Source organism: Mytilus californianus, unplaced genomic scaffold, assembly GCF_021869535.1.
Source record: "Mytilus californianus isolate M0D057914Y unplaced genomic scaffold, xbMytCali1.0.p SCAF_11, whole genome shotgun sequence".
Classification (NCBI taxonomy): domain Eukaryota; kingdom Metazoa; phylum Mollusca; class Bivalvia; order Mytilida; family Mytilidae; genus Mytilus; species Mytilus californianus.
In genome coordinates, this window is record NW_026262593.1 from 1755946 (window position 1) to 1900124 (window position 144179).

The following is a 144179-nucleotide window of genomic DNA, read 5'->3' on the forward strand; positions in this document are numbered from 1 at the left end:
GAGCAAAACCAACAAAGTATATTCCACTATAAAAGGCCCTGACATGACAAAATGCGAAAACTATGACCCAATTTATGACACAACAAAAAATGAAAAAACCAAGAAACACACAGAAAACAACTACAATCACTGAATTACAGGCTCCTGACTTGTAACAGGCAAATACAGACAGCAAACAACTACAATCACTGAATTACAGGCTCCTGACTTGTAACAGGCACATACAGACAGCAAACAACTACAATCACTGCATTACAGGCCCCTGACTTGTAACAGGCACATACAGACAGCAAACAACTACAATCACTGAATTACAGGCTCCTGGCTTGTAACAGGCAAATACAGACAGAAAACAACGACGACCACTGAATTACAGGCTCCTGACTTGTAACAGGCAAATACAGTCAGCAAACAACTACAATCACTGAATTACAGGCTCATGACTTGTAACAGGCACATACAGACAGAAAACAACTACAATCACTGAATTACAGACTCCTGACTTGTAACAGGCAAATACAGACAGAAAACAACTACAATCACTGAATTACAGGCACCTGACTTGTAACAGGCAAATACAGACAGCAAACAACTACAATCAGTGAATTACAGGCTCCTGACTTGTAACAGGCAAATACAGACAGCAAACAACTACAATCACTGAATTACAGGCTCCTGACTTGTAACAGGTAAATACAGACAGCAAACAACTACAATCACTGAATTACAGACTCCTGACTTGTAACAGGCACATACAGAAAGAAAACAACTACAATCACTGAATTACAGGCTCCTGACTTGTAACAGGCAAATACAAACAGCAAACAACTACAATCACTGAATTACAGGCTCCTGACTTGTAACAGGCAAATACAGACAGCAAACAACTACAATCACTGAATTACAGGCACCTGACTTGTAACAGGCAAATACATGCAGCAAACAACTACAATCACTGAATTACAGGCTCCTGACTTTGAACAGCCACATACAGACAGCAAACAACTACAATCACTGAATTGCAGGCTCCTGACTTTAGACACGCACATACAGACAGCAAACAACGACAACCACTGAATTAAAGGCTCCTGACTTGTAACAGGCAAATACAGACAGCAAACAACTACAATCACTGAATTACAGGCTCCTGACTTTAGACAGGCACATACAGACAGCAAACAACGACAAACACTGAATTACAGGCTCATGACTTGTAACAGGCAAATACAGACAGCAAACAACTACAATCACTGAATTACAGGCTCCTGACTTGTAACAGGCAAATATAGACAGAAAACAACAACAATCACTGAATTACAGGCTCCTGACTTGTAACAGGCACATACAGACAGAAAACAACTACAATCACTGAATTACAGGCTACTGACTTGTAACAGGCAAATACAGACAGCAAACAACTACAATCACTGAATTACAGACTCCTGACTTGTAACAGGCAAATACAGACAGAAAACAACTACAATCACTGAATTACAGGCACCTGAATTGTAACAGGCAAATGCAGACAGAAAACAACTACAATTACTGAATTATAGGCTCCTGACTTGTAACAGGCAAATACAGACAGCAAACAACTACAATCACTGAATTACAGGCTCCTGACTTGTAACAGGCAAATACAGACAGCAAACAACTACAACCACTGAATTACAGGCTCCTGACGTGTAACAGGCACATACAGACAGCGAACAACTACAATCACTGAATTACAGGCTCCTGACTTGTAACAGGCAAATATAGAATGTCTGGCTCCTGACTTGTAACAGGCAAATATAGAATGTCTGGCTCCTGACTTGTAACAGGCAAATATAGAATGTCTGGTTCTTGACTTGTAACAGGCAAATATAGAATGTCTGGCTCCTGACTTGTAACAGGCAAATATAGAATGTCTGGCTCCTGACTTGTAACAGGCAAATACAAACAGCAAACAACTACAATCACTGAATTACAGGCTCCTGACTTGTAACAGGCAAATACAGACAGCAAACAACTACAATCACTGAATTACAGGCACCTGACTTGTAACAGGCAAATACATGCAGCAAACAACTACAATCACTGAATTACAGGCTCCTGACTTTGAACAGCCACATACAGACAGCAAACAACTACAATCACTGAATTGCAGGCTCCTGACTTTAGACACGCACATACAGACAGCAAACAACGACAACCACTGAATTAAAGGCTCCTGACTTGTAACAGGCAAATACAGACAGCAAACAACTACAATCACTGAATTACAGGCTCCTGACTTTAGACAGGCACATACAGACAGCAAACAACGACAAACACTGAATTACAGGCTCATGACTTGTAACAGGCAAATACAGACAGCAAACAACTACAATCACTGAATTACAGGCTCCTGACTTGTAACAGGCAAATATAGACAGAAAACAACAACAATCACTGAATTACAGGCTCCTGACTTGTAACAGGCACATACAGACAGAAAACAACTACAATCACTGAATTACAGGCTACTGACTTGTAACAGGCAAATACAGACAGCAAACAACTACAATCACTGAATTACAGACTCCTGACTTGTAACAGGCAAATACAGACAGAAAACAACTACAATCACTGAATTACAGGCACCTGACTTGTAACAGGCAAATGCAGACAGAAAACAACTACAATTACTGAATTATAGGCTCCTGACTTGTAACAGGCAAATACAGACAGCAAACAACTACAATCACTGAATTACAGGCTCCTGACTTGTAACAGGCAAATACAGACAGCAAACAACTACAACCACTGAATTACAGGCTCCTGACGTGTAACAGGCACATACAGACAGCGAACAACTACAATCACTGAATTACAGGCTCCTGACTTGTAACAGGCAAATATAGAATGTCTGGCTCCTGACTTGTAACAGGCAAATATAGAATGTCTGGCTCCTGACTTGTAACAGGCAAATATAGAATGTCTGGTTCTTGACTTGTAACAGGCAAATATAGAATGTCTGGCTCCTGACTTGTAACAGGCAAATATAGAATGTCTGGCTCCTGACTTGTAACAGGCAAATATAGAATTACAGGCTCCTGACTTGTAACAGGCAAATATAGAATGTGTGGGATTAAACATCCTTCCCTAACCGTGGTGTAACAGCACAACATAAGAACAAACTGTAAAAACCATTTGGAAATACTGGAATCATCAGATTGGCATGAAGCTAAAAAAATAACTAACAAAAAGACAAAAGGCACTATGTGTGTTCTTTTTGACCTATCTGGAATTAGTGTTTCTATACCTATATAAAATGTGGTATGATTGCCAATGAGACCACTTTCCATCATAGTCCAAATGATATGGAATTTAGCTCATAGTTCTAAATTGCTTGATGCTTAATCATTCTAACCATAAAAAACAATACTATGAACAAAGGAAAGTCCAACTAAGGTGAACCTAGGTGCTCTGAAATGCTGAGCAGTTTCTGCTCCAATAGTAGCATCTGTAGATTTACTCAAAAGTCCAACTAAGGTGAACCTATGTGCTCTGGAAGGGTAAGCAGTTTCAGATCCAATAGTGGCATCAGTTGTGTTACTGAAAGTCCAACTAAGGTGAACCTAGGTGCTCTGGAAGGGTAAGGAATTGTGCTCTAATAGTAGCATCTGTTGTGTTACTCAGTCCAACTAAGGTGAACCTGGGTACTCTGGAAGGGTGACAGTTTCTGCTCTAATAGTAGCATCTGTTGTGTTACTGAAAACCAACAAAGGTGAACCTAGGTGCTCTGGAAGGGTAGGCAGTTTCTACTCCAATAGTGGCATCTGTTGTGTTACTCAAAAACCAACTAAGGTGTACCTAGGTGCTCTGGAAGGGTAAGCCGTTTCTGATCCAATAGTGGCATCTGTTGTGTTACTCAAAAACCAACTAAGGTGTACCTAGGTGGTCTGGAAGGGTAAGTAGTTTCTGCTCCAATAGTGGCATCTGTTGTGTTACTCAAAAACCAACTAAGGTGTACCTAGGTGGTCTGGAAGGGTAAGTAGTTTCTGCTCCAATAGTGGCATCTGTTGTGATGATGATCAAATAAAGATCAAGTATAGTGATGATCCTTTTTTATATTTTAAGGTCACATGTCAGACTATCATTGATCAAATGGCTTATGTTTAAAGGTCAAGCTGCTAACTAAAAACAAATTTTGGTACTTAAGGTGGTACCAAACACCTTGACTAAAATTAATTTGGCTCATTTAATTTTCATAAAATTTTAACATATATTTACTTTGACCCTTAGACAAAAATATAAAAATTTCTAAAAACTTGAACCACACACTTTATCGGAAAAATTTCATTGGATATATAGCGGTTCGACAAACACTAATTTTTCTCATTGAGAAGCTTAATATTTCCTGATTTTTACAGAGTTATCTCCCTGTAGTGTTATGTCCCACCTTAATGCATTGTAATTTTTCATAGTGTTGTAGAAATCTGGTGATAGGCCAGTGAGAAACACTAAATCATTTAAACTGTACTGTGCTATTTACTTTAGTTCTACTTAGTTACAGAATCTTGATCCATGAAATAAAAGTGATTGGTAAATGAAAGCTTCTGCTTTTACAGTACAAGTGTATGTAAATATTTTACTATGGACAAGTTAAGAAATTCTTCTTTCATTTCCATAAAGTACAGTCTAAGTGTGCTCATAAATGATGCCTTTACCAATCTAAATGTTCAAAACTGGATGTAACAAGATGCAATTCACAATAGCTCTATTTAGAAAGGGATATATCTTTGACATGATCAACACTGTATGTATGAGTAAAATAGATGGAATAAACATCAAACATACAGCTACACAACAACACAAAGCAAAAACATCTAAATCCCGAACTATTCATAGTTCAGAGCGAGAAACAAAACTAAATGGAAAACTTTAATCTTAGGATATCTACGGTACACAAGATGGAAAATAATCTTAGGTTTCATTAAATATATCTTCATTTATGAAGACTGAATTAACTAAAGTTTACACACTTAAACAAGAATGTGTCCGTAGTACATGGATGCCCCACTCGCACTATCATTTTCTATGTTCAGTGGACCGTGAAATTGGGGTCAAAACTCTAATTTGGCATTAAAATTAGAAAGATCATATCATAGGGAACATGTGTACTAAGTTTCAAGTTGATTGGACTTCAACTTCATCAAAAACTACCTTGACCAAAAACTTTAACCTTGAAGCGGGACAGAAGGACGGACGAACGCACATACCGAAAAACATAATGCCCCTCTACTATCGTAGGTGGGGCATAAAAATAATGCAAGGACTGGTATTGAAAATTGAATATTGAGAGGATAATGCCTGTGTTAACCGAGGGAAGATAAAGGATGATATGTACAAAGACCAGGAAAATAAATCATGACCATCACAAAAAGCACTTTGAATATATTTATTTTAAATATGTGAACATCACTAAGTATTTAACTTTTTTGAATCTACTCTTGCATAGAAAAACTTGTGAAATATGAACTTATATAATTGCATCCAGTGACCCATCTGTCATTCAAGATGGTTGCAAGTTTTACTTTTTTCTTTCACAAAAACTTTGAGTTGATCAATAAACTGATTTATTCAGTCATTGAACCATGAAAGTGATGTCGGGAGTCTGTGATTCAATGGTTGTTTGTTGCTGTGTATCATATATGTTTTTCACGTGTTGTTTTGTGCATAAGTCATGCTAGTAGTTTTCTCGTTTGAATTGTTTTGTTATGTCTGGGCCTTTAGTGACTTGCTGTGGGGTGTGGGTTTTGCTCATTGTTGAAGGTTGTTTGTTGACCTTTGCAATCATTATGTCATTTGGTCTCTGATGGATATTTGTCTCAATAGCAATCATACCACATGTCCATATTTTATAAGGATGAGACATCCTTACAACACAGTAAATCTATTTTTAAAGTTTCTAGGAAAAACTTTTAAATGATGAGAAAGCAATTATCCAAGGTAACATGTTTAGGTTAATCAAAGTTCAGTTCCATGAAAATTTTTGACAAATACATAGTAACATTCAAATACATTTTATATCATGTTTAATTCACCTTAAATGCTAGTACACAAAAATATAAAAAAATAACTATTCTGACATATAAAAATGCATTTGTATAAAGGTGAACACAACTTTAGCACAGAAATGATCAATAGTCAAAACGAAGACTGCAATATATTCATTTTATCTAAAAAAGGATTTAAGGATAAAATGACATCCAAATGTTCAATCAAAGGTCAGAATTGTTAATGATGCAGTACATTTATGTTTCGTTCATATAATAAGGATTAATATTTTAGAATCATTCATCATTTCAAAACATTTTTAATAAATGATTTGGGAAAACATGTTAATTATTATCTCCCCTGAATTTTGGATAAGCCTTTAAATTTTTGCTAATTTGAAAATTGCAGTCCAAGTTTTGTATATTGAGGAATTTTATCACAGATATAAGTATTCACTACCATGACATATATCCAATATTTGACACACAAAATACACACATATTGCAATCTAATGCATATTTCGTTCTAATAAAATAGTAACTAAATAAATACTGGCTTGTAAGGTCTATATTAGTATCCTACTTCAAATTTTAAGTATAATAAACTTAGTACCGGTAATATTTGTGAAATTAAAATGATCTTCTGGTAGATCAACATCTCTGATTTCCTTACGGCTGGCTTCTAAAAGTATTTCAGTTAAATTTGGATCAGAAATTAGATTAGGTTTGTTACAAAGTAAATTTATCAAATCAGGTTTTCAATGTTGTGCATTAAAATTACCAAATGATTTGTTTTTCTAGGTTTAGAATTAAGTAAACAGACAGGCATTTATCATACCAAGTAATTAATAATTTCCAAAAAAGGGAAAGTAGAACTGATGCATAAAAAGCACACATATAAAACTTGAAAAATATTTTGATTTGAGAGATATATGTGGTCTTCCAATCTAAAATGAAAAAATCTTTCCATATCATGCTTCTTGTAATTTCATTTTATTCAAAATTGTACACTTCAAGCATACATAGTACATTGTAACTCGCACAACCATTTAGTAACAGACTACAAATAATGTTTGATTTTAAATCTGTCATGATTCATTTCAAAGTTAAACCCTTCAACAATTTAATCATCAACCAGTAATCCATATATTATTGATGATAAAATAACAACCAATACCAGCATAAAAAAGTACATTTGATGAATGTTAAATGTATGTATGACCTATAATGGTTTACTTTTACAAATTGTGACTTGGATGGAGAGTTGTCTCATTGGCACTCATACCACATCTTCTTATATCTATGTACACATTCTCTGGAATGTGAAAATTAAACAAGCATTCTGAGAGTATTGCATGACAATACACAGTCCCCTACCGGTTAAAAATTAATTGTACTGGAACAAAATGCTAACTTGATCTATAACTTGTCATGGTGTAAACTATATAACAAATATCAAGTCAATATCTTCAAGCATGACGAAAAAAAGTGCGGAAAACTGATAATTTAAGTGAATTTTCTAAGTCCAAGGACCATAACTCTGCAAAAAATCATCAAACCGAAACAAAATTCAAATTTGGTCTGTAACTTGTCATGATAAAACTATATACCAATTATCAAATCAATATCTTCAAGCATGACGAAAAAAAGTGCAGAAAACTCATCAGACCGGAACAAAATTCGAACTTGATCTGTAACTTGTCATGATAAAACAATGTATCAATTATTAAATCAATATCTTCAAGAATGACGAAAAAAAGTGCGGAAAACTGAATATTTCAGTGAATTTTCCAAGTCCAAGGACCATAACTCTGCACAAAATTTTCAGACCGGAACAAAATTCAAACTTGATCTGAAACTTGTCATGATTAAACAATATACCAAATATCAATTCAATATCTTCAAGCATGAAGAAAAAAAGTGTGGAAAACTGATTTGTCGGACTGACAGAAGGACAGACAGACGGACAGACAGACAGACAGATGGACGAAGTGCAAACCTAAATTCCCGTTCGACTTCGTCGGTAGGGGACTAAAAAACATTCTGCGGCTCTTTTCACAAAATATCTTAAGAGTAAAAATACTCGTAAGTCAAACACATTTCAGTATAACTTACGATCAATTTTAATCGTAAGATATTTTGTGAAAAGAGTCGCTGGCATTTAATTGCATGCTAACTTCCTAAACTTAAAAACAAATTGCTTATAAGGATTACTATAAATCAAAAATTTATGTGAGGTTCTTATTATTGCCAAAAATGTGATGAAGAAAGGTTTTGCCAAAAATATAAAACTTGCATTTTAATTTTGATAGCATTTTTGTGTATGCAGCATTTCCTGAAATGATTATAATAATCCTGTTGTTTGTCCATTGTTCAACAAATACAATAATAAAGCACAACAAGCCATAAACAGTTTGTGATCAGGTTTTCAACTGTTGTTTTAAGAGTTAATTAAATCTAAATAAGTTAGTCTTAGATTAGGTTGCCTTAATTTATATCATAGCTGGTGAAGATCTGTTGAATTGACGTACTAATCTTGCACTCTGTTAAATTTCATACAATAAATAAATCAAAGTTCAATTTCTGAGTTTATAAATTCATTACCCAAGTCGATGTTATATAATTTATGAAATAACACAGGGACATCTAAGAGGTCAGATATCTCTAATAGCTTGGACTTCACTGTCCAGTCAGAACCTTAGAAATCTTTAAGTGGGGTCAGGTGAACTGTATAATATACAGGATATCATGTCAATACACAGGCACACACATTTTTGTGAATTTTTTACACTCTTTTTTATGATAAATTTAAAATGATCAATATCATAATTGTCTGGCAGGTGTATCTTATGGCAGCAGTTTTATATACCCAAACTCATTCATTTTTACTATAAACATTCAATAAAATTCTGAAACACCCTCCCTTGAAAAAACAAATGATTGCAGTAAAAAAAAGTCTGATTCATTCATTTGATTCTCAAAATAAAACAAATCCTTAAAGTTTCCATTATGTAAATATCTGTTATGATAATATGGTACACAATTCTTTACTGAGGTCACAAGGTCAAAGTCCAATTAACCTGATTTTCAACCAATAGTATTAAAGCACTATGTTAGCAGTCATGCAGTCTGAATATCACTGATTAAATTCTTTGAGTAAACATTCCATTTGTCGAACACTTGCTTCCTGAAAATGAAGAAGAAATTTTCACATTTAAGAATATTTCCTGCATAGATGAAGATTTAAGTTAAGTTAAACTTATCGACTATGAATTCTGGACTTAAAATCTTTATATTGCTTATTTGCTAGGTAAACCATGAATAATTTATTAGTTACTGAACATAATGAAAATTAACATATCCAATAGATTTTCTGCCATCTTTTAGTTATTTGTTCTCTTGACATTATTGGCTAGTTTACACCTACATAGGAGAAGCATTTGAGGGATTTTTTTATTTAAATTTTGGAAGAGTTGTTTATCAGCAGAAAAAAATGCTTATGACCTAATTTTTTTTTTTATTTTGTAATTTGTTTATTTTTGACATAAAAACAGATACATACATCAAGCTTGATTACACATGTACAGTTTCAAGTATGGCCTTTAAAATATTTCCTTTAAAGTCAAATTCTTATACATCAACTCTAAGTAACAAATACAAATATGATATTATAACTATAATTTTTATACCGGTTATAAATATTTAAATCATGTAGGACCCAAGTTCAGCCCATGTTAAGATACTTACTTTATAGGCACCATGTTTCATCTCTAGATATTTATTATGATCTTTCTCTCTTTGTAATTGTTATTGTAGTTTCTGAACCTTTGACCTATGACCTATGTTCAGCCCATGTTAAGATACTTACTTTATAGGCACCATGTTTCATCTCTAGATATTTATTATGATCTTTCTCTCTTTGTAATTGTTATTGTAGTTTCTGAACCTTTGACCTATGACCTATGTTCAGTCCATGTTAAGATACTTACTTTATAGGCACCATTTTTCATCTCTAGATATTTATTATGGTCTTTCTCTCTTTGTAATTGTTATTGTAGTTTCTAGACCTTTGACCTATGACCTATGTTCAGCCCATGTTAAGATACTTACTTTATAGGCACCATGTTTCATCTCTAGATATTTATTATGGTCTTTCTCTCTTTGTAATTGTTGTTGTAGTTTCTGGAGCTGGTGTTTGGTCTCATTGTCAGCAACGTTTGCATAGTCAGCAAGACGACTTATACTCTCTCGGCTATTCTGTTCAAAATATATTAAAATGCAAAATTTTCATCACAAATTAGTAAATAATGTAATAAAACTGTAAATCTTCCCTAAAACATTGATTATTATATAATAATATTATGGATTATATAATTTTTGGTAAGATTCAGAACTTGATGTACTGTAAATTCAAAAATTATTGCAATATTTTTATTAATGCAAATAATGAGACAGGGTGAATATGACAGTACTAAGAACTAGCATTCTGATATCTGATACATATTTATGTATGCAGATTTTTTTAAATAGCAGTAACAAATGCATGAAATAATTGATGAATTTACAGTATGTATATTCCCTATATGCAGATATAAAAAAAAGTGTTAAGAACATTTTGATGTTAAGTTATGTTAAAACACATGGTAAAAAATACTTAAATACTCTATATGAGCTAACAGGAACAGAAGAGAAAGAACAATAAAAAAAAGCATTATATAAATAATTTATGATGAAAAATTTCATCATAGTAAAACATATGGTAATATATGCTCTAAAAAAATACAGTACTTATAGACTATAACTATAAAAATACAGAACTACTAAACTACATCTTGTACAGCAACTAAATAACTCTAGTGATGGGGTTTCCATATAATACTGTTCTAATAAACATACCAGAAGCAAGTGTTTTTTAAAATAAAAATTTAACTTTTGGAGATTACTACTGAATCTACTAACATCAAACCTCATCATTGCTATGCAATAACTTGATCACAATGCAGATAAATATAGAGGGAAGTAACTCTGCATCTATTTATCAATAGGGGAAAACATCCAGAAACTGAAAATCTACTTGCTATGCAATAACTTGATCACAACACATATAAATATAGAGGAAAGTAACTCTGCATCTATTTATCAATAGGGGAAAACATCCAGAAACTGAAAATCTACTTGCTATGTAATAACTTGATCACAACACATATAAATATAGAGGGAAGTAACTCTGCATCTATTTATCAATAGGGGAAAACATCCAGAAACTGAAAATCTACTTGCTATGCATGAACATGATCACAACACATATAAATATAGAGGAAAGTAACTCTGCATATATTTATCAATAGGGGGACATCCAGAAGCTGAGAATCTACTTGCTATGCAATAACTTGATCACAACACATATAAATATAGAGGGAAGTAACTCTGCATCTATTTATCAATAGGGGGGACATTCAGAAGCTGAGAATCTACTTGTATCAAACTTCATCCTTCCCATGCAATAACTTGATCACAACGCAGATAAATATACACAGAAGTAAAGCAACATCTCATATGTTAAACAAATGGGTACAACACCCAACAGACCAGGACAATTATCCATCTACATCCATTGTGATTTTTGTTCATAAATGAAAGTCTGACTAATTCTATATTTTTCAATAAACACACACAGGTGAAAATGAAGGGTGGATTTGACATAAATGAAAGGTTTTCTGAAGTGGAAATTAAATGAAATTGCATATGGTGTCAAATTTTGTGTTTGTCTCTTTTCATTGCAATCATGTTTTTTCATAGACTAAGAAAAATTGTCTTCATTCTAGTAACTCAAAATAGTCTGTATATGTTGTTGTTGCAGGTTTGTGTGTTTTCTTCTGTGTCTCAATATAGAATTCTTAATATTTCACTTTTGTAATGTTATATGTTTAATATTTATACATGAGAATTAGGGTTCAAAAAGTTATACCAAATTTTGGGTGAAAAGAAGATGATTCTGAGTTTTCTTACTTCTAAATTATATTGTTACATCACTTTTTCAGTATAATGTATGGTCTTATGCCCATTTTAATGTATAGGATATAATATAATGTCGCTTGATTTTTTTGTCTAATAAAAACAAATGTTTCACAACAACAAACACACGGTGAAATACAACACAATACTGCAAAAGAACCACCACAGAACTATTTCACCAAAATATGCATCCATTATTTTAAGAAATTTAAAAATAAATGTGGATAGTGTCCACATGTGGACACAGATGATGCCCCCGCTTGCATATCATATAGTTATAAAGGGACATAACTCAAGAACGGTAAAAGTGACGCTACCCAAATTTGAACTTGATCTGAGTTTTGTGGTAATAAGCAGTGTGTGTAAGTCTCATAACATTTGGTTGAGGCTAACTTAAGTAGAGAACAGAAACTAAAAATTCAGCAATTTTTCTATTTGTAAACATGCAGTACTCTAGAACGGTTGTGTATAAGTTTTATAACATTTGGTTGAGACAAACTAAAGTTAGAGAAAGGAAACGAAATATTCAGCAATTTTTGTGTTTATAATGGGACATAACTCAAGAATGGTAAAAGTGTCGCCACCAAATTTCGTACTCAATCTGTATTATGTAGTAATAAGCATTGTGTATAAGTTTCATAACATTTGGTTGAGGCAAACTAAAGTTAGAAAACAGAAACCAAAAAATTGTACTTGATCTTAGTTTTGTGGTAATGAATATTGTGTATAGGTTTCATAATGTTTGGTTGGGGCAAACTTAAGTAACCGAATGGAAACTAAAAATTTTGCAATCTTTCGATTTATAAAGGGGCATAACTCAATAATGGTTAAAGTGACACTACCCAAATTCATCTTGATCTGTGTTTTATCAGTGGAAGTCAAAATTAAACATTGCATTGTATAAAGCATTGATTGTAGTTGATTCAACTATAATCATGGAAAAAGGAAGATAACTCCAATTTAAAAATTACTTAATATTTAGAAGAAAATAAAAATTTTGCAATTTTTCCATTTATAAAGAGGCATAACTCTAGAACGGTTAAAGTGGCACCACCAAAATTCAAAGTTGATCTGTGTTTTGTGGTAATAAGCACTGTGTATAAGTTTCATAACATTTGGTTAAGGCAAACTAAAATAAGAGAATGGAAACAAAAAATTCAGCATTTTTTCCATTTGTAAAGGGGCATAACTAGAACGGTAAAAGTGATGCCACGAAAATTCAAACTTGATCTGTGTTTTGTGGTAAAAGGCATTCTGTATAAGTTTCATAACATTTGGTTGTGGCGAACTAAAGTTAGAGAACGGAAACGAAAAATTCAGCAATTTTTCCATTTGTAAAGGGGCATAACTCTAGAACGGTAAAAGTGACGCCACCAAAATTCAAACTCGATCTGTGTTTTGTGGTAATAAACATTGTGTATAAGTTTCATAACATTTGGTTGAGGCAAACTAAAGTTAGAGAACGGAAACCAATTTTGGGACGTACGTACGTACAGACGGACAAGGGTAAAACTTAATGCCCCCTCCGCTACGGCGGGGGCATAAAAAACTAATCTCCTAAATCCCCTAAGACCTATTTACACATTTAAACTCCTTATTCTTAGTAACACTGAACATCAAGGTCACTAGCAGTTAGGGAAGGGGGCCTCGGTGCCCAAGTGGTCTAAGTAGTCGAACTACTGTATCACTAGCCTGTCAACACTGAGGTTGTGAGTTCGAATCCCTCACAGGGCAGGTGCACTCGACTTCATTCTTAATTGACTAGGATTGTCAGTTTTCCTACCGAAGGTTTGTGGTTCTTTCTGGCTTCTTCCACAATTAAAAACTGACAGCCACGAAATAGCACAATAGCATTGAAAGTGGCGTTAAACACCAATCAATCAATCACTAGCAGTTGGGCTTGTCAACCATATTTTTCAAAAAGGATGAGAAATTAATCTTTCCCTAAAATTTGATAATATGTCATCCTTTGCAAGATTTCTTCAGAATTATTTCATCGACTATCATGATTTACTATTCTAGCAAAGTTGGCTGCCATATTAGATAGCAGTTGGTGTTTTCATAGTTATTTCTATAATGTGTTTACTATCAGTTAACCAGAACACATTTCACATTTTTTTTTAATTTTTTTTTTTAATGAAGTAAAAAGTGCTAAGTTGTGCCTCTCATGGTTGAGTGCATAAGGGGAGGTATTAGATTGTGAAAAAAATGGAACAAGAAATTGTAAAAATATGGGAAACAGGCAACAAGTGTATGTAAAAGGAAGTGAGTTATGAAAGTTGGCATGATAAACAACCTAAATAGCTGTATAACTAGAGGCTCTCAAGAGCCTGTGTCGCTCACCTGTATTTACTGATGCTTTGGAAATCATGTAAAATAAGGTTAAAATCATAATTAATAGTATTAGATATTAGATATTATAATGATATCTAAGATAATAACAAAAAACTGCAAAATTTTTGTAAAATTACGAACTCAGTGGCAGCAACCCAACAACGGGTTGTCGGATTCGTCTGAAAATTTTTAGCCACCTGTCAGATTTGCTCTAAATGCTTTAGTTTCAGAGATATAAACCAAAAACTGCATTTTACCCCTTATGTTCTATTTTTAACCAAGTCGGCCATGATGGTTGGAAGGTGGGGTCATCGGACAAATTTTTTAAACTAGATACCCTAATAATGATTATGGCCAAGTATGGTTAAATTTGTCTCAGAAGTTTCAGAGAAGAAGATTTTTGTAAAAGATTACAAAAATTGACAAAAAATTGTTAAAAATTGACTATTAAGGGCAATAACTCCTAAAGGGGTCGACTGACAATTTTGGTCATGACAACTTATTTGTAGATCTTACTTTGCTGAACATTATTGCTGTTTACAGTTTATCTCTATCTATAATAATATTCAAGATAATAACCAAAAACTGCAAAATTTCCTTAAAATTACCAATTCAGGGGCAGCAACCCAACAACAGGTTGTCAGATTTGTCTGAAAATTTCAGGGCAGATAGATCTTGACCTGATAATCAGTTTTACCCACGTCAGATTTACTCTAAATGCTTTGGTTTCAGAGATATAAGCCAAAATCTACATTTTTCTCTTATGTTCTATTTTTAGCCATGGCGGCCATCTTGGTTGGTTGGCAGGGTCTTCGGACACATTTTTTTAAACTAGATACCCTAATGATGATTGTGGCCAAGTTTGGTTAAATTTGGCCCAGTGGTTTCAGAGGAGAAGATTTTTGTAAAAAGCTAACGACGACGGACGACAACAACGGACGACGGACGCCAAGTGATGAGAAAAGCTCACTTGGCCCTTCAGCCAGGTGAGCTAATAATAGTCATGTGACATCAATCAATTTATTGTGAAATAAACTAAATTCTTTGCATTTTACATCATAACACTTAGCCTATGATCCTACAACTAGTCATTTTAACAGTTGCACTAGTACTAGAACTATGTGAACTAGCTGACAATGAAAGCTATTTACGAGAACAATGATTTGTGATAACGACAATAAATGGTGCTAGGTTAGTATAGTGCAGTGTAGATAGGAAAATATAAAAATATACCATATTTTTTCTCCTTTTGTCAACCTCCTTGAAAACAAATATTTTGAATTTAAGTTGATACATAAAATACTAAAGTATTTTCTTAATTATCCAAATCTGGAAAATTCATGTGTACAATGCAACACTCCTATTTACATAGTTTAACTATAAACTATTTATCTTTAGCAAAATTAAACATAAATGATTCATCAATATATCTGAATTAATATGAGGTAAAATTAAATTATTCTTATGAATACTTCCTTGTATGGCCATTTTCTATTTCTTTAATAAATATAAAAAATATTTTTAAATATGAATACTGAAATTAATTACACAACCAGGAAGTAAACCTGATTATCGTATAATGAGTAAATCCAATTATCGTATATGAGTAAATCCAATTATCGTATAATGAGTAAATCCCATTATCATATGATGAGTAAATCCAATTATCGTATAATGAGTACATCAATTTATCATACGATGAGTTAATCCCTTTATCGTATTTTGAGTACATCCATATATCGCATGATGAGTAAATCCAATTATCGTATGAGTACTTTCATTTATCATATCATATGAGAAAATCCCATTATTGTATAATAAGCAAATCCAAATATTGTAAAACGATTAAATCTCATTTTTGTAGGATGAGTTTTATTGATAAGAAATAAGTCTTACCCTGATCATTGCTTTAGCCTTTTCCACAGCAGCATGAGCCTTTAATTTCTCTTCGTCTGCTTTTCTTTTCTGTTCCTCTGTATCTTGTACTAAATCTTCCTGCTTTCTTCTGTTAAATTCATACAATTTTTTTTAATTTAGTTTTTAAATACTAAATAGTTTGTAATCAGTTGTATATTTTATTAAGATTTGAATGTTTCTTTTTGTAACTTCATTGGGGTGTAAAAGCGTTGACCATAGTACATTTTGTATGAAGTCCGGAAGCTCTTCATTCTAAAAATGTGCGCACGGTCAATGCTTTTACAAAATTTCATTGTGTAATGAAGTTGATTAAGGAATAACGTGAGATTGCAGTTAGCCAATCAGAATAACGTATTATAATGAAACATACATCTAATGTAATTATATGTGTATGATGCTTTGTTTCATTTGATTTGTATCCCATTTTTACATTAGGTGAACAGCCAATCAGAGCTGATGTTTATATGTTTTTACTACATTGAATTCAAATAAAGTTTTCTATCTGGCTATCTTAAGTTACAGTTTCAAGGGAAAAAAAACAAATACGTTTTGCTGTACAGTTTCTGTTTAACAAAATAAGCATGTATCAACATTTTGAAAGTAATAATTTTAGATTAATCTAAATTAAGAAAGTTTATAGAGAATTAGAAGTAGAAGGTTACAATTCAAAATTTTTGACACAATATCACGTAAAACATAATTTTCAAAAAGAAATAATTCTGCTTTAAAATTTTCAAAATTTTTAAAACAATTGTTTTGGAAAAAAGTCCTTTTATTTAAAATATACAAAATTCTATGAATTATTCTCCTTGCTTTTGCTAGGGGATAGGACATGTATGGTTTCTGACAGCAAAGACTATTTGACATACTTAGAAGTGACTAACTCATTCTGTAGTTTTTCAAACTTGTTTCTAAACCAGTCGTGGGCATCTTGTAAATGGACAGAGATCTAAAAAACAAAAACATAAATAAAGTATAACAAGAACGTTGAATAACATTAACATCATTGAGATATATACTTGTCTTTTCATCATACTATCTTTGTACCATTACTAGCCAAGTGTGATATCAACAATGCAAAAAAAAAAACTGATCATCACTCCTAAATAACACTTGCATGGTGAAGATAATTTAAAAGTCTGAGTTTAGCTAATATCTATTTATCTACCTATAAATAGCAAGGAATTCATTTATATTCATAAAAATTGTTTAATCCTTTTAAGAACATAGCAATTTGTCCATTTTTTCAACGCTGATTTTTTAATTTCTAGTTATATCAGTCATAACATATAGATTATCACTTCCTTTTCCACCAAGTGTAAACCAACTTACTGTCAGAGTTATTTTCAATTTTTGTGAGTGAAATGTAATGTAAATATATATTGTAGTAAATATGGGCCTCCCTTTATATAAATTCATCAAGAAAATTAAATAGTAAGTTAATACTCAGCATAGTTTGCTGAAAGGACTACTCAAAATAAAGTAACCACGAAAATAAAAAGATAATGACTTTCTCTTTCACTCAGTTACCTCTGACGATTCATCCTGAGCTTCCTTTAACCTATTTTCTGTCTCTCTTCTCATTCTGTCAATATCGTCTTTCTGTTTCACTGTATGCTGCAATATAATAGAATCTTAAATAATCTAAAGCAGTTTGTACAGTTTTTCTGAACCAATTTTACTATATCTTACATGATTTTTATATGGTGAAATTGTGTAAAAAGTAAAATCACAAAAATACTGAACTCCGAGGAAAATTCAAAAAGGATAGTCCCTAATCAAATGGCAAAATCAAAAGCTCAAACACATCAAACAAATGGATAACAACTGTCATATTCCTGACTTGGTACAGGCATTTTCTTATGTAGAAAATGGTGGATTGAACCTGGTTTTATAGCTAGCTAAACCTCTCACTTGTATGACAATCGCATTGATTTCCATTATCTTGACAATGATGTGTGAAAAAAACAGACACAATAGGTAAAAATGTCAAAAAAAGGGGTACAGCAGTCAACATTGTGTTATCATCTTAATCACTATAAAAACAAACAAATGTAACAAAGAAGCACAAAAAGGCATACATCAAATTTAACATCCTAGTTTTGCTTTTTTATTATACGATTTTATTTATCTATAGCAGCATTTATAACTTTTATGGTCTTGATGTTATAAATGAAGAACAGTTATAAATATAAGGAGGAGGAGGCTTCAATTATTTGGTTGACACAAAAACACGGAATATAATACTATAAGTTAGTAAAAAGTAAAATACATGTTAAACTCTTTATGTCTAGGGATAATCTCACGCCTTTTTACATTTCCTTCTTTCATAAATATTTTGAATGATAATCTTTTTTTAACAGTATTTATTTACCTGTTATTATATTTGTTTTTTCTGAACATACATTTTGTAAATATCATTTTAAACATGTGAAATTCTCTCATTTTATTTTATTCAAATAGTTATGACAGCATGCCTCAGGGCTTACAGTGACATTGTTTTGTATACAAATGGTGTTTTTACATAGTTTGGTATAACAGAGATGCCTCAGGGCTTACAGTGACATTGTTTTGTATATAAATGGTGTTTTTACATAGTTTGGTATAACAGAGATGCCTCAGGGCTTACAGTGACATTGTTTTGTATATAAATGGTGTTTTTACATAGTTTGGTATAACAGAGATGTCTCAGGGCTTACAGTGACATTGTTTTGTATATAAATGGTGTTTTTACATAGTTTGGTATAACAGAGATGTCTCAGGGCTTACAGTGACATTGTTTTGTATATAAATGGTGTTTTTACATAGTTTGGTATAACAGAGATGCCTCAGGGCTTACAGTGACATTGTTTTGTATACAAATGCTGTTTTTACATAGTTTGGTATAACAGATGCCTCGCCTTTTTGTAATATTGATAGTATAATTCAAATAGTGAAATTAAAATGACATTATTCAACCGTGTAAACTATGCAGAACATTCAAGAGGGGCTGAAGGACCTTTTTCGTGACGTCGGGCTTGGGCCTTTATTTTTGCGGGGAATTTGCAATTTTCACTAATCTGGACTCTGGTATTGATGATTAATTCTTCGGGATCCAGGAAAGAGTTTTATTATTGGGGTGAATTCAGGATGACACCGCCTCCTACTGCCACTAATTGAAAGTCAGTGAACCATGACTGAAGGTGCTGGACCAACTTTCATGGAAATGAGAAATGTCAATGCTTATTTAACTACATACCACATATATTTGTATCATTCACTAATCTAAACACAAACTTTAACTTGTAAACTATACAAAAGATTCAAATTTGATGAAAACCATGCTGATGCCGGGAACAGCATGCCTTAGTCTCATTTTTGTTGTTGAGGCGAGACAAAAATGCTGTTTTAACTAAATGAAATGATATGTTATGTGAAACTATCAAGTGTAGAAAAAAGATGAAACTATTTGGAAATAGGGATAGAGGCTGATTTTTGTAAAAATAAAACAGACTTTCAGCGCCCACTTAGATTTCATGTCATATTAGGGAGATTCAGTACAAATGGATACTCCTTCCATTTGTACTGAATCTCATGCTTCTGGCTTTCAGAAAAATATAATTCCTAAGCCATATTGTATATCAATTCATTATGATTTTAAAGTAAACCTTTTTTCCAAACCTTTTAAATTTTAGATTCATTAATTCTATTTCAGGTTTTTTATTATATATCATACTTCATATTTTCGTTTATTTTCATGAGACACTGTTCGTTCTTTCTCAAGTTCCACCTCTCTTTGTTGAATCAATAAATTGGTCTCTGCCTGATTTTGTGCCAGTTGTTTAAGCTCCACCTGAAGAGAGGCAATCTGGTTCATAAAAGTGTTTATCATTTCACCCTGAAAAGCAATGAAATGGGTGTTAGTAAAAACAGCAAGCAAACCAAGATTATTGCTTTTAATATATTGAAAATGAATGGAAAAAAACAACAAATAATACGAAATATGTCTATATATTTGTGGGGAAATACAACCTGTATATTTAGTGAGCTACACACTATTAGTAAATTCAAATTACTTTCCAAAATATGTATTCAAACAATAATAATCCATAATAGAAATAAGAAATTAATTAAAAATATATATATATAAATCAACAATATCGTTTTCATATCACAAAAAAAATGGTATTTCATTTATAAATACTATAGGGTTAAAGATGAGAGTTTTCTAAAATATTGTGTGTTAACATAATTCTGGTACAGAACTATACAAGCTGCTGTACTGAAAAGTCTGCAATTTGCCAATGAACAAAGTGACAAATCTCACATGATTTTTTTCTAATTGTGGCACTATTTTGATCAAAGTTAGCTTCTATCACAACTGATATATTGGTAAAAGGTTTTTGAAGAAATCCCCATAAAAACCTTAAATGATAAAAATTAGTGTAGATATGGAATTCCTTAACACATAACCTTTCTTGTGCCTCATTAGAAACAAATCAGAAACAGTCTTGTTTATATAATTCTCTAAAATAAATCACACAATGAAAAAAAAAAACTATTTTCAAACCATTTTCCTCTTTAAAAAATAACCCCGAAACAAACCTGGTCAGTATTTCTTTTAACATATTCGTCTCTAAGGTTTTCTAAGTCTTCTATTTCAGATTTTAATTCCTAAAAAGTAAATGAAATTAATTTTATATTTGGATGAACTATCATTATTCAATACAAAAATTATAATACCATGAATGTTTCTTCCTGAAAATATACCCCTTATACAGGTGTTGGTCCAATATCAATTACTCAATACAGTTACCTTTATAAAATTCTCATGGAATTTTAAATCAATTGTTAAAGTCTATAAAAAAAAAATCCTTTATGTTAATTTAATTTTTATCAGGAAGATTTAAATCAGGGATTAAAAACCTGACAATAAAGCCTTGCAAACAAATTTTGCCCTAGAAATGGTGACTTTTAAATTCTGTGAAAATAGAGATACAGTAACATTTAAGACTATTTTAACTCTTGTCAACCACTACTGTATAGGCACTAACCCTGACTTTTTCAGAATTTTCTTCTAAATCTTTCTTTGATTTGTGTAGATATTCTACCCTCTTTTTCTGGTCCCTGATTTTATCTTTTAGGTCCTTAGTCTGACTCTCATACTCTGTCATCTTATGTCGTAGTTCTGTGTTAGCTTTCACTAGTTCCATATTACGTGTCGATAAATTATCATTTTGTTTCCGCACCTATTAAAAATATCAATATATATCTAAAACATACTCAGCTGAAAGTGTTGAAGCATACAAAGTATCTCTACTCTTTTTTCAAGAAAACTACTGTAAATTCAGAATCTAATGCATGCATTTATTATTGTGAATCACTGATTACTAGTAAACTTGTGAGATCTAATAAATGTGAATACAAAAATTTTGTAAAGGAAAATCACAACTAAAATTATAATTGTGAGTTTTTATTATTGTGTATCTGGTACTATCACATTTTCACATTAATAAAAAACATCGCATTAATTTCCAAATTTACAGTATTCATTTTTTTTTTAATTCTATTTTACATTCCTTTCCCAAAATATATCTGTATTAAAGAGTATTGCCACTCATTCCTTATTATGTTTTTGGGTTTTTTTTTTATATACCAATCAATTTTTGTTCCTAAATTACAATGAACAGTTTTGAGTAAGCAAGAAACCTTGTTGGAGTTTCCTCCCTTACCACATTTATATAAATATGTCTAATTTGAACAATATCTTCAGTTTCAAATAAGTTCAATCAATTTAGACACATTTCATTTTAAAAATAAGATGTGGTATGATTGCCAATGAGACAACTATCCACAAGAGACTAAATGACATAGACATAAGCAACTATTGGTCATCATGAGGCCTTCAACAATGAACAACCCCATACCCAAAAGCAAGCTATGAAAGGCCCTGACATGACAAATGTAAAACAGTTGAAACGAGAAATCTAACGGTCTGATAACATGTTTTATACCTCAGCAATATCACGACTATTTTTCTTCAATGATTTATCCCGTTCTTTTTTCAGTTCTCCCCTTAAATTTTCCATTCTCTCCTCAAACTGCTTCATTTCAAATTTCCATTCCTGTTGAGCAGAGGATTTCTGATTTTTAATGGCTGTAATCGTGGAATCTTTTTTACCAAGCTCTGTCTGTAGTTCTTCAACAACAGTTTGTAAATGTGAATGTGATGACATCACAGCTTCTAGTGTCGATGCTATTTCTTTGTTCACAGCTTTAGCGTCTTCCAGATTTCTTTGCAAACCATTAATCTATAAAGATACAAATGTAACTTAGTTTCCTGTGTATACATACAAAAATTGGTACCCATGAAAATATCCTTGTACCAATTTTTGTTGATGGAGGAAAATTGTGTTTTTTTTGTGTATACTGGATTTAACAGTTTTGACTGTTTCAGCATACCATTGTATAGAACATTAGTATTTGTTGAATATTTAAATTTGTGTTTAAATCCTCAGTATGTGTAATCTGATTTCACAAGGATAAAATCCAAACATGAATTAAACTTTAATCAAAACCTTAAAAATGACCTGAATGATTCAGTTGATTATTGAGGGGCGTAAAGGGGGGGGTATCTACACAGAAGAACGCAAAATAAAATTGTCATTACACGATGAACGAACAATTAAAAATTTCTTGCACGTTAATCTTTTTACGGATTTCTCGAAACACAGACAATAACGAACCTTTTTCACGGCTGCATGTGAAATAAAAATGGCAAAACACGTTCCACAAAAATAACCCTTTACCACCCTCATTATTATAGTAGAGTTATCATGTTTTAAATACCACAGGAGAAATTCATACCAGTCTAATACTTTTGATCTTCAAACACGTCCGACTGGATAAAGAAAATGAACAGAAATCATTTTTATTGAGTTATAATGAAATTATTCTGTATGGTGGAGCATCATTTAGCTTATTTTTTGTTCAAATACAGTATTTGTCCTAATACAAGCATAAGACACCCTTTACTTATTGGCAGAAAACTATACTGTATATCAGGGCTTCAAAAACAAATTTTACAAAGTCAGACATTTTTTGTTCAATTCCCTTTTTTATCTTTTTACACTTTGTAACAATAAGCAATTTAGTTTACATAATAATTAGATTTGATTTGATTTTCTGTGTTTTAACGCCACTTTTAAGCACCGCTTTTGGGCTATTTCGCGCCCGGAGAAAACCACCGACCTTCGATAGGAAAACTGACAATCCTAGTCAATTAAGATTGGAGTCGAGTGCACCCGCACGAGCGGGGTTCGAACTCACAACCTCAGTGTTGACTGGCTAGTGATTACAGTAGTAACTACTTAGACCACTCGGCCCCGAGGCCCCGCATAATAATTAGGGAATCAAGGACAATATAGGGACTGTCATGAAAACTATAACTTCATACTATATGGATTCCGTGAACTGATGTGAACTTGTACATTGATATTTCAGTTGTTTGGAGTATGTAATATTAGCCATGTTAGCAGGCTTCACTCTTTATTAATGCAATAACAAGCTGATAAGAAACTTGACTTTTGTATTTAAATAGCAATTTTTTTCTAATAATAAAATGTTGATTTTCAAGACAGTGATAAAATAGGTAATCTTAGTAAATTTCTGTCATTGACAAAAATAGAAAAATCTTCTGTGTTCTCTTGATTTTGTGCTAAACTGTATGGATATATTACTCCAAACTGAATTCTGTTTTATACAATAAAAAGCAATGTTTCCATGATGAAAGATTAAAGCTAATAACTTCTGGTTTAGGAAGCTCTGTAGAGTTTTTAAATCAACTGTGGGGCTTTTTTGGAAATCTAAACTGTTCGTATAGATTTTATATTATACATAAATGCAAATTAAGTTTAATAAATGTAATCCATTGTCAAAAAATTCCTATGTAAAATTAGGCATTCCCATACCCGTAGCCAGGGGGGATTCGAGGGGTTCGTACGAACCCCCCTTGAAAACAAATAAGCATTGTTAAAGTCAAAATTCTGTTTGAATTGTAACTGTTAAAGTTGAGTATGATTTTATCGAACAACCCCCCCCCCTTGGAAATTCCTGGCTACGGGCCTGCATTCCAATACATCATCAAAGGACAAGGACAGTGTAATGGTCATTTCAAATTTTACTAATTTCATTATTTATTGATATATTTTGTGTTAAGAAAAAAAAATCATTATAAGTAACACCATTTTATAAGCTACTACAACTTTAATATTAGTATGTTTTCTCATAAGTCAATTTTAACATCAGATTAACCCAGTCACCAGCACTTACTTTGGACATATCAAGCCATTCCATTACATATTCCTGTAATCATCACTAATAGCATTAACTTAAGTCATCTTCATCATAAAACTATTGATCATATAAAGTTTTAGATATCACAAGTTGACAGTCCTTACAAGGATATCAATTTTTACTACTAGCATATACTACTGTGTTTAAAGTCATATGGACAAAGAGATTTATCTTAAAAAATTTCATTGCCTGGCAATGTCAAATTCTACATGAATACAAACCAGCATTACCATAACAACTTTGGATTCTGCATTAATACCTTGCAAGTTTAATTCCCCCTTATCTATTGAAATGATCTTTAATTCAAAGTAAAGATTTAAGCAGCAATAACACTTAGTATAGTGTATTAAAAATATTAAGTATATAAATGAAAAATATAATATGATTTCATCTCTTTATAATAATCTGGTAACTTTGGGTTTTGTAATTTAACAATCAGGGGAGATTACTCAGCAAATCTTATCATATTCTCTTTTATGCCAAAAATCAAATTTCTTGTATACCAGGGTAAACATTTATAATTAGATGACTCACTAATTCTGACTATTAAGGTCAAAAGCAAGGCAAAATTATAATGCTTGAATCAGCAGATGTCTTGTAACCATGATTGATGTATTTTTAAGGTTTTTTATCATTACAAACAGACCATATCATATATGAAAAGAAATGAAAAATTAATAACCTTGATACATAATCTGATTTTCTATTACCAAAGGAATATATTTTGAAAGTATAATTTTCCAAATGTCATATTCAGTATAGAAAGTAAAATAACAAAAATACTGAACTCCAAGGAAAATTCAAAACGGAAAGTCCCTTATCAAATGGCAAAATCAAAAGCTCAAACACATCAAACGCTTGGAAAACAACTGTTATATTCCTGACTTGGTACACTGTGGTAAATATCACTGTGATCAGCCTTTAATGGGTTTATTAAGAATGCTATTTTAAGCCTTTTACACTGAACAAGCTATACCTTGGACTGATCCTTATCCTCCATATCTTGTATCTGTAGTATTAACGTATCTCTTTCCTTCACAGCCTCGTCTCTCTGTTTCTGTAACTCGTTATAATCCTTTTCTTTGGTCTCATAACTTCCATGTTTCTGTCGTAACTGACTATCAAGTCGCTGAGTCTTTATTTTTAAATCACTCATCTCTTTTTGTGTCTAAAATACAAGTATTATTTTTTATGTTTAAAGCAATTTTAACAAATTTCTTTTCTTTTAAATTGAAATAATCAATTATCTTTGAGACTAGAATCAAAGAAATTTTGTTTTCTTAAAACAATTTTTTTTTTTTTTACAAATATGTGATCGGATAAATTGTACAGACAAACAAAAATTGCAATAGTGGTTTTTTTTTCATAGCTTTGCATGCCTTGCCTTTTTAAATATTTTGCGTCATTCTTAAAAAAAAACTTAAGGCAAAGTATACATAAATTAAAGATCAATTGTTCATGTACATTTGAAAGGTCTTTCCTTCCATAGATTTTAGGATATAAGTAACAAAGAGGCTGCTGGCTTCCTTGTTACTGGGGTCATAATTTTAGAATAGAAAAACGTTGAGTTTAGATGGTCAAGATTTAAACTTAGCTCTGGCTCTGAACTAACAACAACCCACAGTAAGATTTTCTAATTTAATTCCAAGCCCAAATCTCATACAATGGTAAATGTCAAATAAATATGGCTCCTACTGTAATAGTACAATCTACTTATGTTACTATCCTACTAGTTTTCACTTTTTGAAATTACAACAAATTTTTCTATTTTTTCATGACAAGTTATGAGTAAACAAATTCACTCTAATTAGAACAATAGTTATAATTACAATTTCTGTCAACTGAGAATACTCATGCTAACGAGAATGCCCAAATAGTTAAATTACATATAATTAACTAAACTTGAACTTGTCTCTTGATAATTTAGCTAATTTTTATGACACACAAATTATTAGAATAAGTCAAAATCTATACAAAAATGCTGAAAGCCAAAATAACTCAAAATTTGTATGGCATATACTCTCATACACTAGTCGCACCAACACACTGGTGGTGTTCCTTGATTGGAGGAATTTAGTGGTATATATATGACTAATGCTTACCAATGTAATTATACTCCCCTAAACCATTTAATAGATCTATACCAAAGTTGTGCAATAGAACCACTCATTCATGCCCAGTCAGAAAGAACATATGAATATTTTAAACAAAATAGTTCCTTTGAATAGCTATAACTTTGTTAATAAGTTAATATATTTGGGTAATTTTGGAATCAAATGAAAGTTTTTTAAGACTTGTCATCAATGTAGTACCCTTGTTAAAAGTTTCTTTTGAATAATAAAAAAAAATGAATGAAATTTGAATAAACATATTTACCCTGTTGCTCAGATCAGAAGAACCTGTTTTTGTACATCAAACTTCGGGGAACCAGTGTGCTCTAATATGCAATTTAAGGTATGTTGAATTTTTCAGCAAAAAGTCAGGATAAGGTATAGTTTTGAAATGAAATGACTTCCACTTTTATTATTTGAACTTAAGGTAATTATCTATGAATGCTTGAGGTTCCAGAATTTAATATAGAAAGCAATGGGCTATAGATTAGTGGTGTTATTCCTTGTCCCATGCAGAAAAATGTGAACAGTAAAGTTATGAAATAAATAATTGCTTCATGTTGATTGAAAAAAACAAATGGATGTAAATTCTTAATAGTTGTACTACATTTTTAAGTGATTGCATACATACACAGGTTGGGGATTTCCTTCCCCTATTGGACCAATCAGAAGTCAAAATTGATGTCGCTCTTGATTTCAATCAATCAATGTCGGGGAAAAAATAAATATCTTGAGATTTTTATGGAAAGAACAGTTGCGGACAAGGTTTTTATTCATTGAATTTCATTTATCTCTTGTTTGCCTAACATTCTTCACTGACATAAGCAAGATTCTACAGATAAGGATCAGATTTGTATCAAGGCATCACATTTTTTGGCTTTATTTGCAATGCACTTATAGATTTTTAAATCTCCATGCTGGAAGGACAACTAATTTTACAGGTTTTCTCTATGTTCTCATAAGATGAAACATATCTAAGTTACCTGAAACTATAAAACTTATTTGCATAGCTGCTTGAATGACTTATAGAAAAAAGTAAAATGCTAACTCAATGAAAATTGAAAGATTTATTATAAAATAGCTGTTTTTTGACTTCCAAGAAATTTGAGTGTCAGAGATAATATCTCCGAAACTATTGAAGAGTTTTCCTTTTGTAAAATTTACACTTGTACAGTCTTAGAATGCTTTGAAAAGCTTTAAAAAAAACACAAAACCCATAAAATAGGATAAAACACACACAGTTAATTATCTAGGATGTGACTTCTGACCTTATGACCTTTATCAAGGGCATTAATCCCCAATGTCATTGCAAAAGACCCCATCAGATTAGGACCATTGGTTTCATAGTTATAGCTAATAATGTCTTTTCACACAGCATCAATGGGAGTTATGCCCCTTACGGAAAGTAATATTTATCTGAATAGACGCAGAGAGTATTGAAAAGCTTTAAAACATACATGAAACTCTTTAAATAGGATAAAAAATCTCAAAGTTTGTCTTCCTTTGTCAAGGGCATTAGTCCTCAATGTCATTGCAAAAAGACCCTATTGCATTTCTCCTCAAAGGCTTTTCACACACACCTTATCATATCTGTTCTGTAGACCTTCATTAATATGTTTTAATTTTGTAGCATCATTCTGAGCATTTTTAAGTTTATCCACCTCTGCTGTAAGATGCGTGACCTGTGTCTGTAAACTCCCGTTTTCATATGCTAATTTGTTCTTCTGTTCCATCATTTCCATCATTGTTTTCTCTACTTTACTCTGTGTTTCCTAGGAAAATTAAAATAAGATTGATTGATTGATTTTTGGTGTTTAATGCACTATTGGCTATTTCGTGGCTGCAAGTTTTTATTGGTGGAGGAAGCTGGAGTGCCTTGATAGGACCACAACTTTTGGCAGAAATGCTGACAATCCTAGTCAATTTAGATTGGAGTTGAACGCCCCTCCATGTAAATAAGATAAAAGTTTTGAAATGAACCCATAACAATTAGAAATAGACCAATTTCATTACAAACAGAAATTATCAATTGGTTGAATTTTGAAGCAGTGGCAGTAGAAAAATGAACTTATATACTTAAAAAAAATGGGTAAAAATCCAACAATCTTTTAACAGTGCAAAAAATTAACTATGTGTATTTTTCAATCTTGTTTTCCTCTTCACAAATACCTAGCCAAATAATATCTGTCCATTGGTGAAACCATTTGTTGACCTCTAGATGTCTTTAGGCTATTTGTGGAAGGCTGCTGTATCATTTATGTTTACCAATAAAAAGCTTTGGTATTTGACATAATGCATGATCACATTTCTATTGATGAAGACTCTATGTTACACTATAGATATCTTTTGTTGTTGTTGTTGTCCTTGGGTTGCTGTCTCATTGATGTATACCCCACATCTACTTTTATTCAAATAAACTGTTAACACAGAGATATGTCTCGCCTATTTGTTATTTTGATAATGCAAATGTTGAAATTGAAATAGCAATACTTTACATGTAAGTTATGCAAATATTCAAAGTTAATAAGCCATGACTGAAGGTACAGGGCTAAACAATCTCCATGGAAATGAGATGTGCCAATGCTAATACAACTGCATACCAAATACCATTGACTTATCATAAGTTGTTCCCTTTCAACAAACTTAAACACAAACATTACTTGTAAACTATGTAAAAGTTTCAAAGTCAATGAACCATGATGAGAGGGTGGGGCTATATAATCCATGGTAAAGAAACTTGCAAATGCCAATACATTTGCATACCGAATATCATTGACTTAACATTAGTGGTTCATCTTATTCTGACCTAATCACAAACTAATACATGTAAACTAAGTAAAAGTTTCAAAGTCAATAGACCATGACTGAGGGGTAAGGACCAAATATTCTCCATGGAAATGAGATGTGCTAATGCTTATACAACTGCATACCAATTTTCATTGACCTAAAACTAACAGTTCCCCTTAAACTGACCTAATCACAAACTAATACATGAAAACTAAGCAAAAGTTTCAAAGTCAAAAGACCATGACTGAGGGGGCGGGGCCAAATAATCTCCATGGAAAGGAGATATGCTAATGCCTATACAACTGCATACCAAATATCATCGACCTACCACTAGTGGTTCCCCATAAACTGACCTAATCACAAACTAATACATGAAAACTAGGAAGTTTCAAAGTCAATAGACCTTGACTGAGGGGGCGGAGCCAAATAATCTCCATGGTAATGAGATGTGCCGATGCTAATACAACTGCATACCAAATATCATTGACCTACCACTAGTGGTTCCCCATAAACTGACCTAATCACAAACTAATACATGTAAACTAAGCAAAGTTTCAAAGTCAATTGAATTTGACTGAGGGGGCGGGCCAAACAATCTCCATGGTATTGAGATGTGCCAATGCTAATACAACTGCAGACCAAATATCACTGACCTACCACTAGTGGTTCACCATGAACTAGACCTAATCACAAACTAATACATTGTTGACGCCGCCGCAGCCAATGCCGGAAACAGCATACCTATGTCTCGCTTTTTGACTCCGTCAAGCTGAGACAATATACAATTACCTTTACAATGGTAATCATAGTTTTAATAAAATTGTTAGAGAAGAAAGTGAACAAGAGTGCACAAGCCAATAGTCTTCACGATGAACTTTTGAATCCACAGGCTTCAAGCTGAATTTTACCAAAATTTTAGTTAGATTCTATTGGTCTGTAGAGATGATTTTTACAGGCCTGACAGCATTTTTACAAGCCTGGGCTGGTGGGCCTGTGGTTGAGTGTGAAGACTGTGCTAAAATGTTATGTCTGCTTTACTTTATGTTGAAAGTTTTTTAGATAAAGATTTTACTTTAAGTATCACATAAACTTAAGAATATCAACAATCCAGTTAAATGAGGACAAATTCATAAGAACCTTCACAGGCAGACATGTTCACCTTAAACTCATTCCATACACCAAAAATAATTAACCTATTGCTTATAGAAACATACATAACCATAGTATCTGAGAATAGGATCAAACTACAGAACTTAACATTGACCAATGAACCATGAAATGTGATCAATGTCAGAGGAACCTTGCCAGACAAGCATTCTGTACAATTATAATTGACAAATTGCTTATAGTATCTGAGAATAGGACCAAACTACAAAACTTAACATTGACCAATGAACCATGAAATGTGATCAATGTCAGAGGAACCTTGCCAGACAAGCATTCTATCCAAATATAATTGACAAATTGCTTATAGTATCTGAGAATAGGATCAAACTACAGAACTTAACATTGACCAATTGCAATGAACCATGAAATGTGATCAATGTCAGAGGAACCTTGCCAGACAAGCATTCTATACAATTATAATTGACAAATTGCTTATAGTATCTGAGAATAGGACCAAACTACAAAACTTAACATTGACCAATGAACCATGAAAATGAGGTGCTGTTCAGATGATACATGCACCTTACAATCATTCTATACTCCAAATATAATTGACACATTGCTTATAGTATCTGAGAATAGGACCAAACTATAGAACTTAACATTGACCAATGAACCATGAAAATGAGGTGCTGTTCAGATGATACATGCACCTTATAATCATTCCATACACCAAGTATAGCTGACCGACTGCTTATACTATATAAGAAACAGACCTATTCACATACTTTTACTTTGATCACTGGTGCATACAATGAAGTCGAGGTCAGGTGAACCCTGTTTGACAGACATGTAGACATTACAAGGATCCCAGATACCAATCATAATTAGTGATAAATTCACATTACAAAAAATAAACAGTTTTTTTAAAGTATTCACAGAATTAATAAAACCCAATCAAGGGCAATAGACATATAACAGATGGAAACTTTGTAAAAAATGGCATCTACATACCAAGTTATGAAGCATGCATGTCTTAAGCTTCTACCTTCTGAAATATAAAACTCTACACAAATAGTTGATGCCGCTGCCACTGCCCCCCAGATTAGCATCCCTCTGTCTAGCATTTTGTGGCTTTCCATTATAGTTATTTACCTGTTGCCCTTCAAACCCTGATACCCTTTCCATGAGAGTAGCATTTTCATGTTCCAGAGATTTCCTAAGTTTTTTCTGTGAGTCTAGTTCTATTTTAAGTTGTTGTGCTTCACCCTGAAGTTTTGACCGTTCTTCTATCATGGAATCTACAGTCTGGTTCACCTACATTGACATAAATCATATGATCATTAAAAGGGTTCACAGGTCTTTCACTGAGGATACATCATATACATTGTACTATCATTAAAAAGTTCACAGGTCTTTCACTGAGGATACATCATATACATTGTACTATCATTAAAAAGTTCACAGGTCTTTCACTGAGGATACATCATATACATTGTACTATCATTAAAAAGTTCACAGGTCTATCAATGAGGATACATCATATACATTGTACTATCATTAAAAAGTTCACAGGTCTATCAATGAGGATACATCATATACATTGTACTATCATTAAAAAGTTCACAGGTCTTTCACTGAGGATACATCATATACATTGTACTATCATTAAAAAGTTCACAGGTCTATCAATGAGGATACATCATATACATTGTACTATCATTAAAAAGTTCACAGGTCTATCAATGAGGATACATCATATACATTGTACTATCATTAAAAAGTTCACAAGTCTTTCACTGAGGATACATCATATACATTGTACTATCATTAAAAAGTAAGTCTTTCACTGAGGATACATCATATACATTGTACTATCATTAAAAAGTTCACAGGATTTTCACTGAGGATACATCATATACTATCATTAAAAAGTTCACAAGTCATACATCCACATAATTTGGTCTCTGGTAGATAGTTGTCTCACTGAAAAATTTTCCACATCTTATAGAGTTAGTTTACAATAAGAACTATGATCTACAGGATTTTAATATGAGTAACATGACAGGTGGCACCAGTGGAGCAGGATCTGCTTACCATTTGAGCACTTGAGTTCACGCTACTTTGGATGGGGTTTTTGTTCCTCAAAGTTTAGTTTTGTCTAGTTTTTTTTGTGACTATTGATTGGTTTTCATTTTTCTAATTTTGGTCCTTATTTCTTCCTGACTTTCTTTGTCTTATGGTTTTAGAATGCCCCCATTTGTATCTTTTAACTATTTTTACCAAATTATTCATCACAATTTATTAAATTTAATTTCTGCCACATAGATATACCTCATCTAGTAAGTGATCTTTATCTTTGACAGCCCTCTCTTTCTCTTTCTTTACGACCTGTAGCTGATGTCTGAGTGAATTCAGCTCTTTTTCTAGTCCTGAAGCAGCTTGACAATACTCGTCGTCCTTGGCAACAAACTTTTTATTTAGACCTGTATACTCTTGTTCGACATGACGTCTGTAATAGAATTTGTATCACTTTTACTTCAGAAATTATTTGCGCGGTTTTTAATAATTCGAATAATGCGACTTGATGATTATCGTATTCTGATATCTGGTTTGTATATTTGTATGCATATTTTCCTAAATCGCAATAATTAATCTCACATTTTTTTCTTTTCCTCAAAAATCACAATAAATGCACACCATAATTTCTGAATTTACAGTATTCAATATAAGTATAACAAACAATCAAGTACTTTGACCTACAATTGTTTACTTTTTATACATTGTGACTTGGAGAGTTGTCTCATTGGCACTCATACCACATCTTCTTATTAATATAAGACAAATTTTTTACCCAATAATTACATTACATAGGTGTTCAACAATTAAAAGCTTGGGATACACTTTTTTCAGACCTTAATCACCCATTATATAAATTTTACAATTTACTTATAGTTCTTACAAAATTCTAAGGAAAATGCAATCACCAACAATTAATCAATTTGACTGCCTCCCATCCCAATCTTCAATTACCGTCTTTTGGTATGCATAGTGCGCATTTGTGTATAGTGCGCACCCCCTTTATGGTCCAAGAAACGTGAGAAAAAAAGTTTATTGTTCATATAAGACTCATAGACATTTTCGGAAAAGTTACAGCTCCAAAATCAGCAAACAGGAAGTCTATCGGTAAACAGGAAGTTTTTTAAATGGACACCGATGTCAGAGAATTTCGTACGGAATAGGTAATTATATGAAATTGCAAATATTCTGACAAATGAATAAGAATTTTATAAGATTGAGATAAATCTACATTTAAGTTTTGTTTTTTTAAAACCAAATTTAATAAATTGTTTGAGTATCAAGGACAAGATTAAATATCCAAATTAATGTTCAGATTGAAACAATAACATAATTACGAATCAGTCAAATGATTATCATTAACATCATTAGTGCTGTAATAAATTGTTAAAATCTCATTATTTTATTTTTTGTTTGTTGATTCTAGCTGTTAATCCGGATTATCACACCTCAATCAATGGGTCTAATTGATGTCAAAAACAAATCAGTGACAGGTTCACCTTGTTCCTAATTAAATTCCTTCAGGTTACAATTATGGGATTATCATGTTTTGAATTTCAATCATAATTTCTTGAACGGTTTTAAGCAGTTGTTTAAAAGTTACAATGTAGAAAAGTTTTTATAACTAGAGGCTCTAAAGAGCCTGTGTCGCTCACCTTGGTCATGTTGGTCTATGTGCATATTAAACAAAGGACACAGATGGATTCATGACAAAATTGTGTTTTGGTGATGGTGATGTGTTTGTAGATCTTACTTTACTGAACATTCTTGCTCCTTTCTATTATCTCTATCTATAATGAACTTGGCCCGGTAGTTACAGTGGAAAATATTTTGTAAAAATTTACAAAAATTTACAAAATTTATGAAAATTGTAAAAAATTGACTATAAAGGGCAATAACTCCTTAAAGGGTCAATTGACAATTTTGGTCATGTTGACTTATTTGTAGATCTATCCTTGATGTACATTATTGCCTTTACAGTTTATCTCTATCTATAATAATATTCAAGATAATAACCAAAAGCTGCAAAATTTTCTTAAAATTACCAATTCAGGGGCAGCAACCCAACAACGTGTTGCCTGATTGGTCCGAAAATTTCAGGGCAGATAGATCTTGACCTAATGAACAATTTTATCCTCATCAGATTTGCTCTAAATGCTTTGGTTTCAGAGATATGAGTCAAAAACTGCATTTTACCCTATGTATTATTTTTTAGCCATGTCGGCCATCTTGGTTCGCGGGCGGGGTCATCGGACACATTTTTTAAACTAGATACCCTAATGATGGTTGTGGACAAGTTTGGTTAAATGTGTCTTAGTAGTTTCAGAGAAGATTTTTGTAAAAAATTACAAAAATTTACGAAAAATGGTTAAAAATTGACTATAAAGGGCAATAACTCCTTAAGGGGTCAACTGACCATTTTGGTCAAGTTGACTTATTTGTAGATCTTACTTTGCTGAACATTATTGCTGTTTACAGTTTATCTTTATCTATAATAATATTCAAGATAATAACCAAAAACGGGAAAATTTCCTTAAAATTACCAATTCAGGGGCAGCAACCCAACAACGGGTTGCCTGATTGGTCTGAAAATTTAAGGGCAGATAGATCTTGACCTTATGAACAATTTTATCCTCATCAGATTTGCTCTTAATGCTTTGGTTTCAGAGATATGAGCCAAAAACCGCATTTTTACCCTATGTACTATTTTTTAGCCATGTCGGCCATCTTGGTTCGCGGGCAGGGTCATCGGACACATTTTTTAAACTAGATAACCTAATGATGATTGTGGACAAGTTTGGTTAAATGTGTCTTAGTAGTTTCAGAGGAGAAGATTTTTGTAAAAGATTACAAAAATTTACGAAAAATGGTTAAAAATTGACTATAAAGGGCAATAACTCCTTAAGGGGTCAACTGACCATTTTGGTCAAGTTGACTTATTTGTAGATCTTACTTTGCTGAACATTATTGCTGTTTACAGTTTATCTCTATCTATAATAATATTCAAGATAATAACCAAAAACGGCAAAATTTCCTTAAAATTACCAATTCAGGGGCAGCAACCCAACAACGGGTTGTCTGATTCATCTGAAAATTTCAGGGCAGATAGATCTTGACCTGATAAACAATTTTACCCCATGTCAGATTTGCTCTAAATGCTTTGGTTTTAGAGATATTAGCCAAAATCTACATTTTACCCCTATGTTCTATTTTTAGCCATGGCGGCCATCTTGGTTGGTTGGCCCGGTCACCGGACACATTTTTTAAACTAGATACCCTAATGATGATTGTGGCCAAGTTTGGTCAAATTTGGCCCAGTAGTTTCAGAGGAGAAGATTTTTGTAAAAGTTTACGGACGACGGACGCAGGACGACGGACGCCAAGTGATGAGAAAAGCTCACTTGACCTTTCAGGTCAGGTGAGCTAAAAATAAACTTCTCATAGACTAAATCATCACTTTACAATATCAAGTCACATGACTGACCCACATGACTGGCGATCACCTGATACATTAGAAAAAATGGTGGTTTATCTTTTCAAAACAAGCGTGGTTTATTCAATTTTCATACACTTTTCTTCTACTCTCCATGATGAACACATACAAAAACAGTAAGTTATGACAACAAGGAACACAGAGGCTAATTTAACCGACAACAAAAGCTTTATTGTGTCTTTATTAAGACATGGCAAATTTCCGGATTGCAAACAGATGGACAAATTTACATGATAAACGTAGCTACAGAAATATAAAATGTATTTTATTTGAATAAAACACGACAAATCAAGAACAATAAGATACAAATTACAAATATAACATGTAAAATATAAAAACAATCGAGGTTTTAGCAAAAATATTCCTTACTCTTCACTTCTCCTGGAAATTTTTTTGTCGGAGTTTGGACCTGAAAAAAGACTAAGAAAATGTCTGTAGGCATGTATAACCGGACCCCTCTTACGAGAAACATGACCCAGAGTATAAATGTGTGCACTATACATACCAAAAGACAGTAAGATATATTTAATGAAAAAAATCCTATTTAACTGGTTATTTTTTTGTTGTTTGGCTTTTTATAATTTCCAATGCAGTTTTCCACTTAATACTAATGCTTACAATCTTTTTTCCAAGGATTCCCGTTCAGCTGTTAGTTCCTTTGTTTTGATCTTATATTGCAATGCCTCTTCTTCAATTCTTTCTTTCTCTGCAACTCTGCTTCTCTCTGCCTATTGTAGATAAACATGTAAGCAAAATTACAACATACAATGTACATAAATATTGATATACATGTAATACATTCTTTAAAGTGAAGTAAGGAAATAGATGTATTACTATAAGATTAGCTTCTGTCCAAGTTTCATATCAATCCATGAAGGTTTACATTTATCAAGCCAAAAAATTATTCCCAAACTGTCTGTAAATGTTAACTGCCAAAAAAAATCAGTCTATCTATTAGTTAAATACTGAAAAATTTAGGAGAAAAAAATTCAAATTTTCCTTTAGACATTATCCCTTCATCATAAAACAGCTTCTGTAAAAGACAATTGACTTGTAGTTAAACTTTAACACCGACTTATCTAGTTGGAAATTGCAAACAAATAAGTCTGTTTATCAGTAAAAAATTCCTAAGGGGTTCCACGGAACCCTGTGTCTCGCATGCAATTGCTGCTGTCAGTGTAAAAGTGTTATGTTCACTTAAAAAGCGAGTACGTGTATCAGTAAAATACAAAATTCAAAATTTTACTCTGGATACTATATTTTTGACATAAACAAGCTTCTGTCCAAATTTCATAAAATTCCAAGTAGGTTTGACAAAGTTATTGATGACTAAAAAAACTTTAACCACAGACTGAACCTAAATGTTGACGCCACCAACACCGACGTCGGAATCTAGGATCACTTTGTCTCCCTTTGGAGAAATAAATTTCGCAGGTTCAACAAAAAATGAAGAAAAAACATTTCACTATTTTGCTCTTAGGCAAACTTCTACAACTCGTATGTGAATACTGTTTTAGATTTAAAGGCATGGGGGTGGAAGGCACTCAGATTAATAAATTGATGGTGGTTGCATTTTCTTCAGAATTTTGTAAGAATTATTAAATGAACATTTTATATTATAGGTGTTTGTGGTTAAAAAAAAACTACCTCAAACCCCCGTGCTTTTAAATCTGGGACAGCCCTGAGGCAATTTATATGCAATTAAGACATGGATTCTAATTATATGAGGGCCATTCCTCTTTATCAAATAAATAGTCCATAATTATGTTTTTAGTTAATCTGGTCGGCACATTTTCTTGGAAGAATTTAAGGATTGAAACTTAATGTTTAGTATGATGTTGGGTCAGCACCACTTGGGGTGCATCCCACTTTTTATTCAAAAAGAGTACTTGGTATAAAAATAAATGTACTACATAAACTATTGCATACCTCCAGTTCTTTTTTATGTAATGATTTAATATGTTCCGTTTCACTCTGAACACACGTCGTAAGCTTGGTTAGATGTTCATTCTGCTCCTTTAAGTCTTTGTTAGTTGTCTGGTAAATAATTACACACATATATACAATGTTAGGTAGACAATTATATTACCATCAAAAATGTTATCAAATCATACATAAACAGTAAATTCTATTTTTATCACATATAACCCATGAACCAGTTAGTCATGCTTAACACCAAAATGAATAGTAAATGGTCAGTTGTACAATAGTAAATGGTCAGTTGTACAATAGTAAATGGTCAGTTGTACAATAGTAAATGGTCAGTTGTACAATAGTAAATGGTCAGTTGTACAAAAGTAAATGGTCAGTTGTACAATAGTAAATGGTCAGTTGTACAAAAGTAAATGGTCAGTTGTACATGAGACATCAAACCAAACAACAAAAACAAACAACTAAACAACAAACGTTGATTAGATGAATGTCATTCGGTCTCTGGTGGGTAGTTGTCTCTAGATGAATGTCATTCGGTCTCTGGTGGGTAGTTGTCTCTAGATGAATGTCATTCGGTCTCTGGTGGGTAGTTGTCTCTAGATGAATGTCATTCGGTCTCTGGTGGGTAGTTGTCTCTACATGAATGTCATTCGGTCTCTGGTGGGTAGTTGTCTCTAGATGAATGTCATTCGGTCTCTGGTGGGTAGTTGTCTCTAGATGAATGTCATTCGGTCTCTGGTGGGTAGTTGTCTCTAGATGAATGTCATTCGGTCTCTGGTGGGTAGTTGTCTCTAGATGAATGTCATTCGGTCTCTGGTGGGTAGTTGTCTCTAGATGAATGTCATTCAGTCTATGGTGGATAGTTGTCTCATTGGCAATCATACCACATCTCCTTATACTAAAAGTCAAAACATGTTCTGTTTGTTTTAACTTTTGTAAAAAGTAATAAAATTAATTTACCCTGCATGCTGTCAACCTCCTAAATTTTTCAATCCATTTTTAGAAGCATTAAAATGTTAAACGCACAAACAAATGATCATACACCATTTCCCTAATAACCACTCCTACCTTCAATTCATTATTCTGATTGGCTAATGTGACTTTGTCAATCAACAACATTTCCTATTAAAATGTAAGAGTTAAAACCTCTATCTTTTTAAACACATATAAAACAAATATGTTGGCATATGCTTCTCAATAGCTTATAAATATTATTTAAAAAAGAAGTCAATACAGCGGTTCATTCTGATCAAATATATGTACAGGAATTCATTGTTCAATTCAAGTCATGCAATTAAATTTTTTCAACTTACAGCAGGAAAAATATATAGTGTACACATACAATGGCTCAGTTATTAATCACTCCTTTTGATGTTGAGTGAATCACAGTGAAACAGGGAGATTGTCTGTGATTTAGAATGATAATATTTTTTACGACCTTAGTATATAATATCTACTGTAAATTCAGAAATTATGGCGTGCATTTATTATTGCGATTTTCTCATTTTAGACTAAAATGCGATTTTAACTTTTGCGATATTGAGAAAAATCCTGTTTAATTCATATAAAAAATTTCAAAATGCGAGTTCAAATTATTGCGATTATAACCCTGTCGCATTTTTCGCAATAATAAAAACATCGCAATAATTTCTGAATTTACAGTATTGAAAATACTGAGAAGTTTCATAGTAAATCACTTCCAACCACCAGCATTCACTATGAAAAATCACCACCAAGAATGATTCTTAACTGAATCACTTTGTCTGTACAGTACTACAATACATCCCCTCACCTTCTGCTGATCTACGATAACTTGAGTTTGTTCTAGTTGCTTAATGAGGTCATCGTACTGTTTGCGTAATCTATCCAGTTCTTTCATTAAAACTTGTCGATCAGAATCCATTGTCTCAAAATTTCTTTTCATTCTCTCTGAAAATTAAATGTGTAGTGTTAAGTATAAATATAAGAAACTAGTAATAGTTATAATTGATAAGGTTTACAACTTATCTAAGGTCACGTTTATACAGACTTCTTTGAAGGACAAACTATGTGCATATTAAACTGGTATAACTCCACAACATTTGTCCCTGTACCAAGTCAGGCTATCTGGACCATGTGTTGCCAGTACATGTTTGTCTTTTTTTTGTAGAAGGGTCCAGTGTTGTTCGTAGATGTCTTTTGTACTGTCTCATATTTTTCCTATGATACTTTTTTAATATGTTTTATACCTAACATTTTCTATCTAATATTTTCAGCTGTAATCTGACTGTAAAATTTAGGGTACAATACTACTGAGGATGTTTTCTGTTGAAGTATGTACAATTCAAATCATGAATCTGAAGATGAATGACAAATGCACAACATATGCCTACCTTTGAAAAAGAACCTACCTTTGAATCTAAAAAACTTTGTATAGGCCAAGCTTGGTTATTTCAAGTATGAAAATTTATATTACCCATTTCTTCATAAGCTTCATTATAATCTCTTTCTATAGAATCTCTTTGAGCCTGGGTCAGTTTTAGTTCCTCCCTCACATTTAACGCATCGTTACGTAAACTTTGGCAGTCCATGGACAAAGATTTAACCTGAAACAATCAATGAAGACTGATCAAAGTAACCTGACAATACATCATTCTTATTTTAGTGTCAACCAATTAGACTGTCCTACAAAAAAGCTCTTTCTGTTAATTTTTTTGAAAAATCAAATCAAATCTTACTGACATGTAAATCATCATCTTCGCTAGCCAAGGTTTATGATCCAGTCCCCTCCTTTCCACCCTTGGCAGATTGAGATAGAATTTCAGATCACCGAGTAAATTATTTCCATTGGTCGCAGTTGTAACTGGCTGCTTCCAATCAAAAAGCGTCCTTTAAGATGATCACGTGTAAATGTAGAAATTGTAAATAAACAATTGCCATGTGCTGATTGTGCAACATGTCTTTATCTCCAAAATATAGGACGATATTTAGTAACAATTCTAAAAGTTCTTAATTAAATAATTAAAGTTCATGGGTATGTTTCTCTGGCAAATGTTGGAATGTCAACGTATATTTTCAGTTCCTGCTTCACAAAATTTGTAAACACTGGACACAACCATTTTACACCTCCACATTGAAGAGAGTTCAAGTGCTGTCAATGTAGTGGGAATGGGCGTGACTTTTATCTACCAATAGATGGCACAGAGAAATTACAAATGATGGCTTAATCTTCTAAGGGTGGAGAGGAGGGGACTGGATGGTAACCCTTGGCTAGCGAAGATGGTTAATCATGTACAACAAAGTTATAACAAAAATATGATTAAATATTGGTTTGTCTTGTTAGCATTTTAATTCATGCATCAAATTAAATCAGGAATAAATAACAAGTCAATAATCTCATTAAATTCAAAGTCAGAGTTATTCACATGAAAGGTATAATTATATAAAACAATGAGAGTACAGGTATATATGACAGATCTGAGTTACAATGAATCCAATCTTCATCAAACTTTGAACAACTCTTTAACAAATGCTTGAAGGTTTATAAAATTAAGAGGTAATAATTGTAATTATCTCAGGCAAAGTTGATAAAAGAGTTTGTTTTGTCTCTTTTGTAAACATTTTAGCCTGTTTAAGATTTTAAGAACTCAAACAAGTAAAAAGTTCATTAAAACGTGTAATGTTTATTTGAAACAGTGCAACAAACTTATTTTTTAATTTGTGCTATGTGTAATACAAGGTTTTACCATTCCACGAACCAAGCTATTGATTTATTTGTGACGGGACACAATTAAGGCAATCATATCTAATATCTATGGTTTAATCAAAGCTGTTAATAATATAATGATGCACACCCTTAATAGAATACTAATGTGCGAGATAATCCATATCTCAATATAAAAATCTTTTTAAAGGGTATACTGCAGAGAGAACCAAGCTTATCAATGGTGCACCTATTTAATTTGTATTATAATCTGAAGTTAAATGTCTGTGGAAAAATACAAACAAATCATCAAAAATCATCAAAAATCACTGGTGGTATGCTGCAAAGAGCACCAAACTTATCAATGGTGCACCTATTTAATTTGTATTATAATCTGAAGTTAAATGTCTATGGAAAAATACAAATAAATCATCAAAAATCACTGGTGGTATGCTGCAGAGCACCAAGCTTGTCAATGGTGTACCCATTTAATTTGTATTATAATCTGAAGTTAAATGTCTATGGAAAAATACAAATAAATCATCAAAAATCACTGGTGGTATGCTGCAAAGAGCACCAAGCTTATCAATGGTGTACACATTTAATTTGTTTCATAATCAGTAGATAAATACATATAACTCAATGAAAATCACTATAGGATTGTAACGCATGGGAATTATCATGAAATGTTTGACATGTACACTGAACTCACTGAAGGATTGTATGGCATGGGAATTATGAAATGTTTGACATGTACACTGAACTCTCTATTTGTACAGGCATACATCTCATAAAACTAGTTTAACCTCACCACATGTTGAATTGTTCATTTGCCTGTCCCAAGTCAAGTACCTTGTCGTCTTTTATCAAAGCTTAACTCAGTCTTATTTGGTAAAGTACAGCATTAAAATTCACTTTTCTTTGCTTAAAAATAAACATAGTTTTCCCAACCTCCTTTCTCTCGGACTCAACTAGAGCCTCCATATCTCGAACTCGTTCCATTAAGGTATTGTGTGACTCCTCTAAACTTTTCCTAAGGCTCTTTTCTCTGTCACACTCTTCTTTCAATTCATTTATCCTTCTCTGCATTTTCTGTTTGGTTAAAGACAATTCATCTGCTGTTACAGTTGCTTCCGCCTTTAATAAAATAAAATAAAGAAAGATAACTCCTATATAATATTGTAGAAGTTGCTTCTGCCTATATGTTTATCAAAATATAATCAAGAAAGATAACTCCTATATAATATTGTAGCAGTTGTTTCTGCCTACATTAAATCAAAATATAATCAAGAAAGTTAACTCCTACATAATATTGTAGCAGTTGCTTCTGTCTACATGTAAATCAAAATATAATCAAGAAAGTTAACTCCTACATAATATTGTAACAGTTAATGATTCTTAAATCAAAATAAGAGTTCCAATATGCTTATATGTCTTGCCTGCTCTATTGAATATAATTGAATTTATGTTGAAAGTTTTTAAGATCAATGCCTTACTAGTACAGGTATAACAGAAACTTAATATTACCCAGTAAGGGTATTAAAGATCAATAAAAAATAGGTCATGGTCGGATGAACAATGTCAGATGGACATGAACACCTAACAATCATTTTGTACACCCAATACAGGTGACCTATTACCAATTCTATCTGAGAAATGGACCTTATTATGAAAAACGGAAACCTCAGACCTTAATACAAAAAAGTCATTATTACTCAATGTACCAGTATCAAGAAAGTGTTGTAAAAAATCACCTCGCCACTGTGCAGGGGGTAAAAACTTATAATCTATAACGATACATACATGACATTTTGACCCCAGTCACCCCATATATGTACAACATGTACAAGGTAAGAAGCCAAACTGACAAGTGCAGTGCAAATCAAACCGTAAATATGGTCATACATGTTATATTATATTTTGTACATTTATACATGTATCTGTCCATGTTACGATGATGTTATGGCCTTTTTTTTTCTTTCTTTGACCAGATTCTCATTTTTTTTTTATCATTCCAAATAAAAAAACTAGTGAGTCTTGCATTTACAAATTTTAATAAATGTCTTTTTTTAAGAATGAGGTAATTCAAAAAATTGTCATAAGAGTAAAAATCTACCCACCTTATCAAAACATGATGGGAACTATCTTACCAAAGTAAGCATGCTAATTTAATCTTACACTAGGTTAGTCAAAAGTTAATGCTTGATAACTTGAGATAATGACAGTAGATTGGATTATATTTACTGAATTATCTCCCCTAGATTGTTAAGATTCCATATAGTTTATATCTCCGGATAAAAATATGAAAGAAAACCACGTGCACCATTGTTTTGTTTTACATACATGTATATTCACATTGAACATATTATTTTGATTTGTTTTAATTGTGTTTTACCACTACCAGACAATGCCTAATTCTTTTACAAACTGCATTCAAAGTACACAAATAATGCAATAATTGGATAAATTATGTATTCAATTGATATCCATTTATAAAAAAACATAAAACATATACTCACCATTTTATTCTGTTAAAATATCCAAAAAATATGGAGATACTAAATTTATATAATTATTGGTACTGGACTTCCAGTGATCTATATTTACTTTCCTTCAATAGTCAAATTTCACTTGATGTTTCAGCTTTATTTAAAATTTAATTTTGCCACATAAATTTCTGTTCACCACTAACTAGAGTTGAAAAAACTTTTTAATTAATGAATGCACGTTTTGCTACTTTCCTTGCATTGTACATGTATTACAAAAAGTAATAAGACAATTTGATAAACATGCACATGTGCATGTAGTGTCTTGGAAAAGAAATTTAGTACTGCATGTTGCAATGAATTTAATGAGTGTCCCTTTCCTAATCTTGATGAATTTATATAGCAACATTATATTTCATTAAGAGGAAACTTCAGGTGTTATTGATCCAGTCAATTTATTTTATCATTTATTTCAAACTTTATAACATATGGCTTACACAGTAAAACAAGACTAAATTCACAGCTAAACAAAGGGATTAAACTATCAAAGGAAAATAAATGACTCTGTTAGTTACTGCAAAATTTCATTAAAATCAGATGTGATATTTTAAGAAAATGAAAACATAGGCACAATGTAGAGTGGTATGTTGAAATTTACTAACTTTTGGCAAACATTGTAAATTGCTTTTTGAAGAAACACTCTAAATCATTTCATGTCTAATGACATCTTTAATTTCCAGTTTACACATCTGAATGCCATAAATGTTAGTACATAAAATTGAGAATGGAAATGGGGAATGTGTCAAAGAGACAACAACCCGACCACAGAACAGACAACAGCAGAAGGCCACCAACAGGTCTTCAATGCAGCGAGAAATTCCCGCACCCGGAGGCGTCCTTCAGCTGGCCCCTAAACAAATATATATACTAATGTATTGATTTTTCTCTAGCTGTTTTCTCTTTCTGTTAATTTTAAGTACATGTACAATGTATGCTATGTACAATGTGTATGATGATGAGCAAAGCCCACCCCAAACACTGAGTTATTATTTCATGTATTTATATGAAGCTAAATAGAAACAAAAAATCTGTTCTACAGCACTGCTACTGCTCAAGTTATTCACTAAAAAATCTACTATATAAAAAAATTTCCATTTTTTTCTAAAATGGGTGTTCAAGTACTACATAACTACATGTACATGTTTAATTCAGCATATATGTACTTTTGAAGCATCTGCAAAAAACTTCAATTAAGCTCAAAATTTTTAAACCTGTTTGTGTCAAAATATCTAATTTTTTTTATTTAAATGTTATTCACAAAATCTTCAATTTTATTGATACCGATTTCAGAATCACTGGCCAAAATTTCTTTTATTACTTTTTTAAAACATGTTAAACATAAACAATGTAATTTCTGAAACCAATGAAATTTTGGATGAATACGAATATTCAATTAATTATCAACCTTTGTGGCCTTAGATTGACTATAGTATATACATGTACATATAATGTACATGTATCATGTGTATACTAAATCGGTAAATTTCAAATTTTTCTTGCTTCACTTTTGGATTGATTGATTGATTATTGGTTTCTTAATGTCTAGCTATATATAGTGGCTTCACTATTGGACAGACAATAGGAATGAATAAAATTGTAATCATGAACATAATCAATCACACATGTACACAAAAGAAAACAAAAGTCATGACCATGACCATGATGACAAATGACAAAATTAATTTTGAAAAATTACACTTAATCCAGTTCCTGATATTAGATTGTGTACATATACAAATGTATGTGTTAATGTTGTTCGCTGTTCTCACAAAAGATTTTTTGTAGCCGAGTCCAGGAACTCACCATTTTTTGCCCTGGTGAGTTCACAATGTAAAAGAAGAAATGTTATATTGCAATATAATTTACATGTATCATCTAAGTCTCCATGACAAAAATAGAGCAAGAAAAAGACAAAAAATTTAGATTATTTTTTAACTTTTGCTATAAAATTAAGACAATGTAAGATATCTGGGATCAGTTGATATAACATTTTACAATCTTGATGCACCTTTGGACTCACCAGTCATGCCAGTTTTGATAATGATGAGTCCACATGCTTTTCATGAGTCCAGGACTCATGGACTTGCCTTAAGTGAGAACTCTGGTTGTTACTCTCTCTATATATCTTGCTTACAACTTGTATATACATTTTTTGTACATGGTATATGTGTACAGATGTTATAAATTGTTAACTTCTACATCATGTGGTCGCTGGTGGAGAGTTATCTCATTTGCAATCATACTACATCTTCTTAATTTTATATTGATATATACATGTATATGTTCATGTACAAATTAACAAAAAAATATATTATAAGGAAAATTGCCTCCTTAAAGTATTGTTTTAAAATTGACATTACACAGATATATTATATAACATGATTACAGCATTTCATGATAATGTAACTCATGATATACATTTTTTTTGTACAGTAACATGTCCATGTACATGTAGTACTATCTGTTAATTAGGTTGTTACATGTAGACCTACCCTCGTTGTTGAAGAATCTTCTAAAGCAGACTTTAAATCTTTAATATTGCTTTTTAATTTATTTTTCTCCTCATTTTCCTGTAATAAATCTTCCTTCATTTGCTCCATCTCTCTCTTGTATTTTGAAATAGTCTGTTCGTAAGTTTGTTTCAACACATTCATTCTATATTCAAATTCATCATTTGACTTCCCTTTCAAATGATTTTCACCCTGAATGTTAAGCAAGTTTAACTTCATAGTCTGCACTGTACTTTCCATTTTACACACCCTGGATACAAGTGCTTCATAATTGTCTTTAAGAACATCATTACTTGCCATCCTGACTTTGTATGGGGAAACAGGAACTTTCATATTTGATGAATTGATATCTGCTGAAGTTTTGCTAAATCCAAGTCCATTTAATTGTTCAAGTAAAATATTAGTTTCATCCTCAGCGGCAGTGAGTCGATTTTCTAATACCTCTGCTGTTTGCTGGGGTGCCGACCCAGTGGGGTGGCCTGCTGGTGGTAAAACTTGCCGTGACATTGAAAATATTTCCTGTACACTCCTATTGAACTCTATTTCAGAATCATTTCACTAAATAAAGATACTCATCACCTATGTACATGTACAAATCTTGTAAATGAAATATGACCATTTGATCTCATATTAATCTCCACTAGTTTTGGGTGATTTGGCAGTTTTCATGATCTGAAATGAATAAACAACATCTTAACACTTGGATACTCCAAAACTGATTCTTTGTTTAAGTGACGACAATCGGATCGTAATTTGATAAGTCAACAAGATAAGTCCTTCCTAAGCAAACTGCTTACAGTATGTGTATACTAATATTGGTTTGATGTTGATAAAAGAATTGTAACTGTCAAATATTTCTTGAGTGTTAACAAAATAAATTATTTAAATAACTTATCATGCTGACATTGTGTGGACAAATATAAAAGGTATGCAATATTAAATTACAAAATTGTTTGATGGGAATCTTGTAACCCTAATTGTTTACTACTATCATGCAAATTTATATAGGTATTTTAATGTTACATCTCTAAAACCGTGAATAAACATAGATTATTTCACTCAATGGGCTCCATATATTTCTTTTGAATCTTTTGTAACATTATCAGTTTGGTCATACCTCAGCATTTAACACTTGTATCAATATCCATAATCACAAAATTTAGCTAAATAGCATGCATTTGAGGATTTTAATATATAAAAGGTAATTTAAATTTCTCCACAAGCTTGTTTAGACATGAAATGGTATACTACTTCAATATTATATCTCTGTTCGTATACATAATATAGGTGATTGATTTAAGTGTTTACTTTTCTGTACCAATGACATTTTTGTGGTTCTATAAATTTATGAGAAGGGAAACCATTACCTGTTACGCATGAAATTGCAGCATATGGCATATAATATATTCCAAAACAATAAAAAAAAGTCTTTTTCTCTTCAAATTTTAACATCTGCAAAAGCATTTATATTGTCATATAATGCAATTTTAAACTATGCATGCTTATAATTGCTTAAAATACTTTAAAAGAAGTTTCATCTATTTCCCTTGGCAAAACAATTTTGAATTATTCGGGATTTTGTTTAAAATCACATTTTTGTTTCGAGGACGCCATTTTTGTAAACATTCCGAGAAGTTCCGAAAATATAAATAGAGTGGATCGAAAAGTATAAAATGCGGGAATTTTAAAAAGTTAGTCTTCGTTCAAAAATAGACTTTTTGTTTGAAACGAATTTTAGTATCACAATTATTAATGTAACTTCTTCAAATTAATTTCCTTTGATTTCGGAACCGTAACTCGTATGGTCCATATAATTTTTATGATTTGCGCAGACCATAAAAGCTCATTTACTATATGTAAGCTCTATTATGTTTTCTATATATATATATATACCGACTTCGTCTATAAATAAAGCTTTTGAACTTGAACTTTGAACCATTATGGGTCCCCATATTCTGGGACATAATATAGTAAAATAGTCCCAGGAAAATCATTGTCAATAAAATATCATAAGGGCCTAAGAGCAACAAGTAAGAATACCTTTGAAATCATATTTCCAAGGTTCTAACGTAGAAAACTTTATTTGTATTCTGAATTAATAAAAATGATAATAATAGCTCTGTGTGCTTTTGTACGAATATTGAGCAATAATTGTCACAGTACCCAAATTGCACCCATTTTTTAAAAATTGCAGCGAAAATCTTACAAGTTTTCTTAGAAACTAAATTATTTGTATTTTTATAATTTGCCATTATGCACGTCTTTCAACACAGCAAATGTGCACAACACTGTCACTGCCACGTTTCACAAACAATTGGCCGTGTAGTGACACAGGGCCGTCGATACTGTAGTCATTTAATTAAATCAATAGAGACGAGCCCCGTTAGTATAGAAAGTCCCTGGGTGACATTAAAGATATTTTCACTGAACTTAGTATGTCACATTATTACGAAAGTAATGGTAGATTTGAAATCTTTTGAACAATTGTACGAACTTATTACTGTGGTATGTGGAGAGAGTCCTTGATAATTAAGCCAAAGCTACGATCCTACTTAAACTTTAAAACAAACCGTGAATTATAACACTATGTAAACCTTAATCTTACGAAGAAAGAGCAATCTAGACGTGGACATGGATGTCAGACCACACTTCTCAGAGTGTTAGAAGATTGGCGCGAAGCTCTTGATAAAAACCAGTACATTGCAGCGGTATTAATGGATCTTTCTAAGGCTTTTGACTGCCTGCCTCACAATATCTTGCTAGATAAATTATCAGCATATGGTGTATCCCCCCATGCAGTTGCTCTTTTAAAGTCCTATTTATCTAATCGTAAACAACAAATTAAAGTCAACAATGTTCTGAGTGGTTGGGCTGACATCCATAAAGGCGTACCACAGGGTTCTATACTAGGGCCATTGTTGTTTAACATATTTATAAATGATATTTTTCTTTTTGTTAAAAATGGTAGTTTATATAACTATACAGATGACAATACTTTGTCTTTCTGTACTCCAGATTTTGATTTATTAATTTCAAATTTGGAATCTGAGTCAAAAATACTTATTGAGTGGTTCCGGGTGAATAAAATGCAAGCAAATCCCGACAAGTTTCAAGTTTTGGCTGTTGGCAAAAAGACCTTTGAACAAAACCCATCTATACATATTCAAAACTCGAACCTTACATGTGAAAAAACAGTAAAATTATTAAGCATTGAAATTGACTATCAGTTAAATTTTGATGTTCATATCAGCTCAATCTGTAGGAGGGCATCACAGCAATTAAATGTTTTAAAACGTTTGAGCTCAGTTTTGGATAGACTTAGTAAACTTACTATTTTTCATACCTTTATTCTTAGTAATTTTAATTTTTTCCTTTGGCATGGCATTTTTGCACTGAGAAAAATTCCAAAAAATTAGAAAAGGTGCAGGAAAGAGCACTCCGTTTTGTATATGAGGATTTTACCAGCCCTACGAGGACCTCTTACTTAAAGCTAAGGTGCCCTCCTTGCAGATTAGACGGATTAGAACAATGGCTCTAGAAACTTTTAAGATTATAAATAATATAGCTCCTGTGTGCTTACAAAATTTGGTGAGTGTCAAAAAATCTAAGTATTCTTTCAGGTATGTAAATATTCTGGATGTTCCACAGGTAAAGTCAACCCGTTACGGTAAAAAATCTTTCAAATTTGCTGCCACTACTCTATGGAACAGCCTTCCAAACCATTTCAGGACTGAAAATAGTTTTTCACATTTTAAAAGTCTTGTTCAGTCCTGGAACGGTTTGGAATGTCGCTGTTCTGCTTGCAGATAATTCTTGAGATGTTTATTATTTATGTTGCTTTTGGTTGCTCTGTTCTAGCATGTTTTATTTCATTTTGAATTTGTTGCTAAATTTTTATTGCATGCTATGTAAGTGAGATTTAACTTCGTATAACAGGTTGTTTTATATGTCAAATTAGACTGTTTTTATGTTATGTATATGTTTTTATATTCGGTCAAAAGCTCCTTAGAGCTTGTGTTGTGTCTTTTAACTTATGCCGAATCAAAATAAAGTTTTCTTATCTTATCTTATCTTATCTGTGCTAGCACAGTTTAGAAGTGGGCTATTATTACCGATAAGATCAGAGACTGGTAGATATATTGGGAGAACCAGTAGAGGATAGACGGTGTCGATTTTGTAATTCACAGACTTAGATTGTTGAAAGTGAACTACATTTTCTTATAAACTGCACATTTTATATACAGATATCAGACAAACTATTTTTAGCGAGATATTAGTGTTGCCTGACTATACGCAGCAGGATAACAATTTCTAATGGCAAACCTTCCAAGGAAAAAGCCAAATAAACTTAGCAGCGTCCGTAGAAAGCAAACACTTTACTCTAATTAACATTCTCAGACTTTTTCAAATACTTTCGAAAAACCAATTCTGAACCTTTACAAACTCTCAATATTAAATTATGATTATCTTTCTCTCGAATTCAAATTGACAATTAACACGTGATATTGAAACATTTATAGTGAATTGAAAATGAAAGGTGACATATTGGTCCATTGGGCTGGGTGTATTTCATATGCCGGATCATATTTTATACATATATAAATATATATTTATGCTGATTTACACATGTCATTATTAATAAACAATTTTCTTACTTACTTACTTACTTATATATCGATCAACAGATAAAGTTTTAGAGAAAAAAGTAAAATATACGGAAACGTCGCATGTCAACTTTTAAAAATGAGCAATTAAAATATGTCCGAAGCATCTATTTCTTACAAAATGAACAGTTAGCATGGACAAATGTCAAATTGTTCTAAAAATATGGAGAAATAAAACAAAAAATCAGTTATTCGATTTTTACAGATGTGAATTTAAGCATGGAGACAATTTAGGTAGTCCTCATTGCTGAATGATCAATCATGGGTCGTTTGGAGGTCGGTTCAAACCCATTTTTCTATGTTTCAGTATGGATTCAAAATTAATTTTTTGGAACTGTATAGTAATTAAGGATACATCTATAAAATAAACACAGTTTTGAAACTTTTGTCTGGATCTTAAATAAACGCACGTGAAAAAATTGTCAAAATAGGTGCACTTTGGGTACCCTCACGTTATATTGTTAAAATGTCTTAAAATTTTTGCTAAAATTGATACAGGATCCTCATCTTATAAAGCTGAACATAGTGTACATTTGTTTTGACTGTACACACTTGTCTTGTCTTCCCTGACACACTAGCTTGGAACATGATTAAAAGTAAATGTCATGATTACAAGGAAAACTACTTAGGGTTTTTCTTATTGTTAAAGGCCGCACGGTCACCTTTAATTGCTTACATCCACTATACTTTTGAACTTTGGTGGATAACTGTCTCATTGGCAATCATACCACATCTCCTTAAAGTATCTTTATATAAGAAGTTTATTACATCTCCTTATCTTTATATTAGAAGTTTACAACGTCTCATTGGCAATCGTACCACATCTCCTTATCTTTATAGTAGAAGTTTATAACGTCTCATTGGCAATCGTACCACATCTCCTTATCTTTATATTAGAAGTTTATAACGTCTCATTGGCAATCGTACCACATCTCCTTATTTTTATATTAGAAGTTTATAACATCTCATTGGCAATCGTACCACATCTCCTTATCTTTATATAAGAAGTTTACAACGTCTCATTGGCAATCGTACCACATCTCCTTATTTTTATATTAGAAGTTTATAACATCTCATTGGCAATCGTACCACATCTCCTTATCTTTATATTAGAAGTTTACAACGTCTCATTGGCAATCGTACCACATCTCCTTATCTTTATACTAGAAGTTTATACCGTCTCATTGGCAATCGTACCACATCTCCTTATCTTTATATTAGAAGTTTACAACGTCTCATTGGCAATCGTACCACATCTCCTTATCTTTATATTAGAAGTTTATAACGTCTCATTGGCAATCGTACCACATCTCCTTATCTTTATATTAGAAGTTTATACCGTCTCATTGGCAATCGTACCACATCTCCTTATCTTTATATTAGAAATTTACAACGTCTCATTGGCAATCGTACCACATCTCCTTATCTTTATATTAGAAGTTTACAACATCTCATTGGCAATCGTACCACATCTCCTTATCTTTATATCAGAGATTTATACCGTCTCATTGGCAATCGTACCACATCTCCTTATCTTTATATTAGAAGTTTATAACGTCTCATTGGCAATCGTACCACATCTCCTTATCTTTATATTAGAAGTTTATACCGTCTCATTGGCAATCGTACCACATCTCCTTATCTTTATATTAGAAATTTACAACGTCTCATTGGCAATCGTACCACATCTCCTTATTTTTATATTAGAAGTTTATACCGTGTCATTGGCAATCGTACCACATCTCCTTATCTTTATATTAGAAATTTACAACGTCTCATTGGCAATCGTACGACATCTCCTTATCTTTATATTAGAAGTTTATAACGTCTCGTTAGCAACCGTACCACATCTCCTTATTTTTATATTAGAAGTTTACAACGTCTCATTGGCAATCGTACCACATCTCCTTATCTTTATATTAGAAGTTTACAACGTCTCATTGGCAATCGTACCACATCTCCTTATCTTTATATTAGAAATTTATAACGTCTCATTGGCAATCGTACCACATCTCCTTATCTTTATATTAGAAGTTTACAACGTCTCATTGGCAATCGTACCACATCTCCTTATCTTTATATTAGAAGTTTATACCGTCTCATTGGCAATCGTACCACATCTCCTTATCTTTATATTAGAAGTTTACAACGTCTCATTGGCAATCGTACCACATCTCCTTATCTTTATATTAGAAGTTTATAACGTCTCATTGGCAATCGTACCACATCTCCTTATTTTTATATTAGAAGTTTACAACGTCTCATTGGCAATCGTACCACATCTCCTTATCTTTATATCAGAGGTTTATAACGTCTCATTGGCAATCGTACCACATCTCCTTATCTTTATATTAGAAGTTTACAACGTCTCATTGGCAATCGTACCACATCTCCTTATCTTTATATTAGAAGTTTAAACCTTCTCATTGGCAATCGTACCACATCTCCTTATCTTTATATTAGAAGTTTATAACATCTCATTGGCAATCGTACCACATCTCCTTATCTTTATATTAGAAGTTAATAACGAATATCAGTTAACTTGGAAGACCGTGAAAATTACTAAATAGCCAACTTTCAGTGGCGGATCCAGAAATTTTCATAAAAGGGGGGGGGGGGGGGGGGGGGCACTGACTGCCATAAGAGGGGCCCGCTTAGTCATGCTTCAGTGATTCCCTATATAATCTACCAATTTTTTCCACAAAAAGGGGGCCCCGGGCACCCTGCCCCCCCCCCCCCCCCCCCCCTTAATCCGCCTCTGACTTCTCATTAATATAGCTCACGACAATTGTGGTGTTTTATGTCCACCTTTATTTCACTGGCTAATTTTAGTGAAGACTTATTATAAGCTTACATCTCAATATATCACAGTATTAAAGTTGAAATTAATTAGCGACCAAGGTTTGCTTTATATTTTTCTGTTTTCTTTTTCTTTTTAGAAATGGACGCTAGTACGGAGATAACAAAGAAACACCTTAACATCCACTATACAGGACATACAGACGATCTCTCATTTTGACTAGATAATTCGAGTTTGGTGACTATATGTTGATTGTATCTTTTTCAACTTAGAATAAAGGATATCGCAGAAATATATTAATATGCCTCGTGTATATATATTGGCTTTCATCTAGAAATTGACAATGAGGTTCGATTGAGTACTAACCGTTACTACAAACAGACGATTTTATTTTCCTCATTGTGAAATGCATTTCTACGTAGAATCATTGCTGCAGCGCCTGCAAATGGGGTATATATCTCGCAGTTCATTCAAATTCCTGGGCTTGCGTTTTCTGTGATGATTTCATTGATGGAAGATTGCTGCTTATATGGAAGCTTTTGAACCAAGGGTTCTCTTTCTTTGATAGTGTCATTACCAAATGCGGACAGAGTTTAAGACATTTATAAACGCCCAGCCCCATGCAGACAGTGTTGAAATTAAGTAGGAAAAGTGGTCATTTTCATAGCTCTTCTTCAAGAGATTGAATATTAAAATCAACAGCTTACCAGCAATAGGACTTTCACGATACCTTTTTACCAAAGTTATGAATTCTGAAATATAACAAATTGATATTAAAGACCAGTCTGATTAATCAGGCACATATCGTCGTGTGAATATCAAAATGATTCACACTTTTCGAAATGTTGGTAAATCTGATATAATGTTGTAAGCGCCTAATATTCGAATGAACGATAGAAAGTTAGGTAGAAATCGACTTTATGGATTTGAAGAACTAGTCTTTGTTCAATTGTATTTAGAGATAAAAAAAAAAAACACTTACAATAAAAAAAAAACAAAAAAAAAAAAACACACACACACACACACACATCCTTTCCTGGAGATAGAACACCACCTTATACCAAGAACACATTTTTTGAAATTATGTTCTATGTTTCTACTGGAGATATATAATGGATTTTAAATTTTTGAAAATACTCCAAAAATTTGTAATGCATGATTTGCTCATACATGTCATACAGTGGGTTCAAATCATGCACACATTTTAAGCATATACATAGTATTTCATAGATAATTTGGCTAGCATTCTTTATGAACAAAAATATCTGAAAAAAGTGTTACAATACTATTATGATATTGAATATTTTCTCTGAACTTCCGGTCTCCAACTAGATTAATAAGGTACCTTACAGAAATGCCCTCACAAAAAAATCAGAGAACGTAAAAATCTTGTATTACCTTTCTGTTTGTGATATTTTGTGATTAAACTGGTAATATTTTATCTTTTCGTAATATGTGCACTTTGGCATATCAATTAGCATTGTCCCTTGGTGCCTCTTGCAGTTGTGTCACTTTAAATAGTACTGACTCCTCTGCACCAGGCACGAGGATGACATACCAGTTATGTGCAACTTCTTACAACATCTTACCATATCATTAATCATGTTAATGTCCCGATACACATTTTAATATGCACCCACCATGCCATATAGCACCGTCCCTTGGTGCCTCCTGCAGTTAAACTAGATATATTTAGCCTACTCACAGAATTCTTTTTTGTTACTTTCTAGAGGTGTGCCTGAGACGAAGGTTTTATATATACTCCTATATATATATATATATATATACGAATATGTGAAAACTGTTGTTTCTTATTTGTGTTTGTAACTATGTATACTGCATTGTTTATCATATTTGTAAAAATAATATTATACTGATACTATATTATGCTCCTTGTGAGCCCATTTGATGGAAAATAAAGCATTTGTAATATCGTTTCATAAGGAGATATATCATTGCATCTGGATCTAAAATATAGATAATATCGTCAATATTATCACGAAATCTCTCATGAAAAAAAAACCTTCTTTATAATAAAACTTTCTTTCATTTTGTTGGCGTGAGGAAAGAAAGAACTTCGTACATTATCATACAGCGACACCTTTAAACAATGATATTCACTGTTTTTGAACATACAAAATACGGTGAACATAAGATTGGACTGGCAGTGATCGTCCATTTAAACAAGAACATACAAAATACGGTGAACATAAGATTGGACTGGAAGTGATCGTCCATTTAAACAAGAACATACAAAATACGGTGAACATAAGATTGGACTGGCAGTGATCGTCCATTTAAACAAGAACATACAAAATACGGTGAACATAAGATTGGACTGGAAGTGATCGTCCATTTAAACAAGAACATACAAAATACGGTGAACATAAGATTGGACTGGAAGTGATCATCCATTTAAACAAGAACTTATTCGCTATTAATACTGCCTTCCATGTATGAAGAGGTTTTGGCTCACATCCAGAAATAAATGATAACAGAAAGGTGCTCGCAAAGAAGTGAGATAGAACTCTCTGAGAATGTATGTGTAGAATTTCGCAAGTAAAAAACCGTACAAAGAAAGATGTTTATACTTTGTCATATAAATAGTACTTCCTGGGCAGCTATTTAAAAGCGCTGTTCCTTTGCTTTTTGTGTTTTTTGCTGTGCATGTACTGATTTTGTGTCATGAATGGATTACCCATATCCTCTTTTAATTCATATACTGCATGTTGTTTCATCCATGGCCATAGGAAGTCAGGGTACCAATAGATGATCAAAATAACACTTTAACCATTTTGTGCGTTCGGAGCGCTTTTCTGGATTTACTGTTGGACCAAGTATATACGACCGCATGCAATGGTTTGCTCATTTCAATAGCTACTTAACAACACCTCATGCAAGAGTGCTTCAGTGATTAACATATAAATTCATCGATGAAATCATTATCTTTCTACCCATTTTCGAAAGCTTGAACGATATATTTTTTTAAATATTGTAAAACAGGATGCAAAACTGAAGTTGTAACCATAGCAATGTTATTATTTATGCCACTAGTTAAGTATGTCGGTTACATGTACATAGTATTAAAAATAATAGAATAAATAGAATACGTTTTTCTGTAATAGATAAAGCAACATCTTGGCCTGATTCAACAACACTCAATTGATTGAATGATTGGTGGTTGCATAACGTCCAGTGGCAACAACAACATTAGAGGAATGATTAATTAGTTAATAGGATTTGGTGGCTACTGTCATAGATGTATATTGTATTTCAGTCAGATAACATGACTATTGATTGACCTCATGCCAGTGCCATAACCCAAAACCTGTTCAGAACAAAATGAGAGAATAGCCTCCTTGTACCTGTGGAGAAGAGGAGGGAACAGCTATAACAAGCTTAAGCAGCTTCAGCACATGTGACTACCGTACCTTATTAATCAAAATAAATTATTATTCTTTTGAAATCCTGCACACCCTAGCGATTCGCACTAAACCGGGAGTCTTGTGCCAATATATGTCTGGTATTTGTTCTTTTGGAAAATAAAAAAAAATACAATTAATTTACCTACACTGTATTGGAAACTTTGATCGCAAAAATGTCTTTACAAACAACATTAAATGATCCACAAAACCTCTATCCCTAATCTTAACCCTCACGCTAAAATCAATCAATCAATCAAACAAACAGGGTTTTACCCATATTTCGCAACCGTACGGCCTTCAACAATGAGAAAAATCCATACCGTATAGTCGGCTATAAAAGGCCCCGACATGAAAAATATCAAACAATTTAATTGAGAAAACTAACGGCCTAATTTATAACAAAACAAATATGACAGACATGAAGCAACGACCACCACTGAACTACAGGCTCCTGACTTGGGACAGGCACATAAAGAATGTGGCGGGGTTAAACATGTTTGTCAGCGCGTAACCCTCTCCATAACCTGGGACACGGTGGTGTAACAGCACAACATGAGAACAAACTATAAAAATTGAAAAAGGCGTAACTCATCAGATCGATACAAAGCAGAAAAACATCAAACATAAACACAGACTGGACGTGGCAGGCTAGTTATCCATCCCTCATCCCTAACAACAAAAAGGACACTAAGTACAGATCTGAGAGTACTCGCAGCTACTAACAGCTAGTTCAAAGCCAATAACAACTAATAAAAAAATCATATATCTAAGACTAATGTATAGTTGTTTATTTAGTGACAATCATATCGCATTTCCTCATTTTTATACTTGCGACAAATGGCCGATTACTTTGATTTTCCAAGTGCAGACTTTCCATTTTTTTGTAACCACATTCCAAAGGAACTAACGTATGGAGTTAATATCTCCAAGTTCATATGATATTCATGCGTTTTTCTTTTTTGTTTCCTTTGTTAAGTTATCACAATTGACTCACAGGAAAGTAACTAAACAATGGTTCTTTATCATGTTCTGGTTGAGACGAAGTCAGAATTCTTTATCTAGTTTTAGTCAAGTTAAGTCGTCTCTTCAAACGTTTTAGAGTTGACCGCTTATCACCGGGTTTGTAATTACACGAGCAACACGATCAGCTTCGGTTTTTGGTGGGATTCGTGTTGCTCAGTCTTTAGTTTTCTATGTCGTGTTTTGTGTACAGTTTTTTTTTTTTTTATTTTGTTGTCTTTTTTCTGGTTTTTTTTATGGCGTTGTCAGTTTATTTTTGAATTATGATGAGTTTGAATATCCCTTTTGTATCTTTCGTCTCTCTTTTACAGTTGATCGCTAAGGAATATCTGTGTGACCGATTACCAAGAACATGATCAATTTGTTTAGCCACACTGATTCCGCTCTCGTTACTTCGTTTATGCATTTATCACTGACTGCATTCAACATATCTTTGGATCGTTACTTACGATGTACAACATGACGGGTGTCGCTTGTGGATGAAGAACTCTTTAGCATCCGGGGCACTCCGGTTTCGAGATTATGTATGTGTTGCTCAATCTTAAGTTTGTGTGTAGTGGTTGTTCTCTGTTGCTCCTTTGTTCCTGGTGTACGCGTGTGTTGCACTATAGCGGGTCCATGGGCCGAAAAAAAATCAGCAGTTTCCTCCTTTTCCAGGTCGAAAACATTTATAAATTTCTTGATCCGCATCTATGTTGTCTGTCCTTCTTATATGCAATGGTTTTTCTTTTTATTGTCATGAATAAAAGAGGATGTGGCATTATGTCAATGTGACAGAAATATAACAACAAAATATACCAAAAGACATCTATAGAAGGCAGCGTACAGTCTTCGATACGTGACAGACACTTTTCTAGAAAAATATGTCAAACTTACTAATCGTCCCGAGTCTAGTGAGTGATAAACGAGGGTCTGGGTGGGAGAGGGTCTGTCATTTATGTGTTATTTAAATATTTAAGACATTTTTCTCCCTTTTCTTTGTTTTTTGTTTTTTTTGTTTTTTGTTTTTTGTTTTTTGTTTTTTCTATTTTTGTTTTTCTTTAATTTTTGCACTTTATTCTGGTTGTTTTTCCATTATTCTGTAAACCCCACCCAAGCCATCATGAACTGAGTTGAGAAAAAAACAAAAAGTCAAATGTTTGCAATCAACGCATAATTATCATTATTTTCCAAATAACAAAACTCATTTAGATAATGACTCAAGATTACCACTAACGAGGGACATGCACATGAATGATTTTAATCATCTCCAACTTATGTAAGTTTATTCTCCATTTTATTCACGTCTTTTACAGTATATGTTATTAGTATATTTATATACAGGAAATGAATGTTTTAACCATATGAAAGGTCCTCTTAAAAACCATTAAAAATCATTAAATGCCGAAAATTTTCAGGAAAAAAGAAGTAAAATAATGCACCTTATAAAATGAAATTGTGTCACGGTATAATTTGCTTAGAAAAGATCAGAAAAGGAAAAAGTATCTCCAACTTTGGACCTCAGAATGGCAACTAAATAATGAAACTATGAAAATTAAAATATCTGTACAATGATTCGTCTTCAATATGTCATAAATTTTTTTTCGATATCAGTCAAAAGTCAATCCTTAAAGAAGTTTCATAGAAAGTTATATATTGATCCCATCTGGTATACTTGATTATTGTTCCAATTTTGTTGTTTTCAAAAATAATGTTTCTTCTTCTTCTTCTTCTCTGGTTGGATATATTTTTAATTTTTAATTCTTTTCCGGATAAAATACGGATCTGTCTCCACGTGTAAATTTGGTTCTTTACTTATATAACCGGAAATCGTTGTACTTAGCTAAGTTGTAGGTACGTTTTCAGTTTGGAACTTTCATTCTCTTTTATTGCTAAGCTTGTCAACAACACTGATTATGACAGCAACCGAATCCGCAATCTGAAGGATTATTCTCACACTCACAATATGTAGTATTTCAGTAGAAATACTTTAAGGTAGAGCTTTTCTCTGGTATTCCACTAGCAAAACTATTCAACCGATGTTCAATCGGGTAATTAAAACTGTAAATAAAGTAGAGATCAGTAGAGGACTATAGAACCATGGCAAAAAAAAGTGAAAACCCTTGACACCAATACAGATATCCATTTACAAAAATACAACTGATCATTCAACAATAGTTCATGGGGCTCCAGTAGGGTAACCCCTTAATGTCACAAGGTCACATTAAAAATTGTCACAGATCCACAGGCCACTCTTTATCAAACTATACAATTCCAAACTGATCTTCATGTTTTGAACATTTTGAAAGGTCACAGGTCCTTTTCAAGGAGTTGTCAGGCTGCAGGTTGGATTTGACGATGTTGGACCTACATTTCATGCTAAATGCTCTCATGACTAGAGAAAAGGTATTGCTTTTATTGTATGGCATTGATCGCCCACCCCTTTTCTGGTAACAAGACACTTTGGCATTAAGACATTTCGACACCATGTTGAAAAGACAATTCAGCACTGTATGCACTTGTTGGTATCAGGACTTTTCTGGACCAAGACAAATCGGCACCTTATTTTTATGCCCCAGCTGTAGGCAACAGGGGCATTAAATGTTACCCTTGACCGTCTGTTCATCTTTCCGTCCGTCTATCCAATTTTTGATTCAGCACTCAACTTAAGTTTTCCTCTTTAAAATTTTGTGAAACTCCTACACCATGCTAAGAACCAAAACTAGCAGACAGAGTTCGAATTTGGGCAGTGAGTCTCTTACCATTCTAGAATTTTGCCCCTTTTAAACTTTTTAAAATTGCAACGCTTGAGCAAGGGCATTCGTGTCCTCAGACACATTTTTCTTTTATTTTCTATACAGTTGCTATTAATTTATGTTCACAAAAAAAATATGTTAATAAAATAACATAAACCATACTTGATTATGCTTGAATGTACACATATAATCAAAACATAATTGATTTCAGTGATCTGGAAGGATTTTTTCTCTATGGGCCCAGGGCCCCCCAAAATAAATTCAATGGGCCATTTTTAGAATTAATGGGCCATGTTGTCAAATGAGTGGGACATTCGTTTACAATAAAAAAAAATAAAAAAAGTGTATATTTCACTGTACTTACAAGTATGATTCTAATTAATATCATGGATATTGTTCCTGTGATTTTGTAATTTCAATTTCAATGAATATACAATAACTTCTTCCAAACCGGACAATATTTACGATAACCTTTATTTACAATGTTAAAACTGGTACTGTTCCCTTGTTCATGTTCATGTTTTTTTTACATTAAATTTGGGTCTTCGTCGATACCATACTTATTCCAGACGTTCCGTATTAGAGGACGTTTCTGGCATTTCCTCTGCACTTGTATTATTATTACTTCATCACGATGACAAGAATAACAGTAGAGAGCAACGTTAATTGATAAGACACAACAACAATTTGCTGAAGGCATGTTTACAAAATGTCAAAACGAGCTAAAGACCAAAAAAATTGTCAAGGACAGTTAAGCCCCTTTTATGGAGACAAATACTATACCATTCATAAAAAGGTTTTTGGGTTTTTCAATCGAAATAATAGCAAGCTTACTTAAAAGATTATAATTAGAGACGAATTCTCGCCTGTACTAGCCAATTTTCACAAATTTAAAGTTGTTTATAAAAAATTATATCATGAATGATGGTTAATTACGTTTTTTGAGTAATCAGTCATACCGCATGTTGCTATTATTACCATAGGAAAACACCAGAGACGTCCCAAAAATATATAAGTGCTCCTATCATTGGAGTAAACACTACACAGTTGTGTACTCACACATGGCGGCACGAAATACGATCGGAAATCCAGTTGACGATATCTCTACGTTTCAAAACGAAGTGAAAAATATCATGCGCCACTCGGGCGCTTACATTTGTCACTCTATGCGCCATTTCTGGTCGATAAGCGCAATTGGCGCAAGGCGCACATCCTTCCCGATCACTGGATTTTGAAGTTATGCATTTATCAATATTTTAAGGAGTCATAATAAATTTTTTTGCAATGAAGATCAAACGTGCACAGCATACAAATGTTTGTACATATATATAGATGGTGATCGTTTGATCTATAAAATTCTAAAGAAAACAAAATACCTGTAAACAAATTTTATTGTTATTATAATTCCAATTGTTAAATAAAATTGAGAATGGAAATGGGAAATGTGTCAAAGAGACAACAACCCGACCAAAAAGAAGAAAACAGCCGAAGGCCACCAATGGGTCTTCAACACAGCGAGAAAAACCCCCACCCGTAAGTGGGCTTCAGCTGGCCCCTAAACAAAATTGTGTATTAGTTCAGTGAAAATAGAAGTCACACCAAACTCCAAAACATATAAATGAACTAAAATTAAAAAACATACAAGACTAACAAAGGCCAGAGGCTCCTGACTTGGGACAGGCGCAAAAATGTGGCAGGGTTAAACATGTTTTGTGAGTTCTTAACCCTCCCCCTATACCTCTAGCCAATGTAGTATAAACAAACACACAGCAATACGCACAGTAAAACTCAATTTAAAAGAAGTCCGAGTCCGATGTCAGAATAGGTAACATCAGAAACTAATCAAAATGACAATGATATATAAATTAACAAAAGACTACTAGCAGTTACTGACATGCCAGCTCCAGACCTCAATTAAACTGATTGAAAGATTATGTCTTCATCATATGAAAATCAAGCACAATCCCTCCCGTTAGGGGTTAAGTATCATACCATCATAAAATATATTTATATAAGAACATAACCTGTATTATGCATTAAGCCATAACGTGCAAACCATATTGAGTAAAATCCCTAAAAGATCATAATGTGTCAAAACTCTAAATCTCCCATAGAGCCTCATAGTGTATAAAATTCTATTCATCCGTACGGGTACTCTTCCCTAATTATACAATCTACAAAAATGTACAATTCTAAAACTGGACAGGATTCTTGTCAAGGTGCCATTTTATGAATCTGTACCTCCACTGGACGTGTCCTGTTTATCCTACCTGATTCTAAATCTGGACAGGGTTCTTGTTAAGGTGCCATTTTATTTTAGCTTATTCCTATCATAAAAATTATTCTTCAGCTGGCAAAAAAGTACTGGAAACAGTTTTTAAAGTCAATATTTTTTACCAGAAATTGACTTCTGTATTCATTCACTACTAGAATATGGTGATTGGCTTACCCTTGTAAATGCAATTTAAGCAGAGGAGGTTGAAATTTTTCGTTTGCACATGTTTACCTATTTACAGCCATAAATTTGTAAAGAAGGCCTATTTATTATCAAATGATTGCAAGCTAATATATTTAAATGCATTATTTAGAACACTGGAAACAATGTAAGAAATTGTAGGTGATTTAGGGGATTAGTTCTAGTTTGATGCATTTGGTCAGAAAAAATGCTGAAAATGTATTTAGTTTATACTGAATTGAAGGACTTCACTTGTTTTTGTACATTTGATATGTTTTTATATGCTTTCTGATTTTTTTTTACCTGCATCGCCAAAGGCAGAAGCAGGTCTAGTAACTCCTTGTCTCTTTCCGTGTCTGAAAGAAAGAAAGAGACGAAAGTTTTCTTGGCTTCTATGAAAGGGAATGATTTGATATTTGGTATGCAGTACATAATGTTGAGTTGTAGCCGAGTAAGTGATTTTTACATCTGTCTATAGCCACTTCCTGTTTGCCAATAGTTTACAACACCCATTGTACGAGGAAAATTTTCGTCTTATTTTTCTTGGCTCACATTGAAGTGAATGATTTTAATATTTGGTCTGGGAGTGATAAGTTATGCTTTGGAATACATGTTACCTCAATCAATTGCATGCAGACCCGGTATTGATCTTGTTCATTGTGTTAAAGCTTTAGAATTTGATCAAATTTATACATACTTTTCAACAGATGAACTAACACTTTATAAAATAATAAATGTGGATGTCGTCATAGTTATGTGGTATGACAAGGATGTAAGGCCGAATTCACTTGAAACTCTAGAGTTAACTTTACTAACTCGGGTTTCAACAATCCGAGTTTACTCGAACCTCTCGAGTTAACCCCTCTTACCCCAGTTCCAACCCTCACTGAGCCAGAGTTAAACTCGAGAAACCCTTGAATGACGTCAAACCAATCAGATTTTTCCTTTTTTTATGCTTAGTCAGGGCCTTACCCTAGAGTTACTTAGAGTTGTTCCAAATAGTGGGTTCACATGATACTCTTGAAACTCTATAGTGGACTCTAGAGTTTCAAGTGAACTCGGCCTAAATGACTATAGGTCACAGTACAACCTTCAACACTGAGAAAAGTCTAAACTGTCTATAGGTCACAGTACAACCTTTAACACTGAGAAAAGTCTAAACTGTCTATAGGTCACAGTACAACCTTTAACACTGAGAAAAGTCTAAACTGTCTATAGGTCACAGTACAACCTTTAACACTGAGAAAAGTCTAAACTGTCTATAGGTCACAGTACAACCTTTAACACTGAGAAAAGTCTAAACTGTCTATAGTGTCACAGTACAACCTTCAACACTGAGAAAAGTCTAAACTGTCTATAGGTCACAGTACAACCTTCAACAGTGAGAAAAGCCTAAACTGTCTATAGTGTCACAGTACAACCTTCAACACTGAGAAAAGTCTAAACTGTCTATAGGTCACAGTACAACCTTCAACACTGAGAAAAGTCTAAACTGTCTATAGGTCACAGTACAACCTTTAACACTGAGAAAAGTCTAAACTGTCTATAGGTCACAGTACAACCTTTAACACTGAGAAAAGTCTAAACTGTCTATAGGTCACAGTACAACCTTTAACACTGAGAAAAGTCTAAACTGTCTATAGGTCACAGTACAACCTTTAACACTGAGAAAAGTCTAAACTGTCTATAGTGTCACAGTACAACCTTCAACACTGAGAAAAGTCTAAACTGTCTATAGGTCACAGTACAACCTTCAACAGTGAGAAAAGCCTAAACTGTCTATAGTGTCACAGTACAACCTTCAACACTGAGAAAAGTCTAAACTGTCTATACAATATGTGATGTATGTCAAGCTCTAAATCAGCCTAAGTATAAAAAATACCAATAACAAATTGTCCAAATAACAAAAAAACATTTAGATATAATATAAGACAACCACTGAAAAGGTTTCTGACTTGGGACAGACATGCAACTATATTGTGGGGCTTAAAGTATTACCAGTTGACAGAATTTGTACACTAGAAACTAAGTATAAAAAGTAAAAGTATGTGACTTTTGAATCATTATTTGTTTTCAGGTACACAAAAATTGAAGGCAGCTTAATCCTGGAAGGTGAAAGTGGAGATGAATTTATGGTAAATAACAGGATTTTCTTTTTCAAAATATGAGTGAAATCAAACTTATCAAAGATGCAGAGTCCTCGTCAACATCTACTGAATTGAATATGTATTTAGAGAACTCAATGGATGCAGTACGAACAAACATAGGGACCAAACACATTGTCAAAAAACAACTGGACGATGATGAGAAGTTAGGACTGTTAAATGTTAGGGCATTTTTCTTCCTCATCCTGTGGTATATATTCAGTGCATTCACATTGTTCTTAAACAAGTATATTTTGACAACACTGAAAGGAGATCCAGCAGTACTAGGTATGTACATTACAATGTAGCATGAAATAGACTTTTTTTTATGTAAGTTTCCAGAAAAAAGACCTGTGTCAAGGGACATAACTCTTCAAAATCAAAGGAATGTTTGTGATTTTCATAAATATATTTTTAAAAGTTGCTAAGTAACAGATAATGATGATTGTAATTTATTTAATATGAATTTTGAAAAGCATGTATGAAACACATGAAACTTGTCCTGAATATGCCTGAAATATTTCTACTGGATTTTAAGCAATCAAAAAGTCAATACTGTCACTTAATCATGTTTATATTCAAAAACATAATTTTATAAATGTAAAGGATATATATCAAGGTGAAACAACTCGCAGCACTTCACCATGTGTAACAAAAATAATATTTGTAAGAAGATCACATGATTTGCATGAATCTGCATGAAATTTTTGTTTTAAATTTGAACCTCTATTTGAAATTACAACTTGTTCACAACATGTATATTGGTCAAGCCTTATAAATGCTTGGATAATTTTAGCCAATTTTAATATTTATATTAACACGTCAAACTGATAAATGATTTGAATTTTTAGGTGCCATGCAGATGGTGATGACCACAATATTTGGATTTCTACAGATGTATCTTCCATTGGGGTTTTATAAACCTGTCGTAAGGGAAGGGAAACCTTCTAATTTCTGGAAAAACATGATATTAGTTGGATGTATGAGGTAATTAATACTGAAATTGTTAGAGAATATGGGGGTTTGGATGGCACTTGAATTATTTTTGTATGGATGGGGGCAGGTCATGAAGTTCAAATTGTGTGGTTATGTATGCAAAGTAAAATGCATTTGTATGAGTGATTCATAAAAAAGTGCCTTATCAAGCCCCATATTGTTTTTTTCTGGAATAGCCCTAAGCCCCTGAATAACAAGGAAAAAGTACAAAGATACCAAGATACCAAGGAGCAATTAAATTCAAAAATCAAAAAATCAAAGACTAACTACACCATCGGCAACAAAAAAAAGGTGAATAGACAACAAAATTCCTAAGATTAGGATTGAGCAACAACAACAACCCTTTTAAATGAGGAGATGTGGTGTGTTTACAATGAAACAACTATGGACCAAAGACTTAAGTCCAAGGATGAAAAATATCGAGGTCACCATATGGCCTTTTTAAATGAACATTAACCATTCCGAACAAAATATATTAAGCTATATCAGGCCCCTTGATAACAATAAAACAATTCAAAAGAGAAAACCAACAGGTTTATTTAAGCTTATAACATTAAAGAAAAGCAATTATGGCAGATAGCAACCAACAACAAAACACCGGCTCATACAGTTTACAGGCTCCTTGGTTTGGACAGGGACATTAATAATGTGGTAGGATTAAACATGCTCTACCTCAGACAGTTGTGTTACAGCCCAAATTACAACCAACTTTGAAAATCATTTGAAAAGGGTCTGTCTCTTTGGATTGGTACAAATTAGCTGACTTTTATTTACATTTCAGATTTTCAACAGTAGTCCTAGGGCTGATAGCATTAAAGTATGTAGCGGTATCATTTACAGAGACCGTTAAAAGTTCAGCGCCATTATTTACATGTTTTATTTCCTATGCTTTGATTGGAGAATACACAGGAATGTACACATTTATGTCGCTCATTCCAATTATGAGTGGATTGGCCCTGTGCTCTGCATATGAACTTAGTTTTAATATTAAAGGCTTTATTGCAGCCCTAGCTACCAATTTAACTGAATGGTATGTATATATATGTATATACAGTATTCACAATTAAACTTTTGAACTCTTAAAATTAGCTAATAAGTTATATAAAATTCCATTGAACAATATTTAAAAAGTAACTGTTGTGACATATTTTCTTTTGGTATTGGATCACTGGTGAATTTGATTTATCTGTTATAGCAAGGTCTTATAAGTACACAATTTTTCTTGCAAAAAATAGTTTTTAAAAAAATTCACAATTCTGAAGACTTATTGGAAATCTAGCCATTAGTAAGTTTTTCACTTGTAATATCGATCAGATGCGACATAAAAATAAAACCCAAACTTTTGTGTGAGTGTGTGTGTGCAAATGAATGAAAATAACATTTTATCAATTCTGTGAGTCTCTCTTTTCTGGATACATTCAAACTCAAACATTTGAAAGCCAAGTACGCATAAATACATGAATACATGAGGGAAAAAAATCTAAAAAGAATAGACAAATTTATTTAAATTCAACTTTACAACTGTTGTTATTTGTTATGAATTTACATGCATACCGGGTATTTGTTTTACTGGTGTTTTTTGGAAGACTGATTAAAATTTTTTTAGAAAACCCTATAAAATGAGCATCATTTGTAACTTAGAATTCATAAGTTGTCTACACTTGTTTAGAACCATTTTGTTGATTGTAATACATTTCCATGTTTGGTATATATTATTTGCTCTTAAATCACATTTATTTATTACATACTGCTTTCTCTTTCTAGGTTTTTTAACAATGTTGATAGGTACTTGAAATGTATATTAATTTTTTTCCAGTTTACAGAATGTTTATTCTAAAGTGCTAATTAGTGGTGATAAATATAGATATACGTAAGTATAATTAATTTCTATTTAATATAAAGAAACAATGTTTTACCAACAAATTTGGCTGTTTCAGGACACAGGGTAATTTAATTGCTTGTTTCCCAAAATGAAAATAATGTCATGCCATTGGTTGAATTTCCTTGTTTGGGTCATTTTAAGCAATTTTAAAAAATTACCCAGAACTCATTAGATTCTGAAATGGCAAATCTCCAGTAAACCGTTTTTAAAGGCAGTGCTTTAATGCCTTTCTAGTTGCCGGGTTAATCCTTCCTTCCGCGATATCCAACTTATCTACGTGGGGGGTCATTAGGCTCCAAGTAGATCCGGAAATGTTGAATTCTCTCCTCTTCTTATTGTGATATAAAATGTTTTTTGTTTCATTTCATTTACATTGGTAAATAGAGAAACGATCATTGTGTTTTGTTAGTTTTAAAAACTTTTGATATATTTGTATTTTGCATTATAAGCAGTCAACCGATTGACAAACTAGAATTATTTGAATTCCGTGTGGAAAGAGCTCGGGTTAATTTCGAGTGTTATCTGCAATCTAGATGTTTATAAATCATTTCAGTCGTTGATATAATAATTAAGAGTCGACCGAACATTAATTATATTATACAATTTAAAGCGCATTTCTGTCTATGCACGTGAACCCGTCTAACGTTATTGTTATTTCGCAGTATATAAAGTAGCAAATTATCGTTCCTGAATAGGTGGCGCCGTGGTAGCCGATCCTGTTCCTCAACTTCCGGTTTCTGCACTGTGCAACTATTTCAGTTACATTTTTAATTAACGATGCCAAGTACTTGTTGTTGTGTTCCTGGATGTCATTTAAGAGGAGGACATGCATTTCCAAATGACTTAAAAAGAAGGAAAAGTTGGATCAACGCCATGGCCCAAACGCGGATTGGACGAGAACACGATGAAATCGTGGAGTCCATCTCAATCAGCTGTTGTTTGCAAGGCACATTTTACTGAAAAAGACTACGTGCAGGAAACTATTCATGGTAAAACTCTATTTTCTTTTTGAAATATATGTTATATATGTAATCGCCATGCGAATAAACCAAAGTATGTTTACAACCGCAATTATCGTTTTAGAATAAAAGGGGGTGGTTAATTCAAGACGTCATAATTTTTTGGATTACGATTCAATGTGATCTGTGTGAGATTTTTTGGTGATTGCTACAATTATAATGATTTCTTACAAGAGGTATATCATACTGAGAATTATTTTAGCAGTAATTATGCTAATGTAGTAATGACAGGAATGCATAAGCTATGCCTCATAGACTTTCTTGAAAAATATCAATGACAATGTTAACAGGAACAAAACAGTAACATGCTCTCATCTATATTATAGTTATTTAGGTACAGACAATGTACGTTTGTTGCATAAGTCTCTCATTGTTTGTCCTTTGGATTTACATAACATACATTGAATCAGGCAAACATAGTTTTATCCAGATTGTAATGAATAAATCTAGTTAATATTTCGCCAGGTAATACAAAGTATACATTGCTAATGGAAGTTCATTTAATTATCAAAAAACTAATGTTTTATAACCTTTTTCAGGGCGCAAACCCACCATACAGAGACTTAAGTCTACTGCCATTCCCAGCCTATTTTCCTGGACCAAGCAAGAGACTGAATCGTCCGCAAAAAGAAAAATCAGGGCAGTTTCCTGTGAAAACAAAAGAAATAAACTTGATGAATATTGTAGTAGAAATCTAGAGGAAAGTTTTGATTGTAAAGTTGGTTTTCCTGAAGAAGTCATTCATACTGCAGAAAGTATTTATGACTGTCCACCACCAACTGCCGAGCTAATGTTAAGCTTCCAAGATGGAATTACACAAACACCATCAATGTCTATGTTTTCAGCAGAGAATTTTGAAATGAAGACACGTGACACAGCCATGCATTTTTATACCGGTTTAGAGTTGTATACAAAATTTTTATTTGTTTTGACCACTTTGTCCAACAGCACATTGTTTGAGATACATATATTTTCAAATTGATAGGGTGTCAGTTGAAAATCAGTTTTTTTATGACTTTGATGAAATTGAGGCATTATACAACCAACTTTGAACTTTCTAGATTCTAGATTGAATCTAGTGTTAAGAATATTGTGTATACATGGATTGTTTTTATGCCTAAACAGTGGTGTGAGGCTAACACTTGGCCATCTAGTGGTTTAGTCAGGCATTTTTCGCCATCCAACTTCAAATTGAAGTTTCCTACGACTTGGATTATTATTGACAGCACAGAATATCCCGTGATAAAACCTAAAGCTCCTAGAGCTCAGGCAACCTTTTCATCATATAAAAACAGAAACACTGAAAATACTTGTATGTTCAACGCCTGGTGGTTTAGTCAACTATGTCTCTAATGCATATGTTGGTTCTACCAGTGACTATGAAATAGTTGAAAGATGTAGAATACAAAATGTAGTTCAATTATGTGATCCAGGTGACAGTGTGATGGCAGACAAAGGTTTAAATGTGCAAGATTTGTTTGCTAACTTTTTTCAAAAAAAGAAACAGAATTAGTTCCAAAACTCTTATACGGGATAGAAAAGTCTCCAATTAACATGTGCACATAGAGCGAATTATTAGACTTGGCAAAACATACAAAATTCTCACAAATCCTATGAATGGAACTGAAACAAAACTTTCATCTGAAATAACATTTAGTTGTTTTATGTTGTGTAATTTTAGAACTTGTATTGTGCCAAAGGATGCAGAAATAAAAGTGACGCAATGAATTTTGTTCTGATATATATATATTTATAATTACATGCACATGTAAATTGTAATGCATATAAAAATAAGGAGATGTGGTATGATATTCAGTGAGTTTATCGAACTAAAGTGCATAAGAAATGGGTTTAAGCAGTTACAGGTGTTACTGTCACTGTACAGTCTCCAATAATGAGAAAAACTTGTACCGTGTAAAAAATTTCAGAGATCTTACCACTAAGTTTTGTTGTCTCACCTTGACTTTGATGAATTGTTTATATCTGTTGATGTAAATATAAAAAAGAAGATGTGGTATGATTGCCAATGAGACAACTCTCTACAAGAGACCAAATGACACAAAAATTAACAGCTATAGGTCACAGTATGGCCTTCAACAATGAGCAAAGCCCATACCGCACAGTCAGCTATAAAAAGCCCAGAAATGACAATGTAAAACAATTCAAACAAGAAAACTAACGGCCTAATTTATGTACAAAAAATGAACGAATATAACAAATATGCAACACATAAACAAACGACAACCACTGAATTACAGGCTCCTGACATGGGACAGCACATACATGTACATACAGAATGTGTCGGGGTTAAACATGTTAGCGGGATCCCAACCTTCCCCCTAACCTGGGACAGTGGTGTAACAGTACAATATAAGAACAAACTATAAAAATCAGTTGAAAGAGGCTTAACTCATCAGATAGATAAATACAAATACAAGTGGACGTGGTCGGGTAGTTGTACATCCAAACAACAAAAAGACACTAAATACAGATCTGAGAGTACTCGCAGTTACTGACAGCTAGTTCAAATCCACTAACAACTGATAAAAAAATCTTGCATCTAAGACTAAATTATCAATCCGTAAGTTCCCTTTAGAATTTTATAAATTTTAGATTTTACATTTCTGAGTTATGGGGTTTTATTGGGATTTTCCAGTTTTTGTCGAGCCTGCGACTTTTGTCGCAGAAAGCTCAACGTAGGGATAGTGATGTGGCAGCGGCGGCATTAGCTAACTTCTTAAAAGCTTTATATTTTAGAAGGTGGAAGACCTGGCTGCTTCATACTTTGTATATGGATGCCTGATCATGTTACGAAGTTTCCGTCAGCCACATGTCCAATGTCCTTGACCTCATTTTCATGGTTTAGTGACTACTTGAAAAAAAAGTTAACATTTTTTGTAATGTTAAATTCTCTCTTATTATAAGTAGTAGGATAACTATATTTGGTATGTGCGTACCTTGCAAGGTCCTCGTGCCCGTCAGACAGTTTTCACTTGACCTCGTCCTCATTTCATGGATCAGTGAACAAGGTTAAGTTTTGGTGGTCAAGTCCATATCTCAGATACTATAAGCAATAGGTCAAGTATATTCGATGTATGGAAGGAATGTAAGGTGTACATGTCCAACTGGCAGGTGTCATCTGACCTTGACCTCATTTTCATGGTTCAGTGGTTATAGTTAAGTTTTTGAATTTGTGTTTTGGTCTGTTTTTCTTATACTGTATGCAATAGGTCTACTATATTTGGTGTATGGAATGATTGTAAGATGTACATGTCTAGCTGGCAGGTGTCATTTGACCTTGACCTCATTTTCATGGTTCAGTGGTCAAAGTTAAGATTTTGAGTTTTGGTCTTTTTTTCTAATACTCTATGCAATAGGTCAACTATATTTGGTGTATGGAAATATTTTATGATCTTTATGTCAGTCGTGCAGGTTTTATTTGACCTTGACCTCATTTTCACAGTTCATTGCTCTGTTAAGTTTTTGTGTTTTGGTCTGTTTTTCTTAAACTATAAGCAATAGGTCAATTATATTTGTTGTATGGAAGAATTGTTAGCTGTACATGCCTGCCTGGCATGGTTCATCTGACCTTGACCTCATTTTCATGGTTCATTGGTCAATGTTTAGTTTTCTTGGTTAATGTTAAGTTTATGTGACAGTTGTAATAAAGCTTTATATTAAGGACTATCAACATAATATCAGTGATTAGTAAAGAAGGCGAGACATTTCAGCGTGTGCACTGTTGTTGGACAACAACTCAAAAATGCTTTAAGCAGTTCGCATGAAACTTTAGTGAATTATTTATAGCTATTGATGTAATCTCCCTATAGATTTTCATAAATTTCAAATATGACATTGAGAAGAAATTGAACTTTATTTGTTTATAGTCTGGCAACAGATTTATTAAGTATTGCGCAACAGCACAGTTTATTGCACAACAGCAAGAAATCTTTAATTGAATATAAATTCAGTTCATATAACCTATTTCAAGTTTTTTGACTACATTTATTCAGAAACTATAATATGTCAAATATTTAATTACAATCCAAATTCAGACCTGTATCAAGCTTGAATATTGTGTCCATTTTTGCCCCAACTGTTCAAGGTTGGACCTCTGCGGGTGTATCCAGCTGAGCTCAGCGAATCAGTTTATTTGTAAATTAAGAACTCCTTTTTTCATTCATAAATTACTTGAAACTTTGAAATATAATTTTGCTTGGAGTTATAGTTTCTAAAAAAGTATTGTCATTGAAAGAGTTGACATGTTGCAATGTACATTTATTCTACATAGTTCTATGGTACCAAATCAAAAGTTTATATAAAAGAAAGAAGTCAAAGGTTTCCCATCACAGTTTAGTTACATACATTTTTTTTGTACCTGAGGTCGTTGAATATAGATCATTATATAAATAAGGAGATGTGTTATGATTGCCAATGAAACAACTATCATCCATACTTACCAGTAACAAACCACATTTGCAGAGTTGAATAAAATACAGTTGATAACATTTACTTATTACTAAAAAGAAAATGCCTAACTATTTTAAACAGTATTTGAATATCAATTATATGGTAATTTTTATAAACTTCCTGTTACAAAACTTTGAATTTTTCGAAAAACTAAGGATTTTCTTATCCAAGGAATAGATTACCTTAGCCGTATTTGGCACAACTTTTTGAAATTTTGGGTCCTCAATGCTCTTCAACTTTGTACTTGTTTGGCTTTATAACTATTTCGATCTGAGCGTCACTGATGAGTCTTATGTAGACGAAACGCGCGTCTGGCGTATTAAATTATAATCCTGGTACCTTTGATAACTAATTTGACTATAAACATAGATAAAAAAGGTACAAACTGGACATAATGCACTAGTTCATAAACAAGTGAGAACAATCGCCTTCATATAGTGCTCAGAATATGACATTCATAAAACTTGTTCAATATCATTAGAGAACTCTAAATCTTAAATACTGAAAGCCACCTCTGATAAGTACACTGTACTATGCAAGATAATGATATAACTGGACTAAAAATACACACAACCTGTAATTAACTGCCTTTACAGCGCTTTCGCGCTTTGATTCTTCCCTTGGTAAACCAAGGGGAGATAATTAACATTAACAGAAAAATAAATGCAAGCCAACAAAATAAATCTTTTGTATCACAGTACTGGAGAAACAATTTAAGCATTTATATCCATCACAGCCTCTAACATTTTGTCTTCTCAATTCTCGCTCTATTTCAGACCAGCAGAACTACAATTTTACACAAATTTATCATCTATAGCAGTACAAATTCATGTTGTTTCTGCATGAAAATTCAATCTCTATTTCAGACCAGCAGAGTTACAATTTTAGTATATCATCGATAGTAGTACAAATTCCGTCATGTTTCTTCATGTAAATTCTCTATTTCAGACCAGCAGAACTACAATTTTACACAAGTTTATCGTCAATAGAGGTACAAATTTCAGCATGTTTCTTCATGTAAAATTTTCTTTTTCAGACCAGCAGAGTTACAATTTTACACAAGTTTATCATCAATAGCAGTACAAATTCCAGCATGTTTCTTTATGATAGATATGGATTCTGCCAGTAAAACATTTGATATTACTATGATCTCAGCTTACGTAATAAACGGAATATGTTTTCACTTCCAAAGTATATCAGCTTATGTATTAATGAGCTACATATCACCTGTAACACACAGGTAAGTGTAGATTTCAAACGTATATCAGCTTATGTTTTAATGAGCTAAATATCACCTGTAAATCACAGGTACGTGTAAACTTTATTTTTATTTACATTCTCAATTAAATGTTATATTCATGTTCTGATCCCTCTGGCCCTGTTTGAGTATGCTGTAATAAGGGCTGTTCGATTTAAACATACATGATACCCAGGGAAGGTACTTTCAAAATGGGGTAACCACCAATAGAGGTAAATTTAGAATTTCACTTACATTTTCTCTGTATTTGCCACCCACCCATATTTGCATTTAGAAATAAATACAGTTTGTATCAGGAGATCAACGCAGGAGACACAAAATCTAAACCCACTTCTATAAGAAATGGAGATATTTATTTATGTATCATTTGTGCATCATGTTTGTAATCCTACTATTTTCCTGCCAAAGGTTGGAGGTTCTCTCCAAGCACTCCGTCTTCCTCCACCTTTAAAAACTGGCCACCACCAAATAGCCAAGAGTGCTGAAAGTGGTGATAAACACCAACAATCAATCATTAACCAATATATTTCAACATAAAAGGTACTTAGCATCGAATATCTTAAAATGGGCTATTCATTCAAAACACTTTTTTGAAAATTTCTCAAACATTTACTGCAAAGCTCTCTAATTGCCCTATAAGTTGTAAATAAAATGTATATTTAAAGAATATTTAAATTTCTGTTTCAGTGTTGCCAACACAGTTAAACGAGCGTTCCTTATTTGGATATCTGTAATATTATTTGGTAACCCTGTAACATTCTTAAGTGGACTAGGGACTGTAATTGTTACCATTGGTGTTCTGTTGTATACCAAGGCCAAAGAAGTGGACCACAATAGGAGAGAACTTATACAGAGTTATCCAAGGGTAGGAGAAACGAAAGATGTTTGATTGTAAATTTTACCTAGTAGTTATTTTTCAAATGAAGACATTTATTCTTTGTACAAATTTTTTACTTATTGTAAATAAATTAATGTGGTTGGTAAATTTTTTATTATTTTTTACCAAAAAAATTAATTGTTCTTTGGTCCTAAAAAAATGACTTTGTTTCTTGGTTTTAGTCAAGCACAAAATTTGTGAAAATGACCATTAAATATACTTTCTCAGTATTTGGAATAATTCCCAAGAACACAACAGCAACATTGATATTTGTATGGTAAAATGAAGCAATTTGGGATTGCATTTATTTCTGACATTTACCGAAAATATTTAAGTTGTTAAGAAAATTTGTTAGAAAGTAAAAAGGTATAATATTAAACCTATTTAATTTAATATTACCGTGAACCAACTTATTTTCAGGGATACTTAAGTTCTTGTTTATCCCTTTCTATCCAACATAGCGGCGATTTAATTTCGCAACTTATTAGTTTACTTGATGTATTTAGATAAGAGAAGATCTAAGTTTAACATTTTTGCGACGATTTATATTCGCATTATTTTTCTACTCGCTAAAGTCACGAAAATAAATAGGTTTACAGTATATTCATGCTCAGCTTGCTTCAGTCCTGAGCATCACTAAAAGGTTGGTCACATGACTACTTCCATTCCTTGCCCTGGTAATGATGAGCTTGGATTGGACTAGGATCACAACCTAACTAACTTAACTGTTAATCAGTATTAAAATCCAGAAAATTTGTACAAGGAATGGTCTTCAATTTACATTACATATTGTTGAAATGATTTAGTTTTATGATTGAGGGTAAAAATTCAATTAAATTAAAATTTCTTAATCGACTTAAAAAAGTTATTTGTATAGATAGGGATGTGAATTATTACTTACTAATTTCATTAACTTGCATAGAATTAATTCATTAATATCATATAGTATATACATTTTATGTTAGAGGCATTTAATTAAGCAATAAAAAGTGGCAACTAACCAGATAATTGATAGTATATATTTAATAATGACGATTTTATAGCCACCACTTTTTGTTGAATTTATGACATGTTTTGTTTGAAATATATTGAATTTTTGTTCCATGAATAATTTTCATTAGGATCATGTTAATGAAAAGGAAAACTTATAAAAAACTGACAGATGATAAATGATATCTGCATTTGGTTGTGAATTCAAAGATCTTCATAAATTATTAGAGAGGATGTAATGTAGTATTTAGAGGGTGCTTTGGGACCCAAATCTTCTGGGGATCAAAGGGTAAACTCACCTGAAGGAAAACATCCTTATAATGCATTAAAATCTTTAATCATTCGAGTATTACTCTATATCTAGCTATATACTATACAGTACAAAAAAAAAACACATCAAGAAACAAAAAGTTCCAAAATTATAAATAAGAGAATTAAATGCAGGCTCCAGCAATAATTTCATTTAAGAATAAGAAGATATGGTATGATTGCCAATGAGACCTCCTCACCAGACACCCAACGACATAGAGGCTAGCAACTATAGGTCACAATACTGCCTTCAACAATGAACAAAACTTACACTGCATAGCAAAGTATAAAAAGCCTTGAAATAACAAATGTAAAACAGTTCAAATTAGAAAACTAATGACCTGATTTATGTACAAAACAATAAACAAATACCACAACCACTGAATTACAGGGTCAATATTTGGGACAGGTGCATACAAAATGTGGAGGGGTTAAACATACACATTCAACTTTAGTCTAATAGAAGAAATGGGGCATTGTAATTTTCTTAAGAGAGGCATAGAAAACTGTATCATGTGTATTAGAATACTTGTCAAATTTGTGCTTTAGATGATCAGATGAATGTTTGTTTAACGTCCAGTGGTGTGAGCTATATAAAAGTATACCAAGGGATAATGTTTGTGCAAATAACCTGATACTTTTCACACAATCTGATCAAATTACAGATCATGTGTCCACACTTTGCTTACAAGGATCCGACAACATTCTGTTCTGTTTGGTAATTATAACATCAGCCAATGAAATTTTTGAAGGTGTGTGTACCATTACACGAAAGAATCCTGAAGGTTCTTTAAAACAGAAAAGTAGAAGAGATCATTTTCTGAATCTTGTTAAGGAAGTGTGGATCCATATTTCTATAAGGTATTTTTTCACATATCCTATAACTTTTAAATAATTTGAAAGTTAAAATCAAGCTGTATAAAAAAAAAAGAAGACATAAATTATATTAAAATGTGGTGACCTTATTGTGATACAAGTTTCTGTGTTCCTTTTTATAATTTTCCAACAAAATGTTTTTTGTATGCTCAATGAATTTAATTGGTCTTGATCATGATCAGAAAACTACAAATCTTTTAAAAAAATGGACAGATTTGATAAGAAGGTAAAGGGGGAGAATAAACAAGTCATAATAGAATCTCTTTATAATTAGCAGAAATAAAGTTAATATTGTGATATTTCAAGCTACCTATTGTGCATAATTATCATTAATTATTAAGATTGAATATTTTTAAATTGGATATTCAATTAAATCATGCAGAGGATTCTGAAATAAAATATGAGAAGATATCTCTCAGACAATTAAATGTAATGCCAAAATTTTCTCATCTAAGTGTCAGTGTTTGTAAGAATCTGGCAATTTACAAGAATTTCAAAACATGGCAGAAAAAAACCTGCCGACCTAACCATCCTATTTTGAAGTTACCCTCATCCTGAGTTAGAAATGGTAGGTCTTTAGTTTCTGTGTGTCTGGTAATTTGAGAAATTTCTATATAACTTTTGGTTAGAATGATAGCAAATTATGGAGTTAGCTCCCCTTAATTGTTAACCAAATTATATCTTGAAATACCAGAACAGGAAAAGGAAACGAATGTTATAATATATTCGTGTACCATTATACATTATGAATTTAAATTAATGTAAACATGAGTGGGTTTTTTTTCTGTCATATTTTTACCACTGGCTGATTCTTAGGCAGATTGGCACTTAAACAAAAAGCTAAACAATTAAAGTTTTGTTTCATGATTTACTTATTATTATTTTATACTGTTCATTTGCTGCCCAGAATGGCAGGATACTTCCTTAACTATATATCTTCAATCTTTTTTTGTAACAAGCATTTTTGTAATAGCTTTTGTTTGTATATTAACCATTCTAATGAAACAATTGTTTGTAACATTCATTGTGATTGGGTAATGCAACATTGTTTGTAATGGTCATTGTTATTGGATAATGCCACAAATTGTTTTAAACATTTGATTTGATTGGATAATGTCACAATTTTTTGATTGATTCATGGATTTGTACCTCTTATCACCCTATATTTGGTTGTACTAACTCATTAAAATTTATTTGCATTCCACTTTACAATACATTTATGTACATTAGGCGAAAAATCAAATATGAAATGTTATAGTTGCTCATGACTTTGTTTATTTCATATATTTTTATATTGTTTGTTTGTAAATTATATATTTTTGATTTACTTCATGATGCAATGCCATCATGTGGAATTAACTACATTCAGGTCTAATGCAAATCATAGTCCTTTGCAGCAACTTGGTGTGGGATATAGAGAAATACCAAGCAACCTTCCATCTGTCAGGCTGTCTGGTCTTCTAAGAGCTCACACAAATGATTTTTGCTAGAGTTTTAGGAAATTTATACCAAAGGTTTTTTTATCAGCAATGTCTCTCACAAAAAATTAAAAAGCAGACTTGATAAATTATTTTTGCTTGAAATATAACTTAGTAAGAAATGTAATTCTATGGGAAATTGCATTTTAATGGCTCTCAAGTCGGCTGTCTTGCTAGATTTTTATGAAATTTATCTGGAAACTTTATATCAGTAATGTCTTTGATGAGTTTGAAAATCAGTGCTGATCAACTTTTTTTTTACAGGAATTATGTCCCTTTGAAGTATAAATAATATTGATAATTACAATGTAAACACCAATCGCGCCTACATTTCTTGTCAAATTTTTAAAGGTTTATATCTGACAGCAAAGTGTTGGACACCTTAGATTATCAGTACTGGTCCATTATTTTTACACCAGTTACGCCCCTTGGACAATTAAATTGTACTGAAAATGTGAACATTTTTTCTCTCCTATGTACCTTGTAGGACATTTATGAAAAAGCTTAAAAGAGCCCGAAAAATATATATTTGAGTTATTGCCCTTAGACGGATAAAATATGTCCATTAGCAGGGGACATTAAAATGATTTATTATTTTCTTAGATTGCTGACATATTTATACTTTAACATATGAAGCTATTATGAAGAACAGCAATTCAGAATTATTATTTGCTTGTTCCCAAGGCAACAGTCTACAGGAAGACATGTCACTCTAGCCAGACGCATTATTCTGTCTCTTGACTTGACCAGATTTTGCTGTAAATCCTTAATTAAGTGCTATGTGCATAGTTTGATCCAACCAAGGATAGAGTTACGTCCAGTACAAACATAGACTTAAAACATATATATTTCCTGCATTTCTGCCATGCATGCAGCATTAAGGAGTAAAAGCTAGGAGACAGATAAAAATGTTTGAGTAGGTTGACATGTCTTACTGCAGACTTACCTTTTGAGGAAGAACATTAAAAATCAGTCTGTTTGTCTAGTACAAAGCAGGGTAAGCTTCATATCTCCTTTACATTTTACCATCTTGTATATCCTGTCAGATTTTTATTTAATATATTAAACCATCACAATGATTCTGAAAATACAGTAATTGAGTCTCTGTGAAGTAGTATTAGTTAGGTGTGGTGATTGTTATCTTTACTTTTTAATAACATTAGTGTCATTTGTGACATGGAAACCATTATCATTTATACTGTTACAGGCCTGATAGTGATTGTAAACACAGAAAATTTAATATGAAAGTCATTGTCATATAATTTGTTATACTATTGGGTGTGATTTGATATTCTAAAATGAGTAATTGACTGGCAATGACGTTATTACACTTTTAAAGTGTGATGCAACATTGATAATATTGACATTGTCATTCTATTGGATGTGATGTGATGTGACATTGATAATATGAAAATCATTGATTATGTCAGTGACATTGTCATACTATTGGATATGACGTGACATTGTTATATGACAATCATTGATTATATCAGTGACATTGTCATATCATTAGATGTGATGTGACATTGTTATGTGAAAATCATTGATTATATCAGTGACATTGTCATATAATTGGATGTGATGTGACATTGTTATGTGAAAAACATTGAGTGTCAGTGACATTGTCATATCATTGGATAAGATGTGACATTGTATAATTATGACAATCATTGATTATATCAGTGACATTGTCATATTATTGCATGTGATGTGACATTGTAATATGACAATTATTGATTTTGGCAGTGACATTGTCATTTTCTTGGATGTGATATGTGTTACATAGTTATACATGTGTTATTGTATTTGACCTTTGACATTGTAGGTAATATGCATGAATGGGATGAAAACAATTAGAAATGACAATGTAATTGTTAGGAGTGAGTGTAGGGCAAACAGATATTTTTATGTTGGATGAAGATTATGTTGGTGTTAGCAGAAGCAATCATTTTTTTTATGGTATTTTGTTATGAATGATTATGTGTGATTGTTATCATTGACTTCTGTGATAGATCTATGTAGGGGCAGAATGCTATTTGTGGGATCCTTCTGACGTAATTAAATATTTGTCTGACTTAATAAAATATTTATTTATATAATGACATGTCTGTTTCAGTTTCTTCAGTTTTATAAATTGATGTTATGGATGTCAGTTTCAGTATTATAAATTGAAATTTTAACATTCATTTCTTCTATTCAAAATTTAAGGAAAGTGGCATCAGTCAACGATGACTTCTTTGTTTATGTTTTTATACGACCGCAAAAATTTTTTGCGGTCGTATATTGGTATGACGTTGGCGTCGTCGTCGTCCGAAGACACATTGGTTTTCGCACTCTAACTTTAGTTAAAGTGAATGGATCTCTATGAAATTTTACCATAAGGTTCAATACCACAAAAGGAAGGTTGGGATTGATTTTGGGGGTTATGGTACCAACAGTTAAGAAATTAGGGGCCAAAAATAAGCATTTTTGTAACTTCCAGACATAGCTTGTGTGTTAGTGTATGGATCTCTCTGACATTGTACCACAAGGTTCCATATCACACAGGGAATGCTGGGATTGATTTTGGGGGTAATTGCCTCAAAAATATTAGGAATTAGGGGCCAAAAAAGGGGCAAAAAACAAGCATTTTTCTAGTTTCATGACAATAACTTGTGTGTAAGTGTATGGATCTTTCTGAAATTAAACTACAAGGTTCCATATCACAAAGGGAAAGCTGGGTTTGAGTTTGGGGGTAATTGCCCTAAAAGTTTAGGAATTTGGGGCCAAAAAGGGGCCAAAAAACACATTTTTCTAGTTTTCAGACAATAACTTGTGTTCAAGTGTATGGATCTCTCTGAAATTGTACTGCAAGGTACCATACCACAAAGGGAAGGCTGGGATTGAGTTTGGGGGTGATGAATCATAAGGGGGTTCAAAAAATTGGGGAGGATTTTTTTTTTTTCCCTTTTTTTTCTTTTTTTCCTTTTTTTTTTCTTTTAAAATTTTACATTTTAAGTTGGTTTTTTCTGATTTATATTTAAAAGCAAATAATAATGATATGGTAGGAGATACACACCAAACAGGATGTGTAAATTATTATATAATAAGTATTGTGCAATAGCAAGAAATTTTCAACTGCACAGTATTGCACAATAGCAAGAAATCTTCAATTGAACAGTATTGCGCAATAGCAAGAAATCTTCAATTGCACAGTATTGCGCAATAGCAAGAAATATCCAATAGCACAATATTGCGCAATAGCAAGAAATTGTCAATTGTACAGTATTGCGCAATAGCAAGAAATATTCAATTGCACAGAATATGCAAAAAAAGATACTTCGTATAAATTGCTTATTTCTTGACCAATTTCAATGGGGATTTATTCTTGAATTCTTGGGGTTCTTTAATATGCTGAATCTAACCGTGTATTAAGTTTTTGGATTTTGGGCCCCGTTTTTAAATTGGTCCACATTGAGGTCCAAAGGGTCCAAAATTAAACTTTGTTTGATTTCATCAAAAATTGAATTATTGGGGTTCTTTGATATGCTGAATCTAACCGTGTATTTAGATTCTTAATTTTTGGTTCCGTTTTCAAATTGGTCTACATTAAGGTCCAAAGGGTCCAAAATTAAACTTAGTTTGATTTTAACAAAAATTGAATTCTTAGGGTTCTTTGATATGCTGAATCTAAACATGTATTTAGATTTTTGATTATGGGCCCAGTTTTCAAGTTGGTCCAAATTGGTTTCCAAAATTAAACTTTGTTTGATTTCAACAAAAATTGAATATATGGGGTTCTTTGATATGCTGAATCTAACCATGTATTTAGATTTTTGATTTTTGGGCCCCGTTATCAACTTTGTTCACATTGAGGTCAAAAGGGTCCAAAATTAAACTTTGTTTGATTTCATCAAAAATTGAATTCTTGGGGTTCTTTGATATGCTGAATCTAACCATGAATTTAGATTTTGGATATTTGACCATAATAGGTGAATGTCCAATTTAAAATTTTTAAGTTGTAAGACCACATTCATTCTGTGTCAGAAACCTATGCTGTGTCAAATATTTAATCACAATCCAAATTCAGAGCTGTATCAAGCTTGAATGTTGTGTCCATACTTGCCCCAACTGTTCAGGGTTCGACCTCTGCGGTCGTATCAAGCTGCGCCCTGCGGAGCATTTTATTTAATGTTGACATACTTTTTTTTTTGGAAAATGACGCTATCAGCGGCATGTTTCCGATACCATTGACCAGAACTAACGGAAGTTGATTATGCCTCCGCCTACCGCACTCGGTTTCATATTTACTATTTTACATACTATTACTAACTGGAATCTGCTTGTATAACGCTACACTTTAACAAAGTGTTGTAGTCGGACGGGAACCAGTTTACATACGTTATTTTATTTACCAAAAAGATATCTTGACCTGTCCATATGTTTTTTGTTATTAAATGGTATTTGGAGCTATCCCTTTGTTATATTTTTCACATTTATTCGAGCTTTCACTTTTATGCACATGTCTTACAATCGTAAACAATCGGTATGTATACATGATAAATAGATCCGTTTTGTTATGGTGTTGGACTTTTTACCCTCCAATGATCAGCAATCGCTAGACAAAATAGTTCTCCTAAATAATGTCAGCCTTTCATGCCATTTCTACTTTACAATCATTAAAAAAGTAATAACCGGAATCATTTTGATATTCATTGGATAGAAACTGGTCTTTATCCAGATTTACGAAGATTTTAATAATCGGAAATTAGTAATACGGTTATACCCACGCGGTGCGTATGAATCTTTGTTTACAAAGTTATAGCAGCAGAGTCTGTAACTATATCAATATTAATTAACTACACTGTTATTGTACTTAATATGATGAAAACTGCATATGCAATATGATGTCAACTCGGCCAATACAGATTTTTTTCCGTATTGGCCGAGTTCTGATCCGGCCAAAACAGGATTTCGGAACGTCTCTAGTTTTTAGATCGTAAGTCAGGATAAACTCAAACTGAAAGTAAACAGTTGTTTGTACGACGCAGTTTTTATTTACTCACCATAAACAAGCTGAAACGTTCAGTATGGCATATATTTTAGGTTAAAGACGGTCCCATTCATTTGAAAAGCATTTTGAAAGTAGACGATGGAATTATTTCAGGTTTGGGGAACGAGTAAATTATCACAAAGTTCATTTCTTGACGACCTCATAATTTCATCATGTCGATGGTACAAATCGATTTTTACTGTTCACTTTCGCTTCTCATGTTTTGTAAACGGTCTTTTATTTTTAAACCCGAACAAGGCATATGCATTCTGTAATTGCGCAAATCTTCGTTCTTTGGTCAATTGGCTTATGGATAGTTGTATCAATTTCAACCCTTACATTATTTTTTTAAAAATATATTTGCATTACACATGCAATGGCAGTACCTTTCCAATTACTATTTATGTGTTGTGTCTAAATTAAAGTTGTAACACTTTATAGTGACTGGAAAGGGTAGATAAATTCATCAGATGAGAACAGGCTGAAGATACATGGAAACGGCACCAAATCATTAGATATTGCATCTTATAAAAAGAAACTGAGATTTGGATAGTTCCACTTCAAGGTAAAAATGTTTATCTCTTGTGAAATGGAATAAAAAAAATATTGTAACACTGTAGTTAATTAATAAAGATACTATTACATGTATTTCTGTATTGGCCTTATTGTTGGTCCTCGGCATGCAGTACACCAAGACATGACCCAATAACAAAGACAATACAGAAATACTTACGTAATAATATTATAGAATGACAGTATGGTTCAATAGCGGGAATCAGCCCCTCAACTACTTTTTACATAAATATTAACTTCTGGCTTCAACTCCTTGTTCGTCTTGTCTGGAGATCTTGTTGTAGTTCCAGTTAGGCAAGCATTTTAGAGACGTATCCCGTCCATCCTCTCTTGACTTGTAATTTCTGGTGATAGATTTTGCCGCTTGACGTTGTATCCTTTCAAGCTTTTTTTTTTTTTGTTACCGTGTAGGGGTCCCATACTATGGCTCCATATTAAATTGTAAGATCCATTCCTAAAGGTCTAGATCATTGTTCTAATCTGACACAAATTTCAATAACTGGAATGCTACCCAAGTTGAATATATGGTGACCTACTAGAACAGCATTATCACTATTGAAATTGTGTTTAATACCATGATTGTTCAATGTCATTAACTTAAATGGAGACCGACATTTGACCCGAAAGATGATGTGGGAATGCAAAATCAAAAACTAACTAACTATGATATATGGTTAAAGAATGAATATCAATTACATGGGTCAACATGGTGAAGGGCAGAGTTGTTATGAAATAACAATATGGCAGAGAAGTGGTTTCAAGTTTCATATAAAGCGACCTGACTGACATGAAATAAAAAATCAAAGGAGTATCCCTATTTGTCTAATCTTCAAGGTGAAATAAAACTAGTAAAACAATATTATACTATTGTCTAAATCTACAGAAATATTATTTGCTTCAAGTAACAGAAATAACTAGGTCACTAGTAACTTATTTAATGAGTACATGTATGTTGGGTATAAGAGCTTGATAACAACAGGCTCTTCATAATCATTTGGTTTGAAAAGGATACTAGTAGTCTATATTCTTGATTTAGAAAAATGTAATTGCAAGACAAAATTCACATTACTTAGAATACTTTAGATCATTCAGGTAGTCTTTATTTATATGTACAAAAGAACAGCCAGTAGTCATTGGATATTGTAGATCATTCAAATAGTCTTGACCTATTTATTAGTACAAAAGAACAGCCAGTAGTCATTGGATATTGTAGATCATTATGGTAGTCTTGACCTATTTATTTATAGAAAAAAACAGCCAGTAGTCATTGGATACTGTAGATCATTCAGGTAGTCTTGACCTATACATTTGTACTAAAACAGCCAGTTGTCATCTTCACATAACACACACATATACGAATATCAATTATATGCTTACGAGACATGTTGGAATGTTAAACTAATTACGGTATGTGAAAATCAAGACTTGCATAAAAAATATCACAATATTAGAGACAGTAGCGTCATTTTTCCTCAGAGCTTTCAGCTCTTTGATTAATAATTGAACATGCTAAGCACATGAGCAACTCATCTTCAGCTAAGGGTAGAATTAAAGGTCGCAAGTATAAAGATTCAAATGAGGTTGAATCATTGACATGCAAGCCAAATAATACATCAGTGATGTTTTTTGAGCTTATTTTAACAAAGTTGAATGACTGCTAATAACAAATCTTAGGCCCGAGAACACAGTTATTTCGTAGTGCATTTCTTTTAGACAATAAATTCAAATTAAAAAAATCGCACCTGCTCTATCTCAAAAAGATTTTTACAGTGTAGTGTACTACTATTGATACAAATAATATCAAAATTATAGAAACTTCTACCAGCTCTAACTCAAAATATTGACAATTCTGTGTTAAGGGGGGCTAAAATTCAGTTTGACAGCTTCCGACATTCTAATTTTTGACCTTTTTTAACTGGACCAAATCACTACTTAACATAAAGATTCAGCACCCAAATTTTTTTAACATGTAATTTCATCCCCTTACTTAATATTTCATGCATAAAATATCAAGAAATAAATTGGGAAAGTGTATCAAAAAAAAAATGCAAGTTATACACTGTTCACACTAGGGACTATATTTGTAGACAACGAAAACCAAAGGACGATAACTGTGTCCTTGGACCTAATAGGATAGAAAGACTTGACCAATTTTAATAAAACTTTGCATGACCTAAGCTTAGGCAATTTTAAGATAGTTGGCCAAGTTTCATGGCCATAGGATATATATTATAGAAACTAGGGCCATTTTAATATTGAAATTTGGATGTTTATTTTTGACGTTTAAATCAAATATTTTCAACTGTCAAGATTTTGGCCTAAAAAATTTAAATACTGCAAAAATTTGCTTTTTAAATACTCTTGAATTTAATATAATAAGTATTAAAAGCAACGGAACACTCATTTGATTTATCAGATTTATCACAGTTATTCAAAAGTCAAATTTATATGAGCCTGTGCCTGAAAATAGAGATTTTCGAATTAAGTGAAGCCTTACATAAACATGCATTTTTTTCAACCAATTTGAAGTTTTTGAAGGTTTTTAACCATACATTATTCTTCCATATATATTAAATGTACTTTAAATGTAAAGAAAAGTTACAAAAAGCATACCACATGAGTATAAAATGGTCTTAGGCCATGTAAGACTGAGAATTATTTAGAGTCGATTTAGGCCGTAGCCCATATTTAAGTCTCCCAAACGAAGTTTGGGAAGACTTATTGTTTTTGCTCAGTTCTTATTATTATTATTATTCTTCTTCCTCTTCCTCTTCCTCTTCCGCCGCTTTTAAATTTGAACTTGTCCGCACCCGTTCTCCAAAACCGCTTGTCAGATTAACTTAGGGTTTCACAATATGTTAGACTAACATGTCTAGTGGTGCAATCAGTGTTTTGTTTGTGCAATGGGGTTTATAAAGGGGTACTTTGAGGGGCAAAAAGAAAAGAGGGTTTTACTATAGAACCCTATGGGATTTTATTTTTTAAAATTTTCAAATGATTATAAATTGAAAACCGTTTGTGATAGACACAATCTTTTTAATTGAAAATGTTCTAAATGACAAAACCCATTAAATGAAATACAGGGTTAGTCCCCAGGGGTCATCCCCACCCCCTGCCATTTAAGAAAGTTCTAATACCTTGTAAGTGGTCAAGATCCCCACCCCTTAACCATATATATTATGGTTTGTCATGCTAAGATGGTTTGAATGATATACAGGGTTAGTCCCCAGGGGTCATCCTGACCCCCTGCCATTTGAGAAAGTTCTAATATCTTGTAAATGGTCGAGATCCCCACCCCTAAACCATATATATTCTGGTTTGTCATGCTAAGATGGTTTGAATGATATACAGAGTTAGACCCCAGGGGGTCATCCCGACCCCCTGTGGTTTGAGAAAGTTCTAATATCTTGTAAATGGTTGAGATCCCCACCCCTAAACCATATATATTCTGGTTTGTCATGATAAAGCACATGAAATGAAATACAGGGTTAGTCCCCAGGGATCACCCCCACCCCATGCCATTTAAGAAAGTTCTAATATCTTGTAAGTGGTCAAGATCCCCACCCCTAAACCATATATATTCTGGTTTGTCATGCTAAGATGGTTTGAATGATATACAGGGTTAGTCCCCAGGGGTCATCCTGACCCCCTGCCATTTGAGAAAGTTCTAATATCTTATAAATGGTCGAGATCCCCACTCCTAAACCATATATATTATGGTTTGTCATGATAAAGCAAATCAAATGAAATACAGGGTTAGTCCCCAGGGGTCACCCCACCCTATGCCATTTAAGAAAGTTATAATATCTTGTAAGTGGTCAAGATCCCCACCCCTAAACCATATATATTCTGGTTTGTCATGCTAAGATGGTTTGAATGATATACAGGGTTAGTCCCCAGGGGTCATCCCGACCCCTGCCATTTGAGAAAGTTCTAATATCTTGTAAATGGTCGAGATCCCCACCCCTAAACCATATATATTCTGGTTTGTCATGATAAAGCACATGAAATGAAATACAGGGTTAGTCCCCAGGGATCACCCCCACCCCATGCCATTTAAGAAAGTTCTAATATCTTGTAAGTGGTCAAGATCCCCACCCCTAAACCATATATATTCTGGTTTGTCATGCTAAGATGGTTTGAATGATATACAGGGTTAGTCCCCAGGGGTCATCCTGACCCCCTGCCATTTGAGAAAGTTCTAATATCTTATAAATGGTCGAGATCCCCACCCCTAAACCATATATATTATGGTTTGTCATGATAAAGCAAATCAAATGAAATACAGGGTTAGTCCCCACTGGTCACCCCCACCCTATGCCATTTAAGAAAGTTATAATATCTTGTAAGTGGTCAAGATCCCCACCCCTAAACCATATATATTCTGGTTTGTCATGCTAAGATGGTTTGAATGATATACAGGGTTAGTCCCCAGGGGTCATCCCGACCCCTGCCATTTGAGAAAGTTCTAATATCTTGTAAATGGTCGAGATCCCCACCCCTAAACCATATATATTCTGGTTTGTCATGATAAAGCACATGAAATGAAATACAGGGTTAGTCCCCAGGGGTCACCCCACCCCATGCCATTAAAGAAAGTTCTAATATCTTGTAAGTGGTCAAGATCCCCACCCCTAAACCATATATATTCTGGTTTGTCATGCTAAGATGGTTTGAATGATATACAGGGTTAGTCCCCAGGGGTCATCCCGACCCCCTGCCATTTGAGAAAGTTCTAATATCTTGTAAATGGTCGAGATCCCCACCCCTAAACCATACATATTCTGGTTTGTCATGCCAAGATGATATGAATGATATACAGGGTTAGTCCTTAGGCATCACTTATGCATATAACTTTACTGGACCAAACCAATTTTCACTGGACTTTGCCCAATGTCAGGCGACCCTGGGAATTACGAATTATGGGAGCTTCGTTTGGGAGACTTCGTAACAGCATCCTGTTACAATCATTTCTTGTTACATATAAAAATGCACACAGAGGCTATAAGGAAGTGAAATTTGTTACTTTTTGCTCATTTCTATGCTAAGATGTCATGATACAAGAAGTCTAATTGCAAAAGGACTCTTGAATTCAACTTTTTTTTGCAGACAGAATGGTATGATGACCAGTTTTTCACTTTTCAATGGAAAACTTGCATGTAGTTTTAGTCTCATTTGGCATATATTTGAACCACTTACTATCCTAAAGAAGAAAATTATGGTAGCATATGAATTGAATAGGGTGTACTGATCATTGTAAAGTGTTTTTTTTTACAGATTTAGTGAAATATTTGTGACGGACTACAGATTTTATGAACAAAGCTCTTCACATTTCACATACATCAAACAGGCCGTTTAACCAGGGACATAAATACAAATATTCTGCACATTTTTTCTGTGATAATCTACTTTTCTGTAGATTCCGAGTTCACAAATGTTTAATTAAATTTGATTTAAGCATAGAAACACAAATATCAGGAACATAAAAAGCTGTCAGATAGAAAGTCAGCATGGCTCTTAGGCATAAAATGGAAACTGCTTTAAAATGCTTATTTTAGCCGTATAATGCCAAAATGGGACATTTTAACAGAATTTCTGTCAAACAAAGATGTAAATCCTTTACTTTTATTGAGTTTGACAAATTGAAACCAGAAAACCATTCAGGAAAGTTGCCAAAGTACAGAATCTACATTTACGGAATTCATCTCTTAGGCCCGAGAACACAGTTATTTCGTAGTGCATTTCTTTTAGACAATAAATTCAAATTAAAAAAATCGCACCTGCTCTATCTCAAAAAGATTTTTACAGTGTAGTGTACTACTATTGATACAAATAATATCAAAATTATAGAAACTTCTACCAGCTCTAACTCAAAATATTGACAATTCTGTGTTAAGGGGGGCTAAAATTCAGTTTGACAGCTTCCGACATTCTAATTTTTGACCTTTTTTAACTGGACCAAATCACTACTTAACATAAAGATTCAGCACCCAAATTTTTTTAACATGTAATTTCATCCCCTTACTTAATATTTCATGCATAAAATATCAAGAAATAAATTGGGAAAGTGTATCAAAAAAAAAATGCAAGTTATACACTGTTCACACTAGGGACTATATTTGTAGACAACGAAAACCAAAGGACGATAACTGTGTCCTTGGACCTAATAGGATAGAAAGACTTGACCAATTTTAATAAAACTTTGCATGACCTAAGCTTAGGCAATTTTAAGATAGTTGGCCAAGTTTCATGGCCATAGGATATATATTATAGAAACTAGGGCCATTTTAATATTGAAATTTGGATGTTTATTTTTGACGTTTAAATCAAATATTTTCAACTGTCAAGATTTTGGCCTAAAAAATTTAAATACTGCAAAAATTTGCTTTTTAAATACTCTTGAATTTAATATAATAAGTATTAAAAGCAACGGAACACTCATTTGATTTATCAGATTTATCACAGTTATTCAAAAGTCAAATTTATATGAGCCTGTGCCTGAAAATAGAGATTTTCGAATTAAGTGAAGCCTTACATAAACATGCATTTTTTTCAACCAATTTGAAGTTTTTGAAGGTTTTTAACCATACATTATTCTTCCATATATATTAAATGTACTTTAAATGTAAAGAAAAGTTACAAAAAGCATACCACATGAGTATAAAATGGTCTTAGGCCATGTAAGACTGAGAATTATTTAGAGTCGATTTAGGCCGTAGCCCATATTTAAGTCTCCCAAACGAAGTTTGGGAAGACTTATTGTTTTTGCTCAGTTCTTATTATTATTATTATTCTTCTTCCTCTTCCTCTTCCTCTTCCGCCGCTTTTAAATTTGAACTTGTCCGCACCCGTTCTCCAAAACCGCTTGTCAGATTAACTTAGGGTTTCACAATATGTTAGACTAACATGTCTAGTGGTGCAATCAGTGTTTTGTTTGTGCAATGGGGTTTATAAAGGGGTACTTTGAGGGGCAAAAAGAAAAGAGGGTTTTACTATAGAACCCTATGGGATTTTATTTTTTAAAATTTTCAAATGATTATAAATTGAAAACCGTTTGTGATAGACACAATCTTTTTAATTGAAAATGTTCTAAATGACAAAACCCATTAAATGAAATACAGGGTTAGTCCCCAGGGGTCATCCCCACCCCCTGCCATTTAAGAAAGTTCTAATACCTTGTAAGTGGTCAAGATCCCCACCCCTTAACCATATATATTATGGTTTGTCATGCTAAGATGGTTTGAATGATATACAGGGTTAGTCCCCAGGGGTCATCCTGACCCCCTGCCATTTGAGAAAGTTCTAATATCTTGTAAATGGTCGAGATCCCCACCCCTAAACCATATATATTCTGGTTTGTCATGCTAAGATGGTTTGAATGATATACAGAGTTAGACCCCAGGGGGTCATCCCGACCCCCTGTGGTTTGAGAAAGTTCTAATATCTTGTAAATGGTTGAGATCCCCACCCCTAAACCATATATATTCTGGTTTGTCATGATAAAGCACATGAAATGAAATACAGGGTTAGTCCCCAGGGATCACCCCCACCCCATGCCATTTAAGAAAGTTCTAATATCTTGTAAGTGGTCAAGATCCCCACCCCTAAACCATATATATTCTGGTTTGTCATGCTAAGATGGTTTGAATGATATACAGGGTTAGTCCCCAGGGGTCATCCTGACCCCCTGCCATTTGAGAAAGTTCTAATATCTTATAAATGGTCGAGATCCCCACCCCTAAACCATATATATTATGGTTTGTCATGATAAAGCAAATCAAATGAAATACAGGGTTAGTCCCCAGGGGTCACCCCCACCCTATGCCATTTAAGAAAGTTATAATATCTTGTAAGTGGTCAAGATCCCCACCCCTAAACCATATATATTCTGGTTTGTCATGCTAAGATGGTTTGAATGATATACAGGGTTAGTCCCCAGGGGTCATCCCGACCCCTGCCATTTGAGAAAGTTCTAATATATTGTAAATGGTCGAGATCCCCACCCCTAAACCATATATATTCTGGTTTGTCATGATAAAGCACATGAAATGAAATACAGGGTTAGTCCCCAGGGGTCACCCCACCCCATGCCATTAAAGAAAGTTCTAATATCTTGTAAGTGGTCAAGATCCCCACCCCTAAACCATATATATTCTGGTTTGTCATGCTAAGATGGTTTGAATGATATACAGGGTTAGTCCCCAGGGGTCATCCCGACCCCCTGCCATTTGAGAAAGTTCTAATATCTTGTAAATGGTCGAGATCCCCACCCCTAAACCATACATATTCTGGTTTGTCATGCCAAGATGATATGAATGATATACAGGGTTAGTCCTTAGGCATCACTTATGCATATAACTTTACTGGACCAAACCAATTTTCACTGGACTTTGCCCAATGTCAGGTGACCCTGGGAATTACGAATTATGGGAGCTTCGTTTGGGAGACTTCGTAACAGCATCCTGTTACAATCATTTCTTGTTACATATAAAAATGCACACAGAGGCTATAAGGAAGTGAAATTTGTTACTTTTTGCTCATTTCTATGCTAAGATGTCATGATACAAGAAGTCTAATTGCAAAAGGACTCTTGAATTCAACTTTTTTTTGCAGACAGTATGGTCTGATGACCAGTTTTTCACTTTTCAATGGAAAACTTGCATGTAGTTTTAGTCTCATTTGGCATATATTTGAACCACTTACTATCCTAAAGAAGAAAATTATGGTAGCATATGAATTGAATAGGGTGTACTGATCATTGTAAAGTGTTTTTTTTTACAGATTTAGTGAAATATTTGTGACGGACTACAGATTTTATGAACAAAGCTCTTCACATTTCACATACATCAAACAGGCCGTTTAACCAGGGACATAAATACAAATATTCTGCACATTTTTTCTGTGATAATCTACTTTTCTGTAGATTCCGAGTTCACAAATGGTTAATTAAATTTGATTTAAGCATAGAAACACAAATATCAGGAACATAAAAAGCTGTCAGATAGAAAGTCAGCATGGCTCTTAGGCATAAAATGGAAACTGCTTTAAAATGCTTATTTTAGCCGTATAAAACCAAAATGGGACATTTTAACAGAATTTCTGTCAAACAAAGATGTAAATCCTTTACTTTTATTGAGTTTGACAAATTGAAACCAGAAAACCATTCAGGAAAGTTGCCAAAGTACAGAATCTACATTTACGGAATTCATCTCTTAGGCCCGAGAACACAGTTATTTCGTAGTGCATTTCTTTTAGACAATAAATTCAAATTAAAAAAATCGCACCTGCTCTATCTCAAAAAGATTTTTACAGTGTAGTGTACTACTATTGATACAAATAATATCAAAATTATAGAAACTTCTACCAGCTCTAACTCAAAATATTGACAATTCTGTGTTAAGGGGGGCTAAAATTCAGTTTGACAGCTTCCGACATTCTAATTTTTGACCTTTTTTAACTGGACCAAATCACTACTTAACATAAAGATTCAGCACCCAAATTTTTTTAACATGTAATTTCATCCCCTTACTTAATATTTCATGCATAAAATATCAAGAAATAAATTGGGAAAGTGTATCAAAAAAAAAATGCAAGTTATACACTGTTCACACTAGGGACTATATTTGTAGACAACGAAAACCAAAGGACGATAACTGTGTCCTTGGACCTAATAGGATAGAAAGACTTGACCAATTTTAATAAAACTTTGCATGACCTAAGCTTAGGCAATTTTAAGATAGTTGGCCAAGTTTCATGGCCATAGGATATATATTATAGAAACTAGGGCCATTTTAATATTGAAATTTGGATGTTTATTTTTGACGTTTAAATCAAATATTTTCAACTGTCAAGATTTTGGCCTAAAAAATTTAAATACTGCAAAAATTTGCTTTTTAAATACTCTTGAATTTAATATAATAAGTATTAAAAGCAACGGAACACTCATTTGATTTATCAGATTTATCACAGTTATTCAAAAGTCAAATTTATATGAGCCTGTGCCTGAAAATAGAGATTTTCGAATTAAGTGAAGCCTTACATAAACATGCATTTTTTTCAACCAATTTGAAGTTTTTGAAGGTTTTTAACCATACATTATTCTTCCATATATATTAAATGTACTTTAAATGTAAAGAAAAGTTACAAAAAGCATACCACATGAGTATAAAATGGTCTTAGGCCATGTAAGACTGAGAATTATTTAGAGTCGATTTAGGCCGTAGCCCATATTTAAGTCTCCCAAACGAAGTTTGGGAAGACTTATTGTTTTTGCTCAGTTCTTCTTATTATTATTATTCTTCTTCCTCTTCCTCTTCCGCCGCTTTTAAATTTGAACTTGTCCGCACCCGTTCTCCAAAACCGCTTGTCAGATTAACTTAGGGTTTCACAATATGTTAGACTAACATGTCTAGTGGTGCAATCAGTGTTTTGTTTGTGCAATGGGGTTTATAAAGGGGTACTTTGAGGGGCAAAAAGAAAAGAGGGTTTTACTATAGAACCCTATGGGATTTTATTTTTTAAAATTTTCAAATGATTATAAATTGAAAACCGTTTGTGATAGACACAATCTTTTTAATTGAAAATGTTCTAAATGACAAAACCCATTAAATGAAATACAGGGTTAGTCCACAGGGGTCATCCCCACCCCCTGCCATTTAAGAAAGTTCTAATACCTTGTAAGTGGTCAAGATCCCCACCCCTTAACCATATATATTATGGTTTGTCATGCTAAGATGGTTTGAATGATATACAGGGTTAGTCCCCAGGGGTCATCCTGACCCCCTGCCATTTGTGAAAGTTCTAATATCTTGTAAATGGTCGAGATCCCCACCCCTAAACCATATATATTCTGGTTTGTCATGCTAAGATGGTTTGAATGATATACAGAGTTAGACCCCAGGTGGTCATCCCGACCCCCTGTGGTTTGAGAAAGTTCTAATATCTTGTAAATGGTTGAGATCCCCACCCCTAAACCATATATATTCTGGTTTGTCATGATAAAGCACATGAAATGAAATACAGGGTTAGTCCCCAGGGATCACCCCCACCCCATGCCATTTAAGAAAGTTCTAATATCTTGTAAGTGGTCAAGATCCCCACCCCTAAACCATATATATTCTGGTTTGTCATGCTAAGATGGTTTGAATGATATACAGGGTTAGTCCCCAGGGGTCATCCTGACCCCCTGCCATTTGAGAAAGTTCTAATATCTTATAAATGGTCGAGATCCCCACCCCTAAACCATATATATTATGGTTTGTCATGATAAAGCAAATCAAATGAAATACAGGGTTAGTCCCCAGGGGTCACCCCCACCCTATGCCATTTAAGAAAGTTATAATATCTTGTAAGTGGTCAAGATCCCCACCCCTAAACCATATATATTCTGGTTTGTCATGCTAAGATGGTTTGAATGATATACAGGGTTAGTCCCCAGGGGTCATCCCGACCCCTGCCATTTGAGAAAGTTCTAATATCTTGTAAATGGTCGAGATCCCCACCCCTAAACCATATATATTCTGGTTTGTCATGATAAAGCACATGAAATGAAATACAGGGTTAGTCCCCAGGGGTCACCCCACCCCATGCCATTAAAGAAAGTTCTAATATCTTGTAAGTGGTCAAGATCCCCACCCCTAAACCATATATATTCTGGTTTGTCATGCTAAGATGGTTTGAATGATATACAGGGTTAGTCCCCAGGGGTCATCCCGACCCCCTGCCATTTGAGAAAGTTCTAATATCTTGTAAATGGTCGAGATCCCCACCCCTAAACCATACATATTCTGGTTTGTCATGCCAAGATGATATGAATGATATACAGGGTTAGTCCTTAGGCATCACTTATGCATATAACTTTACTGGACCAAACCAATTTTCACTGGACTTTGCCCAATGTCAGGCGACCCTGGGAATTACGAATTATGGGAGCTTCGTTTGGGAGACTTCGTAACAGCATCCTGTTACAATCATTTCTTGTTACATATAAAAATGCACACAGAGGCTATAAGGAAGTGAAATTTGTTACTTTTTGCTCATTTCTATGCTAAGATGTCATGATACAAGAAGTCTAATTGCAAAAGGACTCTTGAATTCAACTTTTTTTTGCAGACAGAATGGTATGATGACCAGTTTTTCACTTTTCAATGGAAAACTTGCATGTAGTTTTAGTCTCATTTGGCATATATTTGAACCACTTACTATCCTAAAGAAGAAAATTATGGTAGCATATGAATTGAATAGGGTGTACTGATCATTGTAAAGTGTTTTTTTTTACAGATTTAGTGAAATATTTGTGACGGACTACAGATTTTATGAACAAAGCTCTTCACATTTCACATACATCAAACAGGCCGTTTAACCAGGGACATAAATACAAATATTCTGCACATTTTTTCTGTGATAATCTACTTTTCTGTAGATTCCGAGTTCACAAATGTTTAATTAAATTTGATTTAAGCATAGAAACACAAATATCAGGAACATAAAAAGCTGTCAGATAGAAAGTCAGCATGGCTCTTAGGCATAAAATGGAAACTGCTTTAAAATGCTTATTTTAGCCGTATAATGCCAAAATGGGACATTTTAACAGAATTTCTGTCAAACAAAGATGTAAATCCTTTACTTTTATTGAGTTTGACAAATTGAAACCAGAAAACCATTCAGGAAAGTTGCCAAAGTACAGAATCTACATTTACGGAATTCATCTCTTAGGCCCGAGAACACAGTTATTTCGTAGTGCATTTCTTTTAGACAATAAATTCAAATTAAAAAAATCGCACCTGCTCTATCTCAAAAAGATTTTTACAGTGTAGTGTACTACTATTGATACAAATAATATCAAAATTATAGAAACTTCTACCAGCTCTAACTCAAAATATTGACAATTCTGTGTTAAGGGGGGCTAAAATTCAGTTTGACAGCTTCCGACATTCTAATTTTTGACCTTTTTTAACTGGACCAAATCACTACTTAACATAAAGATTCAGCACCCAAATTTTTTTAACATGTAATTTCATCCCCTTACTTAATATTTCATGCATAAAATATCAAGAAATAAATTGGGAAAGTGTATCAAAAAAAAAATGCAAGTTATACACTGTTCACACTAGGGACTATATTTGTAGACAACGAAAACCAAAGGACGATAACTGTGTCCTTGGACCTAATAGGATAGAAAGACTTGACCAATTTTAATAAAACTTTGCATGACCTAAGCTTAGGCAATTTTAAGATAGTTGGCCAAGTTTCATGGCCATAGGATATATATTATAGAAACTAGGGCCATTTTAATATTGAAATTTGGATGTTTATTTTTGACGTTTAAATCAAATATTTTCAACTGTCAAGATTTTGGCCTAAAAAATTTAAATACTGCAAAAATTTGCTTTTTAAATACTCTTGAATTTAATATAATAAGTATTAAAAGCAACGGAACACTCATTTGATTTATCAGATTTATCACAGTTATTCAAAAGTCAAATTTATATGAGCCTGTGCCTGAAAATAGAGATTTTCGAATTAAGTGAAGCCTTACATAAACATGCATTTTTTTCAACCAATTTGAAGTTTTTGAAGGTTTTTAACCATACATTATTCTTCCATATATATTAAATGTACTTTAAATGTAAAGAAAAGTTACAAAAAGCATACCACATGAGTATAAAATGGTCTTAGGCCATGTAAGACTGAGAATTATTTAGAGTCGATTTAGGCCGTAGCCCATATTTAAGTCTCCCAAACGAAGTTTGGGAAGACTTATTGTTTTTGCTCAGTTCTTATTATTATTATTATTATTCTTCTTCCTCTTCCTCTTCCTCTTCCGCCGCTTTTAAATTTGAACTTGTCCGCACCCGTTCTCCAAAACCGCTTGTCAGATTAACTTAGGGTTTCACAATATGTTAGACTAACATGTCTAGTGGTGCAATCAGTGTTTTGTTTGTGCAATGGGGTTTATAAAGGGGTACTTTGAGGGGCAAAAAGAAAAGAGGGTTTTACTATAGAACCCTATGGGATTTTATTTTTTAAAATTTTCAAATGATTATAAATTGAAAACCGTTTGTGATAGACACAATCTTTTTAATTGAAAATGTTCTAAATGACAAAACCCATTAAATGAAATACAGGGTTAGTCCCCAGGGGTCATCCCCACCCCCTGCCATTTAAGAAAGTTCTAATACCTTGTAAGTGGTCAAGATCCCCACCCCTTAACCATATATATTATGGTTTGTCATGCTAAGATGGTTTGAATGATATACAGGGTTAGTCCCCAGGGGTCATCCTGACCCCCTGCCATTTGAGAAAGTTCTAATATCTTGTAAATGGTCGAGATCCCCACCCCTAAACCATATATATTCTGGTTTGTCATGCTAAGATGGTTTGAATGATATACAGAGTTAGACACCAGGGGGTCATCCCGACCCCCTGTGGTTTGAGAAAGTTCTAATATCTTGTAAATGGTTGAGATCCCCACCCCTAAACCATATATATTCTGGTTTGTCATGATAAAGCACATGAAATGAAATACAGGGTTAGTCCCCAGGGATCACCCCCACCCCATGCCATTTAAGAAAGTTATAATATCTTGTAAGTGGTCAAGATCCCCACCCCTAAACCATATATATTCTGGTTTGTCATGCTAAGATGGTTTGAATGATATACAGGGTTAGTCCCCAGGGGTCATCCTGACCCCCTGCCATTTGAGAAAGTTCTAATATCTTATAAATGGTCGAGATCCCCACCCCTAAACCATATATATTATGGTTTGTCATGATAAAGCAAATCAAATGAAATACAGGGTTAGTCCCCAGGGGTCACCCCCACCCTATGCCATTTAAGAAAGTTATAATATCTTGTAAGTGGTCAAGATCCCCACCCCTAAACCATATATATTCTGGTTTGTCATGCTAAGATGGTTTGAATGATATACAGGGTTAGTCCCCAGGGGTCATCCCGACCCCTGCCATTTGAGAAAGTTCTAATATCTTGTAAATGGTCGAGATCCCCACCCCTAAACCATATATATTCTGGTTTGTCATGATAAAGCACATGAAATGAAATACAGGGTTAGTCCCCAGGGGTCACCCCACCCCATGCCATTAAAGAAAGTTCTAATATCTTGTAAGTGGTCAAGATCCCCACCCCTAAACCATATATATTCTGGTTTGTCATGCTAAGATGGTTTGAATGATATACAGGGTTAGTCCCCAGGGGTCATCCCGACCCCCTGCCATTTGAGAAAGTTCTAATATCTTGTAAATGGTCGAGATCCCCACCCCTAAACCATACATATTCTGGTTTGTCATGCCAAGATGATATGAATGATATACAGGGTTAGTCCTTAGGCATCACTTATGCATATAACTTTACTGGACCAAACCAATTTTCACTGGACTTTGCCCAATGTCAGGCGACCCTGGGAATTACGAATTATGGGAGCTTCGTTTGGGAGACTTCGTAACAGCATCCTGTTACAATCATTTCTTGTTACATATAAAAATGCACACAGAGGCTATAAGGAAGTGAAATTTGTTACTTTTTGCTCATTTCTATGCTAAGATGTCATGATACAAGAAGTCTAATTGCAAAAGGACTCTTGAATTCAACTTTTTTTTGCAGACAGAATGGTATGATGACCAGTTTTTCACTTTTCAATGGAAAACTTGCATGTAGTTTTAGTCTCATTTGGCATATATTTGAACCACTTACTATCCTAAAGAAGAAAATTATGGTAGCATATGAATTGAATAGGGTGTACTGATCATTGTAAAGTGTTTTTTTTTTACAGATTTAGTGAAATATTTGTGACGGACTACAGATTTTATGAACAAAGCTCTTCACATTTCACATACATCAAACAGGCCGTTTAACCAGGGACATAAATACAAATATTCTGCACATTTTTTCTGTGATAATCTACTTTTCTGTAGATTCCGAGTTCACAAATGGTTAATTAAATTTGATTTAAGCATAGAAACACAAATATCAGGAACATAAAAAGCTGTCAGATAGAAAGTCAGCATGGCTCTTAGGCATAAAATGGAAACTGCTTTAAAATGCTTATTTTAGCCGTATAATGCCAAAATGGGACATTTTAACAGAATTTCTGTCAAACAAAGATGTAAATCCTTTACTTTTATTGAGTTTGACAAATTGAAACCAGAAAACCATTCAGGAAAGTTGCCAAAGTACAGAATCTACATTTACGGAATTCATCTCTTAGGCCCGAGAACACAGTTATTTTGTAGTGCATTTCTTTTAGACAATAAATTCAAATTAAAAAAATCGCACCTGCTCTATCTCAAAAAGATTTTTACAGTGTAGTGTACTACTATTGATACAAATAATATCAAAATTATAGAAACTTCTACCAGCTCTAACTCAAAATATTGACAATTCTGTGTTAAGGGGGGCTAAAATTCAGTTTGACAGCTTCCGACATTCTAATTTTTGACCTTTTTTAACTGGACCAAATCACTACTTAACATAAAGATTCAGCACCCAAATTTTTTTAACATGTAATTTCATCCCCTTACTTAATATTTCATGCATAAAATATCAAGAAATAAATTGGGAAAGTGTATCAAAAAAAAATGCAAGTTATACACTGTTCACACTAGGGACTATATTTGTAGACAACGAAAACCAAAGGACGATAACTGTGTCCTTGGACCTAATAGGATAGAAAGACTTGACCAATTTTAATAAAACTTTGCATGACCTAAGCTTAGGCAATTTTAAGATAGTTGGCCAAGTTTCATGGCCATAGGATATATATTATAGAAACTAGGGCCATTTTAATATTGAAATTTGGATGTTTATTTTTGACGTTTAAATCAAATATTTTCAACTGTCAAGATTTTGGCCTAAAAAATTTAAATACTGCAAAAATTTGCTTTTTAAATACTCTTGAATTTAATATAATAAGTATTAAAAGCAACGGAACACTCATTTGATTTATCAGATTTATCACAGTTATTCAAAAGTCAAATTTATATGAGCCTGTGCCTGAAAATAGAGATTTTCGAATTAAGTGAAGCCTTACATAAACATGCATTTTTTTCAACCAATTTGAAGTTTTTGAAGGTTTTTAACCATACATTATTCTTCCATATATATTAAATGTACTTTAAATGTAAAGAAAAGTTACAAAAAGCATACCACATGAGTATAAAATGGTCTTAGGCCATGTAAGACTGAGAATTATTTAGAGTCGATTTAGGCCGTAGCCCATATTTAAGTCTCCCAAACGAAGTTTGGGAAGACTTATTGTTTTTGCTCAGTTCTTATTATTATTATTATTATTCTTCCTCTTCCTCTTCCTCTTCCGCCGCTTTTAAATTTGAACTTGTCCGCACCCGTTCTCCAAAACCGCTTGTCAGATTAACTTAGGGTTTCACAATATGTTAGACTAACATGTCTAGTGGTGCAATCAGTGTTTTGTTTGTGCAATGGGGTTTATAAAGGGGTACTTTGAGGGGCAAAAAGAAAAGAGGGTTTTACTATAGAACCCTATGGGATTTTATTTTTTAAAATTTTCAAATGATTATAAATTGAAAACCGTTTGTGATAGACACAATCTTTTTAATTGAAAATGTTCTAAATGACAAAACCCATTAAATGAAATACAGGGTTAGTCCCCAGGGGTCATCCCCACCCCCTGCCATTTAAGAAAGTTCTAATACCTTGTAAGTGGTCAAGATCCCCACCCCTTAACCATATATATTATGGTTTGTCATGCTAAGATGGTTTGAATGATATACAGGGTTAGTCCCCAGGGGTCATCCTGACCCCCTGCCATTTGAGAAAGTTCTAATATCTTGTAAATGGTCGAGATCCCCACCCCTAAACCATATATATTCTGGTTTGTCATGCTGAGATGGTTTGAATGATATACAGAGTTAGACCCCAGGGGGTCATCCCGACCCCCTGTGGTTTGAGAAAGTTCTAATATCTTGTAAATGGTTGAGATCCCCACCCCTAAACCATATATATTCTGGTTTGTCATGATAAAGCACATGAAATGAAATACAGGGTTAGTCCCCAGGGATCACCCCCACCCCATGCCATTTAAGAAAGTTCTAATATCTTGTAAGTGGTCAAGATCCCCACCCCTAAAGCATATATATTCTGGTTTGTCATGCTAAGATGGTTTGAATGATATACAGGGTTAGTCCCCAGGGGTCATCCTGACCCCCTGCCATTTGAGAAAGTTCTAATATCTTATAAATGGTCGAGATCCCCACCCCTAAACCATATATATTATGGTTTGTCATGATAAAGCAAATCAAATGAAATACAGGGTTAGTCCCCAGGGGTCACCCCCACCCTATGCCATTTAAGAAAGTTATAATATCTTGTAAGTGGTCAAGATCCCCACCCCTAAACCATATATATTCTGGTTTGTCATGCTAAGATGGTTTGAATGATATACAGGGTTAGTCCCCAGGGGTCATCCCGACCCCTGCCATTTGAGAAAGTTCTAATATCTTGTAAATGGTCGAGATCCCCACCCCTAAACCATATATATTCTGGTTTGTCATGATAAAGCACATGAAATGAAATACAGGGTTAGTCCCCAGGGGTCACCCCACCCCATGCCATTAAAGAAAGTTCTAATATCTTGTAAGTGGTCAAGATCCCCACCCCTAAACCATATATATTCTGGTTTGTCATGCTAAGATGGTTTGAATGATATACAGGGTTAGTCCCCAGGGGTCATCCCGACCCCCTGCCATTTGAGAAAGTTCTAATATCTTGTAAATGGTCGAGATCCCCACCCCTAAACCATACATATTCTGGTTTGTCATGCCAAGATGATATGAATGATATACAGGGTTAGTCCTTAGGCATCACTTATGCATATAACTTTACTGGACCAAACCAATTTTCACTGGACTTTGCCCAATGTCAGGCGACCCTGGGAATTACGAATTATGGGAGCTTCGTTTGGGAGACTTCGTAACAGCATCCTGTTACAATCATTTCTTGTTACATATAAAAATGCACACAGAGGCTATAAGGAAGTGAAATTTGTTACTTTTAGCTCATTTCTATGCTAAGATGTCATGATACAAGAAGTCTAATTGCAAAAGGACTCTTGAATTCAACTTTTTTTTGCAGACAGAATGGTATGATGACCAGTTTTTCACTTTTCAATGGAAAACTTGCATGTAGTTTTAGTCTCATTTGGCATATATTTGAACCACTTACTATCCTAAAGAAGAAAATTATGGTAGCATATGAATTGAATAGGGTGTACTGATCATTGTAAAGTGTTTTTTTTTTACAGATTTAGTGAAATATTTGTGACGGACTACAGATTTTATGAACAAAGCTCTTCACATTTCACATACATCAAACAGGCCGTTTAACCAGGGACATAAATACAAATATTCTGCACATTTTTTCTGTGATAATCTACTTTTCTGTAGATTCCGAGTTCACAAATGGTTAATTAAATTTGATTTAAGCATAGAAACACAAATATCAGGAACATAAAAAGCTGTCAGATAGAAAGTCAGCATGGCTCTTAGGCATAAAATGGAAACTGCTTTAAAATGCTTATTTTAGCCGTATAATGCCAAAATGGGACATTTTAACAGAATTTCTGTCAAACAAAGATGTAAATCCTTTACTTTTATTGAGTTTGACAAATTGAAACCAGAAAACCATTCAGGAAAGTTGCCAAAGTACAGAATCTACATTTACGGAATTCATCTCTTAGGCCCGAGAACACAGTTATTTCGTAGTGCATTTCTTTTAGACAATAAATTCAAATTAAAAAAATCGCACCTGCTCTATCTCAAAAAGATTTTTACAGTGTAGTGTACTACTATTGATACAAATAATATCAAAATTATAGAAACTTCTACCAGCTCTAACTCAAAATATTGACAATTCTGTGTTAAGGGGGGCTAAAATTCAGTTTGACAGCTTCCGACATTCTAATTTTTGACCTTTTTTAACTGGACCAAATCACTACTTAACATAAAGATTCAGCACCCAAATTTTTTTAACATGTAATTTCATCCCCTTACTTAATATTTCATGCATAAAATATCAAGAAATAAATTGGGAAAGTGTATCAAAAAAAAAATGCAAGTTATACACTGTTCACACTAGGGACTATATTTGTAGACAACGAAAACCAAAGGACGATAACTGTGTCCTTGGACCTAATAGGATAGAAAGACTTGACCAATTTTAATAAAACTTTGCATGACCTAAGCTTAGGCAATTTTAAGATAGTTGGCCAAGTTTCATGGCCATAGGATATATATTATAGAAACTAGGGCCATTTTAATATTGAAATTTGGATGTTTATTTTTGACGTTTAAATCAAATATTTTCAACTGTCAAGATTTTGGCCTAAAAAATTTAAATACTGCAAAAATTTGCTTTTTAAATACTCTTGAATTTAATATAATAAGTATTAAAAGCAACGGAACACTCATTTGATTTATCAGATTTATCACAGTTATTCAAAAGTCAAATTTATATGAGCCTGTGCCTGAAAATAGAGATTTTCGAATTAAGTGAAGCCTTACATAAACATGCATTTTTTTCAACCAATTTGAAGTTTTTGAAGGTTTTTAACCATACATTATTCTTCCATATATATTAAATGTACTTTAAATGTAAAGAAAAGTTACAAAAAGCATACCACATGAGTATAAAATGGTCTTAGGCCATGTAAGACTGAGAATTATTTAGAGTCGATTTAGGCCGTAGCCCATATTTAAGTCTCCCAAACGAAGTTTGGGAAGACTTATTGTTTTTGCTCAGTTCTTATTATTATTATTATTATTCTTCTTCCTCTTCCTCTTCCTCTTCCGCCGCTTTTAAATTTGAACTTGTCCGCACCCGTTCTCCAAAACCGCTTGTCAGATTAACTTAGGGTTTCACAATATGTTAGACTAACATGTCTAGTGGTGCAATCAGTGTTTTGTTTGTGCAATGGGGTTTATAAAGGGGTACTTTGAGGGGCAAAAAGAAAAGAGGGTTTTACTATAGAACCCTATGGGATTTTATTTTTTAAAATTTTCAAATGATTATAAATTGAAAACCGTTTGTGATAGACACAATCTTTTTAATTGAAAATGTTCTAAATGACAAAACCCATTAAATGAAATACAGGGTTAGTCCCCAGGGGTCATCCCCACCCCCTGCCATTTAAGAAAGTTCTAATACCTTGTAAGTGGTCAAGATCCCCACCCCTTAACCATATATATTATGGTTTGTCATGCTAAGATGGTTTGAATGATATACAGGGTTAGTCCCCAGGGGTCATCCTGACCCCCTGCCATTTGAGAAAGTTCTAATATCTTGTAAATGGTCGAGATCCCCACCCCTAAACCATATATATTCTGGTTTGTCATGCTAAGATGGTTTGAATGATATACAGAGTTAGACACCAGGGGGTCATCCCGACCCCCTGTGGTTTGAGAAAGTTCTAATATCTTGTAAATGGTTGAGATCCCCACCCCTAAACCATATATATTCTGGTTTGTCATGATAAAGCACATGAAATGAAATACAGGGTTAGTCCCCAGGGATCACCCCCACCCCATGCCATTTAAGAAAGTTATAATATCTTGTAAGTGGTCAAGATCCCCACCCCTAAACCATATATATTCTGGTTTGTCATGCTAAGATGGTTTGAATGATATACAGGGTTAGTCCCCAGGGGTCATCCTGACCCCCTGCCATTTGAGAAAGTTCTAATATCTTATAAATGGTCGAGATCCCCACCCCTAAACCATATATATTATGGTTTGTCATGATAAAGCAAATCAAATGAAATACAGGGTTAGTCCCCAGGGGTCACCCCCACCCTATGCCATTTAAGAAAGTTATAATATCTTGTAAGTGGTCAAGATCCCCACCCCTAAACCATATATATTCTGGTTTGTCATGCTAAGATGGTTTGAATGATATACAGGGTTAGTCCCCAGGGGTCATCCCGACCCCTGCCATTTGAGAAAGTTCTAATATCTTGTAAATGGTCGAGATCCCCACCCCTAAACCATATATATTCTGGTTTGTCATGATAAAGCACATGAAATGAAATACAGGGTTAGTCCACAGGGGTCACCCCACCCCATGCCATTAAAGAAAGTTCTAATACCTTGTAAGTGGTCAAGATCCCCACCCCTAAACCATATATATTCTGGTTTGTCATGCTAAGATGGTTTGAATGATATACAGGGTTAGTCCCCAGGGGTCATCCTGACCCCCTGCCATTTGAGAAAGTTCTAATATCTTGTAAATGGTCGAGATCCCCACCCCTAAACCATATATATTCTGGTTTGTCATGCTGAGATGGTTTGAATGATATACAGAGTTAGACCCCAGGGGGTCATCCCGACCCCCTGTGGTTTGAGAAAGTTCTAATATCTTGTAAATGGTTGAGATCCCCACCCCTAAACCATATATATTCTGGTTTGTCATGATAAAGCACATGAAATGAAATACAGGGTTAGTCCCCAGGGATCACCCCCACCCCATGCCATTTAAGAAAGTTCTAATATCTTGTAAGTGGTCAAGATCCCCACCCCTAAAGCATATATATTCTGGTTTGTCATGCTAAGATGGTTTGAATGATATACAGGGTTAGTCCCCAGGGGTCATCCTGACCCCCTGCCATTTGAGAAAGTTCTAATATCTTATAAATGGTCGAGATCCCCACCCCTAAACCATATATATTATGGTTTGTCATGATAAAGCAAATCAAATGAAATACAGGGTTAGTCCCCAGGGGTCACCCCCACCCTATGCCATTTAAGAAAGTTATAATATCTTGTAAGTGGTCAAGATCCCCACCCCTAAACCATATATATTCTGGTTTGTCATGCTAAGATGGTTTGAATGATATACAGGGTTAGTCCCCAGGGGTCATCCCGACCCCTGCCATTTGAGAAAGTTCTAATATCTTGTAAATGGTCGAGATCCCCACCCCTAAACCATATATATTCTGGTTTGTCATGATAAAGCACATGAAATGAAATACAGGGTTAGTCCCCAGGGGTCACCCCACCCCATGCCATTAAAGAAAGTTCTAATATCTTGTAAGTGGTCAAGATCCCCACCCCTAAACCATATATATTCTGGTTTGTCATGCTAAGATGGTTTGAATGATATACAGGGTTAGTCCCCAGGGGTCATCCCGACCCCCTGCCATTTGAGAAAGTTCTAATATCTTGTAAATGGTCGAGATCCCCACCCCTAAACCATACATATTCTGGTTTGTCATGCTAAGATGGTTTGAATGATATACAGGGTTAGTCCCCAGGGGTCATCCCGACCCCCTGCCATTTGAGAAAGTTCTAATATCTTGTAAATGGTCGAGATCCCCACCCCTAAACCATACATATTCTGGTTTGTCATGCCAAGATGATATGAATGATATACAGGGTTAGTCCTTAGGCATCACTTATGCATATAACTTTACTGGACCAAACCAATTTTCACTGGACTTTGCCCAATGTCAGGCGACCCTGGGAATTACGAATTATGGGAGCTTCGTTTGGGAGACTTCGTAACAGCATCCTGTTACAATCATTTCTTGTTACATATAAAAATGCACACAGAGGCTATAAGGAAGTGAAATTTGTTACTTTTAGCTCATTTCTATGCTAAGATGTCATGATACAAGAAGTCTAATTGCAAAAGGACTCTTGAATTCAACTTTTTTTTGCAGACAGAATGGTATGATGACCAGTTTTTCACTTTTCAATGGAAAACTTGCATGTAGTTTTAGTCTCATTTGGCATATATTTGAACCACTTACTATCCTAAAGAAGAAAATTATGGTAGCATATGAATTGAATAGGGTGTACTGATCATTGTAAAGTGTTTTTTTTTTACAGATTTAGTGAAATATTTGTGACGGACTACAGATTTTATGAACAAAGCTCTTCACATTTCACATACATCAAACAGGCCGTTTAACCAGGGACATAAATACAAATATTCTGCACATTTTTTCTGTGATAATCTACTTTTCTGTAGATTCCGAGTTCACAAATGGTTAATTAAATTTGATTTAAGCATAGAAACACAAATATCAGGAACATAAAAAGCTGTCAGATAGAAAGTCAGCATGGCTCTTAGGCATAAAATGGAAACTGCTTTAAAATGCTTATTTTAGCCGTATAATGCCAAAATGGGACATTTTAACAGAATTTCTGTCAAACAAAGATGTAAATCCTTTACTTTTATTGAGTTTGACAAATTGAAACCAGAAAACCATTCAGGAAAGTTGCCAAAGTACAGAATCTACATTTACGGAATTCATCTCTTAGGCCCGAGAACACAGTTATTTCGTAGTGCATTTCTTTTAGACAATAAATTCAAATTAAAAAAATCGCACCTGCTCTATCTCAAAAAGATTTTTACAGTGTAGTGTACTACTATTGATACAAATAATATCAAAATTATAGAAACTTCTACCAGCTCTAACTCAAAATATTGACAATTCTGTGTTAAGGGGGGCTAAAATTCAGTTTGACAGCTTCCGACATTCTAATTTTTGACCTTTTTTAACTGGACCAAATCACTACTTAACATAAAGATTCAGCACCCAAATTTTTTTAACATGTAATTTCATCCCCTTACTTAATATTTCATGCATAAAATATCAAGAAATAAATTGGGAAAGTGTATCAAAAAAAAAATGCAAGTTATACACTGTTCACACTAGGGACTATATTTGTAGACAACGAAAACCAAAGGACGATAACTGTGTCCTTGGACCTAATAGGATAGAAAGACTTGACCAATTTTAATAAAACTTTGCATGACCTAAGCTTAGGCAATTTTAAGATAGTTGGCCAAGTTTCATGGCCATAGGATATATATTATAGAAACTAGGGCCATTTTAATATTGAAATTTGGATGTTTATTTTTGACGTTTAAATCAAATATTTTCAACTGTCAAGATTTTGGCCTAAAAAATTTAAATACTGCAAAAATTTGCTTTTTAAATACTCTTGAATTTAATATAATAAGTATTAAAAGCAACGGAACACTCATTTGATTTATCAGATTTATCACAGTTATTCAAAAGTCAAATTTATATGAGCCTGTGCCTGAAAATAGAGATTTTCGAATTAAGTGAAGCCTTACATAAACATGCATTTTTTTCAACCAATTTGAAGTTTTTGAAGGTTTTTAACCATACATTATTCTTCCATATATATTAAATGTACTTTAAATGTAAAGAAAAGTTACAAAAAGCATACCACATGAGTATAAAATGGTCTTAGGCCATGTAAGACTGAGAATTATTTAGAGTCGATTTAGGCCGTAGCCCATATTTAAGTCTCCCAAACGAAGTTTGGGAAGACTTATTGTTTTTGCTCAGTTCTTATTATTATTATTATTATTCTTCTTCCTCTTCCTCTTCCTCTTCCGCCGCTTTTAAATTTGAACTTGTCCGCACCCGTTCTCCAAAACCGCTTGTCAGATTAACTTAGGGTTTCACAATATGTTAGACTAACATGTCTAGTGGTGCAATCAGTGTTTTGTTTGTGCAATGGGGTTTATAAAGGGGTACTTTGAGGGGCAAAAAGAAAAGAGGGTTTTACTATAGAACCCTATGGGATTTTATTTTTTAAAATTTTCAAATGATTATAAATTGAAAACCGTTTGTGATAGACACAATCTTTTTAATTGAAAATGTTCTAAATGACAAAACCCATTAAATGAAATACAGGGTTAGTCCCCAGGGGTCATCCCCACCCCCTGCCATTTAAGAAAGTTCTAATACCTTGTAAGTGGTCAAGATCCCCACCCCTTAACCATATATATTATGGTTTGTCATGCTAAGATGGTTTGAATGATATACAGGGTTAGTCCCCAGGGGTCATCCTGACCCCCTGCCATTTGAGAAAGTTCTAATATCTTGTAAATGGTCGAGATCCCCACCCCTAAACCATATATATTCTGGTTTGTCATGCTAAGATGGTTTGAATGATATACAGAGTTAGACACCAGGGGGTCATCCCGACCCCCTGTGGTTTGAGAAAGTTCTAATATCTTGTAAATGGTTGAGATCCCCACCCCTAAACCATATATATTCTGGTTTGTCATGATAAAGCACATGAAATGAAATACAGGGTTAGTCCCCAGGGATCACCCCCACCCCATGCCATTTAAGAAAGTTATAATATCTTGTAAGTGGTCAAGATCCCCACCCCTAAACCATATATATTCTGGTTTGTCATGCTAAGATGGTTTGAATGATATACAGGGTTAGTCCCCAGGGGTCATCCTGACCCCCTGCCATTTGAGAAAGTTCTAATATCTTATAAATGGTCGAGATCCCCACCCCTAAACCATATATATTATGGTTTGTCATGATAAAGCAAATCAAATGAAATACAGGGTTAGTCCCCAGGGGTCACCCCCACCCTATGCCATTTAAGAAAGTTATAATATCTTGTAAGTGGTCAAGATCCCCACCCCTAAACCATATATATTCTGGTTTGTCATGCTAAGATGGTTTGAATGATATACAGGGTTAGTCCCCAGGGGTCATCCCGACCCCTGCCATTTGAGAAAGTTCTAATATCTTGTAAATGGTCGAGATCCCCACCCCTAAACCATATATATTCTGGTTTGTCATGATAAAGCACATGAAATGAAATACAGGGTTAGTCCACAGGGGTCACCCCACCCCATGCCATTAAAGAAAGTTCTAATATCTTGTAAGTGGTCAAGATCCCCACCCCTAAACCATATATATTCTGGTTTGTCATGCTAAGATGGTTTGAATGATATACAGGGTTAGTCCCCAGGGGTCATCCCGACCCCCTGCCATTTGAGAAAGTTCTAATATCTTGTAAATGGTCGAGATCCCCACCCCTAAACCATACATATTCTGGTTTGTCATGCCAAGATGATATGAATGATATACAGGGTTAGTCCTTAGGCATCACTTATGCATATAACTTTACTGGACCAAACCAATTTTCACTGGACTTTGCCCAATGTCAGGCGACCCTGGGAATTACGAATTATGGGAGCTTCGTTTGGGAGACTTCGTAACAGCATCCTGTTACAATCATTTCTTGTTACATATAAAAATGCACACAGAGGCTATAAGGAAGTGAAATTTGTTACTTTTTGCTCATTTCTATGCTAAGATGTCATGATACAAGAAGTCTAATTGCAAAAGGACTCTTGAATTCAACTTTTTTTTGCAGACAGAATGGTATGATGACCAGTTTTTCACTTTTCAATGGAAAACTTGCATGTAGTTTTAGTCTCATTTGGCATATATTTGAACCACTTACTATCCTAAAGAAGAAAATTATGGTAGCATATGAATTGAATAGGGTGTACTGATCATTGTAAAGTGTTTTTTTTTTACAGATTTAGTGAAATATTTGTGACGGACTACAGATTTTATGAACAAAGCTCTTCACATTTCACATACATCAAACAGGCCGTTTAACCAGGGACATAAATACAAATATTCTGCACATTTTTTCTGTGATAATCTACTTTTCTGTAGATTCCGAGTTCACAAATGGTTAATTAAATTTGATTTAAGCATAGAAACACAAATATCAGGAACATAAAAAGCTGTCAGATAGAAAGTCAGCATGGCTCTTAGGCATAAAATGGAAACTGCTTTAAAATGCTTATTTTAGCCGTATAATGCCAAAATGGGACATTTTAACAGAATTTCTGTCAAACAAAGATGTAAATCCTTTACTTTTATTGAGTTTGACAAATTGAAACCAGAAAACCATTCAGGAAAGTTGCCAAAGTACAGAATCTACATTTACGGAATTCATCTCTTAGGCCCGAGAACACAGTTATTTCGTAGTGCATTTCTTTTAGACAATAAATTCAAATTAAAAAAATCGCACCTGCTCTATCTCAAAAAGATTTTTACAGTGTAGTGTACTACTATTGATACAGATAATATCAAAATTATAGAAACTTCTACCAGCTCTAACTCAAAATATTGACAATTCTGTGTTAAGGGGGGCTAAAATTCAGTTTGACAGCTTCCGACATTCTAATTTTTGACCTTTTTTAACTGGACCAAATCACTACTTAACATAAAGATTCAGCACCCAAATTTTTTTAACATGTAATTTCATCCCCTTACTTAATATTTCATGCATAAAATATCAAGAAATAAATTGGGAAAGTGTATCAAAAAAAAAATGCAAGTTATATACTGTTCACACTAGGGACTATATTTGTAGACAACGAAAACCAAAGGACGATAACTGTGTCCTTGGACCTAATAGGATAGAAAGACTTGACCAATTTTAATAAAACTTTGCATGACCTAAGCTTAGGCAATTTTAAGATAGTTGGCCAAGTTTCATGGCCATAGGATATATATTATAGAAACTAGGGCCATTTTAATATTGAAATTTGGATGTTTATTTTTGACGTTTAAATCAAATATTTTCAACTGTCAAGATTTTGGCCTAAAAAATTTAAATACTGCAAAAATTTGCTTTTTAAATACTCTTGAATTTAATATAATAAGTATTAAAAGCAACGGAACACTCATTTGATTTATCAGATTTATCACAGTTATTCAAAAGTCAAATTTATATGAGCCTGTGCCTGAAAATAGAGATTTTCGAATTAAGTGAAGCCTTACATAAACATGCATTTTTTTCAACCAATTTGAAGTTTTTGAAGGTTTTTAACCATACATTATTCTTCCATATATATTAAATGTACTTTAAATGTAAAGAAAAGTTACAAAAAGCATACCACATGAGTATAAAATGGTCTTAGGCCATGTAAGACTGAGAATTATTTAGAGTCGATTTAGGCCGTAGCCCATATTTAAGTCTCCCAAACGAAGTTTGGGAAGACTTATTGTTTTTGCTCAGTTCTTATTATTATTATTATTCTTCTTCCTCTTCCTCTTCCTCTTCCGCCGCTTTTAAATTTGAACTTGTCCGCACCCGTTCTCCAAAACCGCTTGTCAGATTAACTTAGGGTTTCACAATATGTTAGACTAACATGTCTAGTGGTGCAATCAGTGTTTTGTTTGTGCAATGGGGTTTATAAAGGGGTACTTTGAGGGGCAAAAAGAAAAGAGGGTTTTACTATAGAACCCTATGGGATTTTATTTTTTAAAATTTTCAAATGATTATAAATTGAAAACCGTTTGTGATAGACACAATCTTTTTAATTGAAAATGTTCTAAATGACAAAACCCATTAAATGAAATACAGGGTTAGTCCCCAGGGGTCATCCCCACCCCCTGCCATTTAAGAAAGTTCTAATACCTTGTAAGTGGTCAAGATCCCCACCCCTTAACCATATATATTATGGTTTGTCATGCTAAGATGGTTTGAATGATATACAGGGTTAGTCCCCAGGGGTCATCCTGACCCCCTGCCATTTGAGAAAGTTCTAATATCTTGTAAATGGTCGAGATCCCCACCCCTAAACCATATATATTCTGGTTTGTCATGCTAAGATGGTTTGAATGATATACAGAGTTAGACCCCAGGGGGTCATCCCGACCCCCTGTGGTTTGAGAAAGTTCTAATATCTTGTAAATGGTTGAGATCCCCACCCCTAAACCATATATATTCTGGTTTGTCATGATAAAGCACATGAAATGAAATACAGGGTTAGTCCCCAGGGATCACCCCCACCCCATGCCATTTAAGAAAGTTATAATATCTTGTAAGTGGTCAAGATCCCCACCCCTAAACCATATATATTCTGGTTTGTCATGCTAAGATGGTTTGAATGATATACAGGGTTAGTCCCCAGGGGTCATCCTGACCCCCTGCCATTTGAGAAAGTTCTAATATCTTATAAATGGTCGAGATCCCCACCCCTAAACCATATATATTATGGTTTGTCATGATAAAGCAAATCAAATGAAATACAGGGTTAGTCCCCAGGGGTCACCCCCACCCTATGCCATTTAAGAAAGTTATAATATCTTGTAAGTGGTCAAGATCCCCACCCCTAAACCATATATATTCTGGTTTGTCATGCTAAGATGGTTTGAATGATATACAGGGTTAGTCCCCAGGGGTCATCCCGACCCCTGCCATTTGAGAAAGTTCTAATATCTTGTAAATGGTCGAGATCCCCACCCCTAAACCATATATATTCTGGTTTGTCATGATAAAGCACATGAAATGAAATACAGGGTTAGTCCACAGGGGTCACCCCACCCCATGCCATTAAAGAAAGTTCTAATATCTTGTAAGTGGTCAAGATCCCCACCCCTAAACCATATATATTCTGGTTTGTCATGCTAAGATGGTTTGAATGATATACAGGGTTAGTCCCCAGGGGTCATCCCGACCCCCTGCCATTTGAGAAAGTTCTAATATCTTGTAAATGGTCGAGATCCCCACCCCTAAACCATACATATTCTGGTTTGTCATGCCAAGATGATATGAATGATATACAGGGTTAGTCCTTAGGCATCACTTATGCATATAACTTTACTGGACCAAACCAATTTTCACTGGACTTTGCCCAATGTCAGGCGACCCTGGGAATTACGAATTATGGGAGCTTCGTTTGGGAGACTTCGTAACAGCATCCTGTTACAATCATTTCTTGTTACATATAAAAATGCACACAGAGGCTATAAGGAAGTGAAATTTGTTACTTTTTGCTCATTTCTATGCTAAGATGTCATGATACAAGAAGTCTAATTGCAAAAGGACTCTTGAATTCAACTTTTTTTTGCAGACAGAATGGTATGATGACCAGTTTTTCACTTTTCAATGGAAAACTTGCATGTAGTTTTAGTCTCATTTGGCATATATTTGAACCACTTACTATCCTAAAGAAGAAAATTATGGTAGCATATGAATTGAATAGGGTGTACTGATCATTGTAAAGTGTTTTTTTTTACAGATTTAGTGAAATATTTGTGACGGACTACAGATTTTATGAACAAAGCTCTTCACATTTCACATACATCAAACAGGCCGTTTAACCAGGGACATAAATACAAATATTCTGCACATTTTTTCTGTGATAATCTACTTTTCTGTAGATTCCGAGTTCACAAATGGTTAATTAAATTTGATTTAAGCATAGAAACACAAATATCAGGAACATAAAAAGCTGTCAGATAGAAAGTCAGCATGGCTCTTAGGCATAAAATGGAAACTGCTTTAAAATGCTTATTTTAGCCGTATAATGCCAAAATGGGACATTTTAACAGAATTTCTGTCAAACAAAGATGTAAATCCTTTACTTTTATTGAGTTTGACAAATTGAAACCAGAAAACCATTCAGGAAAGTTGCCAAAGTACAGAATCTACATTTACGGAATTCATCTCTTAGGCCCGAGAACACAGTTATTTCGTAGTGCATTTCTTTTAGACAATAAATTCAAATTAAAAAAATCGCACCTGCTCTATCTCAAAAAGATTTTTACAGTGTAGTGTACTACTATTGATACAAATAATATCAAAATTATAGAAACTTCTACCAGCTCTAACTCAAAATATTGACAATTCTGTGTTAAGGGGGGCTAAAATTCAGTTTGACAGCTTCCGACATTCTAATTTTTGACCTTTTTTAACTGGACCAAATCACTACTTAACATAAAGATTCAGCACCCAAATTTTTTTAACATGTAATTTCATCCCCTTACTTAATATTTCATGCATAAAATATCAAGAAATAAATTGGGAAAGTGTATCAAAAAAAAAATGCAAGTTATACACTGTTCACACTAGGGACTATATTTGTAGACAACGAAAACCAAAGGACGATAACTGTGTCCTTGGACCTAATAGGATAGAAAGACTTGACCAATTTTAATAAAACTTTGCATGACCTAAGCTTAGGCAATTTTAAGATAGTTGGCCAAGTTTCATGGCCATAGGATATATATTATAGAAACTAGGGCCATTTTAATATTGAAATTTGGATGTTTATTTTTGACGTTTAAATCAAATATTTTCAACTGTCAAGATTTTGGCCTAAAAAATTTAAATACTGCAAAAATTTGCTTTTTAAATACTCTTGAATTTAATATAATAAGTATTAAAAGCAACGGAACACTCATTTGATTTATCAGATTTATCACAGTTATTCAAAAGTCAAATTTATATGAGCCTGTGCCTGAAAATAGAGATTTTCGAATTAAGTGAAGCCTTACATAAACATGCATTTTTTTCAACCAATTTGAAGTTTTTGAAGGTTTTTAACCATACATTATTCTTCCATATATATTAAATGTACTTTAAATGTAAAGAAAAGTTACAAAAAGCATACCACATGAGTATAAAATGGTCTTAGGCCATGTAAGACTGAGAATTATTTAGAGTCGATTTAGGCCGTAGCCCATATTTAAGTCTCCCAAACGAAGTTTGGGAAGACTTATTGTTTTTGCTCAGTTCTTATTATTATTATTATTCTTCTTCCTCTTCCTCTTCCTCTTCCGCCGCTTTTAAATTTGAACTTGTCCGCACCCGTTCTCCAAAACCGCTTGTCAGATTAACTTAGGGTTTCACAATATGTTAGACTAACATGTCTAGTGGTGCAATCAGTGTTTTGTTTGTGCAATGGGGTTTATAAAGGGGTACTTTGAGGGGCAAAAAGAAAAGAGGGTTTTACTATAGAACCCTATGGGATTTTATTTTTAAAAATTTTCAAATGATTATAAATTGAAAACCGTTTGTGATAGACACAATCTTTTTAATTGAAAATGTTCTAAATGACAAAACCCATTAAATGAAATACAGGGTTAGTCCCCAGGGGTCATCCCCACCCCCTGCCATTTAAGAAAGTTCTAATACCTTGTAAGTGGTCAAGATCCCCACCCCTTAACCATATATATTATGGTTTGTCATGCTAAGATGGTTTGAATGATATATAGGGTTAGTCCCCAGGGGTCATCCTGACCCCCTGCCATTTGAGAAAGTTCTAATATCTTGTAAATGGTCGAGATCCCCACCCCTAAACCATATATATTCTGGTTTGTCATGCTAAGATGGTTTGAATGATATACAGAGTTAGACCCCAGGGGGTCATCCCGACCCCCTGTGGTTTGAGAAAGTTCTAATATCTGGTAAATGGTTGAGATCCCCACCCCTAAACCATATATATTCTGGTTTGTCATGATAAAGCACATGAAATGAAATACAGGGTTAGTCCCCAGGGATCACCCCCACCCCATGCCATTTAAGAAAGTTCTAATATCTTGTAAGTGGTCAAGATCCCCACCCCTAAACCATATATATTCTGGTTTGTCATGCTAAGATGGTTTGAATGATATACAGGGTTAGTCCCCAGGGGTCATCCTGACCCCCTGCCATTTGAGAAAGTTCTAATATCTTATAAATGGTCGAGATCCCCACCCCTAAACCATATATATTATGGTTTGTCATGATAAAGCAAATCAAATGAAATACAGGGTTAGTCCCCAGGGGTCACCCCCACCCTATGCCATTTAAGAAAGTTATAATATCTTGTAAGTGGTCAAGATCCCCACCCCTAAACCATATATATTCTGGTTTGTCATGCTAAGATGGTTTGAATGATATACAGGGTTAGTCCCCAGGGGTCATCCCGACCCCTGCCATTTGAGAAAGTTCTAATATCTTGTAAATGGTCGAGATCCCCACCCCTAAACCATATATATTCTGGTTTGTCATGATAAAGCACATGAAATGAAATACAGGGTTAGTCCCCAGGGGTCACCCCACCCCATGCCATTAAAGAAAGTTCTAATATCTTGTAAGTGGTCAAGATCCCCACCCCTAAACCATATATATTCTGGTTTGTCATGCTAAGATGGTTTGAATGATATACAGGGTTAGTCCCCAGGGGTCATCCCGACCCCCTGCCATTTGAGAAAGTTCTAATATCTTGTAAATGGTCGAGATCCCCACCCCTAAACCATACATATTCTGGTTTGTCATGCCAAGATGATATGAATGATATACAGGGTTAGTCCTTAGGCATCACTTATGCATATAACTTTACTGGACCAAACCAATTTTCACTGGACTTTGCCCAATGTCAGGCGACCCTGGGAATTACGAATTATGGGAGCTTCGTTTGGGAGACTTCGTAACAGCATCCTGTTACAATCATTTCTTGTTACATATAAAAATGCACACAGAGGCTATAAGGAAGTGAAATTTGTTACTTTTAGCTCATTTCTATGCTAAGATGTCATGATACAAGAAGTCTAATTGCAAAAGGACTCTTGAATTCAACTTTTTTTTGCAGACAGAATGGTATGATGACCAGTTTTTCACTTTTCAATGGAAAACTTGCATGTAGTTTTAGTCTCATTTGGCATATATTTGAACCACTTACTATCCTAAAGAAGAAAATTATGGTAGCATATGAATTGAATAGGGTGTACTGATCATTGTAAAGTGTTTTTTTTTACAGATTTAGTGAAATATTTGTGACGGACTACAGATTTTATGAACAAAGCTCTTCACATTTCACATACATCAAACAGGCCGTTTAACCAGGGACATAAATACAAATATTCTGCACATTTTTTCTGTGATAATCTACTTTTCTGTAGATTCCGAGTTCACAAATGGTTAATTAAATTTGATTTAAGCATAGAAACACAAATATCAGGAACATAAAAAGCTGTCAGATAGAAAGTCAGCATGGCTCTTAGGCATAAAATGGAAACTGCTTTAAAATGCTTATTTTAGCCGTATAATGCCAAAATGGGACATTTTAACAGAATTTCTGTCAAACAAAGATGTAAATCCTTTACTTTTATTGAGTTTGACAAATTGAAACCAGAAAACCATTCAGGAAAGTTGCCAAAGTACAGAATCTACATTTACGGAATTCATCTCTTAGGCCCGAGAACACAGTTATTTCGTAGTGCATTTCTTTTAGACAATAAATTCAAATTAAAAAAATCGCACCTGCTCTATCTCAAAAAGATTTTTACAGTGTAGTGTACTACTATTGATACAAATAATATCAAAATTATAGAAACTTCTACCAGCTCTAACTCAAAATATTGACAATTCTGTGTTAAGGGGGGCTAAAATTCAGTTTGACAGCTTCCGACATTCTAATTTTTGACCTTTTTTAACTGGACCAAATCACTACTTAACATAAAGATTCAGCACCCAAATTTTTTTAACATGTAATTTCATCCCCTTACTTAATATTTCATGCATAAAATATCAAGAAATAAATTGGGAAAGTGTATCAAAAAAAAAATGCAAGTTATACACTGTTCACACTAGGGACTATATTTGTAGACAACGAAAACCAAAGGACGATAACTGTGTCCTTGGACCTAATAGGATAGAAAGACTTGACCAATTTTAATAAAACTTTGCATGACCTAAGCTTAGGCAATTTTAAGATAGTTGGCCAAGTTTCATGGCCATAGGATATATATTATAGAAACTAGGGCCATTTTAATATTGAAATTTGGATGTTTATTTTTGACGTTTAAATCAAATATTTTCAACTGTCAAGATTTTGGCCTAAAAAATTTAAATACTGCAAAAATTTGCTTTTTAAATACTCTTGAATTTAATATAATAAGTATTAAAAGCAACGGAACACTCATTTGATTTATCAGATTTATCACAGTTATTCAAAAGTCAAATTTATATGAGCCTGTGCCTGAAAATAGAGATTTTCGAATTAAGTGAAGCCTTACATAAACATGCATTTTTTTCAACCAATTTGAAGTTTTTGAAGGTTTTTAACCATACATTATTCTTCCATATATATTAAATGTACTTTAAATGTAAAGAAAAGTTACAAAAAGCATACCACATGAGTATAAAATGGTCTTAGGCCATGTAAGACTGAGAATTATTTAGAGTCGATTTAGGCCGTAGCCCATATTTAAGTCTCCCAAACGAAGTTTGGGAAGACTTATTGTTTTTGCTCAGTTCTTATTATTATTATTATTCTTCTTCCTCTTCCTCTTCCTCTTCCGCCGCTTTTAAATTTGAACTTGTCCGCACCCGTTCTCCAAAACCGCTTGTCAGATTAACTTAGGGTTTCACAATATGTTAGACTAACATGTCTAGTGGTGCAATCAGTGTTTTGTTTGTGCAATGGGGTTTATAAAGGGGTACTTTGAGGGGCAAAAAGAAAAGAGGGTTTTACTATAGAACCCTATGGGATTTTATTTTTAAAAATTTTCAAATGATTATAAATTGAAAACCGTTTGTGATAGACACAATCTTTTTAATTGAAAATGTTCTAAATGACAAAACCCATTAAATGAAATACAGGGTTAGTCCCCAGGGGTCATCCCCACCCCCTGCCATTTAAGAAAGTTCTAATACCTTGTAAGTGGTCAAGATCCCCACCCCTTAACCATATATATTATGGTTTGTCATGCTAAGATGGTTTGAATGATATATAGGGTTAGTCCCCAGGGGTCATCCTGACCCCCTGCCATTTGAGAAAGTTCTAATATCTTGTAAATGGTCGAGATCCCCACCCCTAAACCATATATATTCTGGTTTGTCATGCTAAGATGGTTTGAATGATATACAGAGTTAGACCCCAGGGGGTCATCCCGACCCCCTGTGGTTTGAGAAAGTTCTAATATCTGGTAAATGGTTGAGATCCCCACCCCTAAACCATATATATTCTGGTTTGTCATGATAAAGCACATGAAATGAAATACAGGGTTAGTCCCCAGGGATCACCCCCACCCCATGCCATTTAAGAAAGTTCTAATATCTTGTAAGTGGTCAAGATCCCCACCCCTAAACCATATATATTCTGGTTTGTCATGCTAAGATGGTTTGAATGATATACAGGGTTAGTCCCCAGGGGTCATCCTGACCCCCTGCCATTTGAGAAAGTTCTAATATCTTATAAATGGTCGAGATCCCCACCCCTAAACCATATATATTATGGTTTGTCATGATAAAGCAAATCAAATGAAATACAGGGTTAGTCCCCAGGGGTCACCCCCACCCTATGCCATTTAAGAAAGTTATAATATCTTGTAAGTGGTCAAGATCCCCACCCCTAAACCATATATATTCTGGTTTGTCATGCTAAGATGGTTTGAATGATATACAGGGTTAGTCCCCAGGGGTCATCCCGACCCCTGCCATTTGAGAAAGTTCTAATATCTTGTAAATGGTCGAGATCCCCACCCCTAAACCATATATATTCTGGTTTGTCATGATAAAGCACATGAAATGAAATACAGGGTTAGTCCCCAGGGGTCACCCCACCCCATGCCATTAAAGAAAGTTCTAATATCTTGTAAGTGGTCAAGATCCCCACCCCTAAACCATATATATTCTGGTTTGTCATGCTAAGATGGTTTGAATGATATACAGGGTTAGTCCCCAGGGGTCATCCCGACCCCCTGCCATTTGAGAAAGTTCTAATATCTTGTAAATGGTCGAGATCCCCACCCCTAAACCATACATATTCTGGTTTGTCATGCCAAGATGATATGAATGATATACAGGGTTAGTCCTTAGGCATCACTTATGCATATAACTTTACTGGACCAAACCAATTTTCACTGGACTTTGCCCAATGTCAGGCGACCCTGGGAATTACGAATTATGGGAGCTTCGTTTGGGAGACTTCGTAACAGCATCCTGTTACAATCATTTCTTGTTACATATAAAAATGCACACAGAGGCTATAAGGAAGTGAAATTTGTTACTTTTAGCTCATTTCTATGCTAAGATGTCATGATACAAGAAGTCTAATTGCAAAAGGACTCTTGAATTCAACTTTTTTTTGCAGACAGAATGGTATGATGACCAGTTTTTCACTTTTCAATGGAAAACTTGCATGTAGTTTTAGTCTCATTTGGCATATATTTGAACCACTTACTATCCTAAAGAAGAAAATTATGGTAGCATATGAATTGAATAGGGTGTACTGATCATTGTAAAGTGTTTTTTTTTACAGATTTAGTGAAATATTTGTGACGGACTACAGATTTTATGAACAAAGCTCTTCACATTTCACATACATCAAACAGGCCGTTTAACCAGGGACATAAATACAAATATTCTGCACATTTTTTCTGTGATAATCTACTTTTCTGTAGATTCCGAGTTCACAAATGGTTAATTAAATTTGATTTAAGCATAGAAACACAAATATCAGGAACATAAAAAGCTGTCAGATAGAAAGTCAGCATGGCTCTTAGGCATAAAATGGAAACTGCTTTAAAATGCTTATTTTAGCCGTATAATGCCAAAATGGGACATTTTAACAGAATTTCTGTCAAACAAAGATGTAAATCCTTTACTTTTATTGAGTTTGACAAATTGAAACCAGAAAACCATTCAGGAAAGTTGCCAAAGTACAGAATCTACATTTACGGAATTCATCTCTTAGGCCCGAGAACACAGTTATTTCGTAGTGCATTTCTTTTAGACAATAAATTCAAATTAAAAAAATCGCACCTGCTCTATCTCAAAAAGATTTTTACAGTGTAGTGTACTACTATTGATACAAATAATATCAAAATTATAGAAACTTCTACCAGCTCTAACTCAAAATATTGACAATTCTGTGTTAAGGGGGGCTAAAATTCAGTTTGACAGCTTCCGACATTCTAATTTTTGACCTTTTTTAACTGGACCAAATCACTACTTAACATAAAGATTCAGCACCCAAATTTTTTTAACATGTAATTTCATCCCCTTACTTAATATTTCATGCATAAAATATCAAGAAATAAATTGGGAAAGTGTATCAAAAAAAAAATGCAAGTTATACACTGTTCACACTAGGGACTATATTTGTAGACAACGAAAACCAAAGGACGATAACTGTGTCCTTGGACCTAATAGGATAGAAAGACTTGACCAATTTTAATAAAACTTTGCATGACCTAAGCTTAGGCAATTTTAAGATAGTTGGCCAAGTTTCATGGCCATAGGATATATATTATAGAAACTAGGGCCATTTTAATATTGAAATTTGGATGTTTATTTTTGACGTTTAAATCAAATATTTTCAACTGTCAAGATTTTGGCCTAAAAAATTTAAATACTGCAAAAATTTGCTTTTTAAATACTCTTGAATTTAATATAATAAGTATTAAAAGCAACGGAACACTCATTTGATTTATCAGATTTATCACAGTTATTCAAAAGTCAAATTTATATGAGCCTGTGCCTGAAAATAGAGATTTTCGAATTAAGTGAAGCCTTACATAAACATGCATTTTTTTCAACCAATTTGAAGTTTTTGAAGGTTTTTAACCATACATTATTCTTCCATATATATTAAATGTACTTTAAATGTAAAGAAAAGTTACAAAAAGCATACCACATGAGTATAAAATGGTCTTAGGCCATGTAAGACTGAGAATTATTTAGAGTCGATTTAGGCCGTAGCCCATATTTAAGTCTCCCAAACGAAGTTTGGGAAGACTTATTGTTTTTGCTCAGTTCTTATTATTATTATTATTCTTCTTCCTCTTCCTCTTCCTCTTCCGCCGCTTTTAAATTTGAACTTGTCCGCACCCGTTCTCCAAAACCGCTTGTCAGATTAACTTAGGGTTTCACAATATGTTAGACTAACATGTCTAGTGGTGCAATCAGTGTTTTGTTTGTGCAATGGGGTTTATAAAGGGGTACTTTGAGGGGCAAAAAGAAAAGAGGGTTTTACTATAGAACCCTATGGGATTTTATTTTTTAAAATTTTCAAATGATTATAAATTGAAAACCGTTTGTGATAGACACAATCTTTTTAATTGAAAATGTTCTAAATGACAAAACCCATTAAATGAAATACAGGGTTAGTCCCCAGGGGTCATCCCCACCCCCTGCCATTTAAGAAAGTTCTAATACCTTGTAAGTGGTCAAGATCCCCACCCCTTAACCATATATATTATGGTTTGTCATGCTAAGATGGTTTGAATGATATACAGGGTTAGTCCCCAGGGGTCATCCTGACCCCCTGCCATTTGAGAAAGTTCTAATATCTTGTAAATGGTCGAGATCCCCACCCCTAAACCATATATATTCTGGTTTGTCATGCTAAGATGGTTTGAATGATATACAGAGTTAGACCCCAGGGGGTCATCCCGACCCCCTGTGGTTTGAGAAAGTTCTAATATCTGGTAAATGGTTGAGATCCCCACCCCTAAACCATATATATTCTGGTTTGTCATGATAAAGCACATGAAATGAAATACAGGGTTAGTCCCCAGGGATCACCCCCACCCCATGCCATTTAAGAAAGTTCTAATATCTTGTAAGTGGTCAAGATCCCCACCCCTAAACCATATATATTCTGGTTTGTCATGCTAAGATGGTTTGAATGATATACAGGGTTAGTCCCCAGGGGTCATCCTGACCCCCTGCCATTTGAGAAAGTTCTAATATCTTATAAATGGTCGAGATCCCCACCCCTAAACCATATATATTATGGTTTGTCATGATAAAGCAAATCAAATGAAATACAGGGTTAGTCCCCAGGGGTCACCCCCACCCTATGCCATTTAAGAAAGTTATAATATCTTGTAAGTGGTCAAGATCCCCACCCCTAAACCATATATATTCTGGTTTGTCATGCTAAGATGGTTTGAATGATATACAGGGTTAGTCCCCAGGGGTCATCCCGACCCCTGCCATTTGAGAAAGTTCTAATATCTTGTAAATGGTCGAGATCCCCACCCCTAAACCATATATATTCTGGTTTGTCATGATAAAGCACATGAAATGAAATACAGGGTTAGTCCCCAGGGGTCACCCCACCCCATGCCATTAAAGAAAGTTCTAATATCTTGTAAGTGGTCAAGATCCCCACCCCTAAACCATATATATTCTGGTTTGTCATGCTAAGATGGTTTGAATGATATACAGGGTTAGTCCCCAGGGGTCATCCCGACCCCCTGCCATTTGAGAAAGTTCTAATATCTTGTAAATGGTCGAGATCCCCACCCCTAAACCATACATATTCTGGTTTGTCATGCCAAGATGATATGAATGATATACAGGGTTAGTCCTTAGGCATCACTTATGCATATAACTTTACTGGACCAAACCAATTTTCACTGGACTTTGCCCAATGTCAGGCGACCCTGGGAATTACGAATTATGGGAGCTTCGTTTGGGAGACTTCGTAACAGCATCCTGTTACAATCATTTCTTGTTACATATAAAAATGCACACAGAGGCTATAAGGAAGTGAAATTTGTTACTTTTAGCTCATTTCTATGCTAAGATGTCATGATACAAGAAGTCTAATTGCAAAAGGACTCTTGAATTCAACTTTTTTTTGCAGACAGAATGGTATGATGACCAGTTTTTCACTTTTCAATGGAAAACTTGCATGTAGTTTTAGTCTCATTTGGCATATATTTGAACCACTTACTATCCTAAAGAAGAAAATTATGGTAGCATATGAATTGAATAGGGTGTACTGATCATTGTAAAGTGTTTTTTTTTACAGATTTAGTGAAATATTTGTGACGGACTACAGATTTTATGAACAAAGCTCTTCACATTTCACATACATCAAACAGGCCGTTTAACCAGGGACATAAATACAAATATTCTGCACATTTTTTCTGTGATAATCTACTTTTCTGTAGATTCCGAGTTCACAAATGGTTAATTAAATTTGATTTAAGCATAGAAACACAAATATCAGGAACATAAAAAGCTGTCAGATAGAAAGTCAGCATGGCTCTTAGGCATAAAATGGAAACTGCTTTAAAATGCTTATTTTAGCCGTATAATGCCAAAATGGGACATTTTAACAGAATTTCTGTCAAACAAAGATGTAAATCCTTTACTTTTATTGAGTTTGACAAATTGAAACCAGAAAACCATTCAGGAAAGTTGCCAAAGTACAGAATCTACATTTACGGAATTCATCTCTTAGGCCCGAGAACACAGTTATTTCGTAGTGCATTTCTTTTAGACAATAAATTCAAATTAAAAAAATCGCACCTGCTCTATCTCAAAAAGATTTTTACAGTGTAGTGTACTACTATTGATACAAATAATATCAAAATTATAGAAACTTCTACCAGCTCTAACTCAAAATATTGACAATTCTGTGTTAAGGGGGGCTAAAATTCAGTTTGACAGCTTCCGACATTCTAATTTTTGATCTTTTTTAACTGGACCAAATCACTACTTAACATAAAGATTCAGCACCCAAATTTTTTTAACATGTAATTTCATCCCCTTACTTAATATTTCATGCATAAAATATCAAGAAATAAATTGGGAAAGTGTATCAAAAAAAAATGCAAGTTATACACTGTTCACACTAGGGACTATATTTGTAGACAACGAAAACCAAAGGACGATAACTGTGTCCTTGGACCTAATAGGATAGAAAGACTTGACCAATTTTAATAAAACTTTGCATGACCTAAGCTTAGGCAATTTTAAGATAGTTGGCCAAGTTTCATGGCCATAGGATATATATTATAGAAACTAGGGCCATTTTAATATTGAAATTTGGATGTTTATTTTTGACGTTTAAATCAAATATTTTCAACTGTCAAGATTTTGGCCTAAAAAATTTAAATACTGCAAAAATTTGCTTTTTAAATACTCTTGAATTTAATATAATAAGTATTAAAAGCAACGGAACACTCATTTGATTTATCAGATTTATCACAGTTATTCAAAAGTCAAATTTATATGAGCCTGTGCCTGAAAATAGAGATTTTCGAATTAAGTGAAGCCTTACATAAACATGCATTTTTTTCAACCAATTTGAAGTTTTTGAAGGTTTTTAACCATACATTATTCTTCCATATATATTAAATGTACTTTAAATGTAAAGAAAAGTTACAAAAAGCATACCACATGAGTATAAAATGGTCTTAGGCCATGTAAGACTGAGAATTATTTAGAGTCGATTTAGGCCGTAGCCCATATTTAAGTCTCCCAAACGAAGTTTGGGAAGACTTATTGTTTTTGCTCAGTTCTTATTATTATTATTATTCTTCTTCCTCTTCCTCTTCCTCTTCCGCCGCTTTTAAATTTGAACTTGTCCGCACCCGTTCTCCAAAACCGCTTGTCAGATTAACTTAGGGTTTCACAATATGTTAGACTAACATGTCTAGTGGTGCAATCAGTGTTTTGTTTGTGCAATGGGGTTTATAAAGGGGTACTTTGAGGGGCAAAAAGAAAAGAGGGTTTTACTATAGAACCCTATGGGATTTTATTTTTTAAAATTTTCAAATGATTATAAATTGAAAACCGTTTGTGATAGACACAATCTTTTTAATTGAAAATGTTCTAAATGACAAAACCCATTAAATGAAATACAGGGTTAGTCCCCAGGGGTCATCCCCACCCCCTGCCATTTAAGAAAGTTCTAATACCTTGTAAGTGGTCAAGATCCCCACCCCTTAACCATATATATTATGGTTTGTCATGCTAAGATGGTTTGAATGATATACAGGGTTAGTCCCCAGGGGTCATCCTGACCCCCTGCCATTTGAGAAAGTTCTAATATCTTGTAAATGGTCGAGATCCCCACCCCTAAACCATATATATTCTGGTTTGTCATGCTAAGATGGTTTGAATGATATACAGAGTTAGACCCCAGGGGGTCATCCCGACCCCCTGTGGTTTGAGAAAGTTCTAATATCTTGTAAATGGTTGAGATCCCCACCCCTAAACCATATATATTCTGGTTTGTCATGATAAAGCACATGAAATGAAATACAGGGTTAGTCCCCAGGGATCACCCCCACCCCATGCCATTTAAGAAATTTCTAATATCTTGTAAGTGGTCAAGATCCCCACCCCTAAACCATATATATTCTGGTTTGTCATGCTAAGATGGTTTGAATGATATACAGGGTTAGTCCCCAGGGGTCATCCTGACCCCCTGCCATTTGAGAAAGTTCTAATATCTTATAAATGGTCGAGATCCCCACCCCTAAACCATATATATTATGGTTTGTCATGATAAAGCAAATCAAATGAAATACAGGGTTAGTCCCCAGGGGTCACCCCCACCCTATGCCATTTAAGAAAGTTATAATATCTTGTAAGTGGTCAAGATCCCCACCCCTAAACCATATATATTCTGGTTTGTCATGCTAAGATGGTTTGAATGATATACAGGGTTAGTCCCCAGGGGTCATCCCGACCCCTGCCATTTGAGAAAGTTCTAATATCTTGTAAATGGTCGAGATCCCCACCCCTAAACCATATATATTCTGGTTTGTCATGATAAAGCACATGAAATGAAATACAGGGTTAGTCCCCAGGGGTCACCCCACCCCATGCCATTAAAGAAAGTTCTAATATCTTGTAAGTGGTCAAGATCCCCACCCCTAAACCATATATATTCTGGTTTGTCATGCTAAGATGGTTTGAATGATATACAGGGTTAGTCCCCAGGGGTCATCCCGACCCCCTGCCATTTGAGAAAGTTCTAATATCTTGTAAATGGTCGAGATCCCCACCCCTAAACCATACATATTCTGGTTTGTCATGCCAAGATGATATGAATGATATACAGGGTTAGTCCTTAGGCATCACTTATGCATATAACTTTACTGGACCAAACCAATTTTCACTGGACTTTGCCCAATGTCAGGCGACCCTGGGAATTACGAATTATGGGAGCTTCGTTTGGGAGACTTCGTAACAGCATCCTGTTACAATCATTTCTTGTTACATATAAAAATGCACACAGAGGCTATAAGGAAGTGAAATTTGTTACTTTTTGCTCATTTCTATGCTAAGATGTCATGATACAAGAAGTCTAATTGCAAAAGGACTCTTGAATTCAACTTTTTTTTGCAGACAGAATGGTATGATGACCAGTTTTTCACTTTTCAATGGAAAACTTGCATGTAGTTTTAGTCTCATTTGGCATATATTTGAACCACTTACTATCCTAAAGAAGAAAATTATGGTAGCATATGAATTGAATAGGGTGTACTGATCATTGTAAAGTGTTTTTTTTTTACAGATTTAGTGAAATATTTGTGACGGACTACAGATTTTATGAACAAAGCTCTTCACATTTCACATACATCAAACAGGCCGTTTAACCAGGGACATAAATACAAATATTCTGCACATTTTTTCTGTGATAATCTACTTTTCTGTAGATTCCGAGTTCACAAATGGTTAATTAAATTTGATTTAAGCATAGAAACACAAATATCAGGAACATAAAAAGCTGTCAGATAGAAAGTCAGCATGGCTCTTAGGCATAAAATGGAAACTGCTTTAAAATGCTTATTTTAGCCGTATAATGCCAAAATGGGACATTTTAACAGAATTTCTGTCAAACAAAGATGTAAATCCTTTACTTTTATTGAGTTTGACAAATTGAAACCAGAAAACCATTCAGGAAAGTTGCCAAAGTACAGAATCTACATTTACGGAATTCATCTCTTAGGCCCGAGAACACAGTTATTTTGTAGTGCATCTCTTTTAGACAATAAATTCAAATTAAAAAAATCGCACCTGCTCTATCTCAAAAAGATTTTTACAGTGTAGTGTACTACTATTGATACAAATAATATCAAAATTATAGAAACTTCTACCAGCTCTAACTCAAAATATTGACAATTCTGTGTTAAGGGGGGCTAAAATTCAGTTTGACAGCTTCCGACATTCTAATTTTTGACCTTTTTTAACTGGACCAAATCACTACTTAACATAAAGATTCAGCACCCAAATTTTTTTAACATGTAATTTCATCCCCTTACTTAATATTTCATGCATAAAATATCAAGAAATAAATTGGGAAAGTGTATCAAAAAAAAAATGCAAGTTATACACTGTTCACACTAGGGACTATATTTGTAGACAACGAAAACCAAAGGACGATAACTGTGTCCTTGGACCTAATAGGATAGAAAGACTTGACCAATTTTAATAAAACTTTGCATGACCTAAGCTTAGGCAATTTTAAGATAGTTGGCCAAGTTTCATGGCCATAGGATATATATTATAGAAACTAGGGCCATTTTAATATTGAAATTTGGATGTTTATTTTTGACGTTTAAATCAAATATTTTCAACTGTCAAGATTTTGGCCTAAAAAATTTAAATACTGCAAAAATTTGCTTTTTAAATACTCTTGAATTTAATATAATAAGTATTAAAAGCAACGGAACACTCATTTGATTTATCAGATTTATCACAGTTATTCAAAAGTCAAATTTATATGAGCCTGTGCCTGAAAATAGAGATTTTCGAATTAAGTGAAGCCTTACATAAACATGCATTTTTTTCAACCAATTTGAAGTTTTTGAAGGTTTTTAACCATACATTATTCTTCCATATATATTAAATGTACTTTAAATGTAAAGAAAAGTTACAAAAAGCATACCACATGAGTATAAAATGGTCTTAGGCCATGTAAGACTGAGAATTATTTAGAGTCGATTTAGGCCGTAGCCCATATTTAAGTCTCCCAAACGAAGTTTGGGAAGACTTATTGTTTTTGCTCAGTTCTTATTATTATTATTATTCTTCTTCCTCTTCCTCTTCCTCTTCCGCCGCTTTTAAATTTGAACTTGTCCGCACCCGTTCTCCAAAACCGCTTGTCAGATTAACTTAGGGTTTCACAATATGTTAGACTAACATGTCTAGTGGTGCAATCAGTGTTTTGTTTGTGCAATGGGGTTTATAAAGGGGTACTTTGAGGGGCAAAAAGAAAAGAGGGTTTTACTATAGAACCCTATGGGATTTTATTTTTAAAAATTTTCAAATGATTATAAATTGAAAACCGTTTGTGATAGACACAATCTTTTTAATTGAAAATGTTCTAAATGACAAAACCCATTAAATGAAATACAGGGTTAGTCCCCAGGGGTCATCCCCACCCCCTGCCATTTAAGAAAGTTCTAATACCTTGTAAGTGGTCAAGATCCCCACCCCTTAACCATATATATTATGGTTTGTCATGCTAAGATGGTTTGAATGATATACAGGGTTAGTCCCCAGGGGTCATCCTGACCCCCTGCCATTTGAGAAAGTTCTAATATCTTGTAAATGGTCGAGATCCCCACCCCTAAACCATATATATTCTGGTTTGTCATGCTAAGATGGTTTGAATGATATACAGAGTTAGATCCCAGGGGGTCATCCCGACCCCCTGTGGTTTGAGAAAGTTCTAATATCTTGTAAATGGTTGAGATCCCCACCCCTAAACCATATATATTCTGGTTTGTCATGATAAAGCACATGAAATGAAATACAGGGTTAGTCCCCAGGGATCACCCCCACCCCATGCCATTTAAGAAAAAGTTCTAATATCTTGTAAGTGGTCAAGATCCCCACCCCTAAACCATATATATTCTGGTTTGTCATGCTAAGATGGTTTGAATGATATACAGGGTTAGTCCCCAGGGGTCATCCTGACCCCCTGCCATTTGAGAAAGTTCTAATATCTTATAAATGGTCGAGATCCCCACCCCTAAACCATATATATTATGGTTTGTCATGATAAAGCAAATCAAATGAAATACAGGGTTAGTCCCCAGGGGTCACCCCCACCCTATGCCATTTAAGAAAGTTATAATATCTTGTAAGTGGTCAAGATCCCCACCCCTAAACCATATATATTCTGGTTTGTCATGCTAAGATGGTTTGAATGATATACAGGGTTAGTCCCCAGGGGTCATCCCGACCCCTGCCATTTGAGAAAGTTCTAATATCTTGTAAATGGTCGAGATCCCCACCCCTAAACCATATATATTCTGGTTTGTCATGATAAAGCACATGAAATGAAATACAGGGTTAGTCCCCAGGGGTCACCCCACCCCATGCCATTAAAGAAAGTTCTAATATCTTGTAAGTGGTCAAGATCCCCACCCCTAAACCATATATATTCTGGTTTGTCATGCTAAGATGGTTTGAATGATATACAGGGTTAGTCCCCAGGGGTCATCCCGACCCCCTGCCATTTGAGAAAGTTCTAATATCTTGTAAATGGTCGAGATCCCCACCCCTAAACCATACATATTCTGGTTTGTCATGCCAAGATGATATGAATGATATACAGGGTTAGTCCTTAGGCATCACTTATGCATATAACTTTACTGGACCAAACCAATTTTCACTGGACTTTGCCCAATGTCAGGCGACCCTGGGAATTACGAAAAATGGGAGCTTCGTTTGGGAGACTTCGTAACAGCATCCTGTTACAATCATTTCTTGTTACATATAAAAATGCACACAGAGGCTATAAGGAAGTGAAATTTGTTACTTTTTGCTCATTTCTATGCTAAGATGTCATGATACAAGAAGTCTAATTGCAAAAGGACTCTTGAATTCAACTTTTTTTTGCAGACAGAATGGTATGATGACCAGTTTTTCACTTTTCAATGGAAAACTTGCATGTAGTTTTAGTCTCATTTGGCATATATTTGAACCACTTACTATCCTAAAGAAGAAAATTATGGTAGCATATGAATTGAATAGGGTGTACTGATCATTGTAAAGTGTTTTTTTTTACAGATTTAGTGAAATATTTGTGACGGACTACAGATTTTATGAACAAAGCTCTTCACATTTCACATACATCAAACAGGCCGTTTAACCAGGGACATAAATACAAATATTCTGCACATTTTTTCTGTGATAATCTACTTTTCTGTAGATTCCGAGTTCACAAATGGTTAATTAAATTTGATTTAAGCATAGAAACACAAATATCAGGAACATAAAAAGCTGTCAGATAGAAAGTCAGCATGGCTCTTAGGCATAAAATGGAAACTGCTTTAAAATGCTTATTTTAGCCGTATAATGCCAAAATGGGACATTTTAACAGAATTTCTGTCAAACAAAGATGTAAATCCTTTACTTTTATTGAGTTTGACAAATTGAAACCAGAAAACCATTCAGGAAAGTTGCCAAAGTACAGAATCTACATTTACGGAATTCATCTCTTAGGCCCGAGAACACAGTTATTTCGTAGTGCATTTCTTTTAGACAATAAATTCAAATTAAAAAAATCGCACCTGCTCTATCTCAAAAAGATTTTTACAGTGTAGTGTACTACTATTGATACAAATAATATCAAAATTATAGAAACTTCTACCAGCTCTAACTCAAAATATTGACAATTCTGTGTTAAGGGGGGCTAAAATTCAGTTTGACAGCTTCCGACATTCTAATTTTTGACCTTTTTTAACTGGACCAAATCACTACTTAACATAAAGATTCAGCACCCAAATTTTTTTAACATGTAATTTCATCCCCTTACTTAATATTTCATGCATAAAATATCAAGAAATAAATTGGGAAAGTGTATCAAAAAAAAAATGCAAGTTATACACTGTTCACACTAGGGACTATATTTGTAGACAACGAAAACCAAAGGACGATAACTGTGTCCTTGGACCTAATAGGATAGAAAGACTTGACCAATTTTAATAAAACTTTGCATGACCTAAGCTTAGGCAATTTTAAGATAGTTGGCCAAGTTTCATGGCCATAGGATATATATTATAGAAACTAGGGCCATTTTAATATTGAAATTTGGATGTTTATTTTTGACGTTTAAATCAAATATTTTCAACTGTCAAGATTTTGGCCTAAAAAATTTAAATACTGCAAAAATTTGCTTTTTAAATACTCTTGAATTTAATATAATAAGTATTAAAAGCAACGGAACACTCATTTGATTTATCAGATTTATCACAGTTATTCAAAAGTCAAATTTATATGAGCCTGTGCCTGAAAATAGAGATTTTCGAATTAAGTGAAGCCTTACATAAACATGCATTTTTTTCAACCAATTTGAAGTTTTTGAAGGTTTTTAACCATACATTATTCTTCCATATATATTAAATGTACTTTAAATGTAAAGAAAAGTTACAAAAAGCATACCACATGAGTATAAAATGGTCTTAGGCCATGTAAGACTGAGAATTATTTAGAGTCGATTTAGGCCGTAGCCCATATTTAAGTCTCCCAAACGAAGTTTGGGAAGACTTATTGTTTTTGCTCAGTTCTTATTATTATTATTATTCTTCTTCCTCTTCCTCTTCCTCTTCCGCCGCTTTTAAATTTGAACTTGTCCGCACCCGTTCTCCAAAACCGCTTGTCAGATTAACTTAGGGTTTCACAATATGTTAGACTAACATGTCTAGTGGTGCAATCAGTGTTTTGTTTGTGCAATGGGGTTTATAAAGGGGTACTTTGAGGGGCAAAAAGAAAAGAGGGTTTTACTATAGAACCCTATGGGATTTTATTTTTTAAAATTTTCAAATGATTATAAATTGAAAACCGTTTGTGATAGACACAATCTTTTTAATTGAAAATGTTCTAAATGACAAAACCCATTAAATGAAATACAGGGTTAGTCCCCAGGGGTCATCCCCACCCCCTGCCATTTAAGAAAGTTCTAATACCTTGTAAGTGGTCAAGATCCCCACCCCTTAACCATATATATTATGGTTTGTCATGCTAAGATGGTTTGAATGATATACAGGGTTAGTCCCCAGGGGTCATCCTGACCCCCTGCCATTTGAGAAAGTTCTAATATCTTGTAAATGGTCGAGATCCCCACCCCTAAACCATATATATTCTGGTTTGTCATGCTAAGATGGTTTGAATGATATACAGAGTTAGACCCCAGGGGGTCATCCCGACCCCCTGTGGTTTGAGAAAGTTCTAATATCTTGTAAATGGTTGAGATCCCCACCCCTAAACCATATATATTCTGGTTTGTCATGATAAAGCACATGAAATGAAATACAGGGTTAGTCCCCAGGGATCACCCCCACCCCATGCCATTTAAGAAAGTTCTAATATCTTGTAAGTGGTCAAGATCCCCACCCCTAAACCATATATATTCTGGTTTGTCATGCTAAGATGGTTTGAATGATATACAGGGTTAGTCCCCAGGGGTCATCCTGACCCCCTGCCATTTGAGAAAGTTCTAATATCTTATAAATGGTCGAGATCCCCACCCCTAAACCATATATATTATGGTTTGTCATGATAAAGCAAATCAAATGAAATACAGGGTTAGTCCCCAGGGGTCACCCCCACCCTATGCCATTTAAGAAAGTTATAATATCTTGTAAGTGGTCAAGATCCCCACCCCTAAACCATATATATTCTGGTTTGTCATGCTAAGATGGTTTGAATGATATACAGGGTTAGTCCCCAGGGGTCATCCCGACCCCTGCCATTTGAGAAAGTTCTAATATCTTGTAAATGGTCGAGATCCCCACCCCTAAACCATATATATTCTGGTTTGTCATGATAAAGCACATGAAATGAAATACAGGGTTAGTCCCCAGGGGTCACCCCACCCCATGCCATTAAAGAAAGTTCTAATATCTTGTAAGTGGTCAAGATCCCCACCCCTAAACCATATATATTCTGGTTTGTCATGCTAAGATGGTTTGAATGATATACAGGGTTAGTCCCCAGGGGTCATCCCGACCCCCTGCCATTTGAGAAAGTTCTAATATCTTGTAAATGGTCGAGATCCCCACCCCTAAACCATACATATTCTGGTTTGTCATGCCAAGATGATATGAATGATATACAGGGTTAGTCCTTAGGCATCACTTATGCATATAACTTTACTGGACCAAACCAATTTTCACTGGACTTTGCCCAATGTCAGGCGACCCTGGGAATTACGAATTATGGGAGCTTCGTTTGGGAGACTTCGTAACAGCATCCTGTTACAATCATTTCTTGTTACATATAAAAATGCACACAGAGGCTATAAGGAAGTGAAATTTGTTACTTTTTGCTCATTTCTATGCTAAGATGTCATGATACAAGAAGTCTAATTGCAAAAGGACTCTTGAATTCAACTTTTTTTTGCAGACAGAATGGTATGATGACCAGTTTTTCACTTTTCAATGGAAAACTTGCATGTAGTTTTAGTCTCATTTGGCATATATTTGAACCACTTACTATCCTAAAGAAGAAAATTATGGTAGCATATGAATTGAATAGGGTGTACTGATCATTGTAAAGTGTTTTTTTTTACAGATTTAGTGAAATATTTGTGACGGACTACAGATTTTATGAACAAAGCTCTTCACATTTCACATACATCAAACAGGCCGTTTAACCAGGGACATAAATACAAATATTCTGCACATTTTTTCTGTGATAATCTACTTTTCTGTAGATTCCGAGTTCACAAATGGTTAATTAAATTTGATTTAAGCATAGAAACACAAATATCAGGAACATAAAAAGCTGTCAGATAGAAAGTCAGCATGGCTCTTAGGCATAAAATGGAAACTGCTTTAAAATGCTTATTTTAGCCGTATAATGCCAAAATGGGACATTTTAACAGAATTTCTGTCAAACAAAGATGTAAATCCTTTACTTTTATTGAGTTTGACAAATTGAAACCAGAAAACCATTCAGGAAAGTTGCCAAAGTACAGAATCTACATTTACGGAATTCATCTCTTAGGCCCGAGAACACAGTTATTTCGTAGTGCATTTCTTTTAGACAATAAATTCAAATTAAAAAAATCGCACCTGCTCTATCTCAAAAAGATTTTTACAGTGTAGTGTACTACTATTGATACAAATAATATCAAAATTATAGAAACTTCTACCAGCTCTAACTCAAAATATTGACAATTCTGTGTTAAGGGGGCTAAAATTCAGTTTGACAGCTTCCGACATTCTAATTTTTGACCTTTTTTAACTGGACCAAATCACTACTTAACATAAAGATTCAGCACCCAAATTTTTTTAACATGTAATTTCATCCCCTTACTTAATATTTCATGCATAAAATATCAAGAAATAAATTGGGAAAGTGTATCAAAAAAAAAATGCAAGTTATACACTGTTCACACTAGGGACTATATTTGTAGACAACGAAAACCAAAGGACGATAACTGTGTCCTTGGACCTAATAGGATAGAAAGACTTGACCAATTTTAATAAAACTTTGCATGACCTAAGCTTAGGCAATTTTAAGATAGTTGGCCAAGTTTCATGGCCATAGGATATATATTATAGAAACTAGGGCCATTTTAATATTGAAATTTGGATGTTTATTTTTGACGTTTAAATCAAATATTTTCAACTGTCAAGATTTTGGCCTAAAAAATTTAAATACTGCAAAAATTTGCTTTTTAAATACTCTTGAATTTAATATAATAAGTATTAAAAGCAACGGAACACTCATTTGATTTATCAGATTTATCACAGTTATTCAAAAGTCAAATTTATATGAGCCTGTGCCTGAAAATAGAGATTTTCGAATTAAGTGAAGCCTTACATAAACATGCATTTTTTTCAACCAATTTGAAGTTTTTGAAGGTTTTTAACCATACATTATTCTTCCATATATATTAAATGTACTTTAAATGTAAAGAAAAGTTACAAAAAGCATACCACATGAGTATAAAATGGTCTTAGGCCATGTAAGACTGAGAATTATTTAGAGTCGATTTAGGCCGTAGCCCATATTTAAGTCTCCCAAACGAAGTTTGGGAAGACTTATTGTTTTTGCTCAGTTATTATTATTATTATTCTTCTTCCTCTTCCGCCGCTTTTAAATTTGAACTTGTCCGCACCCGTTCTCCAAAACCGCTTGTCAGATTAACTTAGGGTTTCACAATATGTTAGACTAACATGTCTAGTGGTGCAATCAGTGTTTTGTTTGTGCAATGGGGTTTATAAAGGGGTACTTTGAGGGGCAAAAAGAAAAGAGGGTTTTACTATAGAACCCTATGGGATTTTATTTTTTAAAATTTTCAAATGATTATAAATTGAAAACCGTTTGTGATAGACACAATCTTTTTAATTGAAAATGTTCTAAATGACAAAACCCATTAAATGAAATACAGGGTTAGTCCCCAGGGGTCATCCCCACCCCCTGCCATTTAAGAAAGTTCTAATACCTTGTAAGTGGTCAAGATCCCCACCCCTTAACCATATATATTATGGTTTGTCATGCTAAGATGGTTTGAATGATATACAGGGTTAGTCCCCAGGGGTCATCCTGACCCCCTGCCATTTGAGAAAGTTCTAATATCTTGTAAATGGTCGAGATCCCCACCCCTAAACCATATATATTCTGGTTTGTCATGCTAAGATGGTTTGAATGATATACAGAGTTAGACCCCAGGGGGTCATCCCGACCCCCTGTGGTTTGAGAAAGTTCTAATATCTTGTAAATGGTTGAGATCCCCACCCCTAAACCATATATATTCTGGTTTGTCATGATAAAGCACATGAAATGAAATACAGGGTTAGTCCCCAGGGATCACCCCCACCCCATGCCATTTAAGAAAGTTCTAATATCTTGTAAGTGGTCAAGATCCCCACCCCTAAACCATATATATTCTGGTTTGTCATGCTAAGATGGTTTGAATGATATACAGGGTTAGTCCCCAGGGGTCATCCTGACCCCCTGCCATTTGAGAAAGTTCTAATATCTTATAAATGGTCGAGATCCCCACCCCTAAACCATATATATTATGGTTTGTCATGATAAAGCAAATCAAATGAAATACAGGGTTAGTCCCCAGGGGTCACCCCCACCCTATGCCATTTAAGAAAGTTATAATATCTTGTAAGTGGTCAAGATCCCCACCCCTAAACCATATATATTCTGGTTTGTCATGCTAAGATGGTTTGAATGATATACAGGGTTAGTCCCCAGGGGTCATCCCGACCCCTGCCATTTGAGAAAGTTCTAATATCTTGTAAATGGTCGAGATCCCCACCCCTAAACCATATATATTCTGGTTTGTCATGATAAAGCACATGAAATGAAATACAGGGTTAGTCCCCAGGGGTCACCCCACCCCATGCCATTAAAGAAAGTTCTAATATCTTGTAAGTGGTCAAGATCCCCACCCCTAAACCATATATATTCTGGTTTGTCATGCTAAGATGGTTTGAATGATATACAGGGTTAGTCCCCAGGGGTCATCCCGACCCCCTGCCATTTGAGAAAGTTCTAATATCTTGTAAATGGTCGAGATCCCCACCCCTAAACCATACATATTCTGGTTTGTCATGCCAAGATGATATGAATGATATACAGGGTTAGTCCTTAGGCATCACTTATGCATATAACTTTACTGGACCAAACCAATTTTCACTGGACTTTGCCCAATGTCAGGCGACCCTGGGAATTACGAATTATGGGAGCTTCGTTTGGGAGACTTCGTAACAGCATCCTGTTACAATCATTTCTTGTTACATATAAAAATGCACACAGAGGCTATAAGGAAGTGAAATGTGTTACTTTTTGCTCATTTCTATGCTAAGATGTCATGATACAAGAAGTCTAATTGCAAAAGGACTCTTGAATTCAACTTTTTTTTGCAGACAGAATGGTATGATGACCAGTTTTTCACTTTTCAATGGAAAACTTGCATGTAGTTTTAGTCTCATTTGGCATATATTTGAACCACTTACTATCCTAAAGAAGAAAATTATGGTAGCATATGAATTGAATAGGGTGTACTGATCATTGTAAAGTGTTTTTTTTACAGATTTAGTGAAATATTTGTGACGGACTACAGATTTTATGAACAAAGCTCTTCACATTTCACATACATCAAACAGGCCGTTTAACCAGGGACATAAATACAAATATTCTGCACATTTTTTCTGTGATAATCTACTTTTCTGTAGATTCCGAGTTCACAAATGGTTAATTAAATTTGATTTAAGCATAGAAACACAAATATCAGGAACATAAAAAGCTGTCAGATAGAAAGTCAGCATGGCTCTTAGGCATAAAATGGAAACTGCTTTAAAATGCTTATTTTAGCCGTATAATGCCAAAATGGGACATTTTAACAGAATTTCTGTCAAACAAAGATGTAAATCCTTTACTTTTATTGAGTTTGACAAATTGAAACCAGAAAACCATTCAGGAAAGTTGCCAAAGTACAGAATCTACATTTACGGAATTCATCTCTTAGGCCCGAGAACACAGTTATTTCGTAGTGCATTTCTTTTAGACAATAAATTCAAATTAAAAAAATCGCACCTGCTCTATCTCAAAAAGATTTTTACAGTGTAGTGTACTACTATTGATACAAATAATATCAAAATTATAGAAACTTCTACCAGCTCTAACTCAAAATATTGACAATTCTGTGTTAAGGGGGGCTAAAATTCAGTTTGACAGCTTCCGACATTCTAATTTTTGACCTTTTTTAACTGGACCAAATCACTACTTAACATAAAGATTCAGCACCCAAATTTTTTTAACATGTAATTTCATCCCCTTACTTAATATTTCATGCATAAAATATCAAGAAATAAATTGGGAAAGTGTATCAAAAAAAAATGCAAGTTATACACTGTTCACACTAGGGACTATATTTGTAGACAACGAAAACCAAAGGACGATAACTGTGTCCTTGGACCTAATAGGATAGAAAGACTTGACCAATTTTAATAAAACTTTGCATGACCTAAGCTTAGGCAATTTTAAGATAGTTGGCCAAGTTTCATGGCCATAGGATATATATTATAGAAACTAGGGCCATTTTAATATTGAAATTTGGATGTTTATTTTTGACGTTTAAATCAAATATTTTCAACTGTCAAGATTTTGGCCTAAAAAATTTAAATACTGCAAAAATTTGCTTTTTAAATACTCTTGAATTTAATATAATAAGTATTAAAAGCAACGGAACACTCATTTGATTTATCAGATTTATCACAGTTATTCAAAAGTCAAATTTATATGAGCCTGTGCCTGAAAATAGAGATTTTCGAATTAAGTGAAGCCTTACATAAACATGCATTTTTTTCAACCAATTTGAAGTTTTTGAAGGTTTTTAACCATACATTATTCTTCCATATATATTAAATGTACTTTAAATGTAAAGAAAAGTTACAAAAAGCATACCACATGAGTATAAAATGGTCTTAGGCCATGTAAGACTGAGAATTATTTAGAGTCGATTTAGGCCGTAGCCCATATTTAAGTCTCCCAAACGAAGTTTGGGAAGACTTATTGTTTTTGCTCAGTTATTATTATTATTATTCTTCTTCCTCTTCCGCCGCTTTTAAATTTGAACTTGTCCGCACCCGTTCTCCAAAACCGCTTGTCAGATTAACTTAGGGTTTCACAATATGTTAGACTAACATGTCTAGTGGTGCAATCAGTGTTTTGTTTGTGCAATGGGGTTTATAAAGGGGTACTTTGAGGGGCAAAAAGAAAAGAGGGTTTTACTATAGAACCCTATGGGATTTTATTTTTTAAAATTTTCAAATGATTATAAATTGAAAACCGTTTGTGATAGACACAATCTTTTTAATTGAAAATGTTCTAAATGACAAAACCCATTAAATGAAATACAGGGTTAGTCCCCAGGGGTCATCCCCACCCCCTGCCATTTAAGAAAGTTCTAATACCTTGTAAGTGGTCAAGATCCCCACCCCTTAACCATATATATTATGGTTTGTCATGCTAAGATGGTTTGAATGATATACAGGGTTAGTCCCCAGGGGTCATCCTGACCCCCTGCCATTTGAGAAAGTTCTAATATCTTGTAAATGGTCGAGATCCCCACCCCTAAACCATATATATTCTGGTTTGTCATGCTAAGATGGTTTGAATGATATACAGAGTTAGACCCCAGGGGGTCATCCCGACCCCCTGTGGTTTGAGAAAGTTCTAATATCTTGTAAATGGTTGAGATCCCCACCCCTAAACCATATATATTCTGGTTTGTCATGATAAAGCACATGAAATGAAATACAGGGTTAGTCCCCAGGGATCACCCCCACCCCATGCCATTTAAGAAATTTCTAATATCTTGTAAGTGGTCAAGATCCCCACCCCTAAACCATATATATTCTGGTTTGTCATGCTAAGATGGTTTGAATGATATACAGGGTTAGTCCCCAGGGGTCATCCTGACCCCCTGCCATTTGAGAAAGTTCTAATATCTTATAAATGGTCGAGATCCCCACCCCTAAACCATATATATTATGGTTTGTCATGATAAAGCAAATCAAATGAAATACAGGGTTAGTCCCCAGGGGTCACCCCCACCCTATGCCATTTAAGAAAGTTATAATATCTTGTAAGTGGTCAAGATCCCCACCCCTAAACCATATATATTCTGGTTTGTCATGCTAAGATGGTTTGAATGATATACAGGGTTAGTCCCCAGGGGTCATCCCGACCCCTGCCATTTGAGAAAGTTCTAATATCTTGTAAATGGTCGAGATCCCCACCCCTAAACCATATATATTCTGGTTTGTCATGATAAAGCACATGAAATGAAATACAGGGTTAGTCCCCAGGGGTCACCCCACCCCATGCCATTAAAGAAAGTTCTAATATCTTGTAAGTGGTCAAGATCCCCACCCCTAAACCATATATATTCTGGTTTGTCATGCTAAGATGGTTTGAATGATATACAGGGTTAGTCCCCA

At 33.8% G+C, this 144179-nt stretch overlaps 2 protein-coding genes across 6 annotated transcripts; one reads left to right on the forward strand and one right to left on the reverse strand.

Moving 5' to 3' along the window:
- Window positions 1-6045: 6045 nt before the first annotated feature.
- On the reverse strand, window positions 6046-48485 carry LOC127719353 (coiled-coil domain-containing protein 150-like). 5 transcript variants are annotated; one of them, XM_052225424.1, is made up of 22 exons: window positions 48238-48485; window positions 46853-47542; window positions 42766-42951; window positions 40588-40717; window positions 39925-40061; window positions 38130-38237; window positions 36819-36928; window positions 32963-33140; window positions 31784-31945; window positions 28315-28506; window positions 25600-25791; window positions 24600-24632; window positions 22283-22579; window positions 21323-21517; window positions 20874-20942; window positions 20005-20121; window positions 17820-17906; window positions 17159-17238; window positions 16269-16377; window positions 15606-15632; window positions 10134-10280; window positions 6046-9210 (listed from the first exon to the last, which is right to left on the reverse strand). In XM_052225424.1, the coding sequence occupies exons 2-22, from the start codon at window positions 47375-47377 to the stop codon at window positions 9160-9162; spliced, it is 3132 nt and encodes a 1043-aa protein (XP_052081384.1). In that variant the 5' UTR covers window positions 47378-47542; window positions 48238-48485; the 3' UTR covers window positions 6046-9159. The 5 variants fall into 5 exon arrangements, with proteins under 5 accessions (XP_052081384.1, XP_052081381.1, XP_052081385.1 ...); XM_052225421.1 differs by having other exon boundaries at window positions 20005-20166; XM_052225425.1 differs by lacking the exon at window positions 38130-38237 and adding an exon at window positions 39201-39254 and having other exon boundaries at window positions 20005-20166.
- A 12158-nt stretch (window positions 48486-60643) lies between these two features.
- Window positions 60644-82038, forward strand: LOC127719354 (solute carrier family 35 member E2A-like). Its single transcript, XM_052225426.1, has 7 exons — window positions 60644-60753; window positions 66047-66401; window positions 66965-67100; window positions 67891-68139; window positions 68926-68979; window positions 75517-75720; window positions 76426-82038. The coding sequence occupies exons 2-7, from the start codon at window positions 66134-66136 to the stop codon at window positions 76625-76627; spliced, it is 1113 nt and encodes a 370-aa protein (XP_052081386.1). The 5' UTR covers window positions 60644-60753; window positions 66047-66133; the 3' UTR covers window positions 76628-82038.
- The last annotated feature ends 62141 nt before the right edge of the window (window positions 82039-144179 follow it).

What these genes read in the sequence shown, in the direction of transcription:
- LOC127719353 (XM_052225421.1), bottom strand. Translation starts at nt 47,377, where the DNA reads ATGTCACGGCAAGTTTTACCACCAGCAGGCCACCCCACTGGGTCGGCA. An exon ending in GAATCCTTGGAAAAAAGATT is followed by an intron (nt 33,141 to 36,818) that starts GTAAGCATTAGT and finishes ATTCTATTACAG; the next exon opens with ACGTCATGTCGAACAAGAGT. An exon ending in AGGCTAAAGCAATGATCAGG is followed by an intron (nt 15,633 to 16,268) that starts GTAAGACTTATT and finishes TTTGTTTTCAAG; the next exon opens with GAGGTTGACAAAAGGAGAAA.
- LOC127719354 (XM_052225426.1), top strand. Translation starts at nt 66,134, where the DNA reads ATGAGTGAAATCAAACTTATCAAAGATGCAGAGTCCTCGTCAACATCT. An exon ending in GGTGATAAATATAGATATAC is followed by an intron (nt 68,980 to 75,516) that starts GTAAGTATAATT and finishes TTTCTTTTTCAG; the next exon opens with ACCAGCAGAGTTACAATTTT. An exon ending in ATATCACCTGTAACACACAG is followed by an intron (nt 75,721 to 76,425) that starts GTAAGTGTAGAT and finishes TTTCTGTTTCAG; the next exon opens with TGTTGCCAACACAGTTAAAC.